Below are 144,179 nucleotides of genomic sequence, written 5' to 3' on the forward strand. Positions count from 1 at the left end.
CCACACAGGCTGGTGGTCAGCCACTGACCTCTGCAAAACCTGTTTATCTTACCATTTCTGCCCCAAACTGCTGCTTGAAGGGTTGCATCAGAACAAACCCTCAAATGACATTAGCCTTGTGTCTATTTAAAGATTGAAACAGGACTGAACTTCTAGTGTCATGCACCAGGGACAAGGGCCAAGGTCGTTTCAGAGGGAGTTGCTCTGAACATAGACATAATTCTAATCTCAATTAACACTTATAGTGCACCTCTTAATGATTAAAGCACTGAAGTTTTATCACAATCACTAGTATTGCAAGGAAAAAAATAATATCATTAAGCTCTTTGCTGTGACAAGTTGCTAAAATCTTACCAGGAGAGATTTTTAATCTTCTACCTGCAGCAGTAATCACAGAGAAATTTCAATTTTTAAGATGAGCTTTCACATCACTGGAAATAAATTTCAAAGCAGCTTTGCAAGTTCCACTGTTTTCCCTTGGTCCCTAAGTAGAGAGCAATTATTGATTGAACTAATTTCTTAAGAAGACAGGTCAAGTTCCAGGTTAAACTGCAGCTAGTAAGAAATGTAGTCTCATGCAAAAGAAGAGACAGAGAGGGCTTAGCAGTTTACAATTCACTTTCTTACAGGTACGTGTTCTGTGTCAGCACTTGCTCACCATAAATCTTTGTGGCTGGTGTGTAACAAGCTCCTTTTAGTTACTTGTTGATTTAGAAAATATAAATAGCACTCCAGTACATGCACCCACTTTTCATGGAATCACAGCTTCCTCAGGAGGCCTTCCAAAAGCCTGATCAAAGCTTTTCCTGTACCACACAGGCTGCAAGGGAGAAAAGTGCTTGCTAGGGCTGGGAAGGGGCTGTGCTGCTCCTGGGTGCTGCAGCTCTGGGACAGGGGCTCTACAGGAGCTGCCCCAAAGGGAAACCACAGGCACTGGAGTCCCTTTGCTTTGTGAAGCCTCTGTGCACACCCCTGAGGTCCTGCTCCATCTCCCTGTGTCCCACAGCCCCACCGCTCATCTGCCCACGGAAACCAGGATCTTCACAGGCAAAAACTTCAATTTGAACATGTGTTTTTTCACTAAGAGTATGAATGGGATCTTATGACTGCAAAATGTTTAGGTCTTGTTAGCTTTTAGTGCTGCACATTTACTTCTTGATTTCTAAAGGCAGTGACAGGGATTAATAAGAATCCCCTGACCAGTAGCACTATTGATACCATTGGCAGCTGATATAATAATCCATGTGACATCCAGAGTTATAGCAAAGAGTGTAAAGACTTCAGTAGGGCTGTCCCTGGGCTGAAATGTGGAGGCCAAATACAAAGGCTGGGAAAAGGTTCCTTCTACAGGTGTATGTGTGTGACACCACAGGCAAAGCACTCTTTAAAAACAGCCCTTGATTTTTTATTACCTTTTTTTTTCAAAATATATTGTACCTATTCTCTAGGGCTGAGAACACATCCAACCGAGAGCATCCATTTATATTGCTGAAGGGACAGATTCCAGTGAAAAGGGATCACTGTGGCTTTGGAGACACTGGCTCTCTCAAAGCTTTCTCACAGCTCTGGAAAATTGCATCTCTTGGTTTTCATTTCTGATCCTCAAAACAGTCTGGTCTGAAAAGCAGGGATTTTGGAAGACATCCTTCTTCCTGGGTGTGCTGTATTCTCTAAGTTTTCTTTCTCGATTAACTATAATCCAGCAATATTAGAAGATCTTCTTTGCTTATCTTTCTGCTGTGTTGCTCCTCTCAGAAGGATATAAAAAAACTTGTCTGAAGAAAAGTTGCCTCACCTGCTGCCATTATCCCTCCAGAAGCCAAGATGATACCGGCATCAAGGCAAAGCACTTGAAATTCAGGTGGCTGAATGGAAGCAGAAAATCAGCAGCTGTGGACAAGCAGGGGCTCCCTGAGAGAGAAGCAGAGGGGCTGCAGAGCACAGCCATGCCTAACACCTCCCTTGGGGCCAGGAGGAAGGAATACAACAGGGTTACCTCTGACAGCTGACAAAAACAAGGTGAGAAGGATTTTAAGGTATTTATGTATCTGAAGTCATGTTTCTTGTACTTGCCAGTCCCCAGTGTAGGGAGTTATAGGCAAATATTATTAAAATATCAAACTGTCTTCTAAAAGAGGATGTTGAGTCAGGCTCCAACCCATATTTGGAACTATTAAATTATGGAGTAGCAGTGATGCTATCTGCTGACATTTCATTCAGCAGAAAAGCTTACTTAAGGAAAGCAGTAATGCTGCAAAAGGAATTGAGGTCAGCTTGACTGGAGACCTGCAAGAGGAAAGTGTGGGTGCAGTGTGGGGTGCCAGATTCCCATGGGTCAGGTGTTGATGGAAGGCACTAGTATCACAGAGGTAGCTCTGAATTTAGATTGAGTCCATCTGACTGGGACAATAACACCTGGAAAACCCAGCAAGGTGGGAACTGGGAGGCCCTGTCAGCCACACAAACTCCTCCAGCCACCTGCAGAGGGAACCTGGCAGCGTATTAATCTGCTGCAGAGTCAGATCCAGCCCACACAGAGCTGCTTTTTATAACCAGCTATAATCCAGGTCGCCCACTTCCTCCTAACAATCTCAGCTTTCTCTTTCTCTTTTTCTCTTTTCACTTTCCTACTCCAGACTGAACTGTGCTGTATTGCCACAGAGTCAGTTTGGAATCAAAGCAGAGTCCGTTTCTGCCACGTGCACATCGGAGCTCCACAAAGACAGGGAGATGAGGGAGCAAAACTGATATGACAACAAAGAGTAACATAAAATCTAACAAGCCAGCGGGAACAGGAAGCAATCAGGGGTAGACACTTTAAAATGTTCTCTGCAGGTGTGAGTTAGACATGCTGCATGTTTTGACTCCTGAGAGTTTGTACTACAAACATTTTGAAGTATAGCTGTTTTAAATGCCACAGGAACCTCTCAGCCTGGATCTGAAAATCCATGAATTTAGGATGCACGCAGAATGAGCTTTCAGAAGCATCTCTGTTCCTTAACTTTTAGAAATTAAATCTCCTGGACAATGAAAGACTATTTTGGATCTATTGTTTTACATAGAATGTCATACAGCTGGTCGGGGAGGCCAGAGGCTCCCTAAGCCCTCTGAAGTTTAAGGGAACTCAAAGTCCAGCCTAGTTTAATGCTGTGCCATGCAGGGTCCCAGCCACAGCTGTAATCTTTCATCCTCTCCACTGTGTGTGTTGTACCATAGCCCTGTGCTGAGCACTTGCCACTGACAGGACAGGATTATATCACTGCTCCGCAGACCTTTGGCTGTGCTGTGTGGCTGCACAGAGCAGGTTCCCTATCGCCCCACACCTCACACAGAGCTGCCCTTACTGCAAAGTGCCAGTTTAAGGAGTTGGTGTTTCTCTGCTCTCAAAAGAAATTGCTTTGCCGCCTACACGTGCACTACAAACCTGGTTATTGTGACTGTTATAACCTGTACAAACAGCCAGTCTCAGTTACCCCCTAAGGAGAAAAAGAATCACAATGAAGGGTTGATTCAGCTGCTTTATAATCTAATTATAATTAATTTTTTAAAAATATTTGTTTACTTCTAATACCATTATTTCCCTTAAATCAGCATTTCTTGTAGTATCACATACCACGGATCTCAAATGTGAAGTTGAATGTTATCTTCAGCTATAGAAACAGCAGCCTAAAAAAATCAAGTTCCTAAATAGACCATGAATTGTGTACATGCTTATGGCAAAGACATCCAAGCAAGTTAAATATGCTTACAGTGATACAATAGTTCCATTTACAGAAGTACAATTTCTTTTGATGACTTTTGCAGAATTATTTCCTACCTTGCAAGTGATAAAAACACATCTGTGACCTCCAAAATGTTTAAGCTGTTTGCCATAAGGGAACAGATGAGCCGATTGGAAGCTTGCATGCTTTCTATTCCTAGCTGTAGTACTATTGTATTATTGAAGGGCTGTTTGAGGTCTTCTCTGTGCTTTTAAAAGAAAGAATATGAAGAGTCTTACTTACGACGTGGAAGTTTTTATTTCAAGCATTCCAATATTTATTCAGTGGAGTTGAAAGGTAAATACTGAGTAGTGTTCCATGGTTTTCTCAATTTAATACAAGGTGAAAAACTAGACTGATTGAGGAAATGGAAACCTCATTACAATTAATATCCCTGACCCCTCTGTGCTGCCCATCCTGCAATAAATCTGCTACTGACCCTGAAGTAAGCAGTGCTCAGTCTTTCTGTAGAATTCTGCAAGCCAATTTTCCACTTACAATACTCTGGTGCTAATTTAATTCTTATCTAAGCTCGTGTAGTAGGATTATATGGATTATAACTGTGAGAAAAATGTCGTTTCAAACCTGCAGAAAGGGTGAGTGATGGCAGGAGTCAGAGTACTCCAGAGAACTAATGTTTGGTGTTACTTCAAGGGAAGGGCTGGCACAATAATATTTTCTTTATTCAAGTGGTTTCTCCCATCCTCTGTCAAAAGACTGATTGGGTTCAAATTCAGGTGTTTCTCACCATCAGAAATAACAGTAGAGCTGCTGAGAGGTTAGACAGACCTTGCTGCAGCTTTCCCTTCACTGTCAGTCTGGGTAGGAGTGGATAAAGCATACAGATCCCTCTGGCTTCTCAAGCCAGGCAGAGGCTTGACTGCCTCAGCAGGCCCTGCTCACAACCACCCTGCCCTGTATTTGTGGCAAGGTGCAAGAAGAGTTTTTGCTCCCTATTTACACAGTTATTGTTTTAAACCTTCCCACAAATCCCCAGGAAGGTTTTCATTATCCCAGCTCACTCGTGCACCAGCAGCCTGCGCCAGTGCCATATCATATATCCTGCAACATGCCAGCCAGTGTTCCCATGTTTTCCTAGGAGAGTCAGTATATTCAGGAGTAGGTTTGACAACTTTCAAGTTTACCTGAAAAAAAGTTTTAATTCACTTTTGTACCTTGCCCTCATTAGCCTTTCCTTGTCCTCCCTGCCAGAGCTGCCTCTCTATTCCATGGATGAATTCCCACAGTATTTCTGGATTTTCAGACTCACCACCCCTTCCCTTCCCTGGTAATTATCACACCAATGTCAAACTCAGACTCCAGTTTTCTGCATTTCCAGCTGGCTCCTAACCAGCTCCTTGCCACCTCATCTATCTCTGACCTCCCACAAGCCCTGCAAGCCCTTCTCCCCTTCTTCCAGTGCTGTCCCTGTTGAGACTCACATCAATCCCTTGTAGATCTCCCCCACCACAGCACCAGTCTGATCCTAGGTAGATCCTCTTGTCACCTGATAATTATGACTTCATGAAAAAACTGAATATTTATGTTCCTCATATTTAATTGCTGACTAATGGCCCATAAAATTTATTATAAATATTTTAAATCAATTATTTTTCCTTTTACATATACACACACCATTGTACTCAGTTAATTCTAGAAAGAAGGATGCAGGAAGAGACAATCTGCATGAAGGAGAACACAATATAAAGTGACATAGAATTTATAATGGCAATGGGAGAGACAGGGAGAGGTGACATCTTACTGGATGGGCAGATGAAGCTGGAAAAGGAGCAGCCATTCTGAGCACACAGGGCCTCAATACACATTAAGTTTAACTTGATGAGGTTAATCTGCCAAATCCCCTGAAAGGAAAGGTCAGGGAGAGGGAGGATGGGAAAACCGAGTAAAGAGAGAACTGCAGATATGTTCCCGCGCTGTTTCTGCATGTGGACTATTTATGGAGCTACATGAAGCACTGCTGAATGTAAATGGATCCTCCAACAGGATCTATTAAAAGAATTTTATTTTGAATTCTAGCTCTTAGTAAAATGGTCGGAGTGTTGCATTTCCAAGCAGACATTCAGCCTTCGGATGGGCAAGCTCTCCAGAAGGGCTGGTCCTTCCCAAAGCTCCCCAAAGAGCTGTTGGGGCCACCAGCACTGCACTGCACCCCGAGGAGGAGCTGTGGGATTTCACAGATCCCAGTGAAACCAGCCAGCCAGCTTTAGGACACATTTAGTGCCGTCAGTGCATGGTGAGCACTAACTGCGCTGTTCCTGAAATCCCTTGAACACTTACAGACCTGTAAGTCATGGTATTTTTCAGCCAAGGGTTTATAATCAACCTGCTGAGTGGGACTGGTCCAAAACCAGCTGGGGTCAGCAGAAGAAACCCTTCTGGCCACAGCTCAGTTGAATTACATCTCTTTCAAGTCAAATCAGGAAAGTAAAACACTACCATCTGCTTCGCTTTATGCAGCTGGGGTTTCTTTTCCTGCTGAGAATCAGAAGGGTGAAAATCTTTCATCTCAAGGGCAGGGTTAGGTTTGGGACAGCTGTGTAGGGGCTGTTCTGCCTGATCATGACTCAACACATTGCAAATACCTTTTACCTATGCACATGTAAATAAATAAGCATTGCAGGCATTTTCCTTCTACAAAGGCACATTAGTGAATTGGAAAGATGCATTAAAATGGAAATCACAAATAGGTTTAACCTTTACCCTTCTGTTGATGTGTGTTTTAGCCATTGCTTAGTTTCCTATAAAAAGCTGTGAGGCAATGGATGCAGTTTCAGATTTTCTCTTTTTAAATTATACCACTTTGACAATACTTTGGGGCTCATAATCCTACATTTCTCTCCGATATTAACACCATAATATCCCAGCTGACACAGTGAGAAGTGTGAAGGAAAAGTTGGCTTGACAGGAGAAGACATTAAAAAAAAGCTTGGATTAAAACACTATCTGTAAATTATTATGGTAGAAGAAGGCTCAGATAACTCTGGAAAAACCAGAAGAAAAACCATCTTTAAAGTCAGTGAGCAAAATCTGAAGCTACTGTTTATTACCAGAGCCCCACTCTCCTGCTGCCGTGCCTGCTCTCAGCTGTCCCTCTCCGCTGTGTTTCTCCAAGAGCATTCACTCCTCTGAGAAGAAACAGCTGTATTTGGGTCTTATCAGTATTGCAGCTATGCCTGGAGGGCTGGCAGAGGCACCATGCCAGGGAAGAAGTCTCCTGGCCTGAGCTCTCGAGAGGATAAACGTGATGGAGGTGGATGGCAACCAAAATGGAATCAGTAAGTGAAAGAAGACTTTCCTGTTTTATGCTTCCTAGCAGGCCCATTCAGCACTTTCCTATTTCAGCTGCTTCTCAAGCCCATAATAAATGAAGCTTTAGTGAACTGAAAGCCTTTTATTTTAAGATGCGCTTCTTTCTTTTATACTGTGTTGTCTGGGCTTTTGGCTAAGGTACAATTTAGGTAAAACAGATAAAATATTAATCTTTTACAGCAGCATTTCTTCCCCTTCTGACCCTTCTCTTTTCCTACAGCTGTCTGTGCCTGCCATATAAACCCTCTCATCTCTATCCCAGTGATCCAAGACATCCCTTCTCATAACTGAGCAGAGCATTCTTAGCTGTAATTAATTTTACTCAATATCATGCAAAAACATACATTTCACTGTTCCTCCAGAATATATCTCACAGAGATACGTGAACCACCACAGCTCCAATTCCACCTTTTTTAAGAAAGTGCTGCTGCTGCAGCAGCAGAGAACCAGAACTGCTGGACATAAAAGTCTTGCCAAAGCCAAGAGAGAGCCCAACAAGCAGCACAAACTTCTCTGAGTATCCCAGAAAGTGGCGAAGGGCAAAGCCCCAACATGATGGGAGTAGCAGGATTTCTGGTGGATACAACAAATCCCATGGCATGCTCCTGACCATCTACAGCACTCTGCTTGATGCACAAATGTGACCATACACCTGCTCTTCCTCAGGCTTCCTGTTTCACAGTAGGTTTTCATGCTGAGCCAGGGGTTTGTGCCAAACAGAACATGAGGGTGATCTCCAACCCCTGGGAAGAGCTTTTGCTTGTTACCCCATGGCAAAAGGCTGGGAAGGAGATTTCTGTGGTTTCCATGAGCTGTGCTGGACATCACTCTGCCTCACTGTTTGCAGTACAAAGATCACCTCCACATTCTGGGACTTTTTGGAAGCTCTGGCAGACATGCCCCAATGCTGGGGCAGATAACCTTCACATCACCTGAAGAGCCACTCTGTAGCATGTGATTTATAACTTATCAGTATCCCCAGACAGGAAGCACAGTACAGCAAACTCTGAGATAAGCTTCTCCAGCCCATCTACTTCTCTGCTTCAATCATTGCTTGGATTTATCATCATGAGTTAAAGGATGGATAACTTGGTGAGCTTTTCAATCTTGTCTCCTTGGCTAAGGTTGCCAATCATAAGGCATGCACTAACCAGAGCTCTAAGTCACACAAATCCAAAAAATCAATTTCTAATTATAAATCCGAAATTTGGTTGTGCCTCAATTCCAGCTGAAAGGGGCACTTCTGAAAATATGACACAGAGTACAGATTCCCTGGGAAGTCCTATTCTGTGCAACAAAGGGACACCACCTCCTCCATGCCTTCCTATTTCACAGGGCACTAAAAGGCCTTTCCATTTCATGGTATCTGTCCAGTGAGTTGATCATCAATGTCCAGCATAAAGACAGGCAGACAGCATTCCATGAAAGCTTCTCTATGAAATTAACCTTTCTACTCATCTAGGCTCTCCTTGTATTGGCAGAGCTTTGAGAGTGGCTTTGCAAAAACATTTATAAAAACACTAATAGGCCTGTAGTTTGAAAAGCCTGAGGACAATTTCTCAAACCTGATGAGATAAATTGCACAATAAATGCCTATATGAAAAAGATATTTCTTTCAAGTCTTAAAACTTTACTCAGTACTTAGTCTAAACATATTATATACCACTTATACTACTTCTTTATTTAAAAATAAACAAACCCCCAAAACATAAAAGTCGGATAGTTTTGCTTCATTTGACTTGTGAGATGTAAACAACAAGGAGCAGATTTTGCTATGGCCTTATTTAAATACTATTGCTTTACTATTTCATTCCACGATTTTCTCTTCAAATTACCAAGAGCGCCCCATTCTCAAAATACGTATGCAGAATCTAACATTTACCACTACATTTACAACTACATTTACTACAGTTGTTAATAGCAAGTGGAAATTGAATATGAGGAAGCTGAATGTGCCATTTTGCTATTGATTAATATGATGAAGCCTAGAAATCCATTACTTTAACAATCAAGATATCAAAGCAGATAAACAATGGCAATAAAGTATTTGAGACTTACATAGAAAAAAATAAAAAACCTCAGTAAACAGAGAGAAAATCACATTTGAGTGAGATGTAGACCAGAGGTTTATCTTTAGTCAATACACTTAAATCAGTGCTGCATCTTCTGAGAGCCACCGATGGGAATGGTGTCCATCCAAAGCACAGTGACTCATTGTAGAGGAGAATTGCTGTAGATTATCCCGTGTTTCTAAAGCTACCTGCTAGGTTTTCCTTAGGGCTCTACTGTTCATCCTTTTAATGATTTGACACGTTGTGAAAACAGCTTAGAGGGAAAGCACTTGGAAAGAATACAGCACATTCCCAGACTACAAACAGCAGCCACCCTTCATTACTTAAATCCCATTAGTGAGAAAATGATCTTTTGACCAAGCCTTGTTTCCTGAGTGGTGGGAAATCCAGTGGTGTTTGAGCAGGGCAGTGCTGTGGGCCTGGCCGGATGCACGGTGCCCATCCCTGGCCGGCCCTGTCCATTCCCATCACGCTGGGGCCGCCGGAGCACCGGGAAGAGGCAGTAATGGGGAAGCTGTCAGCACGGATTACTGCCAGGGCCCTCAGCCTGATGCCATCCCCCCTGACATTGCCACGGGCAACCTGTCTCCATTTATAGCCCGCTGCACCATTACAGAGCTGCTGATAATTTTGGAGGAAAACGTTTAAATGATTGAGCACTCGGCTTGGAAAGAGAAGGCTTTTTGGTACGTTATTAATAATGCAGGGATTTAGTCACTTTATTGTCTTAAGAGATGTGCTCATTTGAATAGCACAGGCAGGGAGCTTTCCATGCATCCCTTTTAGACTGACACATGTGTCTTGGAAAGATGGAGACCCAGTGCTCTTCCCAAACGAGGTATAACTGTGACTCCTCACAGAGAAAGAAAAAGATGGATGTGATCCTGGGAGGTTCACTTTGCACACTGCTGTGCTTTATTAGCTGCCAACTCCTGTGCAATGGCACCTCAAAACATTAGGAGCTGTTTTCAGTGAAGTAATTCAAATTGCTTGAAGAATATCAAGTTAACAAATGCAAAGTGACTGTTTACAAAGTTGGAAAAACACCCGTGAGCTTGCCTGAAATGAAAAAAAAAAAAAGAAAGAAAAAAAGCTGTTGGACTTCAGGCAACTTTTGAGAAACAAAAAGCACATTCTTATTTCTGAAATATTAGGGAAATGTCTTAATTTTTCATAAGTTACTCAAAGGTAGTTTCCTGACTGGCTCTCTTGCACTACACCAGAATATTTGATTACAAACCCAACTGCAACTGCTTGACTGTGGCTCATAAAAATATTAGAGAGAGAATCAATTCTTTTTCTTGTACTGTAGTCATGGATGATATACCTAGAGGAAAACACACCTCTTTGTATAGAAAAAGCATAAAACACGGCATATATAATTGCGATGAATACAAATAGACAGGAAAATTACTTTCTCTGACAAATTGTTACATTTAGCTTAAGTAGAAAATGTGCAGCTCAGTGTGAAGTCTCATTAATAGTCTTCTAAATTTCTGCTGGTCACAATTGAAAAGCAACTTTCACAGCATTTCAAAAATTTCTTCTACATCCCCCTCTTATTAGCTTGTAGCAATCCCTTAACATGTTTTGCCTTTCCATAAAAAAGCATACAATTATAGGAGAAAAGGGCAATTTGATGAATTATGTGATTCTCCTTTATTACTAACACAGAAGATTTTTTCAGTATCCCTTTGCTTTTGGGGTTTTTTTAGGAAAAAGGTATTTAAAGATAAAAAAAGAATTCCTCAGGAAAAGGGGCAAGTACAAAACCAAGGACCTGAACGACAGCCTCGCTGTAGCAATAATTTAGCAGTAGCTGCACACAACCACCATAGCAAATGCACATTCCAAGTATTAAAACAATAATGAGCAGGTTTTAAAGAGGTGGTTTTATGTCTATTCAATCTAATTATATGCTTCTCTCCTATCATCATATTCAGTAAACCAGCTAATTTCTTCCTATTTTTCACCTCGGGCCATTAAAGCTTTCATATATAACCCAAATCACTAAATCTTAGAGCAAATATTCGCTGATCATTTAATTTAAAAGGAACAGGCTTCTTTTTCTCTCTCTCCAGATCGGTTGCTGACGTTGAAGAATGCTGTGAGCTCTTGATGTGACATGTATTCTCCAACTGGGAAGAACCCCATATAGATGATCTAAAGAAATGTAGAGTGCTTATTCTTACTAAAAACTGCTAAATTCAGAGGTAAATAGCATGTTTTTATTGCAGTCATGGACCATGGCAGCTTAGCCAAGGCACAGGTCCCATGGTGTACTGAATCATAAAGATCTCATGGTTGTTATCAAAAGAGTTGGTGGGAGGAAGGGAAGGTGGGAAATGAGGGGCTGTGAGATGCTGTGGCAGGAGCTGGAGGACACCTAGTACAAAGCTGGGGAAGGCACTGCAATTCAGCCTCTGCTGCCTACAGCTTTGTGTCTTTCACATCTGCAGTGTATGGATTCTAGAAGGACATGAATTACAATAGTATGGAGCTTGTAATTGCTCTCATTAGCTCCATTAGTTTACTTCCAGCACCAGATACGTAATTTCAAAGTACAGATTGTTCCAGGAAGAGCACGTTCATTGAGCAGTGGTTGACAGAAAAGCTTTGTTTTCCGCCTCGCAGAAAGCTGCTACAGAATTACTCCAAATGTAAATATCTATTTTTGTTATCTCTGCTGGCATATGACTTGACATATGCATTTGGTGAAATGTTGTCCTCTTCCCATGCTTCTGGAAGCCACGTCCATCCCATCTGCTTCATTCCCAAATACTTAAATTTGCTTTGTCTTCGACATCAACAAATCAAAATAAATAACACGTATCCTTTGTGTGTTGATATGGCTGTCAGCCATTTACTATTTCTTACTCCATCTGTGTCCTCCCAGCTGTTCAGCCCCGGCACTTCTTTCCAACCCTGGCATTCATCAACAGCACTCAGAGCACAAAACTTTAATGTGGAGCCCTTTCCCACCATGTGCTAAGGCTGGGGCAGAGAGCACTGCCCGTGATTGGCAAGGATCAAGGATCAGGGTTTACAGGGCATGGATGATGCATGGCACTGGGCAGGCTGGATACAAGACTGCTGATCTATTTGATTCATGGCAGGTAACATTCACATTTGAAAAGCTGTGGCAAACCATCTTCAATAAAAGGCAGAGGGAACAACAGGTGGGGCAGTTTAACCTCACTTGCTCGACAAAATTGTGCAGCATGTCCTTACAGAAGCCACTGCCAAATATATGAAGGACAAGACAATGAGGAGGACCAGTATGGATTTACCAAGAGGAAACTGTTCTTGCTCAGCATGGCCAGCTGTTGTGAAACAGCCCACTCTGAAGAGAAAAGTGCATGTAATTTTCTTTCTCCTTAGAAAGGCTACGGACAAGATGTCCCAAACCTTCCCAGTACTCAAACAGGGACAAGCAGACTGGATGGCCAGAGTTCAGGTAGGCTGAAAACCTGTTGGACCATTGGTCTCAAGGAATAGTGGCTCTTGGTTAATAGTGAATGTTTTTCTTTCCAGGAGCCAGGCTCCTCAGGGCATGAACCAGGGATAACATTGCCTGATGTCTTCTAAGGCTGAGAAGATGGGGTGGGAGTGACCCACCCCAGAGGAGGCTTCTCTCCCACTGCTCTCAATTTTTACAACCATCAAGCTTTTCATATCACAATAACAGATTCATCTTGAAGTTTTAAGACCTTTCAAGAAAAAAAAGTACATTAAAAGGAGCAGATGGTTTGAGTGGGGTTGTAAATAAGCGTATTATCTAAATGCAGGGAGTCCATTTGGGATAACAAAAAAAGCTCAGAAGAATCACATAAAGAGGAAGTTTATTGTGCTAATAAGTTGTCATCTAGATCAAAAAAAGGGAAAAAAAATCAAAACACCTGTTTGATTTTAAACAAAAATCTTTTGGGAATAACACAATGGAATGCCACTAAAATTATATGGATTTTCAGCTTTCAGTGGGAAAATATAATTCCAAGAACACATTAAAAAGTTTTAAGAAGCAGTTTTAAGATTTTACAGGCAATTGCATGTAGGTGAGGGGTGGTGGGGTAGTTACACAGTTTCTAGTCCAAAGTTTCTCCATCTCTGATCCACAAAACACCAGAAAAGCCTATATAACACAGCTGTAAAAAAATTAAAACCAGGCATAGTCCTCTCCACATGCAAAAATGCTATGATTTGAAAGGTGGTAAAAGAAATATAATGCTTAGGTAAATAAGGTTATGTTTCATCTGACTGTAAATGAAAAGTATTATAGCAATGCTGTTGGAATTAGTTCTATCTCTTTTTTTTTTTCTCACTAGATATTTTTATGTGCTTGTTAAGACAAGTGTAAACCATCAAAGGGAGCTGTGTCAATTAACATATTGTTTAAAAAGCAGTTAAAATGTTTTTATTGCTGTGTCTTCTACTCAGAAAGATAAGTAATAAATGTGTACCCTAAAGATCTTCCTGAAGGGAAATAGGAATGCAGGCATGATAGAATTCCAAGCCTCTAGGGAATAGAAATTTAAGCTTGAAAAACTGAAATCTGACCATTACTGCTAGTGCAGGCTCCACTGGTGCTTGAAAGGGCAGGAGAAATTATGTGATACCACCAAGAGCGCTTGTGAAACAGCTTTAGCTGCAGGTTCTGGGTACAAACAACAGACAGGGAACACAGGACATAATTTTAAAAGGAATTGAGCAGAATTCTTAGCAACTCCAAATTCTTGGAAATTTGGTATCTAGTCTAGCCAGAACACTAAAAAGCCTTCATTTGTTATTTCTATACAAAAAATGGTGTGCCCAGAGTAGTAAAACATGGACGTGGAGGATTGAGGAATAACAATGCTCTGCATGAGTGAGAGCAAACTGGAGTATGAGGCCATCACCAATTTTGCAATGGAAAACACGTTTTCTTCACTTGTTAAAAAGTCTTGAAATTTTGACAAAAAGACTTGAAAGGAACTAAAAAACATCCAAGGCAGTGATTAAAGTGACCTACTTGATATCGTTACTCAAGGCCAAATTTTGCATGCATTACGCTTCTTAGTTAAATGATACATTTGCATGCATTTATTTTTGATGGTTCTCCTTCTGAAAGAGTTGGAGAAAATTAATAACTCCAGAGAACCTCACTTCAAGCATTACAAGCTTCTGGGCTAGGAAATGATGGAGAGCAGGAAACTTCTGCTTTTGACAGGAGGCTCCTAGAAGGACACTATCGTCCTTGGCTTTGAAAGAGATGATATTTCAGAGAAAGTAAGGAGCAGGCTGGGTTTGGGTTTTTTTGCTTCAGTGGCAGTAAAATAACAAAATTCCAGTACTGAAAATTCTCAAGTTTTTTTGGCAAAATGGGATAACTGAAGATTCTTGTTGCATTAACTTTCTTTCCAAGTTTGAAGTTTTTGGTTTGCATTGATACCAGTAGTATCTTTCCATTTCCCCTTTTGAAAAGCCAGTTGGTACGTATATGGAAAATAACATTTTAAAACAAAATGGCTTGCTTTGCCAATGAACTGCTTTTGGAATCTGCAGGTTTTGTTTAAATCCTGGTTTTTTGGAAGCTCCTAGAGAAAGTCAAGCCAGATTAAAACCATTTTTATCCCATTGCCTACAGTTATTTACTTTGTGGATGACAGGATTCTGTTAACATTGGCTGTTCAAGAGCCCATTATTGAAGATGCCCAGCCTGTCCTGCACACCTTCCAGCTATCATTCCAGAAATCCATGTTTATCCCACAGTCTGAGTGGATATTTCTGATGCCACTGGAGATGAAGACAAAGAAATCCGGAACTGAATATTTGGGGCAGGAGGGAGGAATATTTCCATTTCAAAAATCTAGGGCTATAATTATTAATCCTTAGAGTATTCTAGAAAACCAGATGAGTAGTTTTATGTTGGGCTATTATCAATAACTGATCTTCATCTTTTCAGGGAAAATCCCTCAGCTTTGGACATCACTGCTTATATAATCTCTTTAAATATTTATTCAGAATAAATAGGTTTTACATATCCCTACAGTGTCAATCTAAATATAATTTTGATTGACATAGATACTTCAGCAAATTATACTGAGTTGAGCAGAAAACCACAATTACCCAGTTTTATTTGCTAATGATCACCCTATATTTATTGAAGTGGCTAGAAAGATAGGATCACTTGATCTCTTGCCTTCATAAAAATTACTTTGAAAGCTGCCTTTGACTTCTTCAGTTATTTTTATTGCATGTCACCAGCCTGACCACTTTGATCATGGAAGAATGACAAGTTGTAATTATTGGTGTTTTTCTCTAAGGGCAAAACAATGACCCTGGTAGCAGTAAATGCCCTGAGCCTTCCCCTCTGGAGGCATTTTGGGGCTGTGCCTGAGGCCAGCTCTGCAAGACAGAGCTCAACAATTTGGCCATCCTTGGGGTCTCTGAGAAGGGCTGGGGGAAGGCTGGGGTCTTCCCACACCAGAGAGCTCTACCAGGCTGCAAAGTATCTTTTCTCTTCAGAAATCCTTTAATTCTTCAAATCTAAGAAAAAGAAATATCCCCATCAGTTTCACCCATGGGTGCATACTCTAGGAAGGAAAACAGGAATAAAGCTAAAATCTGACAGTACAGGATACTTCACATTCAGTTATGGTCCAGGGATTCATTTGAAAGTTTTATTGTTTCTCACCATTTAGGTCAGAAAAAAAAAATATTCCAGCAGCATATCAATAGATAATGAATATAGCTGACTTGCTTTCTCCAGAGTAAAATGACTTAACCTCTGAATTAACCTTAATCTCAGGCTTGGTCTACCTGGCTTACTGGTTTTAAGGCACTTTGAGCACCTGGGCTTTGTCATGATGTGTGCAAATAGCAAATGGAAGAGTCTTCTGCTCTGAAATTTAAAACTAATGGATAAATAAGTCAGAAACATTACCAGGAAGACCACACTAGAGATAAAATAATCAAAACAATTCGGCACAGATATCTCCTTGCTCTAGATATTTCCAAAAATTTCTGTGGAATATTCCTCTTCCCAAAGCTGCAAAGGAACAAGAGCAGAAATGAGAGATGGTGTTCCAGGCACAGAATGACCTTTTTAAAAGGGAAAGCATATGTCCTCAAATTCAAGTTGTCTAGTCTTGCTGAAATTCCACTTTTAAGTCAGCTCCCAGGATGAATTATGTCTTCTGGTAAAATAGGAAACAGAAGTCTGACAGCTGACTGCAATCTTAAATTTCATGGAAAATAGCAGAGCACACTCATGGCCTAGGGTATCTCAGCTTACAGCAAAACCCTTTTGGTGCAGGACTAAGACATGCCCAGAAGAAAAAAATATCACAGGTCCATTTTCATCTGAAATAAATGGAGTGGTTTGGAAACATATGAAAAGCCCTAATGATACATTCAAAGTACTTTTGGCCACAAACATTACTGAAATGTAAAGCTTGCTAGAGACTCTTTTCTTGGAGAAAGGCTCTTTCTTTTCATCTGTCCATCTGTCCATCCATCCATCCATCCATCTGCCAGTTTGCATTCCTAAAATATCATTGTAATACCAATGTGCTGGAGAATCATTAAACACCAACCATTTTCCTCCCATTTAGGCTCATCATTTAAGAAAACTTCAGGAGTGGGGAAAAGAAAATAATCTCATTATCGAGAAACCCAAATGTGACCTTTAATAAGAAGCTTTTATTTGGCCCAGCATTGGTTTCTAGATCACACACTGGGAGCTTCGTCCCACTGGCCTACATATTGGAAGCTGTAACCAGGGCACTGAAGTGTTGGGTCAATTAAGGGAGACACATCCTTGTAGGGCATCAGTCCTTTCCCTATCCAGCCTTGCAAGCCTTGCTTTCAGCTTTTAGGAATGCAGTTTTCTACTTGTCCTTATTACTTTTCCATCACATTAAAAATTTCTGTTATTTTTGCAATTTTGCAATAAGTGTAGTATGTCAGGAATTCCAGGATGGGCAGGGAGAAAATGAAAAGATTGCAAAATTAGAGACCTGGAGTTTCAGAAGGTGCACTTTTAAACCTGTGAGTTGTTCCTTAGTCCTGAAAGGGAAATTAAAAGGAAACAGGGAAGGGCTGTCTAAAAAAGGCTGTGGTTCTGTATTGTGCCATGTGGGATGTACATGAGCCCTTTTCTTGTCTTAGGAGAGTCAAAATATGGATACTGCTGAAGGAAAAGCAAAGAACAGCCTTTGGTGTGTGCTATTGTGTGTGTTCAGTCTGTAGAGCCAATTTAATGCTGTTATACTAGGTGGGAAAAACTGGGAATGGCTAGTGGCTTTCCCATTGCCAGCAATTTTCTCCTAAACATTTAGGCTTTAAAATATAACATTATTTAGCAAATGTAGCCTTTCCGATTCTCTCCTTATTTGTCTTCCTGGCAAATATTTACAACTTTGACACCATTTCCCACTGGAGGAGGTGCGTCTCAGGGCCAGGCACCAAATCCCTGCTGCCTTTGCATTATGTCATTTCTGGATGCCAGCTTTTCCTTGTCTCAAAAATTGCCTTTACACAAAGACACCATTGGAAAACTTAAAGGCTCCAGAAAGGGATAGCAAAAGGCACTGACGAACTTCCTGCATGTCACAACATTATTCATTTTCTGCTATGCCCACAGGGATAAAGGAGCAGAGTGAGCTTCCATCAGCACAGAGCCTCTCGGTGCCTTACCCACAGGATGTGCTTCAGCAGAGGAAATCTGAGGCCACATGGAAGGAGACTGCAAGTGGCAAATGCAAAAAAGGAGCAAACACCTTTGTTATTTGAAAGAGAAAGATGAGAACACTGAACACCTAAAGAGATTAAGGGTGAGAACAAATAGAACATAAAGGGTAAATTTTGCAGTCAAGCAAACAAATAAAATGCTGAAGGGCACTTCTATGCATGACAGACAGAGAAAGAAAGAGATCTGCTTTCATGGCATAGAAACCCTGTCAGCAGCCCCCAGGAAGAATTCATTCTGACTGGCACATGTACAATTAAGAGAAAATACCTGTACCTACCTCCTGTTCTAACCTTTATTAAAAGATCTAATATACAATCAGAAGCATTTTCTTTCCTCTAACTTTATTGAACTGTTACAAACAATAACAGGCAAACAACAAAAGTGGGCTGCTTATCTCGTGGCTTATAATCACATGAAAGTAATTGACCACATATTTTTGTGTCCTAGAGCGACATAAACGTGGCTGTTTAAATACTCACAGGTCATCAAGCACAGGCACAAATTCAAACTTGCATGCGACAATTTAATTTTAGGCAGCTCTCTCTGATCATTTTTCTTGAACACAAAATTAGCTAAGTGACCTTAACTGGGCTGATGTTAATCCTTTTGTGCAGTAGAACCTACACATAAGGGAAACATAGTTTAATATTTACAAGTGCTCTGAAGAAGACAAAAATGACCTTTCTTAATTAAATATCATGACACGAAGGGTAGTATTGGGATAGAATATGCATCTAAATAAAGTTAGGATCCTCATGTCTCCAGTAGAGTTAAATATTCTGGGCTCAATTCTCTGACTTAACACTGGTGAAAAAACAGGATTTGCTGTTTTGAGATAAATGGAATTACCTTGTTTTATATTATCAAATCCTGCACAAAAGCAAGCTCTCTGATCCTAGACTTGCTGGGATAAGTACATTTAAAGAATTTATAAAGTTCTGTGGGGGAAAAAAATGTGTTTTCACAGACTTGTACTCGGTAGGAGGTGCAGCTCTATATCTTTCACTCAGGAATGCTTCATTATCCAAGATTATAAATTCATTTGACATAATGGAAGGACAGGATAAATTATTCAGAAAAGATGTGAATAGTTTATATGCCATCAGTAAATTCTCAAGGACAGGGAGATTTGAAATATTTTGTGGCATAAGGTTAATTACCTATCTGATGTGAATTCATACATAGACATTCTCATTTGAAGCATGATTATGCTTTTAAAATACACACAAAATGTTATGGTCTGCTTATTTCTCTGTCTTAACCAAAAATTTAGCACAAATAAGAGAATACACATTTCTCTGGTTATTTCCCCTGCTGATAATTTTCAGGGAAAGCTGTGATTTCATTTTTTTCAGCCATGCTGGAACATTTGTAGTATTTACACTAGATTTTCTCCCTTTAAATTTGTGGGTTTGTTGCAAATGAGGGAAGATACAGTGTGAAGGTACAAATCTCTAAACACAAAATATAAACTTAGAGAATTCAGGGGATATTGAGGACATGCAAATGAAATTTAAAAAAAGTTTCACATGAAAACTTTTTTTAAAACCTTGCCACTGTAATATGGTTACTCGCTCATTCTCTTACTTTAGCTCTATAGTAAGGGCATATGTAATAAAATGCAGATGGAAGGACTGCTAATGAGCCTCATCCAGTAATTTACTTAAGCAATACTTAAGAAAAGGGGTAAGGTCTGTTCCAGTCCTAGTGTTAGACCAAAGAGGCGTTTGAGTCCTTCTGGAGTAGTCCCGGAGCAGCCAGAGCTGCCCTTGCTGTCATCTCCTGGGGCTGACCCTTCTCACCACACCCTTTGTGCAGAGAGAGGAACACACATAAATCTTGTTGCACAAAGCAGTGCAGAAAGGCAAAAGCCAATCAATACCATCAGCTGAAGGAGTGCTCTCATCTCCACATCCCTGAGTTAGGAGACAAACACTTCTGTGGGTTTTCTGGTGACTTTAACCTGCAAGGAGGGATCGAGTGGGCCTTTGGGGTGTTATCCAGCAGGAAAACAGGCACAGTTAGGGGAGGCCAAGAAGGGCTAAAGATGGAACTTTCTACAGTTTAGAGATCTGACCCATCAGCTGTAGTTTCCTAGTCCTCTCCAGCATAAAAAAAAATAGCCATGGGACAAAATATACAAAGAGAACAAATATCTCTAGTACATAGAAAAGACACCAGTCATTGCTATTTTATAAGTATAAGCACTTGATTTTTTTTTATGGACTTAACTGACTAGTTGTCCTCTCAGCCTCAGTGCATGCACAGAACAGCTCAAAGAAGCACGGTCACAGAACCTAGAAATGTACCTTAACTCATAGCATGTATTTCTGACACTGCTGAAAATCTGACGTGAAATAAATTTAGAAAAACTATTATTGTTATATTACATGATCTCAACTAGCAAAACTTTCATAGCCATGACATAAATTCTGAGCCAAAAAATCACTTTACCCTTTAATAATTACTTTATCTACCATGACTAATGCTGATTATTTTTCCAGTGCTTATATTTTGTTTCATTTTTATAGGATTTCTGCTCAATGCTATTGAAGACTGTCCCAAATTCGTTCAATACTCTTAATTAATATTTGTGTTTCCAAGACATTCTGGTGTAATTACAGGAACATTAATCTGTCAGCAGTAATTTCAGAAAGGTTCACAGATGCTCTGCTCTCAGTGCACTTAATGGGGCCACTCTGCCAGAAGAAGCCAGTGGAAGAGATAGGTTCAAATTCAAGCTTTTCTGTCTTCTCTGACAGAGAGTATGTTCCTGCCAAGCCAGTAGAATAGCAAAGGAGAATAAACAGCTTATTGAATCAATTTTCAGTGACAGGATGAAGGCCCAGTCCTAATTTCCCCAAATCAATAAAAAATCAACTTTCCCCAGGCTCAGAGCCACCCAGAGCTGCTGGGCTTGCTTGCAATACCAAAGCCAGGAGCAGCCAGCCCAGCAGAGCCTGGCTGATCCCGGGGAAGGGAGAAGGCTCTTGCACTCTCAAGGCAACAAGGCTCCGTTTCTTCTGTTTCACAGAAAACAGGTTAAAATCTGTGGGGGAGGGAGTTTTCCTCTGCTGTAAAAACCCCTTAAAAGATGGATTCTATATTTGAATGCCTAATTAATATTCTCCCAAATGTGCCTCAGATGCTGAGTACTGGGATCAAGATCTATCCTTCTCTGTGGGTAGAGAGTTACAATTAATATCCACCTGTAGTCTGATACTTGAGGCAAGTGATGCCCGACCCACAGGATTAGCAGGTGTAGGTTTATTACACTGACCCTTATTTGCTTGTTTGAACCCCTGAGTATTGTTACTGTTTATAATATAGCTGTGTGTGGAACCAGCTGCCACCCCAACAGGGTAACAGTGACAATAGCTTTAATTCCAGCTTGTCCCTGGCAGGAATCCGTGATGCCCAACCACCAGCTAAGCCTTGTTCCCCAGACAGGAGGGAATCCTTGTGCCATGAGCTTCTCTGGCACAGACCAGCGCAGCTCTGTTGACTTCAACTACGTGGTTTTCTAAAGGACTACACTAATTTATACCTGTTGAGGCTCTGACCTTTTAATTCTGGGATCAGTTTAGTCTGCATCAGTGAATAAGTTATCTCCTTAATTTAAATCATTGCTGCATACGAAATTACTTAGTACAATTTGATGGTTGGCTAAAATTAATGAAAAATTTGTCTCGCTAAGGCCTTGCACAAAGTTGAACTTTGCAATATTAATCTTAGCAAATTAAGGCGTAGGAAAATGTGCTTTGTTAGCAAACGGCGATTTGTGTCACAAAGCAAGCACTGAAGGAATTAAGACTCACTGCTTAAATTGGACACTGAATCAATGAATTGTGTTCGTGTTAGGGACCCCCATCATGGAGCTGAGCATGGAAACGTGTGGGATGCTTTATCACTGAGCGGACTGGAGGGAGCAGCGCAGGTGCACACAGTTACAGCCTCTGCAGCTCCCACAGGACCTTTGGTCCCATATCTGCTGGAGAGGGGGTGCCTGTGAACCTGGTGTCTGCTGGGCAAGTACCATGCAAGGGGAGCTGTGCAGGTGTAGTTACAGGAGGGTGTTGGGGAATTCACATTTATTAAACCATGACAGCAGACAAAATGTTACCTCTTGTATTAATGATTAATTTCTTCACTTATTGCCTGTTAATTATGTGCCACTAATAAGTCAGTAACCCACTTTGATCCTAATTTGATGCAAGCTGTGTGAGCTGAGCAGGGTTTCCCCACGACACAGCACTGCTGTCAGACATGGCACCAGGCAGTTGGCCCCACACCCCCTTTCCCCATGGCAGCTCCATGGTGGGTGTCAGCAAAAAGAGACCACTGACACATGGCGATGAGGGAACAGCACCTCAGGCAAAATTATTTCTGTGGGAGGGAATAATTTATAATATGGGTAGAAGTTGTAGCGCATGTGCTCTGAGCTACTAGACAGGGTGGAGGCCAGGCTGGTACCCACTCCTCCTTTGTTGTCCTTCACCCCATTAAAGGTCATCTGGAACACTGCCATCACCTGAATTTTTGGCACTGCAGTGGGGTAACCATGCTCACTGAGGGGGGAGCAGAGAAATCCCCTTCCCTCTCATTGCTCCCTAGCACAGTTAAACCAGGCTGCAAACCCCTTGTCTATCCACTTCCTCAAACAGAACAATTTTGATTCACAAATATGTTATGTGCAGGTAAATGTTTCCCCTAAGAGGATGCCTGTCCTGCAGCCATTTTGCTTCTGAGTGTGCTATAAATTATAAAGTGAGATGTGCATGACCTCATGCATCAAAGCCAGAACCATATTTTTTGTGCTGAGGTAATCCATCGATACCAGATACTTCCAAGGGTTCATCACACGTTCATTCATATTCTATCAGACAGTCTTTGCATTCACATCTGCTGCCACCATGCCCAGATGTGAAACAATCTCTGAACCAGAGCAAGGGTCCATACAACACATTGGAAGATTGTCAGCAAAGTGCCTGGCTAGAGACACATGATGACAATTTTGAAAGAAAATTATACGCATAATTTTATTGCAATTTCAGTGCCCTAAAGGTTTTTAAAGTCTACTTCTAAGGGATGAGATACCTCTTTATAAGCCTGAAAAGTTTAGGACAACATGGTCCCTTGAAAATTTACCAGGGTTCACTGGTTATAATTTAATGCTTGGCTGATACCACTGTTACAAACATGACAATAAAAACAGAAGTAATTTAAGAGAGAAAACAAACAGCTCTTTTTCTATCTGGCAGGGCCCAGTAGCATAGTAAAGGCTTTTTCAGGAGCTACTTTTAAACAAGAGTGAGTGCTCTGCCTAAAGCTTTACCTCAGCAGTGACTCACCAGGCAGGGCACCAAAATTTCTAGGTGTAAATTAACCCCTTGAGTTCAGAACCCTCAAATCCTTCAGTCTGGTTACTCTACAGCCTATGCCTGAAGCAAGTGTGGTTCAGCTGTGGGTTTCTAGGCACAAACTCCAGGGAAGCTGCCGTGCCACCTGACCTGCAGTGCTGCTGTCCACTTCTAAACCCTTCATTACAAATATTTAGCCCGGAAAGCTCAGTCCCTGCCTTCACAAGGCTTTCCCTTCCCTCTGGACAGAGGGTAGAATCACAGAAAACAATCTCAATTTCAAATTTGACTGCACTGACTTTCAACAAACTTGTGAAAGTTCATGGATTATCCGCAAAAGTCGCAGGAACGTGAATTTAAGTAGGAATTGGTCATCTCATATTTCTGTAGGAAAAATTCACAGATTGATGTGAATAATACTTTAACTGTGAGACACAGAGGGCATAAGAACTACAAACAAGCCTTATTTGCTATTTATCTAACTCGATGTTCAACTTTCACACAGCACAATCACAAAAAGCAATCACCTTTGTGTGTACCTGCAGTCTGCTGTGTCCAGGCACCTACAGCTCTGCACTGAATAAACACTTCTCATTTCTCTCTGTCCAAATGCATAAAGCTGGGAAGTGCATCCAGATGTCAGAAGTCCCAGAAGGGTCCAAGCTGCTAAGAAACCCATTCCCCATCCCTCTGTAACCATGTCCCATTTAAATGCAAAGTGCCTTCAGGGAAGTTGTCGGTCTCTTCCTTCTCTCCCCTTGCCACCACACCAACTATTTACAAGCTCTCCTGGCACTGCAGTCACTGAACTGCTCCTGCCTCTGCCTCTCCCTTCCCTGACTGCCTTGGTGCTCAGTCTCAGGAGGCTTGAGTGATGGCAGGAATAGTATGATGCAGTCTCCAATAAAAGATTCAGATCCAGCCAAAAGGGCTGTAAACAAATGTCTGCAGAAGCTTTTATCTTCTGAACAAACTTTAGATCACCCTTTCTTTCTTGGTAAGAAGAAGAGATTGTGAATTTAGAAAGTTTGTTATGTAAGGCTGATTATTTTCTTCACCACAGAAACACTTCACAGCTGGATCCCACACCTACCTGCGACTGAACACGCAGTGAAGGAGCAAGGAGACCCTCTGCATAACCTCAAGATCCTTTCTGTTTAAAATAGATGGGTTTGTGCTGCAGGAATCTTAAAATGTATTTATTCTAGCCTAGGTAAAGCTTTAAATCTGTATGAAACAAGTTTAAATCAGGACTCATCAGGAACTGCAATGCTTTATGAACATGCAAAAGCCAGTGAACTATCAAATTAAGGAAAAAAATGTTCTTTATTTGTGTCCTAGCAGTAGTTCCTTCAAATAATCCCATTACAAGCTTCAAGGAATGTCAACCTATAAAGCATAGACAGGCTATAAATTATTCCTTTCTAAATGTAAATCTTATAGTGCACCAATTAAAATTATCTAAATATTTAATAACAGGTTGCTACCGATTAAAGATCCTGATCTTCCCTGCATACTTCCACCACTACCACAGGATTATTAATCATTTCTCCTTGAGAAAAAAACGGTAATTTATAGCGTCATTCTATTGGTCTGTTGGAAAATAGGAATGAGCATGTGTTGCTTTTTTCATGCATGGATGGTCTTTTAGATGAATAAATTAATAAAAAATTGTGACAGTGTCATGCTTGCATATCGATAGGATGAATTTTTTATTCTTTTCTTAATGTAGTTTTTTGGTTTTGTCTTGCTTTTATACTAGGGGCAATTTCTGGAAAAATGTCTTAATTTTCTTTGTTGAACTATTTAATGAATGTGCCAGAGCAGCTTGTATTACTTGCATTCAGAGTAAAACTTGCATACTGCAGAACAGATGGGTATTGTGAACTGTTATGATGGCAGAGGTTTTAAATAATACATGAAGAATTTTTCTGTCTCATTAAGTTTCCAGTTTCTTTAAGAAACATCTTTAAAACAAAAGCAAAATATTCTTCGTGGAAGCTGTTCTTGTTTTGTGTAGCTAGATGTCTTTGGCTGTTATGAGGAGAAATACTGGTATGAGAACAAAGGCATCACAGCTATAACTCTGATTTACAGTTTAGTGCACAGTTGTACAGCAAACGGACTCAGTTCCTGGTGCTTCTTCAAAATCACCAGGGCCAAACACAAATCTAAGGAACAAATAAAAAGGAAGGTGCTGAAAATACCTTCCCTTCTTCCACCCAGTTTCTAGAATACTTAGCAAAGGCTCCCACCTCCTCAAAAGCAGCTCTCTTCATCTCTTTTTCTAGTCTTTCTACATTGCCAATTTTTTCTTCTATTTCCTCCCTATGGTTTAATTTTCGAGTGCATACCCCATTTATTAATCAGAAACCCTGTATGTTTGCATGTTTTCTGAATTCTATTGAGAGAGAAATTGGTAAGCACAGAAATTTCTTATAAGTTTCACTCACAGGCTGCACAAACAGTAGATTATTTAGCAGGATTTTCAACAGAGGAAGAGAAAAAAGCCAGTGCTAAAGAGGAAATAAAGGCAATTATTAAAATTTTCACTTAGAATGTTCATTTGCTATTAAAAGGATAATAGGGTAAGATAGTTTCTGAGTCCAATAGTTTTGCTAGCATTCAGACTATAAATGTTAGGTTTACGCCAATCACAATAATGAAGAAGATATGCCAGTTGTCAGAATTCATTTTCCCTTTGAATAAGCTGAGCTGGAATGCAATTTAAATGAGATGAGCCAGAACAGCAGACCAGCACATAAGGACCATGGACCAGTATAAAACCTAAACAAGTTATGAATCTGAGCAATGAGAATACATCCATTTTTCAAGACATGTATTGGGGGAGGGGACACTGAAAGCTGGCAGGATACAAAAGAGCCATCAGGATGGTCAGCCTGGTCCACCTCTGCACTCCTGGAAATACCCAATCCTTGTTAAAACAAGAGTAAGTTCTCCGTTCTTGCCACCTGAGCTTCCTTTGCTGTAAGTGTGAGCTGAAGATAAGGGCTCAAACAAAAGATTTTTGTGTCTCGTTTGAGAGTGCTGTGAAGAGACAAGATTTAACTTTTGGCATTTTAAGGTATCACCTGATCTGTGATATCTGCCCACAACTTAAAGATTTCTTTTCTCTTGTAAACCAAAGCCTTGGATTCCTCTTCCCACTTTGAGACTGGCTTGAACCCAGGCACTGGCAAGAGGGTGATCAGGGTGAGCTCCAGTCCCTGCAGACCCCGCTACAGCTCATCTGTGTCAGATGTAGCCGGGGGATTTTACCCCTCCTCTGGCCTTTTGGCTTTTAATTCTACTGCTGGACTCTCTGACTGTCCCTACATCAACAACAACAGGGTGCTTCCTCCATCAGACTTCTGGTAATGCTTGCTCCTGCCTTCGAGTGTCTTTAAATTCCATTCCAGAAGTGAATGGAGACAACAGTATGAAACTGTATATATGTGAAAAGATATCCAATGATAACTTAAAAAAACCTCAAAAAATAAGATAAATCCTCTATTCAAGTCATAGTTTTAACAGGGGCACATGCTTTAACAGCTCAAGATTCCTGATCATATGAGAGTTTCTAGAATCACTCAGCACTCTACTGGCTACTAGGAAGACAAAGTGACTCTATCCCAAACAAAACCACGACAAGCTCTATATTAAAGGCACATGAAATCTTTTTATAGGCAGCCTAAATCTCCACAGAGCTTTGAACTACCACCCGAAAAATGCGAAACCAGATATTCTCCCTTCCTAAGAATTTGTGAGACAAAAACCGTAATCACCGCTATGGATGTTAATTGCTGATCAAGGCTTTCTGACTCCCATAGGAAACACTGGGTACATTGTGGCTTAAAACTGAGTAATCTGACTGCCAGAGTTTCCTGCTTCTGAAATATTTATGAGCTGACTCAGGTGACATTGGTTTACAAGTATCAGCAGTTTTGTCACAAAGTGGTTAGTTTTGCTTGGTCCTCATAGCTCCTTAACAGATTTTAGTTGTTTCTGCTTGCACGTTACCTGCTTCTGCAGAGGAATGCACTTCTCTTAGCACTGATAAGTGAGCTGATGTTTTCTCTCGAGTTCCTGGGCAGTAATTCCTTCTCAAAACAATTATCCAGTACATCTTGCAAAAAACCTCATCTCTCAGCTACATAGCCACATTGGAGAGGCGTGATATAGGACAAGATGTAGAGGTAATTTGAAGCTCCCACCTTAGGACTTCCCTGGGTTTTGTCGGGTTTTTTAGGGTCAGTGATGACAGTAAATAGGATTAGTTAGAGCTGTTAGTGCAGCTGATAGAGTTTGCCTGCACATGAAGATTTATGGCATGTGGCCATTGCTTTTGGCAACATGTGTATTATAGAATTGTGCATTCAACTCTTTCCTTCTCATGTCAGTGTTCTGCCAAGTCTCTCAGGGCTTATTTGTGCTTTTCAATAGTATCTGCACCTCCTACTTTCCATTAAAATATCCTAAATCGAAATGCAATGAGATGTTCTCAGCATTTTCTAGTTTAGTCAAGAGCTTGGTTGAGTTTGATTAAAGTTGTTAAGCAATTTTAATTTGAGTGGTAAAAAACTGAGGGAATGCAGGAATAGTCAGAATTATATGCCTCAATTAACACCTAAAAATGATCTCTGGGGCACCAACAAGACACGATGGCTGCCAGCCACAGAGAAACACAACAAACAGAGCAAATTTAGGCACATTCAAGTGGGAACTGGCACCTGCAGAGAAGAATGCACGGAGTGATGTGACTTTGGAAGCTGTGGAAGAGAAGAAGAGGCACCTAATGAGGCAAAGAGCGGGCCCTCCTCTCCTTTCTGCCTCTGTGCCACTCGCATGAACTTTCTTCTCCACACACTCTATCCCAGCCTTGGGCAAGCCCCTCCTCTTAAGGGACAGAGACTTGAAAAGTGAAGGGATCTAAGACAGATGGAACAGCACAGGGACAGTCTGACTGCATCTGTATGGAAAAAGAATGGAGAGGGGACCATGGGATGAACCACACGTTGGCTGACTTGGCTAATGGACTAGAGGTCACTAGAGGCTTTCCCATGCCAAGGAACCTTTCAGCCAGTAGGATGAGAGAATTGAGAAATTCATTAGAATACTCAAAGCTGTGACCAGAGAGGAGACTTGTCTCTCCACAGACTAGTGGAAATTATGGGTAAATTCTCTGTAGGGTGTAGGTGATCAGATAGGGGTGCTGGTGTAACTCATTAAAGCTTCCCCAGTTTCATCAAGAGCAGCTGACTTCCATCACTCCCTTTATTGTTATTTTCATAAAAAAAGCCCTTGACACACCTTCCATCCCGTTTTATATTATAGTTCAAATACATTTTAATATCACCTGAATGCATGGCTGTTTCATTCCTCTTCAGAACAGACTATCAAACAGTAATTTACAGCTTTCATTCTCTTTATAAGTACTAAAGTATCCTTTCTTCTCCTTCCTTCATTTTTTCCTCTCATTTGAGCATGGATAATTCACCAAATAAGAATTAATTCTCTCTGCAGGTACTGCCTAACTGATAACTGGGCAGCGCTTGGCAACTCAGAGCACCTTGCTCCAGTTTTTTTCCGAGTGAACTTGCTATCATTGTGCTGGTTTCAGCTGGGATAGTTAATTTTCTTCCCAGTGGCTGGTTTGGGGCTGCGTTTTGGAATTGTGCTGAACATAGGGCTGGTAATACTGAGGTGTTTTCATTACTGTTGAGCAGAGCTCACACAGAGCCAAAGCCTCTTCTGCTTTTTGTACTGGGGAGGGGTTGGGGGTGTCTGGGAGGTTGGGAGGAGGCACAGCCAGGACAGCTGACCCCAACTGACCCAAGGGATATTCCAGACCATATGGCATTATGCACAAGTGGAGGGAAGAAGGAGGAAGTGGGGGATGTTTGAAATGATGGAGTTTGTCTTCCCAAGTAACTGCTCCACGTACGGAGCCCTGCTGTCCCGGAGGTGCTGAACATCAACCCACCCATGGGAAGTGGTGACGTAATTCCTTGTTTTTCTTTGCCTATGTGCATGGCTTTTATGTTCCCTGTGAACCTGTCCTTATCCCAACCCACGAGTTCTCTATCTTTTACCCTTCCCATTCTCTTCCCTGTCCTGCTGGTTGGGGTGTTGTGAGGGGCTGCCTGGGGCTGGGCTGCTGGCTAGGGTGAAACCATGGCATCTGTGAATAAGGATCTGTGTACGGTCTTTAGAACTCTTTTGTTGCAGTCAAGCCAAACTCTCCATATTTCCTGTTCTCCTACTCTTTTCCAATGAAAGCTGAGTAGGCAACAGCCTTCAGAAGGAACTGTTCTCGACACAGGTCTTTCCTTCTTCCCTACAGGGCTCAGTGATTTTACTTCATGCAAAGGACTGAAAGCCAACTAAGAAGTACTGCACTTCCCCTCCCTCCCCACCACCTTCCCCAAGAGTAATTTTAGTGGAGTTTTGATTGATGTCAGATGAAATTAACTAGAAACATTTAATGTGTTTAACATGTAAAGGCTTAGGGCTCTATTCACTCGGAGTTAGAGACTTTCTGTGCTTCATAAGCTCAGAGGACACTGAAGCCTGAATTTCGGCTCTGCAGCCAGATGACTTATTAAACAGCACCTTGACTCCTGCCATCGTTGCTGCTTTTCACTTCATTATTAATAGAAAGAGGACTTGGACTGATGGCAGCAAGAATGGAATCAAGAGTCCTGCGGCAGAGATGCTGTTAATTTTAGTATTGTGTCCATCATTAAGCATCAGATTAAATCAAGCTGTACTTCCCTCAGCAGCTGTTGAAAATCCTCATTTAACCAAGTGAAAAGGAATATTGTGCTTCAAATGGAAGGATGAATGAGGTTCCTGCTAACAAATAGCTTAGAGAGAAGGGCTCTGAACAGACAGGGAGGTTTCATGAGGCATCTGCTCAAGAGTATAGTCTCAGGTTTCTTAAAACTAGAAAAGTCTTCATTCATTTAAAAAATTGAAAGTTGAATCATTTTTTCCTCCCTTCTCATTCTATAGCAGCACCTAGAGAAGAGATGTTTTCTTCTAAGTCAACAAGTTATACCAAGTTAGAAAGAAAATGGTTTTTTAATATGCACTTCCTCTTTGACCATCTATCAAAGGCAGATTAACCCTGATAAGGGATAAATATGAGAGGCTCTGGGTCTCCTGAGGGATGCCTTAATCAACCACAGCTGAGCAAAGGGAAGGTCTCTGTGAGTGTGCAAGGCAGTCTTTGCTCAGGCAATGCTCCATGGAAATTGGTGGGAATCAGCACAGTGCACAGGCTATTGAGGACACGCAGGATTTGAACTTTACTCACTTCAAGAGGATTTACTTGCACCTGCTTTTCTACTGGTGTTCAGTATTATTTTATCGACATGCAAGGAAGTCTATCAAGAGCAGAATATTTTTCCTAAGTGATAAAGGGGCTTTGAAAGGTCTATCTACACAAACACCAGACATTATCCTTTCTACTCTCTATTCTTTGCCATTTCTAAGTACACTTGCTTGTGTTATATATTATTCTGTGATTATTTGCCGACTTTAGCACACACTTGACATGCCAAACTCAGAGCAGCTGGGTAGTTAAAAAGTCATGCTTCAATGAGACAATTGGATTCTATTACTTAGTTATGGCTTACAAAGCTTGTCAGTAATCCTTCCAAATCCAGCAGCAGTCATGACTTCAGCAGCTTATTTACTACAGCCATGGCACTAATGGGGCAGTTACCACAGAGCAATGGCTTCACTGTTACTCTAATGCAGATTATTGGCTTTCTGATCAATTTCCCCCCTCACAAGATCTTGACAAGAGTTCCACAAGACATTCTCACTATTATTACATACTTTAAGTAATAAACTCACATCCTCCATTCTACCAGAAAATTTTTCATTTCCATAGTTCCTTTTACATCTCGTTTTCTCCCAGAATGCAACAAGAGTTGAATTTCAGTTGCCTTGCTCTGGAGTCAAGCAGCAAGTGGTGACAAGGCTGAAATTAGCCAGACTTTTTATTAGCAATTAGCAGTCCTGCTCATGAAGGATTAAACCACTTGATGAAACTCTGCAGATACATTTATCTCAAAGCATCAGAGAGGAGGTAAGAATTCAGTTTGCTGAAGCAGAGAACCAGTTAAGATGCAGTCATATGCCCTGCAAGCATTTTAAGTCCACTCAATGTGAAAGGAAAGAAGTCCATACACTACATGAAGAGCATGTATATAAACACAGATCACAAATCATATAAATTTCTCAAAAGTGAGGCCTTCCACTAACTTGCTTTGAATCTTTATCCTTACAGAAAATTAAGCTAGGAAATTGGGAGCAGTGGAGACCCTTGTCTTGTACTGAGACTTTTAAACAACACAATTCATTTTAGTTTCATCCTTCTGCAGTAGTTTGAAGTATAACATATGCTTTCTGCTGAAAATATATATATGTACGTATATATATATATATGTATACACACATACATACATATATTTCTGGGGAAAGCATATAGTTCTTTCTCAAAACACCTGTAAGATACCTTGGTTGCATTTCATTACTGCAGGTGAATAACCTTGAAAGGTTAATCAGCCAGCAAACATTTTCTAGGCTGTGTGTGAAGCCAGGGAAAATGGAAACAGTTGTGCTGTCTGAGACAATTTATTTTTCTGCATCTTCACTGTAAAATAGTCAGTTAGAAGGTATCAAGAAGGACCCATGTCATGCAAATACAAGGTCATACCCAGTGAGTAATAGGCTGGCAATTCCAGAGGGTCACAGGGCTGGACTGCAGCTATTTATTTCGTAACAGGACAAAGAGCAAAAGTTCCTTTGCTGTGTCTGTCATGTCTGCAAGATCAACCACAGGGTGCAGCCACAGATGCTACTACTGTGCAGCAGGAGGAAATCAAAGAGCCTGCACGGTTCATCACTGATGTGTGTTTGAAGGGACTTACAGAAAAAGCATCAGAACTGCCACATTTCTCGAGTTCTGTGTAAGGCAACTGAGCAGCCAGGTTATTTACAGTTATTGCAGGATCTCTCTGCAGTGATAGGCCACAAAGTCTGCCCATAAGCCTGTTCTCAGGGTAAGGTTCTTCTGTCGTGGAGAGGCTTTCAAAGCATATCTGAATGTCTCCATGTACTAAGTACTCAGCTATACAATGTGATCCCCAGGTCATACTCTAAAAAAGCACTTGTGATAAGTTAATTACAATATTTCTTAGATGCTGAAGAAAGTTAGAACATGTTCTGACTCAGGTTAGGCAAAAAAAAGCAGCTATGTGAAGTATGTCATTACTTTGATTCAAAACCTTGCATTGTTAAAAAATGTATGGTCTTTTCCTGAAGCAGCCACAGAGAAACAGGAAATTATTAGGTGTTTAAACATGAAAGGCACAAATATTGATCTCACAGCTAAACTGCCAAAGGAAAGAGCAATCCATTTCCTTCAACATGCAATGCTATATTATGAGTTCCCAAGAAACAGGAAGACATGAAACAAAAGTAAGATCAAGATGTAAATTTAGCTAGAGAACTCCATTCCCCCAAATTACATCCTGCACTTTAGAAGTTGTGTGCATACATGAAAGCTCTGAAGCATCGTTGTGTTTTCATTCCACTTTTACAAGCCTCCTCTTCCCAAAAGAGCACTAGGAATTTTTCATCATTGCAGAAAATCAAATATTGATGGGGTTGAACTCCTAAGACCACAGAAGTCATGGTCAACATTCCTCAACATTCCCACTCCCTTGAACTCACTTTTTTAAATTTTTTTAAAAATTTTTTTACTGGGTAATAAGGCAGGAGTTCAGGCTGAGAAACTAATAGCAAGCACAATCCAGACCACACTGAAAAGACAAACTGCCTAAATGATTGGGTAAAAATGGTAAACCCCTCTCCTCACAGACTTCAAACCTGAACCTAAGAGCCCATTAAAAACAGAGAGGCAGCTGAGGTCACCAGCCTAATGGTTTACAGGAGAAACAAGGGTGAATGTCAGGAGCAGGATGAACACCCATCTCAAAAAGCTTTTCATCAGTATGTGCAGGGAGTTGCTGACTCCATCAGGTCATGGGGCAGGGAAACGTGGAGCAGTCTCCACCTCTCAGACTCTGTTAGAGAGAAGCAGCACTCTAAATTCAGAGTGCCTCTCCTTCACAAACCCCAATTAGCTTGACAAGAGAGCATTTGGAGTCTCTGTGGAGCTGCATCTCACAAACCAGGCAGGATTTGATGCATTATGAATTGTGATATATCAAAGGTGAAAACACACCCAGAACTGGGGGTTGCTGTATTTTAAGTGTGATTGAAGTTGATTTCAGGTAGCAGAGGTGCTGCTGGAGCAGGATGCCCATGCTGGGCACTGTGTCCCAGGGAGAGCAGAGAGCAGCTGCCCAAGCCCCAGGGCACAGTTCCCCTCAGCAAGGCTGTGACCTACAGTGCTGTCACCCCAACAGGAAACCAGGACATTTCCACTGCCATTTCCGTCGCACTAAACCAATATTCTGTCACCGGACTGGCTGCAGGGAAAGGCAATGCCAGGCCAACAGCTTCTGCCTGATCCTATTGCTTTGGGAGCAGCAGAGATTTATGGCATAGAGAGAAGCAGAGTTCTCCAAAGTGTCCTAGGAAGGCCTGAGGAGGGAAAATGGAAATCCACAGCTCTTCCTGAGGCAGCAAGGAGGCTCCAGGACACAGACATCAGATGAGATGGCAGTGCTGGAGGAGAAGCTCAAAGTAGATTGTGTTCAGAAAAAGAAATTTGTGTTTGCTGTCTCCAGTTGCTGGAAATGGAAAAATATCTATAGTACTGTCTTTGACCCCAGTAAATCTTCTTTTTATCAGAAGTCCCTGCTTGAAAAATGTAACAGAGACTACAAAAGGTGGAGTTAAATACTTTGGGATTAGAGATACAATCTGAGAAGCAACAGTAAAATAGTTCGTCCCACAAGAGATTTCACTCATCTCTTCCAGAGATAAGTACACAGGGAGCTGACAAAATAAATTTGCCCTTGATATCTTCCTGGGTAACCTGAGAGGAAAATTAAATGCAACTTCTTTCCTGAACATGACATTTATTTTGCTTGAGGAAAATCTTGTTTATCAATTATGTGTAGCACTTCTGATTAACCATTAGGAGTGAGGGAAAAAAACTAAAAAGGTTTGAAGGCTTAAAGTGAGTATGAATATAAAGCTTGTCCTGGTCTTGAGAAGGATAGACTCAGTTGATCTTCCTGCTAACCATCACAGTGCTTTGTGATGCCAAGGCTTCTAGAAACTCTCACAGGATCAGGACCTTTCTTGACCTCTTAAAAGCTGTAATCATGTTAGAACTATAAATCAGAGCTTTGTATTTTTTTAATTATAATTAGATAACATTTCACATATATACAGTTTCCTACTGTCTCAATTTCTTTCCAAAATGATTTTTCAGATTTTCCTCCCTCAGTGAAAGAAGTTAAAGTAATCTGCCCTAATACATTATTGAGGATTATCTCTTATCAATAAAGATCAACAACTGTTTACAGAATATCTGCAGTTCCCAACTAAGGACACAACCACAGCGACAGTTCTGGCGTCAGGTGGGGGTATAGCAATCCCCTCATGCTTCCTCTCTGCAGAAGAATCTTTTCTCAGTGATCTGCTTTTGCTTTGTCAGGATCACGGGTCTGAAGCACGTGAAATAACTTTTTGGTGCTTTGGTTTTGCTTTTCTTTTAAGATTTCTTAAATTAAGTGGAACTTTTGTTGCCAAAAAAAAAAAAAAAAAAAAGCCCAAACCTAAAGTGAATTTGCTGACTTTATGTTAAATGCTTTTTCCCTCCCAGTTTAAAGTGACCTTTGATGGAAACTAAAATGTGCAGGTGTCAAAGTGTATCAGTATCGTATACCAGAGATGTGCACAACTGAGGTTTTTTTGGCACTTTCTCCTTCCAATTTATTAAAGGTTGTGTCAGAATAAATTTATGTAAGCAAGGATCAGATTTTATTAGTGGAACATCATTAGCTTTTAATGAATAAGAGTAGTTTAGGAAAAGAGCTGATAACTAAGGTAACATTTGAGAGCTGTTTCTCCTCTCTCCTTCCACCACTTGTTTTAACCCTTCCAGTGGGTGTGGAATACAGCACTGGAGAGCAGAACTGGTTGTGTTAAAGCTGTAGTTCAGCAAAGCAGCTGACAATGTTCCAGTGTCTATCACTTTTCAGCACAGCAAGATGTGCTAAGGCTCTGTTACTTTAATGGAACTTTATGAGTTATGCAGATTTTTCTCTAAAGAGAAGCCAATTAAGCAGGGTCCAAGACTGCAGCCATGGATGAGGTTATAGGAACAGATGGCAAACAAGATGCCTCCACAGTGGATAAGGACAGACAGAACAAAGATGGCCCCTGGTCCCAAAGTCTAAATTGCAAACTCCTGGAATATCCCGGGGATGATTGTCCATCAGGAATGTGACTGATCCTCACCAGCAGAGAGAGATTTAAACTGACAAGGGATCTCTCCAAGCTATCCCAAAGGACAGAGATGTTGTTGAGCTTTCCTCCCACAAAACAACTCTTCCTCCCTTTTCTGCAGACTTGTGGGGACTGCTGTTCCCAGCAGGTTTGCTTCCTTTTTCTGGACACAGCAAAGCAGAAGGACATTAAAATTTGACAAGACTGAATCCAGATTTTGGGTCTTGCTATTGGATTAGCAGAAGTAGAGCAGTTGGTGCAGAGTGCTAAACCCATGCAATCTTGTTTTGCTGTTCCACTTTGGAACAGCTTTGTGTGCTTTACATTAGACCACATGCCCTGAAATGCCTCTGCAGACTGCCCAGATAAAGCTGAAGTGAGCTCCATCACGCACCTGCTTTGGTCATTCTTGATCCTTATCAGGTTTGTAACACCAAAAGATCTAGTACGCAGATCGTCCTCTTTTTACAGCCACTTCAAAATCCCTGCTGGCTCTCAGGCACAGCTCTGACAGTCAAACTGGGGTAAATGCTAAAGGACCATTACATTTCCTGTCCCTAGTCATTATGGACTACAAAGATAATAGACTTCTTGGTCTGGATCTCTCTGAGGTTTTGGGGAAACACTGCGAATATTTTCTTATTCTGTCCATTGGGAAGCTTAAAATAAAGATTTCTAGAGAGCTAAGACACAGATATTGCCAAAATATACCAGATGCACATTAAAGATTTTCATGACCTTAGCCAGGAAATGCAGCTCCCCACTGAGGCCAGGTAATACCATAAATCCTGCAGCAGTATCTTTGCTAGGCAACAGTTACCAGCACTCCTTAAGAACTTTGAGCCCCGGCTTAAAGCCAAATCAGCCAAGTTCTTATAAGGATGCAGTTGCTCAGTTTTCCCCAGAGTAGCCCTGCTCATATTAGAAACTAACAATGAGGATTCAGAAAAAAGCACATTTACATATTTTTTCCATTAAAGAGAGATGTTGCACACACAAGGTTGGTATCTGCTTATAAATCTGAAAATCCCTTGTGTGCACAAACAAATATCATTTGAGAGATTTTCAGAGTTGTATGCAGTATGAGCCTATCGATTCCTGTTAATTTGAGGAGGCTGTTGATGAACTGAACAGCCACTTTCCTCTTCTCTCACAAATGCCTGCAAAAACAGGAAAATAGTCTCAACTTTTTCTTCCATGCCCACAAGATAAAAGAAGATGAGAGGCTCAGTAACTCAAATCCCTGCTTTTTGAGCATGCAGAACACAAGCTGAACTGCACGTAAGCACAAACTAAAGTGCCTCTTCCCCCTTTCACATTTTTACAGTTCATTGGCATATAAAGTAACATCCAAACAGCCTGAAACAATTCCATCTCTGCTGTAATTACAGGATCCCACTAAAATTACAGGATTCTACCACTAAAAATGTCTTAACTGCTTTCATAGTTTTCTACAGTACATTGCTTATACCACCTTGCTTCTTGCCAAATGCATGCCTGTACACACACAGAAACATCCCCATCCCCAAACTGGACATTGCTACAGTGGCTCAACACACAGTTTTATTTTAATGGGCAAACAGGATGCACTGGACAGTTGTGCTATGGACCAGCACTGCCCTGAGTTCAGCTGACAGCAAAGAGCTATGAGATTTGTCCCAGAAAACCATGGCAAGTTCACTTCCTGAACACTCACTTCATCCTTACAGATATTTATCTCTCCAGATTGAGTCCATTTGGTATATTAGTCACAGATTCCCTAGCCATGCTTCAAGCACAGCATAATATAGCATGAATCACTGCACTGAATAATCCAGAAGTATATTTCAAATATAACTTTTACCATGCTCCTTTTTACTGATCTTTCTTTGATGGATCATAATATGATCACTTTAAAAGTACTTTAAATAATAGCTGCACTTCAAAGGATTTTTTCTTCTATCTTATTTAAAACATTACATCAATTGTCTTGTGTCATGATTCCACACAGTTATTATCATGCTGACGTTTAAATATTGCTTCCTTATAGATCTACCTGTTAAGTATCATTTGTTGCATTCACCCCTGTCACCAGAAATATTTATTCCCTATAGCAACAGACTCATCCACTCTAACAAACTTTCTGCTTTTTATTCTCATAGCTGTGTTCTTCACTTTTATTATTAAATCCTGTGGACACCAATGGCTGTTTTATATGGCCTATATTTGAAAAAACAACTGCAGGACTCAAGAGCACTGACAGGAGCACAGATTATCAGCCTTGCTAGTCTCGATGTGATTCTGCCGACCTCTGCTTCTGATGATGCCAAGTTCTGATAAGGGATTCATAGCCAGGGTCCAGGTGATACATGTTCCCTTTCCAGTTCTGCCTCTGAAGTGTTGATTGATTTCTGAGAAGCTGTTTGAATGTCCTCTATTAGGAAGCAGAAGTAACAATGCCAGGTTGAACCCAAAGCAAGAGAACATTTAGTTCTTCCCTTTGAACTCCTCTTTTCCCTACACAAACCCTTACTGTTTTCACATCCTGCCATTATGTTAAGGCAGGGGTTTTATTCTGCCTGATCTGAAGAAAAAGTGTTGTGTGATGTTGTGCACACAAATATATCCCATGGGCAGTGCCAAAGATTTAAATTTTGGTAAAAGCATTAAAAACATTTCACTTCCTTCTCGTTAGCAAGCACAGCTCATTCTCATCTTTCTCCTGACAGTGACAAGCATTCTTTTTATGAATGATTTTATGTTTCCATCCAGCCTTCACTCTTGGTGGAAGGCTACTCATCTGGAGTTCAGCCAAAAAACAGAGATGATGGAAAGTAGTTTTCTCTACTTGCCTTAAGTAGTTCTACTTAGAGAGGATGACTTACTTCATAAAAAGTGGGAGTTAAGCCTGGAAAATAGCCTTAAGTTGAAAAACCAGCAGCAAGCTTCAAAAGCCAGAAGTTACAAGTTAAAGCAGTTGTAAGTAAAAATCATAGTTCATATTATGCAAGTGAGATCTTTCTGGCAAACAGCTGAGCGCATCTGCACAACACACAGCAAACTAATGGCCTATAAACACAAACATCAAAGATGGCTTTAATTAAGGGGGTTTTTTACAATCCAACTTGCTCATGCATTGGTTGTGAACACTGACACCCTTGGTTAAAGCTGCATTTTGCTATGTTAATTTGTGGCAGCATTTCAGACCTTTTGCAGCTTTGGGAGGTGAGCTAATCTGAGCTGTGTGTTCATACCAGTGACAACTGTTCACTCAAGGAAGCAGCTGCAGCCCATGCACAAAATTTAACTTAATGAAAAAAGGTTGAAACTTGAAGTTTGCTTATACCAAACTCACAGTTTAGTTTTATTACACAATCTCTCATAGCACTCAGCTTTAAGTAGTACAAGTGCATTTCTGCTGTGACAGCTTTACTGGGTTTGCATCTGTTTGATTGTTTTTGTGACTGGTTCCCCCCATTCTTATGCCCATAAAAGTATCTTGTCAATCCACAAAAATATCTACTTTTCTGCAAGTTCCACTAGTCTTTATGTGTGAAATAAAGGATGTAAAGGCAAGACTTGAGGCACTATGTCATAGACAATGTACTTAACAAAAGTATTAATAGGCTGCTCCCTTTAGCACTCAAAATTATATATAGTTGGTTTCTTTAATTTTCAATTAAAATTTCTTCACAGAGCAATTAACCTAAACTTCCTATAAAAAACCCCAGCAAAATCAACAACAACAACAAAACAAACAAACAAGCAAAAAAAAAACAAAACAAAAAACCAACCAAACAAAAACAAAAAAACAAACACAACAACCCTTTCCTGCTTGGAAATAAAGTTATTTATTGCCATTAAGGCACTGCACAGACACTTCATGCTGACCTGGCCACATGTCAACATTTCTTTGTGCATGGAGTAGGTGATCCCTTTAAGTCACAACCATTTTATAATTGAAGTAGAGGAAAGAAGTTCCCAGCATACTATCCAGATCCAATAATTCCTGCAAGTCCCCACAGTATATTACTGCTACTGATCACAAGTGACTTTAATTGTTTTCCAGGCATGCAAGTTCCTCTCACTCCATTCTCTTCAATCACAGACTGCCCCAGTAAGGAAAGCTCTAAGTGAAAGAGAAGAAATGAGGAGAGAATAAAATAATTATTATACTGAATTTCTTTAAGAAATTGAAAGGAATTTTGCTGTGACACTACTCCCACAGCCCCTGCAGAAAGACTGCTCTGATTCAGCTTTGTTGGTGATTATGTAGGATTAGGTTTGTCAGTGAGAATAAAGCCAGTGCACCCGTTGTGATCTGTCCTTTCTGTGTGGCCTCAAAGGCCACAGTGCTCCTGTGCCTGCAGAGATCTTCCTGCTCATCAGCCAAGGGGCAGAGCCTGGTTATGAGCACGGGATTTTAACTCTGTTTGCCCCTTCCTCGTTTTGGGACCAGTTTACATCAAGCCTCCAAAAGCTCAATGGCATTGTTGAACATGCCCAATTTAAACAGTATTTTTCCCCTCAGATGAGCAGCTACCATCCAGTCAGGGTATGTAAAGGCTTGGTCCCAACTATCAGGTAATGATCAGCTATAATGAATTAAGAAGCAGTGGCTCTAGAAAGTAGTCTATATGTTCTGCAGTAATTAAGGTTATTTTTAGGATAATACTCTTACAAACTGTTGAGTTCCTGGATACCTATGAGCAAAAACCCTGGCAAAGTTACATTTGTTCTTTTAGCAAGAAAAGAAAGCATTAATAACCAACCAGGCTTTTTCTCTTTCCACTTACAAAGCCTTGTTTTTTTCCCCTTCTTCTAACATATTAAATTAATCAGTTTTCATACTGTTTTCTGCTTGTTTAGCATAACCAGTGAGCAGATTAGTCCTTTATCTCAGCTATCCATAGGTTTCTTTAGGAAAAAAGGTGATTATTGCTGTGGTCACAACAGGGTACCCCGTTCTTAATCCCCTCACTGGCAACCTTTGATCCATCTACAGTTAAACACACGTGTCCAGGACACACTGCTGTGCCTATCTCTAATCCTCCCCACAAAACCAGAGGGTTAACTGTCCTACATGTTAATTAGCTTGGAATCAAGGAGCCAAATAACATTCCTGCAGTCAGAATAGGTGACAAAGCAGGGATCAGAGGGATCTGAGCTTTCCATTACATTTTGTTTTCAAAGAGGTAACAATCCATGAGTGCACTAACAACACTGTCCAGCAGCCTCATCAATGTATGATCACAGCATTTTCCACCCTATTAAATAATTCTCATGTTATGTGTAAAGCAGAGTAATGCATCACAAGTTTTAAATAAAAATAAATCAATCACACATTTAGAACACTAGAGTTCTGAGCAAATACTTGGTCGGGTTTTTTTATAGAACAGGCTGCAACCCAGTGCTCTTTCACATCATGATTTACTTCAGTCTACTCCAAGATTTTAAACAAAAAGCTAAAAATTCCTAAAGACAGAATGTCTTGAAACACCCTGATGAGTGCCTCAAGTGTACTTCAGTCCATTGGAACCAGTTTTCTCCAGAGTAACACATGCTTTCTCTGATGAATGGAAAGAACATCTCTGTATAATTACTGAAAATGTGAGATCTATGTTCCAGTGCAGAATCTTGGGTATTTTACATTAAATGCCAACAAATGTTTTATTCAAGTCACAACAGCAACACAACTCCAGAGAAAAGACACAGTGATAGTCTTGATTCCCTCTTGTCAGATCCATTTTGTGCTGGTGAGATGCCATCAGTTTCCAGATGGCATCACTGTATAGAAGTGATGCACAGAATTGCTGTAGTGAAATGACAAACAATGAGGTCTAATAAACTTGACATTTTGGGTTGTTTCTAATTATCACAGGTAACAAGCTAAGGCCAGAATGATCAGTTTCAACTAAGTTTACTTATGCTTATAGTATTTAGTGTAATTTCAGTAGTAGGTGACATCTAAAACTGCTAAAGCTTTTTTCATCTTCTACACAAGGAACTGCACGTCCCTAGGAGTCACATAAATGTGTGTCCTGAAGGCATAATCCTAGAATAATTCCATTCCTTCTGCTGAAAGTTAGAGCTATGTATTACAGTAACACTGTTTTTATTAATGAGCTGTATTTCAGGTCTCTCTTCTCAGAAATGCTTTCTGGAGCAGCTATGTTTATGGCCTCTCCTGTGCAGCATAACTCAATATCCCTGTTACGTAGATAACTCAGATTTATGCCTCTATCCTATGAGACATTTCACAAATGCGGGCTTAGTGTTGTCAGGCAGTTTGATGGATGTTAAATCCTGAAATTTACCCAAGTACATCCAGATAATGGCGTGGCAATACCGGTTCCGAATCTGAATGCATCACCATTGTAGTAATGCATTCCCTCACCCCCTCCTGTGAGGGCAGTCATATTTCTGGAGAGGCACACTACATCACACATCACCTTAATGTCACCCACAGCACTGCCTCACCACGTCGGGACAGGCACACCATTGAGTTCTGCCCCAAGGGAAGCTGCATTTCTTCCCTAGGCCTCATGCATGCTTTGATCATTCAGTGTAGTAAAAATAAAGCCAGGATAGACATTAAAAAAAAAAAAAAAAAAGGTTGTTTTGCTTCTTTCTGATTCTAAGAGGACTCAACAAGACTAGGAAGTGCTGACTGCATGGCAACCGCTTTACATGGATTAACACCTGATAAAATTTTACATGACAACAGCTGGTAACACCACTACCAGATCTCCAAAACAAGAAGCAATCATGCTGGTAACTTTGCAGTCCTAGAATCCCTGAAACATCTGCCAGGACAAACTAAATAATTTCAAAGGAATTCTGGAAGCACGTGAATAATAGTCTGCTCCATAACAGCCCGTCCTTATTGTGGCCGCAAGATGACAAAGAAACAGCAGCTGGTGAAGGCAGGCAAAGAGGTGTTCTAGCAGGAGGCCACATGTAGTGTCATGTTGAAAGTCTTTAATGAATGGAAACAGTGGGCAATACTGAGGAAGAGGTGTGCTGGCATGAGGAAAAGGATCCATTTAACTGGCCTTCTGCTTTTCCAAGAGTCTTTGTTCAGACGGATCTGTTGAGCCAAGTCTTCAGGAGTAAAAGGGACAGACTGCTAGACCAGCTACCTTCTATTCTGCTTAGACACAGCTGAAATACAAGGCCTTTAAAAGAATTTTGGACACTATTACAAAAACCAAAATCCCACAATTGTGTGAGCAAGTGTCAAAGTTCTCGAATACAAACTTTACTGACCAGCTGAATATGAGGAAGCCACTGGCACGAAAGCACTGAATATTTCATCTTTCAGTGGAACATGCAGTTTCTGGGCAGAGAGTTTCTATGAGCTGAGGTGACCAGATTTTTATTATTTAATCATTATTTGCCTGGAGCAGTCATTTCTCTTACAAAACCTTCCAACCATTCCAGTGTGGCTCAGATCTGGAGGTTAGAACTCAGCTCCTTCCCAGTGAGAGGCTTCACAGAAGAAATCGTGCAGTGCTGTGAGACTCAGGACTGGCAAGTGCGAGTGGATGTGTGGTTCTGGGGATAAATCATGAAAACAGCTGGGTAATTCCTTGTTAAAATTGTTCTAGCGTAAACCTGACAACTGAATCTAAGTAAAAGAGCAGAAACATTACTATAACCACCTATAATACCATGATAGATGGTGTTACTGTTGCCTGGAGACCTCAGTCTCTAAGCCAGATGTCCACAGGTTAAAATCTGTTGCCTCTGTAATAAAATATAAGAGTTGCAAAGAATGACTCAACTAATGAGCAGTTCTCTTGAACTTTGAATGCAAGCTATTTTTTCCCATTTTTTCCTACTCTCCTTTAGGTCTGATGAATTATGTATCCATTTAGCCATTCTTGGTTTAGCAGAGGCATCAAAGGGAGCTGAAATATGGAGAGAGATGGTCAATATTAGACAGACATATGAAAAGGGTTACATCTGCAGGGTTCCTTTTGGAAAGCTGTTCAAAATAAGTTCGAAAGAATAAGTGTGACAGGAGCAAGATAAAAGTCCAAATTAGCACAAATAGCTCTAAGCAGCATTGAAAAAGTAGGGTACAAGGTGCAGTGTCCAGCAGAAATTCAGACCACAGAGAAATCCATGATAAATGATTCATAGGCTACAGAGTGGATAAATGACACAACCGAGCCTTTTTAGTAACTGAATGGAGACAGTCATAGCTGAAATGAATGGGCTAAGTTTGTGACTCTTTAACAGAACAAGATTTTACATAATTTTGCATGATTCCTCCTCACTTAAGTTGTGTGAATACAGAGTTATTTCCCTATTCCTTAGGCAAACCTGTTAAACAGCATTAAATTCCTTCAGGAATCAACATGATTTCCCAATCCCTGCCATTGCCTCTTCTAAATCTGAACTGGGGAGAAGTAAAAGCAGCATTACAGAAGGCTTTGAACCAAAACAAGATCCTGACTCAGGATCATCTGTCTCACTTCACGTCCTTGTATTTTGCCAAGTGCTGCACACCAGGAATTGATAATCTCATTCAGTTTAAGGGGTAAGTACTTCATCACCTTGCCTTCTGACCCAGTCCAGACACCCTTTAGTGTTGGTTCTAGAGATTCAAGAATTGCTCTAGGCTCCTGCCACTTCTGTCCCCAGGGTACTCAACCCTGCCACAGTCACTGGCAGCACCTATTGGTGCCTGGTAAGTCCTGGAGAAGGAACCCATTGCTCTCAGGTAAAGATGATCCTTCAGATTATCCGTACAGTGAGCAGTCTCACACAACACACTGCTCTGTTCCTAGATAATGCAACTATGAAATTTGCTTTCAGGAAAGTGGGACCTTAGACTGGCTCAGAAAGAAAAAAAAAGACAAGTAGAACCTCTCTTCTCAAAATCTGAGCCAGCAAAGAGGCTGGGCACTGACCCCTCTTCAGCTAGAACAGCAGTGGTGCCCCCTCCTGCTCTTCCCTGTGAAGTTTGGCGACAGATGTGTAACAGGCACCTTCCTCTGCTGGGAGGCAGATACTGCCCCAGCTGCACTCAATTCCTGTTTTCTACACAAGCAGGAGACCTGGTATTGTGAAATTCTGTCTTCACAGAAAATCAGGGCCCTAAATCTGAGCAGAAAAATTTCTGAACAGTAGTAGATCTGCTTCTCCCTCAAAAAAAGAAAAAATCAATTATTCAAGACACAAAGAAGCTGCTTTTAGAACAATCAGATTATTAATCTTCATCCTGTGACTTGGAACAAGTGGAATATTGCAGCTTCAACTTTCTCAGCCTTGTGAAGCTACTCATTGATTTTTGTACATCTTGACTGTGAATTTCTCTCCCAGGTTCTCTATCTTGATGACCAGTAAGATACTCTTCACATCACTGCAGCCTGTTAAATAAACCAGCTGATAGGTAACTCAGACAAGGAGGAATCTCTGTGTATATATGTGCAAGGTGTTAGAGTCACGTTTCTTAAAGGTCTTCCCAGTAAGTCCAATTGCCTGCAATATTACCACCATCCATGGGAGCCTTGCTTGGCAGCTGTGCTTCCACAGGACACTTCCCACTATTAAAGTTATTAGTGTCACTTTAGAGTGAAAGAAATGCAGATAAACTATTAACCATCAAGAAAGGACAAGGGGCAATTCTGGCAATATATTAATTCTGTGACCATCTGTAATGAAATTAATCTGGAATTTACCACAGAACTGATAATACTCTGTAGTTCATTGTGCTGCTAGGTTATTCCAATACACTGTTTGCATGAAGAGGCACCTGTATTTCATGGCCCAGCATCTTCCTGTGCATGCCATATTTTGTACACAATATCAGTGTCTAGTTTACAGTAAAACAGACCTGCTTTAGCCACTGTGAAGTGGGAAGAAAAATTATACTTATCCCTCTTCCAATATCCAAAAATAGTGGTTTATGGGTGCAGAGCATTCTGGGCATGGCTTTGCTGCACGTGACATGGCACTGAATTGAGTCTCAGGAAATAAGGGACTAATGGTGTTAAGAAAAGCCTGCCAGGCGTTTATCATTTGGAGCAAAGTTGCTTCTTATTTTTTTGGGAACTTGGAAAATCTGGGTTTAGTCTTTGCGTGTCTTAGCATTCCTGCATACACAGCAGCACAGGAAGGCATTTCAGTCTTACAGGCTCTATCCTGTGCATGAATAGTAAGAGAAATAATTCCCAATATCACCAAATTGTTGGGAAGATAAATATTCTAAGGTGGGATTGTGCTCCAGTGCTAGAGCTCCTGCAACAGTACCAGAGCTGAGGAGGCAGTGAGGTATAAGGGTATTTATGGAATTAACCATGGTCAAAAGCATGTTTGCAGGTCACTTTCCTTTACATCAGCCATTCCTCTTTCCCACTGCCCTGCCCTGTCAGTCTGCCTGGTCAGGAATGTGCCAACTGGTCTAGCACAGAGCTGGTAACAGCATGTGTTGTTTGAGAACAGCAGGTACTGCTTTGGAAACATGATGGATTTAGCAACACAGGGATGTAGGATTTTTTACAAAAACAGGAGTTTATTCCCAGTCCACTCTCTTTAATGCAAAATTTGCATGTGTGATATTATAATGCCAGTTTTAACATGATTTTTTTAATTAGGAAAGACTCATCTTTGGGGCAAAAAAAAATAATCACTCCTGGAGGAGGACTTGTAGGGAAATAAGAATTGAAGAACTCTTATATTGCCTTCTCATGAATTCATGCAAGGAAGGATGCACTGCCCTTTGCTCTTGCTGCATAACATTTAGCACAAAGCCAACCTACACCTTAGTAAAGCAGCAGGTTATCCAGAAAATGCCAGTATTTTTGCAGAAAGCAGCAAGAGAAGGAATGCAGAGGCAAGTCATAGGGACAAAAGCCCTGTTATTCCTGACAGTACACTGGACTCCAAGACAAGGTAGGGTTTTTATGTTACAGAAAATACAGAGGTTCATGTGGTGCTGTACTAGGAAAGATATTTTACCATATGAAGTCTTCAAAGACTTTCAGAGATCTCTTTTTGCTCCTCCTCATGCTAATGAATCATCACTAACTGATGGGCTCCACACAAGCTTCCTCCCTAGGCAGCATTATCACCCTAAGACTAAGATTGCAAGAACTTCCCAGTCTTCACCTCAGGCCCTGCTTTGCAGCCAGTTGCATCTGTAGCTCCTCATGGCAAAGTAAAGCAGAGCAGAACTTGGTATGAAAGGTAGAGACAACAATGCAATCCATAAAGGTGATAGATTTGTATATACTTATTGTAGGCAGTCATGCATTACTACACACCACATCCAAAACAAATGCTATATCTCGCCACTATCTAAGAAAAGCCAGTATCACTGTGACAGTACAAATAATTCTGTTTTTTTCACTGGGTCCTCAGTGCAGAGGAATTGAAAAAAATAAATGTTTTACTTGAGAGAAATAATGGAAAGATTTATAAACAAAAGAAAATTAAAAGGATGCTTTACTAGATAGAACATCAGAGTTTTTACAGCTGTGACAATGAACATAGTGCTTGTTCTACAATAAATCTGGTGGTATTTGCTCATGGAAGGACAGCACATATTTTCAGCTCTACACTCTTCCAAGATGTGTTTTTTTGTGGGAAGGAAAGTTTTCTTCCTTATTTCAAATGCTGAAGTAGATATTTCTTTAAATCAGTGCTCAAAGATCCTTGGCACTTCCTTAGAAGTGTTACCTTATGACAGATTGTCAAAAAAAGGTATCAATCCTCCTTACATAAATGGATGGTGAAATGCAAGCTCCGTTAAGAAAACACCTTTGGTATTTTATCAGTTCCTCAGCAGAGGAAGATACCTCCAAAATAGATCTCTCTCCTCCTACACAAAGAGAAGTCATTCCAGTACAGCTAAAAGGTGAATTTGACCTGGTTTACCCAGGCAGATAACTCCAAGAGTCTTTAGTTTTGATTAGTTTCTCTGTATTAAAATCGTATTTCTCTGGACTATTTTATTCGAAACTTTCCTTCCCTTATTCCTCTTTTAACCTTAAAAACCAAAAGTGATAAGAAAATGTGCATCCCATGCAACTGAAAATGTGGCCTTTTCCACAGCCTCCCTCAGCTGAAAATACTGAGGCCAAGAATTCTCAGGTACTTTTATAACCAGTGTTTTCCCTAAAATGATGTGTGTCTCTTTGTTTCTACCCCACAATAGCTATTCCTCAAACAGTAACAGCTTTTTGTAAGGTAGACATTCTGGGGAGCCTTTCAAGTACTAGAAATGAAACTACTGACCCCTCACTGGTGTTAAACATCAATCCTGGGAAATCCAGTCCCTCTGGGAAGCTCCCTGTGGGCCTGGTCTCAGGCAGGAGGGAAGGCTGGATCTTTGCTTCTGCCTGACAGATCCGCTTCACCTGCTGAAGAAATCTGTGTTTCCCTAAGGAGTGCTTGGTGGCTGCTGGAAGCTGGACTCTGCTATTTACTATGGTCAGTGCCCCAAAGTACTGCTGACTTCTGTAAACAGCAGAATATTTATTATTAGCTTCAGATCAGCAGAACCTTTTAGATACATTATCTTTCATTTCAGTTACCAAAATATGTCTTAACACTAAGCTAAAAACCCTAGAGAATTAATGAAATATGTACATTTTACCCATGCCTGTAGCTGAAAACAAAACCATTTTGGAAAATAAAACACAAAATATGCAACTGGGTTAAGGTATTGAATAAAAATAACACCAAACAGTCGCCCATGGAGGCTTTCTCCTGTGATCCTAAGTCACAATGTATTACCAAAAGTCAGTGATCTTTAGCAGAAAGAATGAAAGACATGATCACAAACCTCAGGTGACCCTCCTCGTGCTAAGAGTGACAGACTCTGCAGCAGGGTCTGTGTTGAGCGAATGCCACATTCAGAAAAACAAAGTTAGGAAGTTCATGGTCATTCACACAGCAAAGTAAATTAATAACTGCACAAGAGATAACACAATGTGAACAAAGACATCAAGTTGTTGCTAGCAGGTTTTCCATTAGAGTGAGAGGATGAATTCCTCTTTCTAAACTATGCTAATCCTTTTGCTAGCACATTGCTGGTTCTTTGTGTTTCACTTGAACACTCAAAACTCAGAAAGAAGTTAAATAAGGTTCCTTCAAAAGAAAAAGCTAGTTAAAAAATTAGGAGACTTGAAGAACCAGAAGGAAAAAAAAAGTAAAAAACAACCCCCAAACAGATGGAAGTCAAATATCTCGCTTTAGGGGTGAGTGTTATTCCCGACAGTCCAAACCAAAGATGTTCCATGGTTTGTTTCAAGACAAGAAAAAATGTGTATATTTAGGATGGTGATATCAGAATGCTCTCAGCATTATTTTGGGAGACATTTATAGCCTGTGATAGGTTTCCAGAAAGACAAAGTATTTTAGTAACATGTCTTTATATCTGTCACAAAGAATCTTTCACAACTGCTGTTAAAAACCCCTAGCTGAGAAACAGTGTTAAGACTCCCTGTTATACTATTCATTTGTTTGAATGATAAGATTTAATATACACACTTTGGAAAGTAACTTACAGCAAGCAGCTATCACATCATACAATAATGAGGATGGGTAGAAAAACTCATTAAAATCAGATCTTACCATATGAAAATTATGATAACTTATATACAGGCTAATTATTTAATAATGTACAGCTGTTAAATTAACTACTACTAATTACTATTAGAAATTACTACCAGAAGTTCATGGGGTTTTAGAAATACAAGATATAATTGTGGTGTAAGTGGAAAGTAGGAATACATCCCCGGTTTCATCACTGATCTTAATTTGTGCCATTTTATCCATGAAGACATATGATCTCATTAAACATTCCACTATAAATAGTCCAACATTTGGTTTCCTCCAAGACGCCCATCTTTAACTGAAGAAAAACATAGTCGGGGTTTTAATTTAGGAAAACATTCAAGTGCATGCTTAATTTTTCCCCAGTCACAAAAATTCTCAGCTTCTGATTAACTTTAAGTGGGACAGATTTGTGCATTTAAACATAACTCCATGTCCAAGACTGTCCCAACGGGTTTCTCTTCTTTAATCACTCTATGCTGCATCAGCCCTTGTTTCTCCCTCCTCTAATACCCAGGACCATGAACAAGGGACTAAGTTTTGTCAGCTTGGAACACAGTAGAAGTGCTCAGCTCTCTGAGCAAAACTGTATCACCACTTGTGGACTAAATCCTCATTCTTTCATGAGCTGGTGTGAAGGCAGACACCTCCTGTGAGCAGACCTAAACCCCAAATTAGGCACCACATACCAACATTGTAAGAATCAGGAGTTCATCAGGAATATTTTCCTAGAGACAGCAAATACAGGACTATGGTGTCTCGTAGCTAAAACACTTGGACAAGAAGTTGGAGATAGGTGTTTCAGGGCTTTGAAAGCCTGAGGGAATTTAAACCTTCTTCTGCAGAAATTTAGAGACCGGGAACCTAAGAATCTGCAGAAAGGTAAAAGTAGCCCCAGAGTTTCACCTGCAGGGAACAGGAGAGGCCTGAGCTTGATTTCTGCTGCTTTGATTATTGCTTTAGTTTTACATATACCATGACTTGGTACAAAAAGAGTAAATAATCTTGAAGTCTAAAACCTGAAAGACACTGTGTGACTCTTTCAGTACTGTTTAAAACATATTAAATAGTTTGCCAGTAGGTGAAGAAATTCTGCAAGAGCACTAATATTTTTGCAACGTTGATTAGCTAGGATAATCCAGCCATGATTAATTTTCTAGTGTTTGATGACTCCCTATCTGCTCTCTACTTTCCCCAAAAAACATTTTGCTGTTCTTTTAGCACATAGTGAGATTTCACAGAGAGCTTCTCATAAAATGAACCTACTCAAGGCTATTTTGTGAAAAGCATGACATTCATTTTGCATTTATGGTAATGTTTAAATAAATACGCTCTCCAAAGTGTTTTGCAAGACCCTGGAGTGCTGCACAGAGTGGATAGATGGCTTCCAGTCATCTTCAGCACAGAAAGCAGATTAACATGGCAGAGCAGCCAGGGAGGAGCATGTGGAGAACTTACTGGAATGACAGTCCTGATGTGATAAAGATGCTAACAACAGCTATTAAAGAGGTCAAAATAAAAAGAGATTTAGAGAAAGAAGTTACAAGAGCTGGAGACTTAGAACTGCTCTCTCACTACCTTCGAGCCTGTGCTACCACAGGTGAGCAAACTTGCATTGAGGGACACGTTTGTCCAAGGGAGGAGGAAAAAAACACTCTCAGAAGTAATTAGGAACTGCACAAATTCATCTGAGCTTGAAATAAATTCTCAAAGGATTTGTTTAATCAAAAACAACAAAAGTGCATCAGTGTTTCTCCTTCAGTTCATGGGGAGGATTGAAGGGAATAGGGCTGGGGTGGTAATTAATGCAGTATCTCTATAGCTCAAGGGATGGTAGCCCTGCAAACCATTATTTATTTAATAAAAGAAATAAAATATTAATTTTCCCATCCTGGCAAAGCAAACATATTGAGCATTTTCTGTTGCATTTATATTGAGGTGAGCCAACAGATTGGAGATTCAATACTATTAAATATAGATAAATATGAGATTTTCTTGTATATTTTGGAGAGTTATACAAGGCTTAACAAGTACAGAGCAACCCGTTCCCTCCTGTTATTGTATAAGAGAGAAAAGAGGGAGATGTGACATTTGCAACAGACTGGGAAAGAGGTTCTCTGTGGATACAGGAGGGAGGGCTTTAGGAATTGATCAAAAGCCACTAAAACCATAAAATGAGGCCTCCATTTTGACTCAAGCTTCAAAAAGAGGAGCAAGAGGTCAGATATGACAAAAGGAATAAGAGTGTCATAAGAATGAAATACTAAGTGCTTGTGAGAAAGATTGTAGGGCACCTCAGATTAGTTCTAAAGAAAGGAAAGTTATTCAAGAAAAATTAAATTTGGGATACAAGGTTTAGGAGAGGGTTTTCTGCTATTGTTTTAGATGTTAGAAAAATAAAAATTAAAAGACAAAACAGACTGCAGTTGTCAAAAAGAGATGCCAAAATTCAGGTCAGGATTTCAGAAGCATGAAAGGAACAAAAGTGTGGATTTAAGGGGCCTGAAAGACAGACCACAGATTTAAAACTTGGATGAGAATGAAAAGAGACCTAACTATGAACACTAAGAAGCCAAGAGAGGACATGGTAATCAAAAATAAGGAAGTGAAAGCATGAAGAAAAATGCTTGAAACACTGAGATTGATGAGGAGGTAGCACTTTAAAATAGTTGAAAAGCACCACAGGTTACAGGCAGACAAAAAAACGAGGAAAGCAATTCCAAGGCACGAAGTGAAGCAGAGAGACCAAACCCTCAATCAAGGGAGATTTTCTAAGAACTTTTGCTAACTCAGAGCTTTGCTTTACTGCATTACAGTCAGTAGTTAGCAGCTGCACAGAGCTGGTAACCAGCTGGCAGGGCTGCATTTACTGCATTGCACCTCTGTGTCACTGCTACTCGACAGTCACAGCATCCCCAGCTCCACCCTGGAGCCGCCCAGGGACAGCAGAACAGGGCAGTGTTTTATAGGGGATATTCCCTGTTCCAGAGCTGGAGCTGCAGGAGCCACAGGTCTGTGGGCTCAGCCTGCATTTCTTACTCCACCACGTTTAAGGCAGAGATTCAGTTTCATTTTCAGTCATTCAACCACCAGCAATTTACAGCGACACCGGATATCTGCTGGCTGCAGCTCCCAATTAATCTGAGGAACGGGAGAGCTTGGCTGTGCTGATGGTGTAAACAAGCCAGTTAGGAGCATGTCAGGCTTTGTTCAGCCAGGAATCACATCCTTGTTGTGAGCTGAAGCATCACACCTGCATCTTTTAGGTGAACTGACAAATTGCTGCTGTGTAAATCTGCCCTTTGAATGTAAAACCAAGCCTCTCCTGAGGCTGACTGACAATGTGTGAGAAAGGGAAACTGAAACAAAAAACAGACATGCCAAACTTGTGATATCTCACATGGCAAGATATCCTTGCACCAGGGAATGTGACTCTGTCCATGAGACAGGATCGCTCACAAACACCACATAGGTCATATAAGTCTGTATCCCAACACAGAGAGAAGGTGTTTCTCTAAGCAGTCTTAGTAATTACAAAAGCTGAAATAGAGGAAATTGTCAGTGCCACCTCTGATTCCCCAGAGAAATGAGTAAAATAATGTCTGACAGTCATCAGAAATGCTGGACCTTCATTCCAATCCTAGTACCATTCAGGCAAAAGGCCCTGTTGTAATTAACCACACACACACTCCTGTGGTCCGTGGATGAGTAGCAGTGGGAGTAATTTCCATAGGAACAGTGTTGTCCTTCTGAAAAGCCCAGTCATGCCATCAAGGATCTTTACAAGGGTGCCCTGGCATTCCTGCCCCACCTGAAGACATAAATTGGTTTCACAGTATTGGCTGGGCCGTGGCAACAGTGTCCCTTGCATGCTGTGTGTCTCCACAATCCCAGGTACAGCTGAGGAAGACGCAGATCTGCTGCCTGTGAGGTCTTAGCTCATGTCCCTAAAACCCCTGACAGTTTTGGGGGTGCAGTAACAGAGTGAGACAGTATCAAAATGCTTTTGACCTCTTCAGGCATCAAAACTATTCAATACTGTTTGGGGGTGTGAACCTGTCAGCTGAGAGACCTCTCTCACCTGACTCTGAAGGTATCATCTGCAAGTCTCTGGGCAACTTCTGATGGTGTTTTACAACCTTCACTGTAAAAATCTTCTTCTGAATATCTAGTCTAAAGGTAGCTTTGTCTGATTTTCTGTGACAGTCCTCATGTCCTCCAAGAGTGTTTGTGTCCCACCTGGGTGATTACCTGAGCATGGGCACGAATTAGATCTAAATCCTCCTTTGATATTCAACATCATACTCTGTTTCTTCTTACAGGTTCTATGCACACTATTAAACAATTTAAGTCACAATCAGCCAAACAACATATGGTGGAGTTTAACATTCTACACTTCGTTAAAGTGCATTATGCTGAACCAGAGACGGTGGCTGAATGCATCTATTTAAGGATTTTGAAACATGACAGAGCATGGACAAAGGCAGGGGCATACAAACTGCATTGCCAAAATCCTTCCTGCTCCTTCTCATGCCAAAACCCCAGGAACAGCATATCCTATGCAGTCCTTGAGTTATGCAACAGTGTGCAAAAGCTGCTGCTTTTAGATCTGTTCAAGGATTTCTGCCTTGATCTCTGACACATTGACCATGACTTGTTGCCTCAGGAAGAATAGGTTTTCCTATCATCTGGTGACCCTCATTCACCACTGTTTTAACACACCTGCTCAGTTGTATTGCTCAACATGAGGAGTTAAACCAGAGCCCATCATGATATTTCCTCTGATGAGAAGCCAAGCTGCAAGGTCCTCAACAGCTATCAAACAATGATGTCTACACAGCTGAGTCTGAGGGAAACAAAACCAGCATATTTTGAAATTTTGCAAATTGTAAAACCTAAATTTTAAAGTCCTGTATTTTTCCACTTATTTTAAAATTGATAGCTCTAAGAAGGCAGTGAGAGGGCAAGATGTACCTCTAACATCTAATAAATCATCATTCTCAACTAAACATGATAGATCCTAACTCATCAGAGTTTTAAGAATTAAATATTTAAGAATTAAGTAAGTAATCAAGACACAACCAAAAGAGTTTTAAGTATGACTACATTATATATACAGTTTTACTTTAAGATTAAAGCAGGATAAATCACTTAATCCATCAAAATCAGATAAGAAAGGAGCTTCAGGATCTATAATTCAGTGAGTTGCAAAAATAGAACTTAATTGCCTGAAACTGTGCTCTGATCCATATGCTTCCATGGACAAATGCAATTACTGCCTCTTGTAAACAAGCTAATTGATGTGAGAGAATATAGTTCAGAATATCTTATATGTGAGCAACATTTCACAAAAAACACAAAGACCTGAGCAATGATCAGTAGTAATCATCACAGTCCCATTGGAACAGATAAAACTAAGCTGCTCTGTTTGCATCAGCTGAGAGCCTGGTTCAGTTTTCCTTAAAATAATAAAAACATGTCCTCTCACCGAGCAAAGTAAATTAGCTATTCAAGCTCTTGAAAAAAATTCTCACTAACACAAAGGCAAAAAGCCTTTTCTTAGATGAGGCAATCAAAAATCTTAGAGCAACTTCAAGCTCTGAACTCTTATCAGTGATTGCTCAGTCGTTACACAGACACCTCTCAGGACAGAAGCATCCAAAATGGCAGCAGTTATATTGCATATAAAACAACAAATGCTAGAAATTCCTGATTTTTGCCATCAGACTCATAAATTAAGATGGCAAAAGACCTTGTGATCAACCTGTCAGACATTTTCGGGAAGGAAAAATGTCATGGGATTGCAGTTAATTCATTCGTCCTTGAACTGCAGGGCAACAGTAGCAAAATACACAATTTTGAGGATGTTTTAATCTGCTTACTGTATACTCTATCTTATGTCTGTCTACTTTTTAAACCCTAGAGACACGTGCCCTCATATGCCCCCATCTGCTGTCACCTTTCCTGTTGTATCAGCCAAATTGGTAATCTTACTGAAAAAAAAATTCTTTCTACAAGGTGTGTTTTATTGCTATTAATTATAAAATTCAATAAACCAGTCTCCACAAAGACCAAAAAGAATTTCAATCTAAGTTCCTGTTTCTGGTTAAAAATTAATTTTTTAGTCACATTTAATATAATACATTTCGTTTTAATTTCTTGCCCCTTAAAAATGTTGGCTTTCTCCAAAATGTGATTTGCCCAAAAGTGACACCTACACAACAAGTGGGTGGAAAGGCTAGAATTTTCTGTTTACAAACTGTCTTTGAACTGTCGATACACTTTACAAAATGTGTTTGGCACCGGGTGAATACAATGTACACACATCACAAAATAAGAACAACTTGTCTGGATTTTATGAAATTGCTTTCACGTAAATTATCTGTCAATTTTCTTTGTTCCTTGTAATGCCTGGCTCAAATTATGCTGAAGTCATTAGAAAGGTACTGACTCCCCTTGGTTTTGCATCAGGTTGTACACATTCAGCATATAGAGCTGGCTAAATAAATCAGAGAGACCTTCAGTATACTATTCATTTGTTAATTTTATGTTTTAATGTCTAAACTCTTCTAGAAATAATATTGTCCTTCATTCAGATCTAAATCCTGTTCACTTGTAAAGAAAAGAAAAAAACTAAAGAAGCATTGGACCAAAATTACCTTTCCTTTGTTCTCTGGGTACATCATGGAATCATCAAGTTTGGAGGAGATCTTCAAGATCATCCAGTCCAAGCACCAACCCAGCACCACCATAATCACCCCTAAGCCACATCCCCAAGTGTCACGTCCAGAGGCCTCCCAAATGCTTCCAGAGACAACAACCTCACCACCTCCCTGGGCAACTTATTCCAATGCCTGACTACTCTTTGAGTGAGAAAAAACTTTCAAATATCTAATCTGAAACTCACCTGTCTCATCCTTTCACTTGAGACATGGCAGGAGATATCAAACCCCCACCTGGCTGCACCCTCATTTCAGGGAGTTGTACAGAGATAAGACCCCCCTGAGCCTCCTTTTCTCTGGGCTAAACACCCCCAGCTTTGTCAGCCACTCCTCATAAGATGTGTTTTCCAGACCCTTCCCCAGCTCCATTCCCTTCTCTGGACCTTCTCCAGCACCTCAATGTCTTTCTTGCACTGAAGGGCCAGAACTGGACAGAGCATTCAAGGCATGGCCTCAGCAGTGCCCAGCGCAAGGGACAGTCACTGCCCTTGTCCTGCTGGCCACACTATTCTTGATACAGACCAGGAGGTCATTGGCCTTCTTGGCCACCTGGGCACACACTGGCTCTTCACCTTACTGGACCTTATGCAGTTGCCCTCAGCCCATTGACCCAGCCTGTCAAGATGTGATCTCATACTTGGTAAAATATGGGAGAACAACAACATTTCTTGGGTTTGCTGCCATGAAATGCATCCCACTGATGACTTTCTTGCCATTTCCTAATTGTGTTGAGTAGAAGAGTGGCCAGTGTGTGGGAACAGTTGCTCACACATAATTTCAGAGGCTTGGGCACTAGCTGTTCAAAAGGACATTTCTGGCAGTCAGAGACAGCTCCCTATCCCAGGCAGAAGGGCTCACCTTGCCTTCACAAGGATGGCCAAGAGAGCTGCAATGTAAACAAATACATTTAGGACCCTCTCTGAGCTCTCAGCAGCTTTCTTGCTCTCACCTTGTGAAAGGATTTTCCCAGTGTCCTACTGCTAGCACAGAGCTGGCAGAAAAGCCACTGTGCACTCACAAGCTTTTGTAAAGGAACAGTTTCCCATGAACAAAACTGCTGGCTGGGACTTTTTATACTTGCAATGGTCCACTGCACAGGATCAAGGGCTTTTAACTGTTGCTGTGAAGAGCATCTATTCTATGTAAAACGTCACAGAAGGAACCTGACATTTGATATAATTTCTTACAGTTATCACAATACTCCCTCCTGTATACCCTGTCAAAATACTTGCAACCAAGTGAATTTGACTGAAAACTTGGCATAGGACTTCCATTAATTATTTTCAATTCACTGAATAGGTAGATTAGTCAGGGAAAAAGCACAGTATATACGGGCAAGTCAGTGAGCCAATCACTGGCAGATGCCTTGCCTCCGAATTAAAGTCTTTTGACCTTTCAGGGCAGATAGTTTAAGGAAAATGGAAGTTTAACAACAATGCTTCAATTGTTAAGATGTTACAATCAGTACACCACGTGTGAAAGGTTCTCTCACAAAAGAAGACACTCTCAGCATGGTGAAATGACAAGCTTTTAATACAAACAGTATTTGGCTGCTGCAAATAAAGGCAAAGAAAATGTGTATTTCACATTAGATTGCACAGGTAAAGTGAAAATCAGGGTGTTTCTCCAAATCTGCAAAGGAGAGGCTGCAAGGAAAAGACATCTCTTTAATCATCCTGGATCTGCCTGGCCTCTGCCTGCCTCAAGGACAGATATTCACTGAGGGAAACTGGCAGGAAAGATCATTTCACCAGACCTTTGGATCTGACAGTGTTACAAGAGGGCAAATACCACCTAACACCCATGTTAGTTCAAAATAAAATCCTTCCCACTGCTTAAACACACATTTCATCTTCTAACAAGTGCAGAAATTCTTTCTTTCATCCTAGATTTTCTCCATCCACAGCCAGAGCGAGTGATGCCACTCTCAGAGTGCCTGTGACACAGGCACAGCTCTGCTGTGGCTCCCTAGCATTCCCACATGTGCAGATTGATCTGTTTGCTCTTAGCACCGCTCAGCTCATGCCACAGCTGCATTTCACTCCGTGCTGGGGTGGTAAAACTGCTGTTACAGCCACGATATGAGCTTTGTCTTATGAAAGCAAGATTGTAGAGCAGAGTCATATTTTATAGCACAGCAGTTAAAACAGCTGGGAAATTCAGAAACCTGATAATGGAACTGTCAACTGCTTTTCTGCATTTCCCAACTTCCATTCCTCTAATGAAAAATATTCCCTCTGCCTTCATATCATACCTCTCCTATTCTTTTATCACTTTACATAAATCACTCTTTCACACTCTGGATGAATCAAACTTTTTTTGTCTAAGTACCTGAAAGCCTGTCATGACCATCCAGTGTAGAAATGACAAGCACAAATGCAGCCCAGGACATTGCATAGTCTGTCACACACTCAGCTGTAAGGCCCCTTCCAACCCAGGCTATTACATGATCTATGATCCTTTTGGATTTGTTTTAGTCTTCATGGAACCTAACACAAAATTTGCTTTTTAAAAGTATTAAGCAGCTTGCTAGGAAATATTAATCAACTAATTTTAATCATATGACTGGCAAAATACTCACACTGCCTTTTAAATGATGGAAATTCACCTTTAACTGGTCTACATTCAACAGCTGAAAAATAATATTATACCAAAATACTTTATAAAGCAAGAGTCAGAGTAACTAGAGGCTGTTCTAGTTGATGTCAAAATAGCTTGAAACAACAAACTAAAGTGTAAGATATTGCTCAGCACACAGGCTTACAAAGGTATTTCACTGTATACTAGAGGATTCTTACAAACTTAGACATTCTCTTCAAGCAGAATATTCCCAGAGATTTTTTGATCATGTTGGATAGAAAGAAGTGCAGCTTATATAAATACTTTGGCAATTCTGATAGCCAAATAATCTTTCCTCAATTACTCTTCTTTTTATTGTTTTTTTTTTTTTTTAATAATCAATTACTTTATTTTAGCTATTTTTCTACTCTAATAGGAGGGTTAGATTCTCCATCACATAAAGGATGTTATATAACACTTCCATGATGTCAAGTAGACTCAATGGATGTAAACACCCTTTAAAGAGGCCTCCCTGGTTGGTTTAAATCTCTGTAAAGCAAAATACCAGTCCCATTCTAACTGCAGTACAAAGGGAAATTTGGATGTGATTGAGAGCATCTGACTACAGATGCCAGAACAGTTGTGTTATGTAATACATGTGGCACAGCTGCTTCCTTATCACAAGACCCGAGACAAATACACCACACATGGAAGGGCAGAGCTGCCTTCCCTCCTGCCTCCTAACAAATCCCCCTGCATGGGGTACTTTCCATGGGCCATCACAGCACAGAAACTGTCCAAAGTACAAGACACAAGGAATTGGTACCAAACCATCACTCCCTGAATGTTATTTTCCACAGGCAGCAGGAAGGACATTCGCTCCTTGAGGCACCTTTATGTGGAATAACACAAATAATTTCTCCAGGAGCTAATGGGGTGCAGCCAGTCAGACCCTGATTTGGAAAACCCTGGGGTGCCATTTTCCAGGCACTCTTGTGCAATGAGTCTGCAGGAAAGCTCTCATTCACACACAAGGAGAAAGCCCTTTCTAGTTTACTTTTGGCCAGGGAACACCATATTATTGAGTGAGCTCTGCAGTTTGGTCACTAGGATGATATCAAAACCTACCCAAACACACTAAAATTTCAGTGTTACTGGGTACACATGACACACAGAGTTTGATCAGCATCAACCTTCTAAGAGAGTAAAGTACCTAGACAGATTCCTAGAAGGAACCACATTTTGAGCAAGGTTTTACTGTCAACATGTGATTACTAATCCAGTTGTGCTTCACAGGTTTCCATTTTGAAACCTACTTCAATATTTTGCTGTTCAGAATACATGTGAAAGGGTAGAAATGTTCCACTAATGAAGATTTTACTATTTGATTTGAAAATTACAGTACCATAACTACAATTTTAAGCCAAGTTTTCCAGTAATTCTCACAGAATTTTCTGCTTTCTGTGTGAATATTCTCCAGTTCACGCGATGATCATCATCCACACAACAAGTGCTTATATATTTAGGGGTGAACACAAAAGATGTCTGTGTCCAAAGCTGAGAGATGGAATGGCAACACAACTCCCTCAGCCTCTGGGCTGCTCAGCAAAATGAAAAGAATGAAGAAAATTGGGTGGTTCTAGCACGAATCAGATGTTAGTACCGAACTAAAACTGATTCTCTTGACTGAAGGCTGGACAGCACACAGTGACAGTGAGGAGAGAAGAAGAAAGGTAGATTTCAAAGACAACCTCTGCTGTCAGAAATCCAGAGGCTTTGTTCAGAGATGTAGGAATCTGACAGAGCAACGGTGGGTCAGCGATGTATGAAAGAAAAAGGGTTTGGCAGGGGCTTCATTTCTGTTCTCACGCAAGGCTGGGAACTCTTCGATTTTTTTTTTTCCTTACAAGGTGACTTTCTATAAATTATACACAAGATTCTCCCTTTGTGACCCTAGCATAAAAATACAAAGGCCCAATCAGATTTACATTCATTGGATGATATCAGGCTGCTGTGATCCTTCAGGTGCAATAATATCAATATATCTACACCATTCTTCCCAGTCTGTTACCAACAAAAGCATTATTTACAGTTCAAGTCTTTGATTTTAACTTGCCTAGAACAATTTCCTTTCCATGTTCCATAAAGGTGAGAATAGAAGGTATACAGGGTACAGGAAACTGTGATGAAAACATCTCCAGAAATGGGCTTTGCCATACTGGATGTTGCCCTCTGGTCTGGTTTCTGGCAAGCTGTAATAATGTAACCTGACTGTCAGCTATCCTGACCTGTGGCTATTGTCACATACTTTCCCAAATCATCCACAAGATGCTGAATGAACTCGTCATAACTTATTTCTGTTATGCAACCACGTGAAGAAATACAACTCCGTATCTTGGTCTGATGGCCCAGAATAACTGCAGAAATGACTCAGTATCCAGGGAAAACTTTCAAGCTTGCAAAAACATGACATTTTCCTGGAAAGCAACTGTTAAACTCTGACTAATGCATTCTCCTCTTTTCTTCTCCTTTTTTTTTTTTTTTTTTTTTTTTTTTTAATCTATCCATGCAGGTTTTGAAGCTCTGAATGCTCCTGGGCACTGAGAACAATGTGAGGTGAGGACTGTCGAATAATGTCTGAGCAAGTGGGAGCTCAGGCAGGACAATACTCTGTTATGTGATATTTTGGGAACATTTTGAGGAAATGTAGTGGTCCAAGGGCCTAGAGCCAGATATTTCCTTTGTGCCCAGGCAGTCCATATTGCCAGGGCACCTATTAGGTGTCCTGGAAGGACTGAAGCTTGGCCACCAAGTGATCTGCTTCTGCAAGCACAGCTCTTAGACTGGATGAGCCATCCTGCTGCCTGGCTTGGAGTCCCACGTGCTCCTGGCCAAACCAGGGAGAGAAGCTCTGAGGACTTCAGGAATCATGTCCCTGACACAAACCTAACAAAATCAAAGCTCCTCTCTCTTGTCCCTCCATTCCAGCTGGAAAGCCTCCTGGCACCACATCCAGAAATGTATCTTGAGGGAAGTAAAATTAGGTCAGAGTGGACCCTAAGTATAACTAAATATTAAAAACCATACTTTGCTTCCCCACCACATTAACAATTGTGGTTGACTACCCAAAAGAGGGAAAATATATATCATCCCCATCCAGAACTCAGCTAGAATTTGCCCCTAGGAAGAGAAACAACAATGAATGTGACAGAGAAAGTTTAAATTTGAGAAAACATTCTGATACATAGTCCTCATTTTGTTTCAGGCTACTTCACACAATTCCAGTGTCCTGCATTAAAAAGTCCCCACATTCTAGGTACACATCATAGGAATGCCACAGAATTCACATAAGAAACTTTGATGTAGAGCTTAACACAAAATAGTACCAGTTGAGCATGCTACAGGATCACAGACACCCCAGAGGAAGGTATGCAAAATCTATTTTGTTGGAAACAGCTTTTCACCTTGCGCTAAAGAAGTCAGCAGGCTGAGAACCAAGGGGCTCTGCTCTGGTCTGTTTGCCATGGAGGGAGCCTTGGGCAAACTCTATCCCTTCTCTCTTTCTCAGTGTCTGTGTTCCTGAGATAGATAAACAGGATCAGCATCACCAAGACACAGCAAGAACTTCTGAGACTCGTAGTGTGCCTTGAAACATTCAAAAACCACCACTGCTCCAGTCCTGACTTCCAACACCCATCATGAGAAAATTACCATATATTATTACCAAAACATAGGGCTGCTAAAGACAGCACATATTGTAATAGATAAGCAGGACTTTTAACTGCCTGAGCCATCAAGGGAAACTCTTCTCCCACTGACATGGCCTCCAGCTACGTATGGATGCAGCACTTGGTTTTCTCCAGAGCAATGGTGACATTTTAGATCATCTGGTGTGCTATAAATGGAATACTGTGAACTGCTGAACATTTGCTACCTGGAAGGTCATTTCCTGGTGCCTGAGTCATTAACTTCCCTGGACGACATTGCCACATCTGTAAGAAAAAGATGTAACATGCTGCTGATTTACGAGGCTGCTGTAGTGCTGGTATTTTAAACTACTCAGGTGTGAATGGCAAAGGCTGGCTGGTGTTTGAAATGCCTTCAGCAGTATTAGATCATTGGGGGTGATACTTGAAATACTTGTCTCTGAACTGGAGAAACAGATGGAACACTCAGTGATCAGGAATTGGCTGGATGGTTGCACACTAAGAGCTGTGGTCAATGGCTCGACATCCACGTGAAAAGGAGCAACAAGTGGTGTTTCTCAGGGGTCAGTACTGGGACTGGCAGTGTTCAACATCTTTGTCGAAAGCCACACAAGTTCTGCTATACTGATTTTACAACTATAGCTATTAAATTATTAAAATCTAAACAAGAGACATACCAGGCTACCAAAACACTCAAGAAGAAGCTTTTTTCCAGTTCAAATCTGTAGCGACATGTCCTCCATGGAGGCTGACAATCAATAAACATGAGAACAAGAAATCAAGAAGTCTCTTGGGTAACACCTCATTACTCCACTGCTCACCCCTTTGGCTGGGAGGAAGAACAGTCCTCTAATACCAATTCTCTTCTTTCAAAATAAAGAATGTAAATGAGTTTGGCTACAGTTAATGATGTGTCTGTTATTAGTAACACCCTGAATAGTTTCAAACCCTGACTGGGAATTTAACTCCTGGGGACTTGGCTTAGCAGGATCTCCTTTTATATTCCCTGCTCAGTGCAGACTGTAAAATGGCTTCAGAGTCCTCCCCAGGGACACTGATAGGGCCTGCACGCTTCATCACAGGCTATTACACACTCAAATTCACTGAGCTGAACATCTGTGGACAATATATATAACTTCAAAACATCCATGAAGCTCTTCAATCTGCCTGCAATTATTCAACTGTAATTCTGAAGGCATTTGCTGACAGAAAATAGGAATTTGGTATGAAATCCTTCTCTTCTGTGTTGTTTCTCTGGCTGTTCAGAGAGGCTGAAACAGAGGCTTTCAGTTTAAATTTTAAGACACAATTTTATGGTGTAAATAAGCTGGCCATCTTGAGTCGCGCTGGAAGCAGCCTCCTGAGACAGTTACCTGGGTAGGAGATCATTTTATCTTCACAAAAATGGCCTCATTTATAATGGCCAGGACTTTTAACTGTTTGTGCTGGGGTTACCAGCAGGAATAAACCACAGCTCCTTCACCCGCTTACCTATCACCATGTGGTTTGTGTCTCCCATGCCAACTGTTCTCAGCAATGGAGAGAAAAGGCATTGCCAGGGGAATGCAGCCTCCCTGAGCTGTTTATCTTTCTGCATTGGCCACACCACCAAAGAGACTCTTTCCCCTTCAGGAAAGCTGTTAAAATTACATGGAATAAATCTGGGCCCAGCTATTCCAGTTTGCTGAGTCCCAGAGGAAGATATTATTGAAGGGGACATGTAGTCTTGAATAGGACTTGCAGCATGCTTTCACTTGACTTTTTTTCTCTAACAATGGGGTCTTCACAGGAATTTAAATTTCATTTAAATATGGATTTTAGTGAAAGCGATTTTTTTAATTATAAGCACTTGAATAAGTTTTAAATATTTTCAGAATGTTTCCTTTTTTTCCATGAAGTAATTGTTATACTTCCTTGCATTTAATATCTGTTGAATAGCTTAGATATTTCTAACTAGAAGGTGGAACATTATAGTTAAAACATTCATAATTTCTTTCCTCTCAGAAAATCTGCTTAGCAAATTATTTTTTAAAAAACCCCAAAACCCGAGCTCTTTGCTCATCCTGGCTTTGGAACAAAAAGTTCTCCAACTGTGGAATTTCCTTAAAGCCAAACAAAGGAAGTGCTGCCAAAATCTTGACTGCCTCTTTTGAAAACCTATAGTTCATGCAGTTCAATTGATTTCCATCAATTTGATCAGATAACATTTCATCTAATTAATTCTAGACAAATTCATGTGCCTTCAACAGAGAACTGGCTGCAGATTGAGGCTTTCTTTATTTAATATGAAGACAAACCAGTTTATTATAATGTTCCTTGGGGTAATAAATCCACAATGACCTTAACCATGATTTTTTCTGTCAGTTCAGAAACATAATCTTCATCCTTGGTTAGCCAGGTGATTTAGTGTGTTCTTCAACTGCCCAGCAACAAATTATTTCATTTATGCCTTCCATTTGTTCTTCCAACATTGCTGATCCAGGTAATAAAGGATCATGTTCACAGCTATTATCCCTGGTTAATCCTTCATAATTTTCTACATGTTAAATCAGGGATATTATGCTGAATAGCATTTAATACAGGACCTTCACTGTGTGCTACAGACAAACTCAAAATAAAATGTGACCTTGACTGACACACAAGCCAGTTCAGATTCCAATTCTCCAAAAATACCTCATTTAGAAGCATTAAGTAGATGAGACAATGGCCCTTGTCCTTCCATGTAACTGTTGGTGTCCACAACACATTGACAACACTTTTAAAAAAATGCACTCCCTCACGATAGGAAGAAAACCATAAATGTCACAAGTTGCCTTCAGATGCTGTTTGCACACAGGCAACCTTGTTTGCATACAGGTACCTTGCTTTGTCCTTCATTAGTCACCTGAATTATGTTCTGCTCTACTTGACCAATGTTCAGTGCTGAAATCTGCTTTCTCCCAAGGGATGCTTTTTATTTTTAGACCTTGTTTGCACAGACAGTCTGAAGAAATTGAACCCTAACAAGAAAAGAAGGCAAGAGGGGTAGTAAGTTTAGTTCAGAATTAAAGAGATCCAAGTCTTTTATTCCTCATCATTGTCACAGATGACATCAGAAACACTGAACAGCAATGGTACAGACTCAAAAAAACCCAGAATGGTTGAGGTTGGAAGGGACCTCTGGAGACCATCTCGTCCAACCCTCCTGCTCAGGCAGGGTCACCTAGACCAGGCTGCCAACAGCTGTGTCCAAACAGCTTCTGAATGTGCCCAAGGATGGAGACTCCACAGCCCCCCAGGGTGACCTGTGCCAGTGCTCGGTCACCCTCACAGTGAAAAAGCGTTCCCTGATGTTCAGAGGGAACCTCCTGTGTGCTTGTGCCCATGGCCTCTTGTCATTTACTGAACACCAGCGAAGAGTCTGGCTGCTTTCTCTTTACATCCCCTGCTGGGTATCTGCACATGAGGTGATCACTCTGAGCCTTCCCTTCTCCAGGCTGGGTAGTCCCAGCTGTCTCAGCCTTGGTGAGGTACTCCAGACCCTTAAATCCTCTCAGAGGTCCTTTATCATCCTTAATCATCTCAGTACTCTCCAGTAGCTCTGTATCTTGACTAAGTAATTTCAGTAATTATTAAACTTTTTTTTTTTGGGCAGAGAATACAAGCAGAAGAAGTGACTGTGATCTCAAGAGCACAAAGAAGTAAAAATATCCAAAAAAAAGACAAAGAAGAGATACACACCAAGGTGAAGCAAATTTGTCACGTGAGACCATCATCTTTTGTTCTACCTCAACAAGAACCTTAACAGCACACAAAAAATTTTACTTTAAGAGTGTCCTCCAGTGCCTGCTAGGGAGTGACTATTGGAAGGTGACATTTTCTTTTTCTTGTGACTGGTTATGTGCCCTGGGAAATGTAAAAATATCACCAAGGTATGCATAAGAGAGGAGTTAATTAGTTTAACTTCCTGATGGGAATATATTAACAGAGTAATAAGATGCTCAAATACTCTTTTTATGATTGTCCCTGCCAAAATAGTTGTTGGAAAGATTTTTGTAATACAAAAACTTTCATCCTCCATATGGAGATCCAGATGCTGACTCTGATCTTTGTATGGCAGAGGTCACTGCAAACATTCAGCCTCTAGATCTCAGAAGTGGCACCTCTGAGACTGTTACTGGAAGGATCCTGTGTCAGGATCAATATTTATAGACAGCTTTCTCCTAAATTCCTCTACAGACAGACCCAGAGGGAATCATTTCCCTGTGTCAATACACCATCCTTTGAGAGGGAGGAATTGTTTTCTTTATTGCCATCCAGTGCTTTCATTCTTTAAACTCTTTGTTCAAATGCAAATGCAAATTTGCAAGTTCAAATGCAATTTGTCCTGCACAGTCATTGCCCCAAGTGGACAACATAATTAATCATCTATTCTTATGTACTTGTGACTTAAAATGACTTTTAGCTAAACACTCTCACCCTAACTCTCCCCTTGATTAAGCCTGAGCCACATAAGCATGAATTTTACTACTGTGTCTCTCCTTCTGTCAGCCGGAATGTCACTTTGGAATTTAATCTAGTGAAAACAAAAATAATGTTTTGATTTCCTCACTGTTCTAAAATATGTAACCTATTCTCCATTTAAAATAATTTTTTAATATATTTTCAGCTATCTGGAATGACCGGTATATTTTCTTATGAATTGCATTCTAAAGTTACACATAAAATACCTTCCTACTTACATACTGAATATGAGGGAGGTAGAATTATATTCCCTATAATAAAACCTTAAATCAACTTTCAGCTTCTTTATAACTGTCTAGACAAGAAAAATCTTCTCAAAAAGTCCCACTAACCTTAGGATCATCATTTAAGAGGACACTGTCTCCTAGGCTATTTATATTTTTATCTGCATCTGATAAAAATCTGTGGGTAGGACACACAGTCTAGTTTCTATTTCCTTGCTTTATAGAGCCAAACAATCACATTTAGCTGATTTTTTCCCTCCAAGAAATAAATTTTCCAAACAATGAAAAAACGAATACTTGAGCAGCATAGGCAGCACTGTGTTAAGGTATATTAGTTCATATTTGCAAATAAGAAGGACTGTAAAACCTTCTTTTCTTCAGGTGACAAAGGAATGATGGCAAATTTCCAATTATTTCAGCAGATCAAGCATCCCTTTTCAATGCCAGGGTTTTTTCACATTTCTGTAACATTGTCTTGGCTGATACAACCACCTCGTAAGTAATTGCTTGCATTAAACAATTATAAAAACTTTGGAAGATATAAAAAAAATGTCTGGGAGAATAAAAAAAAATCAAAATAAAATTTAATAAAAAAGCTTCTGTCACTGCACATCCCCAAGTTCCCATATTATTTTGCTGATTCATTTATAAGGTTATATATTAAACAGCCATCTTTTTGAAAGGCCATTCTGGTGCAAAATAAATTAACCTGACACATAAATTGTTCTCATTTTGCAGATTTTCTAAAGGATTAAATCTTGTCACCAAAAAAAAAAAAAAGAAGCAAACATTGAAAAATACAGAAGAAAACAAAAAGAAGAATAAAATTACCCTGTGTGGGGAAGAGAGCTTCTCTGCTTTCCAACACCCACCAGTCATAGGAGATGTGCCCAGGAGCCAGGATCTTCAAGCAGACCCACATCTCATTTTGGGAAAAGAGTTTTTTTAAGGTAAGCGGGTCCATTTTAGAGACCACCAGCTCGAGATACAGTTTTTACAGACCTGGCAGCATGTTTTTACCATAAACACTAAAAATGCTGTCATGGGCTCCTTGGAAAATCTCTCCCTTAACTGTCCCACAAAGAAGGAAGCGGTAAGATGAATTTCTGGTCATCTGGTCACTATTTGGCTGTTCTAGAAAATCAGACCTGGTGCCATAAGTGCAGGGAAAATCCTCAGCAGCAGCCTGAGTGTTCTGTTCTGCAGCTCCATCCCTACAGCTGCTCGTGCTGAGGAAGTTGTCAGGATAACGGTGCTGCCGTGCCAGCGCTGCTCATCTCCTGATGTTCTGCTCCTCTCCTGATGTTCTGCTCCTCTCCTGATTCAGGGACAGGTTACTGCTCAGGTAAGACAGCCATGCCCTGGATAACCACCTTCCAGCAGAAAACCGGCTGGATTTGAAATAATTAAAGCACTCCTACATATTATTTACTGTGAATGAAGAAGTTCCTTAAGTTCTTCAGGAACTTAAAAGCCTTTACTACTTATCTGACAGGTTTTGCTCACTTTATGTTGCCAGAATGATTAAGTCCCATTAATCCCAGGCTGCCTGGTTCTAATAACCAGATAAGCTGTCAAGTAACATATTGTATATCTCCTACCACTGTGGTTCCAACGACTTTTATATATGCTCTGTTTCTTCTATTCTCTTCACTATTCTATTTTGAAACATTGATATAATTAATACCTTTTCAAATCAATTCATGTCTTGCTTAGGCTGACAAACATATCAATCTGTAAAAGTGATGCACTTTAATATGAAGTCTTTATCTTTTCTTATTGGTTATTAACCAATTACATGTTACCGATGCTTTTTCATTCTGAAAAAATGTAAAAGATAAATAGCTGTTGTGACAGCCAACTTAACCATCTAGCACCATCTTGAGGTTAAACTGCTCTTGACATTCTAAAATAAATGGACATTCTTTGATTAGCTCACCAGAAGCTCCTCTAGTGTGATGCAGATACTTATTTTTCACTGACAAAAAATTTTTAAAAACTCATCATTTTTAAGACAAACATCCTGTAGATTTTTTTCTTTGCTTCCTTGCACAGACTTTAAGACAATTCTGTTAATTCTGCTGGCAATTAAGCCTAAATTTATATTCCAAAGGAAGAGTGGGATACTGCACATTTTTATTTTGTAACTGCTCTGAACATTGTACTCAGAAGTGAGCTAAGGGAAGTTCTAGGGTTTAGACCTCTATACACCAGTTCTCCCACAAGTACTTTCCATTTTCACTGGGATTAATTCTAAAGTTTACTTCCAGACAAAAACATATATTCTAGAGGATACTGGTCCACCTGGCCACAATCATCTTAAATGCATTTCTAACTGAAAATATCTAGGAATGACTGGATGTGATATTTTGTTGAAGCATAATGAACATGTCAGATAAAGCTCTTGAGCTTGCACTGCTCATCATATGTTTGAAGTTAATCATAACACCAGAACATTGCTACAATTATGAAAAGGGGATGAAGGCTGGGACCTTTTCAAGGAGCCAGGCAACAGTGAGGAAACTGCCCTTTCTCCAGACAGACTTGCCAACTTTGAGACTTTCTAAAAAATATAAGCCATTCACTCATATGGTAATGAGAGGCTGAGATATACACTGGCTGTACACTCATTTCAAACAAATCTTATCCTGAGTCCTCTGTTACTGGGCTGAACTCCTGATGAAACTCATCATGAGAATTGAAGTAAACACAGCCCCAGCTTTGTGAGCACCTCACATCAACAGCCACTCAAATGGTCTTTGCTGTGTCCGGTGTTGTGCTGTCATGTATAGAGAATCAGTGTTAGGAAATTGCAGCACTTTCAAGAGCTCATATTTTCATTCAATTGAGGATTCAGGAAACATAGAGAACCCAAACCAATTTACCTTTAATAAGGAAATAGGGACTTCTAGGACTCAGAGGACTGTCCTATATAAAAATGTGATTTCCATAACGCTAGATATCAGTACTTTGTGCACACTGCTATTTCTGCCTCAAAACCTGCCTGCAAAGGCAGACTGAAGGAAAAGCTAATGGATTTAAAATACCCCTACCCTTCCTAAAGTGTCCTCATGATGATATTCAGTCTATAAGGGCTGATGTTTCACTGTACATGTGAATCTGTGCATTCCCAATACAACATATCCAACTTCTAACCTTAATTGCTGTACTTTCATTTTCTACCTCATGGCCCTGGGAAATGTCTTTCCTCTTGCAGTGACGTACACTTAGAACTGGAGGGTTGATCTTGCTAAAACACTTCCAATGGCTTACAGGTTTCATTACAGTTTAACATGAATTATATCTGGACATTTTCCACAACAAAGACAATAACCTTGTGAAAATCAATTACAGCCATTGCCAACGTCAGGGGATTGATTTAAAGTCAACATTGATGGTAACCACTGCATTCCAGAAAGACAAATGCAGAGCAAATGCAAATGCAAAATGAAATACACAATAATCAATAACAGAAATGGATATGCAGGAGACAGTCCCTCTGGGGAATCCAGTCCCTGGAGACAGGGCACCTATTTTCTTGAGACAGCAGATAAGTGAGACAAGGGAAGCAGAAGAAAGAAAGTCTAACTACTCTCCTGCCAGAGCTTTTGGAAGCTCCATCAGGATTTGTGTCAGTACTTTGAGAAAACTGAGTAGGGTGTCTCTCAGATCACAGCAAGAGATGCAATCCATAGGGAGAGCAAGGAAAATTTCCAAAGAAAATACAACTCTTACTACATATCTGGACACTTACAGGGAAAGTGACCAAGACACTACTCTTGTGAACAGGAAAATCCACTCCCTGCTTAGCCATAATCCCAGGACCCAGGCCTCTAAATGCAGTTAAACAGCTCTATTTGTGGCTCTGTTAGACTGAGATGAGACGGCAAGAGAAACTGAATGACACTGAAAGCCATTTTTGATAGGTTTTGTCAAAATACCTGCAGCAGCACTTCAAACTTTCAAGTGAAAGTGTTAGGGGAAATACCATGAAAGCCTCTTCCCGAAGGAGCTGTTCAAAAGATTATGGAAAGCAAAAGGATCAACAGCCCAGCATTTTCGGGGACAGTAATTGCCTCTCCTGCTAATTCACACTACAGTCACAGGGGAATAGACCAGGAATGTGGGGCACTACTTGAGCCAGTGTCAGGTCTAAAACTCCGGAATGAAAATGTGCATCTGACTCTACACTTAGCCTATCTTGCAACATAAGCCTTGAAAGCCAGCACTGTATAGCACTACATCTATTTCTGGCTCTGCCCTGATCTCCTTTTAACCCCCACACACCTCCTGGCTCCCTCCCTCCCTCCCTTTTCTGTCACACCCATGTTGGCCACGTATTTTTCAGAAGAGCAGCTGTGCTTGCGTTCTCTGCTGGGGAATGGGGCCTGGCCTCCAGGATCACACAGATACTTTGACTATTTCATCATGAAACCCCAAATCTTGGGACTGGAGGAATCCTCATATAATAGCTGCGTGTCTTCATCCCATCAATGGTTTATAAATTATGGATGAAGGAGTTAGGGAAAGAGCAAGCACATTTACTTAGAGACTAGGCCAAATTACAGTGTTGACACTTGTTACCTATTGACATTTCTTGGTAATGTCCGTACCAATCAAATTCTTTCCTAATTGATCAATTTAGACATTGAAAATCAAAATTACTTTTCCTGTGCCAATTGTTCTTGTTCCATTGTTGTATTTGACAACAAAAATGCTCAATATTTTAATTCCAAACAACCACTAATCAGTGTTGTTTTCTTTCATGGAGAAAACCATTTTCAAAGCAACAAAATGTTATCTGAGAGAACAGAAATTTGGAGCTCCCTGGTCAGCACAGTAAAGCGGTATTTAGCCTTCACTGAGATATTTTATTTGATGCATATTATACTTGCTAAAAGGCAAATGTACTTTAACATTGCAGCTTGTCTCTGAATAGATCACTTCATTCCGCTGAAAGCTTTAGACCACCTATTTTTAGCAAAATTAAAGAAAATGTGTAGGTCAGATCAAGTGCAGGAAGCAAAAGGGCAGTACCAGGGTTAGGGACCACTAGAACTTGCAGCCTGCTTTAAAGGCTGGTGGAGGAGGAACAGAGCTCTTCTGGGGGACAATCGCTCATTGAAGGTGGTGTGGATTGGTGGCACTGAGTCAGGCAGATCCGCACCCTGGCAGGGCAGCCCAGGGCACGTTCTGACACAGAGGCACTACATGAGGGAGCTGGTACTCCAGGATTTTTTCTCTTCACTTTTTTTTGTGATAATCAGAGCTTGACCACATCTGGAACTGAGACACCAGGTGGGATGAATAATTGCTACAAGGGGCTAAAGCAAAGTCTTGGCTTGACACCTTGTTCATTGACCAGCTCAGGATTACATTGATCACCAGGATCTTGGTTGGTTGGCTGGTTGTTTTTTTAACAATAAATGCCTTCAAAATCAAAGAACAGGGGAACAAGTTTCATGGCTACCACAGCAAATTTCACCTGATTACCAGGAACAGCAGCAAGGTTAGTGCATCTCCTTCCTGTGTGTGGCACAGTCCAGTGCCCTGAGAGTTCAACACCAGCATTTCAGTGGCAGGGTCTTTTACACAGTGACATCTGAGTGAAATGCAGCACACATGTGGTACCCAGGTGGTCAGATTAGGTGGTCTAGCTGCTTTCCCTGGGACTTAACTCAGATTCTCGATCGAAGAGGCTCTACTGACTGTGTCCATAATCGCTTAGATTCTTACAGCACCATGAAGACACAGAAATATATGTGTTGGATAAATTGGTTACAGTTATGCATTAAAAAAAAAAAAAGAAAAAAGGGAAATAGATCTAACTGCCTTGTCATCACACTCGTCAAGAAAGCTTTCCCATTATACTGAGGTCCACTTCAGTAGGAGGTACATCACCCTTCTGAAAGAGCTCCTGTGACTGAGAGGTCTGAGAAAGTCCATTCATTTGGGAAATACCTCTAGGAGCCCATTTACAAAACCTCAGAATCCCTGTGTACCCCTCTTCCAACACCCAGTCACAGCTGGAACAGCTCTTCTCCTTGGGAGCAGCAAGTACACAGCAAATAGCCAGACCCTGGTGCCAGGCAGCCTCTCTACTCAGGGAGAGCAGGCAGGCATTTGTGTGCTTATTCGGGATCATGTCCTAAAAATTGATGCAGAAACTAATATCCTGAGTCTGATCTGAAGCCCATTAAATGTTACTGGGTCATTTCCATGGCTTCCATCAAGGCAGCAGCTCAGATCTTACTGCCATTTGGAGAAGCAGATGAAAGTTAGCTATTTTACAGAATCTGTATAAATTAACACTACTTCTGGGATAACAGTCAGAGAGCTCAGACTGTGCTTTTTAACATCAGTATGAAAATCTCCTGCCATGGCACCATTCTGGGACTGTGACACAGAGCAATTGGGAGAGACAACACACTCTTGGGAGGAATCTTTGTCAAAGGCCTCTTCTCCACCTATCCTCCCCACACACCTGACTGTGTTCAGCCCCACCTGGCCGATCCCTAATTGGATTTCTGCAGGCAATGGGTACTGCTTTTGCTGGCATTGCACCTTTCCTCAGGTCTGGCTCTAACCTTCACGAGCTTCAGCTGCTGCCTCCCAGGTGAAGAGCAAAGGTGAGGCTCAGATCAGTGTTCCCCTGAAGGAAACTCTCATTATCACAGAGGCACGAACAGCAAGCTGATCACACATCCATTAACATCCCTGAAAGCCCCCTGCCAATTACCTGCATGGGAAGAGATGTATCTTGTGTGCTAACAAAACACATCAGGCAACAATATCAGGCTCAGTAGAGAGAAGGCATGAAAAGATACTTTTCTCCTGCCAACTGTTTTCAAAGCTCAACTTGAAACAAGTGACAAAGCAGTAGTTATTGTACAACAGATTGTGTGGTTGCCATGAAAACGGAAAGTTTCGGCACTCTCAGCTATCATTAGGATGCTCACTGGCACACTGAATCTTGATAGTTCCAGGGTACAAAACAGGAACCCCAGTGGGACCATCTTCCCAGTAATTTACATGTCGCTGTGTAGGAGGCCAATATTTCAAGCAGGTTCTGTGTATGTGTTGAGAGTAAATCTAGGAGCCCAATAAGCTGTAAAAATATATATCATCTGTCCTTCATGGGTAAGACTAATATCCTCTGATGATAATTTCTAAAACGGGTTCTGAATACTGAAATTTTAAATTGTTTTGAAAAGCAATAAAACCACTCAGAGTGAGCATATCAAATTAATGTGTGATAATCCCTTCCTTGCTGCAGCAAGATTTTAAATGGCATTTTAAAAATGTCTTCTGTGAAGAATAAAAACAGTAGGGATGTGATAATACCACACCAACTGAGGAAAAAAAAAAATCCCTGTCCAAATTTGCAAAACCAAAATCTGTTATCTTGAGACCAGGATGCATTTTTAAATGACAATGTGCAGATGAAAAAGAGAAAAGGCTATCCTTGGAGCAGTGCTGTTCAGAAAAGGTCTCAGATATCCCTCTGGCAACCCTGAAACCCATCCCCCCATTCTTTACTGGCCTGTGGAGTACAGCACCAACTGTTTTTCCACATGTAAACTATGCTGCTCTTCTATGGAGAGAGGTCAGTAAGAGAAATACTTATTCCTGAGCTTCAAATATTTCTGCTACCTTGGAAGATGGCACCATTTGCTGGCCGCAAAGGAAAGTGGTTTTTGAGCAGGACATGAATTCTTGTTTTCTCCATAAATAACTGGCTAATAGTTATTGTCTATTCTGGTTTTGTTTCAACAAGTGTAATGAGAGCTTTGAGAGCTAAAATTTCTTAATTCCAAAGGTGTTGTAAATAAAACAAAAATCTGAGGAAGTTGTGCGTAAGTGAGCAACCTGTACCTGGTTTAAAAGTTTAATTTCCACCAAAAATATTAGCAGGAAAGCATCAGGACATATCTAACAATCTTTACTGGCCTGTGACTCCAAATGATATATTTCAGCTTTTAGGCTGTGTGCTTCACTGCAGTTTGCCACTGAAAATTTGGCACATGTTCTGTTTGACATTTATTAGACACAAGCTACTGTTTCTCATCTTCAAGTACAAAAGATATTATAGAAAAATATCTGAGAAAGACGTTGCATTATAGAACAACTGATTCTGTATCCTTTTTATGAGCAGAAACTAGAGATTTCCCAAATAAGTTCCTTGCGGTTGAGAAAACTGTGTAAAAAGATGGAATTACCTTTCTCTGATTCACTGGAAAATAATATGAAAGGGATCTTGAATGCTCAGAATGATAACAGATAAAGCATGAGATGGGAAATAAATGATAGTTTTTACAGACCATAAAACCAGAAAAAGTAAAGGATGCTTGGGTTCCTAATATCAATTTATAGTTTCTACCTAGAGAAAAATGTTGCATTAACACACAGACTAAAATATGAAATATGTATCTTAAAAGACTGGTGATAGTCCAGAAGATAATTTCCTAAATCAAAAGGCTTCCATCCAGTGTGCTAGGAAATCTGTGCTACACTTTATCTTGAGAGATAAAGACTAATTCTTCTTAGAGCTAAAAAAGTGATAGCTGGGGTAAAACCAATCATCCTATTGCTTTTCTTATGTGCAAACAAAATAAAGTCTAAACCCCAGTGGTTTTAGAGAACCAATTCCGAGAAGTCAGAAACAATTACAGAACAGATTGATTGTTGATGTGAATTTAACAGAATAGCATGAGTTACAATGACATTATGATACAAAATCATAATCAAGGAAACCTACTCATTTTTAAAGCTTCATTGTAGAGGCAAAAGAATCCATGAAGAAATAAGAAAAGAATACTTAATAAATCATGAAAATAGCGCAGTTGATGATAACACATTATAAATCAAGAGGCAGAGCTTGCAGAAAATTGAGACCAGAAGAATACAACTGCTGGCAAGCACAGTTAAGACCAAGAGCTTTTTAAAATATATAAACCAACAAAACTAACACTACTTTCCCACATGTCATTAAAATGTGTACCATACAAACTAAATTCAGTTGGTTGCTTTTTAAATTCTTGATTTCCATTTTCAAGAATTGGAGGAAAAATGCAATATATTAATTTTGCTGCCCTTTTTTTTTTAATGACAGATTATTACCATTTTTGATTGTTGGTTTGTCTCCATTCTGTGAAATTACCCACTGCTAGTATGACCTCTTTTATCAGTCTAACTGATAACCTGCTTTGGAGCAAGAGAGAATTTATCCTTGGGAATTAGAGGCTGTCAAGGGCTGTGAGAGAGAAACAATGAAAATAAAAGCAATCAGTAAAAAGCACATATTTACCAGGAAATGTAACTGTACAGTTGCCTCAGTGGTGTTATTGTTTTCTCTCAGGTAAATTGTTTTATGACAGGCAGTGAATTTTTTTTTATTTCCAATCCTGTAAGCAAACATCAACTACAAATAAAATTGCCCCCAAGGAAAAGAAATCCAAGAATAACAAATTCAAAAGAGATGGCACATGTGACAGAAAGCAATTCTCAGTGCAGGCTAGGCAATTATGAGATGGAAAACATAAAATGTTACGGGAAAGGTATTTTCCTTTTTCCATATTTCCTGTTTTAACTCATTCGTGTTTGAGCCTTTGGACTACTAAACTCAATTAGCAGCAATTTAATTACCACCATATATTTTGAGGTGCAGAGCTCTCCACAGCAGACACTTGCTCCCTCAGAAGGCTCTCTGGAGACTTAGAGATGTATGTTGCTATTATCAGTGGTTTCTTCTCCTCACCCAGTGCAGGAATGGAACAATAGAGAAGAAAAGATGTGGCCTCAGCTCCTTCTCCATTTAAAACTGTCTATTGTAAACCAACTTGCAGCTTTGACAGTCAAATGACAAACCACAAAATTCTTTCTCACTGATCTCCTAAGGTGGAAAAAGTATTCACATCTGGCAAAATATTTATGAGTGCAAGTATATCTGTGCAGCCTTAGGAGACAGATATGTGTCACAGAGCCCTGGTGCTCCAGCTCTGTGATTGAATGGCAAGGTTTTGAAAGATTCTTCCCCATGGGAAAGAAGTGATAATATCTAAATCACCAGATTTTGAGCTTCCAGTAGCTTTTAGGCTAACTCAGGCCTGGACTGCATACACACACACACACATATATATATATATATATATTTTTTTTTTTTTCCTCCTGTGGAAAAGGGCTTTGACCAATTCTAATAAAAACTGCTATTAATTGTCCTGTACCCTACCAGTCTAAAGGAAAGGAGTTTTTGTGGGTTCTTCTTCTACTATATTGGAAATGCTTCAATTTTAGTCATTTAAGAGAAGACATGAGATCTTTTCAAATGAACAAAGACCGGTGTGGGAAAGGCTTAAAAAGCAACAACACATTATCATTCACTAATTCATGGCATTGTCAGCAAGGGAGAAATGTGAAACTTGCCAGGCCAGGAAATACTGCACAGTTGCAATGTTGGCAGCTCTCACTCTCCAGCTAAGCCTTCAAAAGCAAAGGAACAGAAGGTAAATCTATAGCAAAGCATGTGCAATTTATTGAAATGACAGAAGTGGAAAACTCTCCTTCAGAACAATTAGACAAAATATTCAAAACCGGGTGCAAAGGGACCAGGTACAAATGGGCAATTTCAGGCAGAGGGAGCAGAATCTGAAGAGGCAGAGCAATGCAATCACCAGATACAAGTAGCTATTAGCACCTGTAAGACCTAAAACACTCTTACAGAGCCAGCTCAGGACATATCTTGCCATTCCTTCACCAAATGAGCCTCTTGCATTCCCATTCAAGTTTAAAGTAGAGCAACTTCAGCCTAACTTCTGGTATTCAAAGGAGGCAGCTTAGTCAGGAACTTAGTCCTCCCTCTGTTCCCTCTGCATTAAAGTAGAAATACGTCTCAAGAGGTGATTTACAGCATCAAGGCATCTCACTGCCTTATGCACAGGCAGTCTCATGGATTCTTCTGCAAAGTCGTAGCAGACACTCGTGTTCTGCATACAAAAATTGCACAGTGGGGAAGTAAAACACTGGGGTGGTCTCGAGCCCAGCATGTCACATCCATCATTGTGGCTTTGATGAGAATAAGGTGGAGTTTCACTCCTTGGGAACTCTCTTGGCCTTGGTCTGCTCAGCCAAACTTCCCACGAGGGCACTGCCCCGGAATCGCAGGGTGTTGTGTAACACAAATGCCAGTCTGGGCAGAGCACAGGGGAGCCTCAGCCCAGCACAGGAGCACAGCACATGGCCGTGCTTGGATTGATAAGCTGTCTCTAGACACAGCTTTGCTGGAGGACATCAAACAACATTCTCATAAAACCCAGGGGCTTTGGCTGCCTTTATCATGAGTAGTGAAGAGCTGCAGTTTCTGTCTCTTTAGAATAGTAATTGGGGCTTTGTTTTGCTGCTGTGCTACTGGGAGGCTCTCCTGATCTCCAGTTCAGACAGAAATTTAGTTCTTGGAAGATGGAGCACTTCTTAAAGAAGTACTTATTGTTACTGTCACTGCACGCAATCCCAAGGTGAGCTGCTGGGATGTTTTCTCATGCTTTAGAGCTTTTTCTTTAAGCACAATGTAGGGGACATTTTTTAACCTCTCCTGGTTTAATAACTAGCAGGTTGATATTTGTGATGAAGTGCAAAGTTTTGTCAGGGCAGCAATACATTTAACAGACTCATTGATAGCACAGGAAAAAGGCAAACAGGCTGTCAGACACACTATGGGGATGAAAGGATTGGAAAAGTGCTTTGATTTTCAGTGGTGTTAGAGTTACTTCTCTCTACAAGTCTTGTTCCTTTTCCAACCTTAAATCCTCTCAAATGCAACAATACTTCTCTGCATATTTATATTCAGGGTTTTAACTACTAGGGTGGGTGGTTTATTTCCAATTTAATCAATTAAGTGTCTCTAAGGCACTTTTGAAAGTGTGGTTGGGTCTAAAACGTTTTATATCATCATCTCACAGGATTTTTAATATAAGCTAAACATATTAGATGCTTAAACTTCATTAGTTCCAACTTAGGCACTTTTTAAAATCCCAGAAGATAGTCACATCTATCATTAGATGAATAAATAATTTTTGACAAGCTATTCCTTAACTGTGTTTGAAAATTACCATAGGACTAATTTTAAGCACTGTAGATAAAAATAATTTTGGAAAAAACCTCAGAAAATTTGGCAATGTGCTGTTTCTTATCATATCTTGAACTATGCCTCTTCACAACAAACAAAAGAAAAGTTTGAGTGTAATAATAAAAAATTCTGTTTTCAAAATAATGATAAAAGGTAGTGAACCCTTTAGAAATGTCTAGAGATCTACAAATAAAAGGTGTTCAGAAAGGTGCACTCGGGTGTGCTCCCCATATTTTTCAAGCATGTACACTGTAAAAGGCTGGATACAACCTTCTCAGAGGAAAGAGTGTGATTCAGACCAGATACAAATTTGGAGTGGTTCTGTAAAGTTTCTCATCACTTCAGTAAGAGTTTAATGGTTCTTCAGTGTACAACACTGTATAATTTATATTTTTCAGTCATAACCGCCCTTAGAAAGAATGGATTATGTGGCTACCTGTTCTAGGAGTGGCAAGCAAGTATTTGCAAACATTTGTCACTCACTGGAGACAATTTTTCTGTTAGAACTAGCAGAAGTAGAGAATATAAATATCTATTTTATTGTGGATTTGGATACTGCCAGGGAGGAGAGAAAAAAGTGCATAATGGATTACCTAAAAATAATTAGATCACAGAGGCATAAACTCTCCCTGGCCTTCACCATATAACTTATGATCATATATGTGCAGTCTCTAGAGGCTTAGCCCCACAGAAATTAATGTTAAGTTCCCAGAGACAATCAGGTGCCCAGATTTAATTACTGAGTTACATAAACATTGTAATTAATTGTAGGAAGCGTTAGAAAAATTGAGTAACTAGAAAAAATTATTGATATGTGCTGATTAGTAAAACCTAGGGAAAAAACCTCTTCCCTTCTTAATGAAACTCATCTCCACAAAAACCCACTTTATCAGCAAGACTGACACAGCAGCCTAACAAACCCACTGTGCAACACAGGTCATTGCAGAAGACGCTCTTCAAGCAAACCTTCACTCTGCAAATGCTCTGCCATGCAGCAATTCTGTACCTCGAGTTACTGGCATTATTATTTATGTTTATTACAGGATTGCTGAAGTTCTGACCATTGGGTGGGACATGCTGCAGCCAATATTGTGCAAACTCTGGAGATGTCTGACTGATAAATGGCCAAAGCAGTGATTCACACTGAAGGGAAAATATTATGAATTTGCACATTTTATGCCATTAGTTCTGTTTAATCCATCCCTTACATATTTTTTAAAGTACCTTTTTAATACAAATCAGGACTCTCCACCATTTACATAGATCATATATGTGGTCAAATCACAGCTGTGAGGACTACAGGCCTATTTTTCTGCAAAATAAAAAAAAATAATTCAAAAAATCCCGTTTTCTCACTTTCTCCAACGTATTCTCATGGCATGGACCTATAAAGAGTGTTCTGAACCCCACTTGTTTTGAGCAGTCATTGCTGTCCTTCTGTCCTACTATGAAATCCTGTTCCCCCAGGCAAACTTCTCTCTTTTCTTACAGAACATCTCCTCTGGTACTTACTAGAACAAGTGAGAAGAATACTGTTGCTAATCAACTCCTACATGTAAAAAACCTTTTTTGGGACAAATAAAAAAATACAGAAATGTTATTATGCTTATCTCATATATGTAACAACACTTCTGTTCATTCATTCATTTGATTTATGTTTATCAGAATAAAGGTCAGCCGGAGCTCAAATTTGGATTTAGAGCCAATAATGTGAAAAAGTTCAAAAGTCTAATGCATCACACTGGAATTTACAAGAGATCAGCCTCTGACACAATTCTACCTTTTTTGTTGTTGTTGTTAAAATCTCGTAACTGTTCTCACAATATTCCTGTTGGGTCTGAAATAAAGCTCACAAATACATCCTTTGACCATCTTAGTTAAGTAACCACAAGAAACTGAACATGAATGTTGCAAACCTAATGTAAATACAGACCATCCAGTAAAATCTCACTGATTTTGGTTATGTCATTAACAGCAAAGCCCAATGTTTTGTGGTGAAGACAGAAAAGTGTGTGCACACCCAAGAAGAAGTCATACAGCAGCCTGTGGATTCCTGGACATGCTTCTGGCATGATGGAATATCTGCAGAGAACACCACAACAATTAATTAGTGACTCCACTGACATTTGAAAGTTACCTTATGTTCAGGAAACTCTCTAGGTAGGATTTGTTCACCCTGGAAAGCAACCTCAAATCATGTCACATCTGCTTCTCTCCAGCAGAAGCTGCTCTTTTACTTGATGTATTCCCCTGCAGGACTCTCAGTTCTTTCTTTCCACCTCCAGCCTCATTCACCAGGAAGATAAGAAATTATTCCAGGATATTGGATCCATCACAAATCGCCACCATCCCAGAGTCCACAGAAAAAACAGACATCACAATTATTTTATTTAAATATTCATTGCTTTATTGATAAAATCAGCAGAGCAGGCCTTGTAGCCTTTTTGCGTATCTTCTTTATATGAAGGATCTTAGACTTGGCCTATTATCAATTAGAATAATTCAAAAAGTAGCAAAAAATCAATGTGTTGATAGAATTATAAATGAAATTTCTTTCTGAGTAGAGAAAAGAGAGGCTATTCAGGAGGAATAGCGTAACAGCATTATAACAGAGGATGTTTAAAACTTAGATGATGAACACAAGAGTGACTTCCTACCTAAAAGGTTATAAAAGTAGCAAAAACTTAAAAAGTAAAACCTTTCCCCATATGCATGTAAGCTTCCATACCTCTTCTTTTTTTGGCTGCAAGACAAAGACTGGGAACCAGACTTATTGAATACCCTTAATTCTGCTGGAAGTGGAAGATTAATTATAAGGAGGGATATTTCATACAAACCTATTTTACACATAATTGATGTTTTATACAAATATAATGAAGGTTAACTTTGTCAGATGTGAAATAATATTGCTTAGGGTTTTCTTTAGTGCTGCTTAAATTAAAATAATACTTTTTTTTAAGATTTGTACTGGTAGCAAAGGACACAAACCAGGATTAGAATGGAGAATCATGCAGCCAAGCAAAAAAGTAAGGCTCCCCTGTAGTGTTTAACAAGACTGCACCAGAGTCTATTGAAAACACTCTTTTTAAAAAATTGTTATTTGTCTGAAAAATCCCTCCAACAGAGTCACTGTAGGTGTTAGTCACAAATTGTGCATAGTAATGAACCATTGTCTGGAGGAGGGGAAATCACATGTAGGAGTCAGGAGGAACAGGACACCCAAAGAGCAAGCAGTGCAACCTGTGCCAGCTGAAACGGAATTCAGTAGTGTTAAAACACCCTCTAGGCTCAGTATCATGTGAAATTTCTAATTTGGACGGAACACACCAGCTGCAAAGGCACCAGTGGATGAAAATGTTCACTAGTCACTGTCCTAAACTGGCCACGTGGCCATCCAGTACCAACCAAAGTGCTCCCACAAGTCCCAATATCTGAAAGTGCAGCTGTCCATAATGACTGCGGAGGGGAAAAAAAGACACCCTAAAGACCCAAGCACATGGAAAAAATGTAAAAACCAGGAAGCCATTTCAGCAGGAGTAGAGCTTGGTGAACAGTGACAGAACTGTCTGGACTCAAGATGAGAAACCAGAGAGAAATCTCCCTGTTGTGTGGCCATTTTGTGATCTATTTAGCATTTTGGAAGTTCTCGAACCAGATTTGTTTGTAATCAGTGGTTTTACATTGGAAGGATGTGACCATTTTAAGTTACCCTGGAAAAGGTTTTGATAATGAAACTTTAGTTCAACTGAGGCTGAAGTGGTTGTGGCAGCAGCAAGTGCCATTTGAGTTTGTAACTGCCCACAGAAAAGTTTAAGTTTTTGGCACCTAAAAATCCTGTCAGCTCTTCTTGTCCTTTTATTATATTATCTCTCCATGACCTTGACATGAGTGATTTTTGCAATATAGCAGTGGTTTCATTTATTTTGGCTCATTTAATAGGGAGCATTTAAGAACATATTCTTTCTCAGCATGCATCCTTAAGTATCATCTGAACACTACCAAAGTGACTAGCACATTAGTGATATAAAATTAGCCTATTTTTACCCTGGTTAATTAGCACTACGTTGTTGGCTTATGCATATAGAAATATTTTTGACAATGTAGATGATTCTTTCTCAATTTTCACTGTCCTAAATTAAAACAAGATAAATTTCCTGAGAGCAAAAAGATTCCCTTCTTACTCATTTTTGAGTTTCATAAAATGATACCAATTATTTCCACCTAAAGGCACAGAAACTTAATTCTGATATTAAGCAAAGAGCCATTTTAAAATTTCAGCATTTGTTTCTTTGCTGTAAGAGGAATTAATAAACAGAAGTGCTAAGGACCAGGTATCAATATGGAAATTGTTTATTCTATCCTGACAGTCTATCTAGTATAAGATATTACAGCTTCCCAAAGAATGAAAATGAATCATTCTTGCTGTTGCATTTATTTATATTAACTCATAAAGCTGTAATACATAGTTTAAGGATAAAGCTATGCTAGAGTATTCATTTTATTTGGTCCACTGGCCAAGGATAAATGGGGTGTAAATCTTGTTGAATGCACAGAATCCCACGGCAGCTGAGGTTGGCCAGCTCCTCTGGGATCCACTGTCCTGCCACTCAAATGGGGCAGCTAAAACAGCTTGCCCAGGGCCACATCCAGCCTGGCATTTTTAATAAATAGAAATAGAAGTCAAATGATATCATCTGTATTTCCAGATCATTTGATCTTTGTAAGTTTAATCCATCTCTTACAATATGAATTCAGTGGAAAATCTCCCAGTGCTATAACTTTTCAATCTGCCCTACTCTGATGAACTTCAGCACTTGAATGTCAGGGTTTACTGACAAACTTAGAATCTCTTTAATTTTGTTGCTGAAAAAGGTTTGATGTAGACAACAGGGCTTTTACAATTGAAACTGTACAGTTAAAACATGAAAGAAAAGTCTCTCCAAGCACTTAAAGGTTGCTGTGTGGACAATTTTGGACTGTCACTTACACTCTTTGTCATGCAGCTCTTTCCACATTGGGCTTTGACAGGTGCAAAGGCAAATTCCCTGGCTGGGGCAGAGCCAGGGCTTGGCACATGCTGACAAAACAGACCAGCTCAGTAATAACAGTTGTCTGGGGAAGATGAAAAAACCCTGTGCATGTTTTTAATTGGTAGAGACTGACTGCCAAGTTCATAAATCAAAATTTGAACTTATATACTGCAGAATCCTTCAATTTCAGATTTTTTTTTTTCCTTTCACATTAGACTGTTTGAACAGATTTTGGAGGGCAGCTGGAGCTACTAAACACTTAATTGAACTGTTCTCTGTACTTTGAAAATGCAGAACTCTTTTGTGAAATAGATACAGCAAAAGCAACAAATCAAGATGACTAATTCCAGCAATGATTTTAACTCATAATTTCATTAGCACTGTCAGCAGTGTCAGCAACAGCATCAAGAGGTCTGTACGTGTAACATTGGGCTGCACTAGGGAAATACAACAGGCCAAACCCTGCTCTCAGTTTCTTTACATCTGGTGTGTATCTGATCAAATATGATTTGCACCAGTTTAGCTGAGGGTAAGTTTTGGACCTGTATCAGCTGGCTTCAGAATAGCTTTACCTGTCCTTTGTGCAGACTGACAAAATCTGCAGAAAACAGGCACATAACAGCTCCAACAGGAATTGATCTGTCCCAGGCTGGCCGAGAACTCAAGCAGCCACGTTTGGCTAATTCTGATGCAAGGTGCTGTCTTAGACTCACACTTTCGAAGTTAAAATTGTAATTTGGTTTTCCTGCTTTTGGGGGTGAGGGGTGGGGTTATTAATGAGGAAATTTTAGAATTTCCCATATTTGAAATACAAATATTCCACCCTCCCTTATTTCTTCCATCCTCAGAAACCACGCACATATCTCATCTATTATACAAACAGAGAGGGACAGAAAAGTCATTTGTCATTATAATCACATAAATGTGTCACTAGCTCTAAAGAATGCCTGACTGAAGGCCAAGAATGACTCTATTTCCCAGGATGATGAGGCACTTTCTTTTTAACAACTACTTTAAACTCTTTTGAAATGACTGAAATGATTACAATTCTGGCAACCACTCTGAAATTGCTTGCCATCAGAGTTTGACACCAGCACAATGGCTTTCATCCTTTCACAGTCTTTGTGATTATTCCCATACAGATGAGACGTTGCTTGGTTAATCACAAAACAAACTGAGGCAAGAGAGTGAGGAAGGGTTCCCTGGCATGGACAAATATAGAAGATGTGGCACAGTGTAACACACACAGGTGTGTGGGGGTCCTCTCTTCTCTCAGAACTGGGTTATGGATGAGTTACCAAGCTGAGAGCTCTCTGTGACAGCACAGGTCCTTATTTGTATGCACATTATTCTCAAGTGGGGATGACATCCTGTGCTGTTACAACATAGGTAGGAATGTGACTCATTTGCATTAAGATCACTTAGCAGTTGCAAGTTTTGCTAAAGTGGATCCTTAAATAACAGCCCATCTGAATCTCATTCTAAAAACACATCCAGGCTCAGGGAAGCCAAATCTGTCACTCGCCTAACACTGGGGCTTAGACATCATTCCTGAAGTATCCCAAAAGGGCGATTGTTAGTCTGCCTGCCAACACTGGAAGTGCTTCCCATCTTTCACCTACTCACATTAGTCCTTAATAAGAGTGAAGGACTCAATGGAGGAGGCACTGAGGGTTGAGGGCTGCTTCAGCTGGCTGTGGCTCTTGTGGCATAAAGCATTCATTTAACCATTGCAAATGTGTATTGGTCTTTATATCCTGCAGTTGTAGAGATAGAATTAAAAACTTGGACAGAAGGAGACCTTGAAGGCAAACAATGTTAAGTTTTCTGTTTCTCTTCTATTGAGAAGTCCAAGGAGAGACAATTTGAGCCATCAGGACAACATTTGTTATACACAGCTGTTTGGTTTTTTCTCTGAAAGCTGTGATTCCAAAGGAACACGACAGCCTGAAGGAGTGGTAAGTTGTGGTACCACTGCAAATGGCCGTGCCTGAATGCAGACAACAGCAAGGGACTTGTGAGTGTCACAAGGTGGTTCTAAAGCACAGTTTTCTGCCATAGTGATCCTGCTGAAGTCATCTGGACTGTTGTTACACAAGTGAGCAAGAACACAGTGATCTGGTTTTAACCAGGAAAGGCTCCAAGGAGCATCTTTCTTCAGCATGTGCTGGACTTACTCTCGTGCCTTAGGGTATGAGTCAGCTGTGGCTTTGCTCTTACCAGGTACTACAGTCTCCCTTCAGGATATGATGACAACTTAACCTCTATGGAAGGTACTTCAGAGGGTCATGCCAGTGACCTCCATGTTCCCCAATCTCATCCTCTGTAAGTACAATGCAACCATAAAATACGGCTCTTGGGAGCACAAAGAGATTTATGCATTTAATATAAAGGTACTTTGAAATAATCTATTGGAAAAAAACCAGACAAAAGAGGATCAGCAACAGTAGAAATAACACTGAATTTTGAGTCTGTGAGGAGTCTGAAAAGGCATCTTTACACATTTATCCTTTGAATAATTCAGAGCACTCTACCAGCAGCCTTTGAATGCAGCACTAGGACATTGGTTTGCTAACATCATTCCTTTACAAACGTGTATTTTAATCTTGTGACAGTCTCAAGAGTGCTTTGGCAACATTTGTCAACTAAAACTCCACTGCAAAAAAGTCATTATTTTCATTTCCTCGATTAATCTTTTTGGGCACATGGCTTCATGACACAAGGGATTTTCCAAGATTGTGTTTAAAATTAAGAAGAGAAACAGCTACACATTTAAATTCATATTTTATAAGTTTTCCCTTTCTAATTCATTCCCTTTAAGTGATATTGATATTTATACACAGAAATTACAGTTTGAAGGAGGATGAAAATACATGGAAAAGAAAGAATAGGAAAGTTAAGTTGTGACTGATTTATGTGCCTCTTGATCCGGCAAGAAAAACTCAGTTTATCTGCAGGCCTAATGACTTTTCACTGTATGGCCATATTGCACCAACTGGTAAGAGATAATAACAAGAAACATGACTGGGTTTTTATATATTCAAGTCAACATGAAAATGTCAGCAAGGCAGAGGTGCTAGCAGAGTTAGAAAGCATTGCAGTAATGATCTGCAAGCCCACATAGTTCAAAGTGTAGGAGCAGACTTACCTCCTTCACAAGCACTTCATGTTTTAAATTGATTCCTTCTAACTCTATGGATTTCTTGAGTCAAGGTCAATGTTTTCGTTCCACAGCCAGGAATAGGCTAGACAACAAAAGTTGCAGAAATTAATTCATCTATAAAAGATGCATGTCATTGAGATTTGAGAAGAATAGAAGCATCTTCAAAAAGTTGCTGAGTGTAAATATTATCCTCTGTTTGCTCTGCAGCGTGTGGAAACCTGGAGAAGCTGTTTGAAGGTCACATTCAGATGTGCCATGTTCAAGTCTTGGTATGGGGTCCAACTCTCACAGTAAATTCTGTGCGGACATGGCTTAGCTGAAGTCTAATTTACCCTGGCAAGTTCTGAGATTGTGCTGGTAGGAGGAACCTGGTGGCATTGATACCAACTTCCACAATAGTCAGGAATGTCTAAGAATAGTTCTGGAAATACAAGAAGTGTCAGAAGACAGACTAGTTTTCAGGGTGGTTACAAGGGATCACAAATTGCCATGCAGTGAGAAGCATGAAAATACATTTGTTAACAAAGAATTCTGGAAGAAACGGAACTCTAAGCATTAATCTCAGGACTCACAATTGTAAGGATGAATTGTTATCAATGCTTATCCCAGTGAAAGGCACATGAGTCTGACAAATTGCATTGATTATATTTTCAGTATCCGAGCAAACTGACATTTTACCTTCATTACTTTTCCATTGTTCTATTTTGAGTTTTCCAGAAGGTATCTACAGGAGAAAATTGAGCAACAAAACACAAAGACTAGTGTAAACTTACTTTTGTCACTGAGAAAAAGAGTAAAGAAAAATAAGAAGTAGAATTAACAAGATGAGTGGGACTCCAGTTTATTTGATTTTTCACTCAATTTGCATCTCATCTGGATGAAAAGAATTTCTGGTGATGTATGTTTGAGAACTCAGATAAAAATTTATATTTCCTGGATTTACTGCCTCAACACAGAATTTCACACTACATTTTTCTACAGTCAATCCTCTCTTAATGCAATGTAGCACTTAGCCATGCCCTGTAACTTGCCCACATTCTTTATGAAGTGCCCTTTTGACCTCAGTAAAAACCTTTGAGCTTTTATACGTCTTTCCCTATCAAGGTATCTTTTACACTAGCAGTTACAGAGCTTCAAAGGAACAATTTAACATCAACATGACCTTGAAAACACACCTAATTTTCTATTAACTGGAAGAACGTATTTAGATTTGGTAGGACATCAAAACCCTCATGGATCCTCAAAGCTGTCATATTCTGAAACAAGGCACCAGCTCAGTCTCCCCACTGAGTGCTCAGATGGTTTTAGACCTTGTGTAAGAGAGTTCTGGTGTTCCAAGAGCACATTGATGGACTGCTGCTGGCCGCAGGGCTGAGGGGATGCCTCCTTCCAGGATCCTCCTCCACAGCCTCATTATTTCAGTGTGTTGAGCACAGAAGGACTCTCACCAGAGCTTCATCTCATCACAACTTTTACTGAGCTTACGTAAACTGTGGCACTGAGAAGGATCCATTTGAGAGTAAAATGTTTCTCCAACAGTAATGAGAAAAAGACCCTTTGTCTTTTAGAGCTGTTCCACTGGTTCTGTTATGCTCTAAGCAGAAGAAAGCAGCTTTCTGCTCTTGCTTTGCACACTAATGAAAACGGATTGTGTTTGCCCTTAATGTGTTTCTGGGATCCACAGAGGTGGCCCAAAACTCAAAGCAGATGCCAAGAAGCCAGAAGAGAAGAGGAGGCATTACTGCCCTTGACATCTGCTCCCAGCAGAGACTTTTCCCCACTTAAATTGCCGTGAATGATGTAAGAGAGGGCTGTGCCTGGGACACCTCACACACACTGCAGACACTAATTGAAAATGTGGTGAGAGGCACCGAGCTCCCAGGGTGTGCTTTTAGTGTCAGCTCCCAGCTTCTTCTCCATCTGCCCAAGGATGTGAGAACTTCCACCAGAAAGACAATGGCAGCTACAGCACTCATAAAAATAGGGACTAATATGCCACTTCAGCTTCCATCCTTAAAGCTTCCCGATTACAGAGGAGCATTTTTTATTGCTGATGAGTTAATTAAGAAAGGAAAGGGAAATAATAGAGAAGTTTTGTCAATTAACTGCTGGTAGAAGACACCACCAGTGATTTGCATGGCTCTCTGGTAACAGGGTAGGTACAGCTACATGTCTACAGTCAAGGGTTTCTATTCGCCTTCAGATTATGGAGAAGCTGCATCTTTGTTTAAACTTGAAATATATTAAATTTAACTTATCCTTCAAATTACAAAATAAAAGTGAGCAAGACACTTGCAACCCTATGACAATGGGATGCTGGCTCTATCCCTTGAGTTTGAATTGTATGTTCAAATAGATACATTTTATGTGAAGGGCACCAACTTCAAAGTTTTCCAGAGATTCTGGTAAGTATCTTTTAATGTTAATTGGGGATAAAAATTGATTTTAAATTCATAGGTATCTTTTTCAGCCTTAAGCATGATATGCATAAGAAAATAATATATCACATTTTTTGAAACTGAGAGTTTTATAATATTATTTTCAAAATAATGTTTTCACTTTTCAATTTCAGCTTAGTTCTATTGATTAAAAACAATCAGTATGTAGGAGAGCTTGGATTTGCTATATAATTTTTAGTTTATAGTAACTTAAAGACCCAGTCTTATTGCACTAGATCATGTAGCTTTTACCCTTAAGTTTACTGAAACAGTCAGTTTTTGCAATAGCTGGATTTGTTTGTCACAGACTGTATTAAGAAGTGCCTCAGCAAGTTAAAACTATTAAATTGTGCAGTGCTTTTTGCGCATCCTTGCCCTGATTTGGGCTATTCAGCTACATTTCTGCTAAACAGGTCAAAAGAAGAGAATGCATATATTATACAATATTTCTGCTGAATAGAGCTTTAATAAATTGACTAGGCTTCTATTTTAATCAAGCATCATGCACACAGAGCAAAAAAGAATGTGTGGAACAGCCTCTGAATGATCTTGCTCTCTTTCTATAAAGAAAAAGAGCAATTTATAAAAGTACCAGCCTGTTTGAAGGTAATACAGATTTTCTCGTACTCTAGAATGCTGAATAATATCCATAAGCATCAGAACAGGGACTGGAGTCAGTCAACACAGGATATTAATAGCAATTAGTAATAACAGCAATAATAGTAAAAGCTGACACACTTTAACTGTGATCCTTACCACAAGCAAATTTGTGTTGTACCACTGGAGCTTTTGGCTGCGTGATTTATGCAAGATGAGGTTCATAATCAAGGAACAAAAAGAGTTTCCAAAAGCTGACAATAAAATGAAACAGTCTCTAATAGAGAGGCCAAATCTTCTGAAATCGGAAATGTGGTGCTGCTATTTGTTTGTTGATACTCTGTAATTTTCACATTGGAACAAAGGAATGCAGTTCTGGACCTCAAAAAAAAAAAAAAAAAAAAAAAAAAAATCTAGGCATTTCTACTGTCTTCACCACAGCAGTTAGAATAACACTAATAACCTTCCTAAGGCTGTGGTTAAAAGGTAATGCAGGACACCTGGGCTGGAATTCTGTTTGATTTAGTGTGTCTTCATCATGTGTTTTCAGTATGAATTTGTTTTAGGGCATTTGTGTGATTGGTATTTTTTACTACAAAGATCCTCAATGGTTTTCTTTGCTGTTATTCATTACCCTTTTTCTCATTGCTTTGGAAACACTTCAGTGAAGATACTGTTGGAGAACTAAAAGAGGGGGAAGTTTTTAATGACTCTATGAATGTTTCAGAAAAAGAGCACATTAAAATATCAATATTAAAAAAATTAATTGATTTCACAACACTATCGGTAAATCAGATTTTCTGGGTTCCAATATTCATTTGAATGAAACTTGAAAAAATAATTAATTTATTTCAATATCCTGCTAGGTCAGCTACAAAACATGTAACATGATGATCTCCAGAGGCAGAAGATGGGTATTTCTTTCCATATCATTTATTTATATTTGCTCATGAGTGCATCCTTAACGAATACATCTACCAAGAGCATCCAGAGGGAAGTCAAGGTGAAAGCAAACAGGAAATGAAATCACTCCATCTCTTTCAGTTTAACATCTAGGGAAATAACAACCCACAAGCATTTACTCCTGCAGTATGATGGACAAGACAAATGTGAGGTATCCCCAGGAGCACCGAGACCAGCTGAGAAGAGATGGTGCTCACACAGTGTAAGAGAACTTGGTATTAAAAGTCAAAATGGTTGGGAGAGATCTGGGACAATGTCAGACAATGAGTAGCAAGAACATCAGGAAAATACAGAAGATACTCCAGGCAGAAATTGTTCTCCTCTCTCTGTGCATGCAAGCAGCCACTGGGGTGGTTGTACAAGGAGTATCCACCATGGAATTCCCAAACTGCCAGGAGACCTTCCTTCCATCCAGCTTTTCCCTTCTCCATACACTTCTTTACGCTCTGCCTTTTCACACTGTTAGTCTCATTTAAGCAACATTATCTCTGCTTCCTCTAGCTCATGACTTTATCTCCATTTATCCACCAGCCCTGGTATCTCTGGTATGACATGCAGCTACTTCTCTGAGCCATGGAACATATTTTTAATTTGCCTTCCCATAATACCTGGCAAAACAGAGTTCAGCAGATTTGGGGAGGTGATATTATTGAAAAGCTTTTGAGTCCTCTACAAAAAATGAATCACAATCAAATGAAATGCAGAGGGATACTGGACAGGGAGCAGATGTTCTGTTGACATCAAGTGAGGAATCTGTCACAGTCTGCAGAAGCTTGTAAGCTCCTTAATTTGTTCCTTCCATACATCTTATAAAGTCCAAATTTAATTTGGAAATCTTATTTTGAGCCCTTTGCAGGTCTTATCTACCAAGCTAAAAATAAAATAAAAAATACCAAAAAAAATTAACATAATTCAAAAATTTTAACAAGAAGTTGCACTTACTAAATTCAGTTTTCCCTTCCAACGCAGCTCCTTTATGCCATTCTGTCACCTCAGTATTTTCAAAATCCCCACACTCCTGCTGAAGGTTTGAGGCACTGAAATGAGTGTCACTTAAGATTTTCACTTGAGCTATTCTTAAATTCCAGCAGTCTCTATCAGAGCATCTCCTGGTCTCTTCTAGCTAAAGGTGTTCAGTAAGGAGTGAGAAAAGGATGGAAATTTATGGGAGGAGCTGTCTCACTATAGGAAGCCACAAAGATGCCTCACTGACTCTGTAGAGTTTTCTTTGCAGAAAATGCCAAGAGCTCTTGAACTTGGAAAGTTAAATAAATTCATTTACAGTGTAAGACACAGGCTAATGCCACCCTTCCAATGTAGAACATTGTGATATAGCTAGAGCTAACTGACTCAAATTCACCTCTGGGCCTAAAACCAGAATGTTTATGGGTCAAATAGAACTCAACTCAAGTCTTAAATGCTGGAGCAATGGCATTGAACAAGAACTAAGGTGAATGTCAAACACGTGTGTAACAGCCCAGCTGCCCATGGCTTGTGAGAGAGAAGGCTGGTTGTGACAGAGCATGGCTCAGCAGAGGCAATGGAAAGGTGGGACAGAAGGAAAAGGCCTTTTGTTCACAGAGTGGTCAAATTTACATCCATGTAAGAGTGACTGGTTCTGGAAAAGAGGTCAAAAAGAACGGGTTATTTGGTCTGTGGGCCACATGCATCTCTTTTCTAAGCAAGCCATCCTGCCACTTTGGTGGAGATTCAGCATTATTCAGTGGTTAATAAAACAAAAAATAATGATCTGACATGGGAACACAGAGGACAGTGCTTCTTAACTGGATTCATGGGATGTAGAGCAAACTTCCCACCAAGGAGGGCTGCTCAGTGCGTTAAAGCTTTTCATCTTTGGGGAACTCACTTGAGAGCACAGAGTAGAAGCAGGGGCTACATCCCCTGAGGGTGTTCAAGGCATCACAGACTCACCCTGTAGTTCAGCACCACCAACAGTTCATCTGACGAGAAAGTCGCAACAAAGCCGACAGGAGTGCTGTGTGCACAGCTGCAGAGAGAATTCTGCACAGACCCTCCGTGTCATCCCAGGGTCTGGTCACCCTATTTTTTTAGGAAGCAAAAAATTCTGATTTCCAATTCATCAAGCTCTTACAGGCTTGATGAATTACAGGGAAACGAAGCTTTCAGGTCCTGTTGCAAAGGCTCGAGAAGGATCATCTCGGTACCCTTGTGAATGACAGATGACTTTTAATTTCTCGGGTAGGAGACTCTCATGTGGTATTTTATTTGCGTATCTCCAACACTTTATTAAAAACAGACCGTGCTTAAGACACAAAGCAAACAGATAAGAAAAACTATTCTCTAGCCTATCATCTTTTATTAAAAAAAACCCCAAAGAAAATAGGAAAATTCCTATGGCAGAGTGAGCTGCTTGTTTTAATGACACTGGAAAGATTATGCAGGAGTAATGTGAAAATTCACTTTGCTTTGGATTATTTAAGAAATTATAGCTTTTCTGTTATGTATTTGCAAAGTCCTCTGGAGTTGGGATTTAGAAGTGGCATTGATTTTGCGCTGGATAAGACAAAAGGTTTCTATCATAGGAACACAGAGCTAACGCATCAAAGTAAAGAACAGCAGTTAATCTAATTCAGCTTCTTCCCCAGTTCCTCATTTCAGGTGCTGATATACCTCTGTAATTACAAGTAACTATAGAACTCAATGGAAAAAATGCACAATGGAATCTGAGCAAGATTTTAATAGTTCAAAGGGGGATAAGGCTTGTGAACATTATATTCCACCGAGTTTTGGTTTTTTTTTTTTTATTTTGGACAAAATATCTTCCTTATATTGTCTCCTCATCTTCTTGGAACTCAATATAACATCATCTAAATTCATTACAGAAGGTAACCTGCATCCATTTTAGACACTGCAGGCATTTAATTCTGGAGCACCTGATTCAAAAACCCTTTCACTTTGAATCTCTCTGTTTCAAGGACCAGGACAAAACATATCTTGATCTGTTTAAGGAGGGTTTGAACTATTGCATAGCTTTTTTTGTACAGAGGTGAATTTGGTCACCTCATTCCATGCTGTGAGAACCCTGCAGAGCTGCAGAAGTGGCAGTACCTACTCCAGAACACTTGATTTACCCCCTCATGGCTGATTCTCAAAGCAAAAGTGCCACAAGTGCCTGGGTGCCCCATACAGGCGAGGTGAACCATCGCAGGTCTAGCAAGCCCTGGGGAATTTGCAGATTGACTGGAATGCTTTCAAACCATTACAGCAGAAGAGGCAGGTAAAGGGGCAGGGAGAGCTGGGATTGCAGAGCAAAGCTGCAAGGAGCCAAGGAGAAGATGCCTCCTGGCTGGGACACAGAGTCACCCTCAGCTGGGTCCTTGGTGAGCCTGTGAGCCTGATGGACCTGGAAGACACCACAGGAGAAAGGGATATGGCAGAGAACCATGGACTACCAAGAGAGATGCCAGTCTGCAGTGAAAGGGGAGTGGGAGATGTTTGAGTGACTGCCACTTCCAGCTTGAGGGCCTTGGCAGGGATGATGATGCATAGGCTTGGCTGCCCAGAACAGCACCTGTGGCCAGAGAAGCCCTGCATGACCCAGGAGGTGAAACAATCCCTCTAGTCACCTGTACCAGCTCTCAGCTGCCTCCCTCCCAAGTGCAGAAATGGATTATCCAAGCCCTGTACATGCAAGGATTACTTTAAATCAAAGATATTGGAGAACAGAAAACCAATGGCCTCAATCTGCTTACTGTTCTTCCCCCTGCAAGGTAGGCACTGCTCTGTGTCAGTCTGACAAACAATCTGAAATACATCAGCTGAAGTCCAGGCTGCTCTGAGGCACTGTGAAACAGTGAGCTACACATTGACCTTTGCTTACAGCTCCTGTGGAGGCAGAGCTGGGGGAGGCAGTGGGAAGGGCAGCTGGCAGAAACACACACCAGGATACTGCAAGGTCCTGCATCCTAAAGGTCCTGGTCCCCACTGCTGCTCCTCCACTGACCCTGTTGCTTGGCCAACATCTATTTTATTGGATGGAAAGCCAGACGTGGTTTTATCCTAGTAGGAGGCATCAAAGGACTAACAGATGCAGATGCAGTAGGAGCAAGGGGATGTGGTACAGCAGAGAAGGTTTATCAGCCTAGACAGACACAATGTGCAGGAAACATGGTAATTCTGAAATAAAGATATACATCAACTACTAAAAGATATAGATGTGTTTTGTTTACTTGCTTCTTGTCACAGAAAATTGTCACAAGGTATTGCAGAGAATGAAACTCAAAGTGTTTGAAAGGAGACCCCCTGAAAGCTATGAGGGGAGGTCGTTCACTGATGATAATTAAAGCCAACGGAGCAGAGGCAACCTCTGGCTCAGGAAGTCCTTAAACTGCTGACTGGTGGAAGCAAGTGCAAGTGTAACAAGGAGAGCACAGGCAACCCTTGCTTTATATTTTCATGCTCTTTCCCAAAAGTATCTACAACTGCTGCCATTGCCAGATCTTCTACCATGCATAAAGGACACAAAAAATGCAATTTTTTGTGTTTTATTTGATCAAATTTTTAGTCACTCTGATAGCAGCACAGCAATTTGGTCTAACCTAGTTTCTCCTTTCATTAGAAGGAGAGCTGGTGAACATTTCTATTTATGAAGATTGGACCTTTTTTAAAGCTGAAAAGTTCTTAGCAATGTTGGGTTTTTCCATGCCATTCCAGAAAAGAAAATTTTTTTTCATGGTTTTATTCCTATATTTTTCCTCTGTTTCTTTCTGGCATGGAATAAAAGAGAAAAATTTTAATTATAGGGTGTTTTTTTCCTCTTTGTTTTTCTTCTAACTTAGTAAAATTTTAAAAAGCTAAGCTTTCAAGTTACTGAAGAGTAAAAAGAAAAACCTACTTCCTCCAGCTGGCGTAATCCCAAATTTTAATATTAATATATTAATATCAGAGTACAAAAGATTTTTTTAAAAAATCTGAAATCAGTTTTTCATTCTTAGCCATTGCTAGGCCAAAGATACCTAATTTTGATGGAGCTTTGCAGTTTCCTGAACCAGCATATTTTCCTCCCATCACGTCCATATTCCATGTAAACACTGTACCAAAGGCAGCCTCAGTCCCAGAGATGTCACAAGCAAAATCAGACACAATTAAACACATTTATAAGCAGTAAAATGCATGGTAAAGGCTCAGCAACAGGAGTTTCTGCCAGAAATTCCTAATATTCCCTTTTTCTTGCTGAGAAAGGAACAATTCACATTTCACCAGCCAAACCACACCTGCCCAGGCAGATAACAGTGTCACAGGTGACAACTGGTTTTTTTATTTTGGACAAAATATCTTCCTTATATTGTCTCCTCATCTTCTTGGAACTGCTCTGGCACTGAACTTTTTGAGTTGCCAGAATTTTTTGCCTCTCTGGTCAAAGCTTCTCCATAAGACAGGGAAAAAGGTTCTAACAACCCTCCTGCAAAGCTAAAGAAAAGTAGGCAGATTGCATTCATTCTTGTCCTCACAAGAGTCATAATGCTAAAATTTACCTTTTCATATGTGCATTTTAGCTCCTCAGCATTAGCAGTCTCCCAACTATTGTAGGAGTTACCTTCTACTTTGTGGTTATGCAAGTTCCATCTCCTAATAATTTCATTGTGTTTTTAAATCAAAATAATTTTATTTCTGCAATAAAGAAAAAATTATGTCAAATGTCATCCTTTCCAAATAAAACCCTGGCAAACCCTGGCATCCTAAGGAAACCCTGGCATTCATCAGCCACAGAAAACCTGTTTTTAGGACTAGGAGGTTTATAAAATAAGGAAAGCTTTTGTCCTAGATAAGTGTACAATTTCTACTTGTGTGGGTGGATTTCTGTGATGTTTTCAACCAGAGCAGAAGAAAATCTAGAGCCTTGGCAAGGTATGAATATAATAAATGCTGTTCATCACTTACAGACTGAGTTAGACAACTTTAGTACAGCTGCAAAGCCTCTGGTTTCAGGAGGTTTCTTTAAGGATTAATTTTGCTCCAGTGGAACCCAGACCATGGCTCAGCAGCATTAAAAAATTACTGTTCTGGTCACTTTATTAATGGGAAGAACCACTGGCTTTCAAATAATGCAAGAGAATTGGTTTCTACTGATTTATAGCCCACTGGAGTACTTTTAATTGGACTTTGCTGTTCTCTTGGACCATGACTAGTCCTTTCTTAACTGTTTGCTTTTTCCTAAGAAGTGGAGGCCTGAGAAAAATTATTTTAATGATAATGTGGGCAGAAAAATGCTCCTTGGCAGATTTCAAATACTGTTAATTATAGCCCCTTCTGGAAATACCTTGCCAGATGCTTGGAAAATAGTGCCCATGGATGCCTTAAATCTGGAATCTGTGTGATTTTTACATAGAAATATTACCTTTAGAGGGGAAAAAAAAGGAAAGCACTGTGAGCTTTTCAGATAACTTTCCATTTTCCAACCTGTGGATTAATCCTTTGTGTGTGAGTGCTGGTATTGGGCTCATCCATGTTCCCTGATGAGGTCATTTTCCCATTTCAGTGTGGACACACACACGGGCCTGAAAAACCTCTGCTATCTCCACTCACCACCTAGTTATTTTCTGATTTTCCTGTCAGACCATGCTGTGTAGAAAATTCAGGGATACGCTTTCCCACATGCAATCCCAGCTTCAAGGAACATAAAAAATGATGCAAGTTGGACCCTCTAACATTGAAGCAGATAAGAGGTCTCTTCAAGAGTCATTTAGGAAGCGAGATTAAAAGCCTTTTAAATAATTTAAGCCTTAAAAGGGAATAATTTATTTCTATAAATAATTTAACATATATATTCTGTGATTAATTAGAGACAAAAGGCCTAGAAAATTCCCACAGGCAGTGCCTGGGATCCTGGCTCTCCCACAGAGACTTCAAACACACATATTTATTGACAATGTAAATGCAGATAATGTCAGAAGGCACTGCTGGCTTCAATGCTACTGAAAACTCAGACTGCTCTTTGCTCTCATGACTGGGAAAATTTTGCCCACAAACCAAGACTTGCTGTACTGGGAAGATGAGCTGAGCCCCCAGGCCAAAGGGCTGAGGTTTTTCATCCCCACACAAAGAGATCAGGAGAGAAACTGGATGAATGCAGAGGCCAAGGCGTGCTCCCCATGGCGCAAGCATGAGCCTGGAGCCACTGAACGGAGCAATAAGGATAATCCTACACTTCACATCAGGGCAGTAATTCTCCATTCTGAGGGGAAAAGAAAAGAAACAGGGAAAAAAAGAGGAGGATTTGTAAACTAGCAGCTGGTGCTTGAATGAGTGGACACGACGTTTCTGGTTCACCTTTAATGAAATCAGTTGATAAGAGATGCAAGAGAAAGATGCATACTTTGTGTTTTGACTTAAAAACGAGTGAGATTCTTAAACTACTCCTCTTTTAAATCGTCATATACACCACCTGTTTTAGCTTGTTGAACATCTTTCCTTCTCCTCTTTATCACAAAGCAAGAGGAAAAAACCTTAGCTTTGAAGTTGGAGCTCAGTTGCTATGGGAAATAAAGTTGGAGGGTTCAGTGATGAGCTTGGCAAAAGTTTGGCCCTTTGTGCCAAAGGACCACAGAGCAGAGAGGAAACTCTGTCACTAACAATTTGTCAAGAAAAGCTTTCTGCTGGAGTAAATCCCACCTCGTGGCTTTGTAAAGCCCTGCCTTCACATTGACACAGCTTCAATGAGCCAGGGCTGATTTAAATGTTGCCTCTGCCTCCCTGCTACTGCCTGTCCTGCGGAGAAGGGACAGCAGCTGGGGAGGTGTCTGTATTTCCTTCAACAAACTGCTGAAATGCTATTCCTCCCTTCTTCCATCCCCCCAAATCAAGTCCAGTTCCTTATCTGGGTTCTATCATCGCACCAGCCATTTCCATTATTTAATTACCAGAAACAACCAGGGCTGGGCCTGCTCCCTTCCCAAAGAACACCAGCCAGTGAGTGCACCCCTTCCATGAATCCTGCATTAAACACTAATCCCATCCTCCTGTGTCCTCAGTGTTGTCTCATCACCACTTGGGGTGACCCAAATCCTCCCAATGGTGACTCAAAAGTGCTCAAAATCTCCTTGTGCCAGAGAAGGGTAAAGTTGTGACCATGATGAAATTGTGGAGGTTTCTCCTCCAATAGGAGGAGAAATCCTGACAGTGCAAGAAATTCCTCCTCTAAATTTGTAATTCCTATTCTCTTAATCTTAAAATTTGATGTAGTATATTAGAAAGGCAGATCATAATACCTTTCTCCCATTAAGGAAGAAATCAAAACCAAACCTGGAAATAATCAGAGAACTAACCAATCCACACCAGTGTCTTTTTCTAGAAATACTAGCAAAAAAGTTATTTTGACAAAAAACCTCCATTCACCTTCAGTTGAAATTGTTTGGTGTCACTGGAAGTGACAACTCTGCTCAGCATCACTTCACTCACTGTTAGTTGCCACTCCCTAGGCTTTACTACATCCTCTACTATGTTGGCTTGTGGCCATCTCAAATGTGATGCCCTTGAGTAACAATTTTCTGCCTTCCCATTTTTCCCCCTCAAGTACAATAAAGAGTTCCATGGAATTAAGTGCACAGAAATTTAGCTGTACAATCTCTATTGATACTATTTGAGGAGAAAAGTCAAAGCTAGAGTGAAAACCCAACCCACATATTTTTCTGACATTTATAATTAAAAGCACTGTTCAGGGAGAAAGGGGAGTTTTTATCCAGAACCTTCCCCACATACGATAAAGATAACCTTCATGTGTACATAATGTACTTCATTTCTAATACAAATGTTTGGGTTTTTTAAAAAAAATTACATTGTCAGACTTCAGTATTATTTCTAAGGAAATTTATTCTCATTTAGGAAAAAATTAATTCTAAAATTAGCTCATTACTAAATTTTATATATATATATATATATTTACAAAAACCTCTTATATAATGATCTGTAAGAATTCTGAGGTTATACCAAAGATGCTACTGTGCCCTAAGGTTAAAAGTTGCACCTGATATATGGGACTTACAGGAATTCAGTCCTTCCAGGGTCCATTCAGGCATTTAAGCAAGTGTAGAAACCTTTTGTGCATCAAGGGTCAAACTTGCCACCAGTGTTACTCCTCAGAGAACTCAGTGGGGCCAGTCCTGAAATTTTTAAGTGCCCCCTTTTTTGATCATCAGAGAAACTGTCTCAACAATGAAATTTCTTAAGGACTCCCTGCATCTGTTGTACAGCTTCTGTACAGGGAGGAATCTGGGCTCTATTGAGGCTTGGAAATATTAATGAAAATTTCCAGGAATGCCAAGCTAATTTTTTTTGCTAAATATGTGGGGTGCTGGAAATCAATAGGTACCTCCCATTTGACTCCAAACCTGCAAACACAAATAACAGCCCTGCTAATCTTTTAAAATATCTTCATAAAAGAAAACCTTTTATTCATGTTCTATTGTAAAGATTTTTAATTATACCTGTACCTATCATAATTACAAAGCCTCATTATATGATTATAGAGGTTCGTATTCATTATAAAAATGCAATTAAGAGAATCAAAGAAGAAAAACATCACACGCACCTTCCAAAACTCTGGAAAATAACTTCTGAGAAGGCCTAACTGTGCTGGTTTCCCTTGTGTGAGCAGCCCCACAGCACAGAAACATAAGGTTTAGGAAAAACAGGCATTAGGTGTGACAGCATCTCTGTGACTCTCTGTGCACCATGTACCAGGGAAATTAAACTGAACATTCTTCCAACCTTTTCTTGCACTCCTGCTTGGTACCATCCTGCTAAACTGTTTCCTTTAGCACATTTATCAGGTACTTTCCTGGATTAATGAATATTTGGTGGAGATGGGCAAACCAATTTCTCTTGACAGTAACAGCTACACTCTGCCAGCAGGTCTGTAGAAATACACCATCATTTGCTCAGTTATCCAAAAGATTTTCGTTCCACTTCTGGAAAAAAACCTTTTGTCTTCCAACACTGAGCTTTCAATTTTGGCAACAGCCAGGCTTGTTTCTCCTGTAGTGCTATTCCTCTGCTCCTAATGGAATATTGATCTTTCTAAGGAAGTGCAAAGCAATCAGTGCACTACAAAGAGGAGAAATAGGTAAGAAAAAACATCTCCTTATTCTCTTCATACATAATTAGAACAAAGAGAAGTAGACTGAAACCAACAAACCAGAAGTGTTTGGATACTGAATATTATTTGTGAGGTCTCCACTCTAAGGCAAAGTTCTGGCACATATTGGACTCACAAACTTAAGCTCCTGGATGTGGGACTGATCGGATGGGGCCAACAGTTGAATGTATGCTGTGGTGTTTCTGATATGCATTTATGAGCTTCCTTTGGTTTATTTTGGTAGTAAAATTAAAGAAGTGCATAGTGTGCATCCACCAAGAATTTGAATTTGTAAGTAGAAATAGCCTCCAGTAGGTATCAGGTAGAGTTAGGAGGGATGAATTTGGCCACACAAGCTTTTATCTCTGTGTTTAAATAAGAGGAAAACCTGAGGAAGACAAAATAAAGAGTGGAAGAGCATAATGGGGAAAGGGCCTCCCTATGTGCAATCCTGCAACACTACAGGTAAGAGCAAGTTGAAATCAATCCCCCTCCTCTTTCTGTTCATGTTGGCCAGAGCAGCACAGAAATTATCCCTTATTCTAAACGGAGGTAGGTTTTCTGTTTGACCAAACCATTGCCAAAGTCATTTCTCTGCATTAAAAAAGTGACCAGGGGTGGTTCACTTGGAATTGGGTGCTCTTGCTCAGAGTCCTCAGTTCCCTCGGAGTTCTAAATTCACAGAATTTCCACAAGCTTTTATGAGTGTTTGCAAATCCATTGTGAGCATTGAGATATCTCCCCCATCTTTGCATGGTTGCTGCGCTTAAACTTCATCAAGGCAATGATTCTTTGTCCAAAATATTGTTCATGTAAGGGAGACACACAAAAAGCCATACACTCAAGGACTTAAAGAGAGATGAACTCCCACATTGAGTTCAAGTACTGCTGGTGGCTCTTTCAGAATTCTCCATAAATTAACCTTTCTCATAAGCAGCCCTTACCTAATGTTTGAGTAATGTCAATTTAGCTGAAGTGGAAGATTGAAACACCAAGGGAAATATACAGCAAATGAATGGATACAAAATGAATCATTAGTCAGGACTATTAGAGTATATTCATAATTTAAATGTTTTTAAAATATTACCACTAAGTAGACATAAGAAAATGCTCAAGCCAACAAAAACCAAAAAGTCGTTTTTCTGTTAATTGATCCAAGGAATAAATATGTATTTGCCAAATTTAAAGAAAAAGTCCTCCATGAAAGAGGTAAAAAGGGAGTATGAAAAGCTCAAAAAACATTTTTTAGCAACACATACAACGGCTGGAGCAAGCTCTGAATTATCTCCTGGAATACAAAAATTTCCTCTTTATGCAAAAAGGTGAGGACTGGCCCCTTTTTGGAGCATTAGCAAGTAAGAATGAGGCACAGAAAATTCAAATGGAAAACAGATTTCCCAATAACTGTACTACAAAACACAATCCCGATATAAACAGGAGATTTTTTTTCCCCTTTTTTGTGGAAAAGAAACCAATAATGAGGATCCAGTCATGTAAGGAAATGCAGAGGAAGAGAAGAAAAAGCTCTTCTTTGAGTTCACATCACGCAGTCAAAGGGAGGCAGAAATGGAAAGCAGCAGCTCAAGAACATCTACCAGAAAGGTGCCAATTTTTTTCTTATGCCTTGTTTTGCCTTGCTCTGTTCTAACTACTGCCACAATCATGTGCATTCACTCTCTCAGAGATCAAAGAGCTCAAAGTTTCAGGCTAATTACAGAAGCTGAAAGTGGCCCTTCCTGCAGAGGATAATATTTTAAAACAAAACAAACCCCAGCAACAAGATTCTTGTTCCCTCCATATCTTCCTGCACATCACCCTATTATTCTAATAGCTATCCCAGAGTTAGTGTCCTACTAGTAAAAGGGATGAGAGATCATTTTGATACACTCCAGATGAATGATTTACTACATAATATAGAAGAAAGATATTGCCTTATCTCCATCTTTCAAAAGATGCCGAGTGTAGAAGTGACTGAAATTAATTTCTGATTTTTTCCTTCTAATCAGATGACTGCAAATCTTCATAAATCCTTCCAGTCTCTAGGGTATTTTTGATATGGCAAATAGGATTTTAAAATTCTTTGATGAGAAGACGAAGCAATAGCTGTTTCAAATTGCCTTTTCATTCTTATATATATCTATGAATGGGGAATTAGCTGCAAGAACCTCAAAAATACAAAAGAGAAAAAATTCCACTGGGCACTTGCCTTGGGATTCTATCTTGCTATCAGTTTATGTGTGCTGTATTGATATCATAGGTTTTCATAGAAATTAGATCCATTTGATAAAGAGGCAAAGAAAACTATACAAGAATGGTGAAGAAATAGAAGGTGAAAAGCGAGAAGAATGAGTGTTTCTCAGTAATGGAAATGCTGGCAAGAAGTGGAAAGAGTGTACAGAGTCCCCATCCAGAAGACACACACAGTTAATTATAATTTTAACCTCATTTAGAGCGCGTGATTCACTGCCCCATTTAGTTCAAAATTAAAATTAAGCATGTGCTTAAGTGCTTTGCTGGACTGAGGCCATATACAAGAGTACATTGGTCATGAATCCTTATGCCATAGGTTGACTTGGAATTGAAAATCAAAGCTTTAAAATAAAACCTGGAATATTTTACTTTGTTTATTTTTAGTGCAGGAATGCATTGGCAGCATGGAATTCTACAGCACTTACACAGTTCTTTTGATAAACTAATGCAAAATAAACAGAAATCCCTAAAAATTTAGCAGGAGAAATTAATGTAGGAAACTCCCAGAACTCAGAGGAAGAACAGCAGCTTTAAAAGGTTGCCTGCACTGAGCTGTGTGTGTGCACTGCACTGTGTGTGTGCACTGCAGCCACCAGCCCCGGGCAGGTTTCCCCATCCTACAGTACGTGGCTCACAGTCTGCGCTGCAGTCAGGTACAGCTGAGGAAAGAGCTGCTGTGAACATCCCAATGCAGCAGCTTTGGCACAATTACTGGCTGATTTACCTCCTGGTTAACCCTTAGCCAGAGCCTGAGGAGAGGTATAATCCCTGGCCATGGCACAGGGAAATGTCATTTCTGATGTCACCTTTTCAGCACCGGAGCCAAAATGCCTTTCATTGCCCAATAAATTCCCCAGGTGAATGCACAGAAGAAAAGGAGCCACAACTCTGGCTTTTCCTTACTCTGAGTGATTTGTTACCTGTGAGTGCAGAACAGAGCAGGCACAGCAGGAATTAAGTGAAGGAAACCTGCCCTGGGCGCCCAGAGACACTGTCTTGTTGCACTCTATTTTATATTTGTGCAAGCATCTCTTATGGTTCAGAGTAGCTTTTTTTACCACAATAAGGGGAAAAGAGGCGAGCCATACCTACTCAAAAATAAGCAGGAATCTCATGCAAATGCCCTTGCCTGACCTACAGCTTCAGTTTCTCTTGTTAAGGTGTCCTGTTTGAAATGTTCCTTAGGCCAGGAACAGTGATGTGTCTATGCCTGGTATTCAGGGTACCCATCTGTCAGGAGTGCTTTAAAACCCTTTATATATATATATATATAGCAGGATCTTTGTGGGACCCAAGGTCTCACCAGGCCAAGTAAGAGCTGCCAATGGTGGCTGCTTTGTGACGGTTTGCTTGTACTCGCTATTAACAGTTTTGGAAATTTTGGACAAATTCTATTTTCATAGATTGAAAACTTACTTCCAACCCCTTTTTTTTCCCAGAACATACTCTATCTTCATGGAAAGTTCTCATAAAATTTTTGTCAGTCCCAAAATCAGACATTTCAGCTCGAGAGAAAGTAAGACTTTCCTATACCAGAGGACATCAGCATTTCAGATAAAAGACGGCACCGTGCTCCCTGCTGCACTCAAGGATTCCACATTCTGAAGAACTCTCTGGTTAAAACCTCTTCTTCCTTGGAATTTCTGCAAGATATTTTCCATTTAACCAATGTCCCTTACACAGCGCTGCTTCTCTCTCACTGCCTCTTTCTACACAACCATGTTTCTGTTCATCTGCTTCCCTCTTTCTACCCATGCTCTGGTTTCCTGCCTTCCACTCTCCTCCCACCTGCACTGTTTCATGGAAGCACTTACATTTCTGCATAAGCAGTGGCCCATTAAAGCATGTGCCACAACCAGGAGGATGTAGTGCCCAGCTGAGGGGCAGGAAAGAACCCAACCCCCATAAATGTCTCTTTTTACTCATTTCTTAGTCCCTAGCACCATCATAGTGTTCCAAATGGGTTTTGGAAGCACGTGCTGAGATCTCAAAGAAACAGTAAGGATTGTTCTTCAACATCCAGGCATTTCTCTAAGGACTTAATGAACTGAAAAGTTGCACTGCTAATCAGAGTTGCTGCTTTCAATTCCACTTTCACCAAATATGATTCGTTTCTGAGAAAACTGTGGGAGAAACCAAACTTTTAAATTTTTAACCATGTGGTTTACTCTTTCCACTATATTAAGTATGGAAATTGAGCCTTGTATGGTCCAGGCATTATTTTAAATGTACAATGGAATGACATATTTATGTACAAATTATGAAACAAAAGCCATGAGGGACCTGTCCTTTGTCAGTCTCATCCCTTTTTTAAACTGTGTTTTCTACTTTGGAGACTGCCTGGATCTGGTCACCAGAGGAGATAAATCTCCACAGCCTACAGAAGTTAATGCCACACTCTTGGTTTAGACTTGCCTGATAATTTGGCTTTCAGCATCTACTGTGCTCACAATTGGATGACAGAACCAGAGACTCATGGAATGGTTTCACTTAGAAAGGACTTTAAAGCCCATCTGCTCCCACCCTCTGCCATGGGCAGGGACCCCTGCCACTATCCCATGTTGCTCCAAGACCCATCCAGCCTGTCCTTGGATGCTTCCAGGGATGGGGCAGCCACAGCCTCTCTGGGCAGCCTGTGCCAGAACCTCACCACCCTCTCATTAAAAGGATGTTTTCTTAATATCTAATCTAAACCTCCTCTCTTTCAGTTGGAAAGATACACAGACCTACTTCCCCTATCTTGGAAAATAATGGGATTGAGTAGTTTCACAAAGTTTTGACAAGGTGGGGATTGAGAAAGGAAATTCTGAGCTTGGCATAAAAGATCATCAATATCAAACCCTTTTAACCTATAGTTTCCCTTAAACAGGACTGACCTCCCAAGTCTGTAGAGTATTATCTGACTCAAATACACATTTGCTTGTTTTGTAATCTTCAAACATGAATAAATATTCAACATATACTCAGAAAACATAATTATATAGCTAATGTAAGTCCCATTTATGGTTAGGCCACTGGCATAGAAGCAGTAGAGAGAAGCAAATGACATGAAAAATAATGCTGTGGGCAAAGCAAACTTGAGCAATTGAAAAGGGATAAAGAAAGTGGTAATTATCTAAATGGAACATAGCAGCCATTAGTCAAACATTCACAGCTTGATCTAAGCCCCACTGAAGTTAACAGACAGATCCCCCTTGACTTCAGTGAGTTTTGAATTAAGATTTTAAACATTAGGGAGAAGAGTATTTGATGAGATTTATGTGGGTTTGCTTTTTTTTTTTAGCATTTCACAGTCAGACTCTGCAATAGAAAGGCCACGAAGTAGCAGCTCCTCTTCATTAAGCAGACAATCAAGTAGCTGGCTTCAGAAAGGCAACTGATATTTAGCAGTTATTTCAGGTGTATCTGGCTGTACATGAGTACCATCTCAGTGGCACTGGGTTCCAAGTCCTTGGAAAATTGTCACAGAACTAAGATTTCACATAAAACCCAAAGTCTGGTAATTTAAGCGATAGTTGAGAAACTTTTCTAGACACATACCAGAAGGATATACTTTCTACTTTGGAATGTGGAGAAATGGGCTGATTTGCTGAAATTACATTTCCTTTCATTCTGGGATGAGTAAATAAAAGTTTGTAATCATTGACTCTCCTTTGGATAAAATGGGTGACCTACAAGTGTTCTGCCCAGTCTGTAGATTAAACGTGGTAGAGCACAGCTCCAGGTGTGGCTCTGCAAGGCTGCATGCCTTTGCTAAGTCTTGAGAAGAAATAGTGAATATTCAGAGCAGGCCCCTGGAGATTGAATCACCTGGAGCATCCACCAGGTACTCCCAGACTAACAGCCAGATGGCTGCACTGCATTTTGCAGTGAAAAACCTTATGTTTTATTTTAGCAACATTTATAGCAGGGACAATTGATCTATAGGGGGGGAAAAAAAACCACTTTAAAAGAGTTCTAATTACATGCAGCCCTGTCATGTTGCTAAATGAGCCCCACTGCTGTTTTATGAATAATTCGCAGAATTCATTGTCAGTAAATTATATTAGGAACTGGGAACAGGCTCTGAACTGAAATGCAGCAGGTTTTTCCTTCCCTCCTGCCTTCTTGTAATACATTCATAGTATTTGCTATTACTACAGAACATAATTGCAATTATACTCAAAGACAAGGAACTATAACATACAAACAGAGTTTCATTTCCTACCAGATTGTGATTTATACTTAAACAATGAAAGCAGCTGAGTAACCAAGAATGGAGACACTTCCCAATCAATGAACCGAACAAAATGGTTTACCTACAAAAGGTGGCAAACAGGAATGTCAAAGTTTCTTTTAAACCCTTTTAGGTTGATGTCAGAAAGCTCCCAAGTGTTTCTTTTTCTCTTGAATCCAGTATCTGTAGCATATCCTGGGAGAAAAGTCACCCAAAATCCAACACAACCACAGAAGAGTATTTTTGTAATATACGTGTACAGAGGAAAACCCAAGAACAAAAGATAAGAGCAATAAACAGAGTTCAGGGGAAGGGATTGATTAGGGAGATAACACAGCCTAGACCAAAGACAAGTCTGGAAAACAAAATCTCTGAATTGTCTCCTTGACTCTGACCCCAGGATGCAGTGTGAGCAAACCCCCAACTCATCTCACCTCTGTATCCTCTCTCACCTTGCTTTGCTCACAGTAACACCCCAGCCCAGCTCCAGGGCTGCTCCTGCTTTGTGTTACACTCTGCCTAAGAAAACATTCCTGCAGTGCTGCCAGAACATGCCTGGAAGACTTTCTCTGACAGGATTTTTCGGTAACATAAGATAAACCTTGCCATAGTTACATGTATTTAGTACATGAGCATTCGAGAAAGAGGATGCTGGAGGGTTCTTCTGGGGAAGAAACTGAGGAGCAGAGGGGCAGGTACCAATCTCTTCACTCTGGTGACCAGTGACAGGACTTGAGAGAAGTCCTGAGGTTGGCCTGAAGTTGTGTCAAGGGGGTTTAGGTTGGCTCTCAGGGAAAGGTTCTTCCCCCAGAGGGTGCTGGGGCACTGCCCAGGCTCCCCAGGGAACGGGCACGGCCCCGAGGCTGTCAGAGCTCCAGGAGCGTTTGGACAACACTCTTAGGCACAGGGTGGGATTGTTGGGGTGTCTGTGCAGGACCAGGAGTAGGATCAATGATCCTGATGGATCCCTTCCAACTCAGCATATTCTATGAATTTTTTTATGGAAAGGAAAAGTCCTCAGATACTGAGCTCACTGAAGTCCTGCGCTGCTGCATAAATCAGAGGATTACATGCACCGTTTTTTCCTAGAGCCATTTCTGTAGAAGCCATTCTAAGCTTCCAGAGACTACAATAGGATAAGTTCCAGGGTTGGATGAAATAGTCACAAAAACTGAAGAAACCTCTTGTATTTATAGAACAGTCAGGAAAAACCCGAAATCTGGTCATAGCACTACCTATTCTTGGCTGTGTTCCTAACCTTGCAGTTCCTGGAACACTTGGAAAAAGAGAGGCTTTTCAACACACACATGTTCTGGACAACATTAACAATTCTAACATAGCTTGAGCCAAGCTCCCTGCTCTGCCCACAGCACTTAAGTTGAGCAAGCACCTCTGGGCAGGTGCACTTCTGTTGTACAAGATATATTTGTCATTGAGAAATGAAGGAGGACCATGAGGAGACAGTAGGTAACATGACAGCTGCTTTTCACTTGTACAAACATCTTTTCAGCAGCCTGGGCACAGGGTGCAGGCCTCGTGTCAATTGGTTCCCCCTTTAAGATCAAAGATAAAGAAACATTGCACCCCATTCATTACTTTCCCTTTTTTTCTTTTGAAATCTGTACAAGGATAAGAAGCAGATTTCTACTTACATGACAATGTGTGCTTGACTTCAGAACCAGTTTCGAATTTTTAGTGGTGTGCCTGTTTAGCAGCTCATCCCATTTCTGCTGAAGAACCCATTACAATGCCTGATCTGTGGTAAATTACCTGGGAATACTCTGATCACCTGTTGCTGCTTTCCTTGATTGCCAGTAGCCTGCTGCTCTAGTCCATCAGCACAGCTCCACTGCACTCTCAAGGCTGTTATTCTCAGAGCTGTTTTTCTTCTGTGCAGACTATTCAGATTAAAACAGGCAATTCTTTACGCATAAAATTCTCTGTGAGGATGCATAACAAAAATCATGGATTTTATATGATTAATAGAGCTGTCAGGACCTGTTTGAGATTTAACTTCCTTATTGTGAAAGTTTAACTTACTAGTTTCAGAATAAAAACCTACATAAATCACAATGTTATGGCAGTTAAAAGCAGGGTTGTAGTCGTGGATTCATAGGAGCTGAGGCAAAGTATAGCCACAAAGAGTGTTTATTATACTGAAGGACCATGAAAATCACAGTATTTGATATATATAACCAGTGTTCGAATTTTTTAATGCTGGCTAAACAATTTGAATCATTAATCGAGTTTAAAAAAATGTGGATCCAATGTACCTAAATTCTCTGAGCACCACTGAAGTCTCTGCCTTCATGTGTATTGATCTGCTTGTAAATTAAGCAAATAATCTGATATTTTATCAGAGTTCACAATGACTATTTAAGCTACAAGCATTTCGAAGCAGTATAAATTGATGAGATAGCTTGCAAAATATTCTAAACATCTAAAGAGGTTCATCTTCATTGTACCAAGCACAATGTCCCACATCATCCAATTAAAAATGACAATGAAAATCAAGGCCATCTCCCAGAAACCCTCACTCAGTACAGACAGTTCAAGCCAGATTTACAGAGACATCACTGGACAGGAGGCAAAGACAATGCCTGAGTGAGATTTGGAAAGGAATTCACAGTGTACCTACAAATGTGTACCTGAGCAAGAAGAAAGAGGAGAAAGACTGGATTGGTTATTAACTGATGAAGGGAAGCTCAGAGTTAACCTACTTCTTATGCTTGCTTTCAGTTATAAGATCAGTTTAATTTTTTCCTGTGAATGCTCTTCTAGGTGTTGGAAACACCTGTGGTGGTAGTAGGACAGGAATAAAGCCCCTCTCTGACTTGCCAGAGCTCTCAGACTGCTTCTCCCTCCTCCTCAAGGCCCCGTTCTTTGATTTTATCTTGAGATAAGTAAGACAAAGCTCCCCATCTGGACGGCTCCAATTCTGCCATGAAAGGCAGGGTGAGCTGAGCTAATGAGCTGCCTGGTGCTCAGCCCACACAGCCAGGTCTCCAGCAGGCTCTTCACCGAGGAGAGCTGCATGGAAGTGTGCACAAAGTGCTTCCCAAGCCCTCTTCCTGCAGGCGGTCGCTGCCAGTACCATCACCAGCCTTACCTGCTCTCCCCACTTGTGTGCACCTGCTTTCCCACTAGCAGAGGGTGATAAATTACCTAACAAGTCCCTATGTTCCTCTCTTCTATGTTCCTGTCCTGATCCAGCATTTATGTACCCTATACCTTAAAACACGGGCACTGACTCAATGGAAAAAGACTGATGTGTATATGCAAAGAACTACTCAAAAGTGGATTGCCCGTGCTGCCTGCTTCCTCCTCCTAATTGCTGCAGTGTCTGAGCATGCTAGCTGTGCCGAATACCAATAAGAATTCACCTGATTTAAATCCCAGCCAGTAATTTTTGGATCATTAAAAAACCTATTCAATCTTTTATCTGAGTCTTAGGCAGGTTGTTTTGCCCAGAGGTGTTCTGTGCCTCATGAGGCTATACAACTCTACCTACATTTCCAAACACATTCAAAAATACAAAAGCATTGTAAATCAGCAGTTCTGCCAAGAGTAATTTTTTAAAAATTTTCTAATAAGTTTTTCTGGTTTCTCTAATTTTTTTGTATTTATTTTTCCATGCAATATCTAGGGTAACCTCCCTAGCATATTTTGGGGGCAGGTCTCCACTACTGGGCTAGAACTAGCAGCTTTCCTCTCTTTTACATAAAGCAGATAAATATATAAATTAAACATTTAGCTTTAACATGAAGTTGTTAGAAATATCTGCATAAGCAAGATTCAGATAATTGAAACTGCATAATAACATTCAGCTTAATGAAATGTTGATGTTATAACTACAGAAAAACACTGCAGAGTACCCATATGACAACACTGGATAGTCTCATACTATAGCATTAAAAAACATCCACTTGATTAGAGGCCAGGTTTTCAATTTCCTTGGAAACAAATTCTGTGCTCCAGAGGCTGCTTCTGCTGCTGGTGGTTAATGAAACTGCTGCATGAACAACTGCCCACAGAACAACAACATGGCACTAAGATTTATATATTTTTGCCAGGTACATAAAAGTCAGTGATACCCAGCATAACCCGCACTCTGTTCATACACACGCCTCCGTCCTCTTGGGAGGTGGCAGCCCTCAAACTGAACTGTGCCAGCACACTCAGACCAGCAGGATTTGTGCCATGACTCTGTCTTTTAGTACAGCACAACCAGGCTTAGGCAGGGCTCCCTCCAAGCTACACACTTTGTCTTTTGCAGAGCAAGAGGCAATTCTGTCTCAAAGTTTGTCGCCTGAACACAGGATGAGAGGAGAGACAGAGGCAGAGAGATGAAGTTGCTCTCAGGAGCAGCAGTCTGAGTTCAGGCCACCTGTGCCTTGTTCCCTGGCCTTTCTGCAGCATCCTGCTGCTCCCTGCCATTAACACCCAGGCAGGCAGGGCAGGCATGGTGCCTGCTGTGTGTCTGCAGGAGGTCACATTAGAATGGAGATGCCATGTTTCTCCAGCTCGTTTGAATAACAAAGGACTTACAAATATCCTCTTTCTTATACTCTTTCCTCCATAAATCAAGAACTTCTCTAAGGTCAGAGTTGTTAGTGTTACAAAGCTAATCTCAAACAACTATGAAACCACATAGCTACTATCTGAAGCAGAAATTATATGCAACCTTTGTCTGATCATTAATTTACTCCAGCCTTCTGGTCAAACCTCCTACTAGGATAACAACAGACAATTTGGAGGAAGAATTGACTCCCACACAGCTAGGATGTAGGTAAGATCTCATCAGAGCATCCACAGAGCCCAAAAAAAAGCATATAAAAAAATGAAACAATGTACTCAAGATGGCTCGTTCCTGCATATTGGCCTTATTAACGTGAAGGCACATATTGTCTCAGGCAGGTAGTTTATACAGAGGTTCATTATCTTACACAGTGCTCATAACTCCTTCCACTTTAATCTTGGTCTCTAAAAGCAGCTCCTCAGCATTGATTCTAATGCAGACATAAAAGAGTGTAGTGGGTATTTTTAAAGCGTCACTAGCTTTAAAAAGTCACTAGCTTGACTCTCAAAGGGCTGTGTTATCTTTGGAATAAATTGAAGCCTTTTTGCATGAAAACAGCTCTGTGGAAATCAGTGGAATTGTATCCTCTTGAGACATGGGTGATGTTGTCCTCAAACCTCAGCTTTGAAGTGCAATTGCAGCAGGAAAAGAGGAGAGCAAGAAAAGTGGTAAGAGCCCAATACCATTTCAGAAAACCTGGAGTAACTCAGGGTCTGCTTTCTAACAAGTCCTACATTCAGCCAGTCTCATTAGACAGCTCCATGTAGGCAGCTGAAGCCCACGTTTCTTGACCAGTTGAGGCATCTTTCCCGTCCAAGCAGTTGGCCATCTGTTGTACAACATTTGAGCAGATCTATTGCTATGGCACTTTCATCTTAGAACTCAGGGAAATAAATCTTGACAGCAGAATGGAGCAGTGTTCTAATGCTATTTGAAACAATGAGAGGAGAAAAATTATGTTAAAAAGATCCGTTTGGATGAGTTGGTTTTTCTCTTTTGAAAAAGTACTGGCTTCTATACATGAGGTAGGTCTTTTTCAGAAAGGACTTTCAAAACCAAGTCAGACTAGCTTATGGGGGAAATGTGGTTCTGAGCAAAACAAAATACATAAATAGATTGGCTAGATTTGAGAGAATAAGGCAATAAATCAAACCCCCATAAATAGCACTCAGAGTCACGTACCATACAAAGTCACCTAAAGCAGTGCAGAAAGAAAAAACCTTTGGAAAGCATAAAACTCAGAAACCAGACAATTTCAAGAGGGCAAACAGTGCATAATTTATAAGACAGGTGAAACTGCAGTGGTAGCAACAAAGAAGTGAAAAATAGAAAACTGAAGTTTTTCACTTCAAAGTTTTCCCATAAAGTACAGTAATTCTGCTGTCTTCAGAGGGCTGGAGGACACAAGCAGGACAAGTGCACAGCCCTCTGTTCTCCTTACAGCAGCTTCTGGGGGAGCTCACTGATGTAAGCACAACCGTAATGTCCAGTCTAGAAAATGACTCTCCACCAAAGGCACTTCAGTCACCATTAATCTTGACATTAGCAATGTCATATTGCTCTAATCTTATCTACCTCAAGATGCTGTACACAATTTTGCAAAAAACGTGGGCAAAAAGTGTTTCTGGTTTTGAAAACAGCTGAATGCATCTCACATTTTAGCTTCAGCTTGTTCCCATTTTTTCACAGCAATACACGTGACAAGTAGAAGGCACAACAAAACACCAACCGTTTCCTCTTGGGTTCATTCTTTTCCCTGTACACACATTCCCCTCTCCACACAGCCCACACAAATATTGCCTTCCCGTCTAGGGTGCAATTATTTGAAACTTCTTGCTCTGGTTGATCTGTAGCTCGTGGCATTTACAGGCTACTTTGTCTGAATATTTGGCATGGCTTTGAAACAGCAGCGGGACAGAGATGAGAGGCAATCAGCTCAGCCTGATTCCCATAGCCAGGGAGACACCAGGAGGAATCAGAAAGTTCATGGTTGGAGATAAAGACAGGAAGATCACTCACCAACTACTGTCATAGGTGAAACAAACTCTGCTTGGGAAAAATTATTCTTCATTCCCAGTACAAAGGCAGAGCTCCCAGCCCCTGGCCCACCACTACCCCAGAGCTCTGCTATGGCCTATTTCCAGGGATAGGACAAAAAAAGCAAAATCATTTTTCTAGGCAAATAAGCCATGGCACAAATCTCTAAAAATCGTTGTCTTTACACTTACTGGATTTCATGGTTTTTATTGTACTCACAGTACAACAAAGGCAGAACATTCTTCGGGAGCCCAGAGAAGTTCTTGCCCTCTCCACCTCCATTTAGTAACATTCAGTGTTAGCTTGACACTGAAAATGCCAACTGAGGTGCTCTCAGCAATTGCACAGTTAAGTAAGTGTTAGTTTGCTTTAAAGGACACCTCTTGAGCTTATCATCTCGGGGGGAGAAAAGAGCTTTTATACTCATGGGGGAAATGGTGCTGGCTGGCTACGTAGCAATCACTGCCAGTGGGAAAAATAGTAGGAAGCCAAAGGCTATATTATCAACAGTGTAGAGAGGGGAGGAAAGTACAGCCACAGCAATGCTTGGACTGCTGTTAGTGTCTGCTTCTGGGAGAAGATGGAGCCTGAGATTTAGCTATGACTCTCTAGGATTACCTCAGCTTTTATTTGCTTTTATAACAAAATGCAATTCAGACAGATTATCATGAGAGCCTCAAACCAAGCTTTGCTGTATTTGCAAACAAGAAAATGAAGTCTGCACTGGTGGTGCTGGCTTTGGGGCTCCAAGTTTCCCTCTCAGAGTAAGGATTTCCTTCTTGCCCTCCTCCCATGTGTCCCTCTGCTCCTTGCAGCATTTCAAGCAGAGAGCAAGATTACAGCCTACAAGAGTGCAGGAAGAGAGGTTTAGCTCAGTGTCACTGATAATTCCCATCACAATTACTGCCAGCATGAGAGAGAATAACAAACCACTCAGCTTTTATGTCCTGTCTCCAATGACTGTGAGCTTTAGGGGTCTAAATGTGTTATGTACCCTCCATGTGAACACCTTAATCTGACCTCTCAGCACTTTCTATATCAGGCACCTTTCCTTTCTTTCCCCCTCCCGCTGCAGACTGTGATGGCTATATTTTAGGAGAACTATGAAAAGGCCAGCTAGTTTTAGTAGCTTTGATTATAAGCAGAGCAATTTCTTCTCCTAAGCAGTGTGGTTTCTCCTGTGAACCTGGCTGAGTCACACTGTTTCCAGCAGTGATGCATTTGTTCACTTTCATCCAGAAGAGGGGACACTGAGGAATTAAAAGAAACAGAAGTAATATCTACAGCAAGTGCCACTCCCTGGATTTTCACCCCCTCTGCCCCGTGTGCTGAGCCAGCCTCTGTAACACAAGCCACTGCTGCTGGCCAAGAGGGGAGCCAGGGCCCAAGAGGATGTCACTGCAAAGGGACTGGCTGTGAGCTGAGTGTGGAAACAGCCTGCCAGGCTGGCCCTGCTGCCATCAGCCTCCATCTGAGGACAAGTGGCAGCAGTCTATATAACAGTCAAGGAAAATTAAAAGGCAAACAACTGTCTGCAAACCTCGTTTCCTCATGTGTCACCGTCAGGCAGCTTGCATTTCTGGGAAGGGCTGCTTGAAACCCAACCAAGAAGAAAGCTGTTGTCACTGGCTTTGGTGTTTTGGCTTAGCTTTGAATTAGAAGTCAAGGAAGTAGGAGCAGGATATTCAAGACAGAGCGACTAAATGAGACACTTGTCAAACTAAGTTAATTTCTAACCTACCTACTTTGACAGCATCTCCTTAATCACAAACAGAACAAGGAGATGATCAGTGCCACTGAATTAACTTCTAATTTTTTTCTGAAATATTTAACGTAGCATTGTATAATTCTAGCTGATAAAATATGCCTATGACCAAGCCTTTTGGAACACTGTGTTTCTACGTCAAGAAGCCCTAGACAAAGTGTTTTGCCATGAAATATTTGTGGTGTACTGCAGGGCTGTGAGGCAGCGATATTGCTGCTCTGAGATAGAAAACACACAGGACAGAAACGAGCACAGCAGCATCTTAGTTAAATGCATAAAGCTTAGAAATTCTGAACGATGCCATAAATTTGTCTGTGTAGGAATAAATACATCACAGGGTCTCTCTGCCTGAGGAGCCCCCCCGTGTGAGGGAGGGCTTGGCCTGCCTGAGCATGGTGGCAGCACAGGTATTATTAGGGCTCAGTGATCCTCTGGCTAACCCACAGCACTTTATTATCAGGGATCTTGCTGGAAGAGGGAAGAAACAACATTATGTCATGTAGGAGGTGCACGGAATTGAGTTGTAAGGTTTTGTATAATCTCTATGCTGTTTACTTTTGTTTCCAATAACTTGAAATATTGTTGAATTGATGAGACCTTAACATGTTCACCTTTTGTATCTTAATTGCATTCTCACTGAGGAAAAGTGCCAAGAAGCAATAGGAGAGTGTGTGAACTCTTCAGGTCTGACAGAGTTTAAGGATTAGTTTGGGGGTACATGTCAGCCCACATATCTTAATTTGATTGTCAATCTCATGATAAGAATTTTGAAAACTTTTCATAGATTTCACATCAGATGTTTCACCAACTGCTGAAGTACTGTCTGACAGGTAGATACTTGGGACAGAGACTGCAAAAACAGAACATGGAGCACACCCACAGAGGTGCAGTCCCCCACACTCATTCCAGAATAGCATTTCCTTTTCCCAGGTGAGACTCTCCCATCTCTTTTGGTGGAGACCCTTTGTACAGGTAACAGGGGACCAAGCACAGACCACTACGACTGAGGTACTTTGAGGCCTGGCCTGAAAGCTGGTACAGGGCTGGGAATTGATAAAGGAAGGCTTTGACAGCAAAGAACAGAGAAGTTCTGAACAGACAAGACAAAAGGGTAGGAAAAGAGAAATGCATAAAATCTTTAACAGCAGAGAAAGGAAGACTGCTGTGTAGCCTCAAGGTTTAAACATTGCCTGAGAAATCAGTCCCTGCTTCAATCCATTAACAGTGTATTTCAAAGGACTGGAATAGCCTCTGACCACCAAAAGCTTAGCTGACCAGCAATGAAAAGCCCATTCTGCACATTCTTGCACCATGAAAGAAAATGTGGAGGGAAGGAAAAACCCCTGCCAATAGCTGTGTGTTGTCAAATCTGAAATACATTTAGTCTGTGACCATAAATTCCTCCAATACTTACATGACAGGATACCTACCCTGATAACTGACCTTAATTCCTCATACAAAGCTTTTGAACCTTCGTTATACTTATGTACTCATTTGCACATCCTTGAGTAACTACACAGGGCAATGGGGGAAATGTGCTGCAATGTGAGCAGGGAGAACCTGCTGGGGAGCCACCCAGCAGCACTGAAAGAGGGGCAGAAGATGATCTGATACAAGGAGGCATTTTAATTCATTCTTTTCTGAAGTATATTCAATAGAACTGTAAAGACCCTAATGTAATCCTACAAACATTGTGTTTTCTTGATGGCTTTTATGTATTGTAAGAAAACTGATAATGACCCTGTGGGGAAGAATCTCAGAGATGGTGTCTTAGAGAGATACCTGGAGAGCAAGTACTGCCACTTTTATAGTGCAATTTGAGATGCCTGCAGAGAGGGATTTGGTTCGTTCAGTGTTTCAGGCTGCTGTCCCTCAGAATGGCATAATTCTACATTAACAGGCTGAGGAAAATCTGTATCCCAGTGGCCAAAATGAGTTCATATACCAAAGACATCCCAGACTGATTTCTTATCCATAAAAACAAAAATACAAACCTGCAATTACCCCCATCTCCCTGTCACAATGAAAGAGTAAAAATTCCTAAGCAAAGTATCTGTATTTAGGGGCTGGTGCTGCTGCTCATTTCTGCAGCGCAAAGGTGAGGAACAGAGCAAGCTACCCCACCTCCAGAGCACTCAGAAAGCACCAGGAAAGGTCTGTGTCACTACTGAAGCTGCAGTCAGGAGCTGAGTTGAATGAATATCTCTCCGTGTGCCCCAAGATCAGAAGCAGAGTCATTCAGAGCACAGACCGGAGCCTGTGCTCCTCTTGAAAGGCAGTGCTGAGAGACAGTGCCTAGCTGACAATGTTAGAGAAGGAGGGGACATTGTCACATGGAGGACAGCGATAGCTTCACTGCTTCCAGTTCCTCAGTTCTCTCTGCCTCTCAGGCTGTTTCTGTCCAAAGAAAACTTTGACAGTTTTGCTACATCCCACCTGGGTCCCAAAGCTATGTTTCTTCTGGACACTTGAAATTAAACAGATTGTACTAACACTACCTACATAATTTTATTATTATATAATCTTCTTATTTTTCTTGCTCTAAGTGTGCCCTTGACATGCTGTGCAGCTGCCTGCAGGTCCTAAAGGCAGAGCAATCATTTCAGTTTGTGGGTTGTGTGTGTCTCTTCTTTAGTATTGCTGCATTGTACAGGGAAATCCTCTCTCTCAACATTCCAGCTCCAACTCCCTGGGAAACTTGCATCTGGACTTCAAGGCCCACGTCAGTGAGGATGAAAAGTGCCCATGTAACCAGCCTAAAAGAGTCAGGGCACACAGGCTGTCCTCTAGCACTGCCTACACCAACAGAAATAGTTGCAAGAAGGAACCATTGACTTTTCCCAGTTCCTTTCCTACACCTGCACTAAAGGTCACCACAGGCACAGTCAGTGATCTCACACTACCATCACCAGCCTGAGATGTGGCATCACTGCAGGTGATGACCCAGAAGTTCATTAGTACTGTCAGCACACTACAGGATGCACAGAGCAGGCTGTGAAGGAGTACAAGAATGAGTTTGGATTAAGAGTCTGGAGAACTTTCTTCATATTAAAAAGAGAAAAAAACTAACAAGACTTCATGCAACAGATACAGAGGTGCTAAGATGAGAATGAAACTGAGATGTACATGAAGGTAAAAAAGGAGAAGGGGACTGGAAGAGAGGTACTGATGTGCTCCTCTGACTTTTAGGGGTTCCAAGGCACATTGAAAGCAAAACAAACAGGAGTGATTTTCTCTGTTATTGACCTCTTAGTCACAGGGATTCCAGTTATTCTCAGGAAAGAATCTATTGGTATGACTCACAGAAAAAGGGAATCTAAATCAGGAGAGCAAAACCCAAAAACACAGAGCCAAGACAAAGTGTACTTCTGAAGGACAATATCTACCTTCCAATTCTTGCAGCCTGCACCTCTCAAAGGCCTGGCTTGGTTTCCTTTGCTTTCTTTTCCCTTTCCACCACCACTTCCAAAATTGTTTATAAGCTCCACTCCAGCTCACAGTGCATAGAAAGTGAATGCAAATCAAAGAACACTTTCTCAGCCTTGTTACTGACAGCTTGTGGAGCAGAAATGTCTGGGGGATCCTGGCAGGTTTGTTTGTTTGTTGCAAGTGGGTTTCAATTTCATCAGACGCCATCCCAGCTGTGGATACCCACGCATTTGAAGGGTACAAACACCATCATTCTCTAATCAGGCCCATTTATGATAAGCTATAAACATTTCATCTGGCAATTCTTACATCAAGCCCTAAATCCTACTTAAGCAAAAGTCTATTCTTTGCATAGAGGTTGATGCATCAATACTGACACCATGGAACTCTGCCTGAAGTACTTCTGATTCCCTTTATAAGTTCTACATTTCACATCATGGAGGCAACCATGACAACAAACCCACTGAAAAAGCAAACTATTTTCTGTCACTAAAGGAACTATCATTACATCTCACTCTAAGACTTGATGTAGGACTAGTAGCAAGGCACTGTGGAAAACTTACATCAAAGCTGTCCTTCAAAGTTCTCTTTTTTCCTACCCTGAGAAAAATTAAGCTTTAAATTCACACTAGGTGCCTTTTCAAAGGACATAAAATGAATACACAATTCCAATGATTACTTTGCCTACTTCATATTTTTGCAGTCCTTATTAGATTTCATCATTTAAAAACTAGCACTATATCTCTCATGGATTCATATAGGGGTTGCAATAAAAATAAATGTGATAATAGACTTATTTCTTTTCCATGCTGCAATGTCATTGATGGGATTATGGCTCAGTCTTTTAAGGCAGTTTCATAACTGTCATTTTAGGCTCTTTCTTCACATCACAAACTGGCCTGTGGTAATGGCACTTTCAAGGTGATACTTCAGGATTTCCCAATTTCTTAGATCATCTCTCTTCTTCAGCTACAAGCTAATGGTTTATTTCAGGAATATGACAAGCCAGATAATCACAGATTTTAAAAAGAAGATAAGAACATTTTTGGAAGAAAAACAGAGCCTTAGGAAACAGAAAGCGATCAGGAGAGAAAATATCAAGTCATTATGGGAAAAAAACAGGGACATGATCACAGTCTTTCAAGACAAGAACGAGGTTGCCTGGGAAAAGAATATCACTCTATGGGGAAAAAAACCTCAAACAATTCCCCTTGGAGAAATGTCAAGACCCTACAAATGGATGAAGTGAAGGTCTGGGAGATAATTTCAGTGGAAAATTGGCCTGGACCTTTGGAAAGAAGAACAGGAATTCCCTGGACAACAAAATCATTCACAAAAGAAAACAACTGAAACCAAAGATGAGGCACTCACATGCTTCCAGTGGATTGCACCTTGTTAAGCTTGTAAAGCTTTGACTGTCTTTGAAATCCTCAGTCCTTTTTTGTTTACAGTCTCTGTTTCCTCTGATGTGACTGCACCACCTGACTGCCTGGTCCTAACTCACCTACAGATCGATAATGTTGCTGAATTTTTGTCTCCATCAAAAGTACTAAATATTGAATTTCTACTTCTCTTAACGAAATGACACTAAAATTTTGTTAGTGTCAGTAATGCTGTTTCATTTAAAATCAGTGAAAAAGGTGAATATACTTAGTCTGTTTTCTTTTACACTGGAAAGGATTGTCCCCAGATACAGAGGAGACCATGGACAATGCTGTGAAGTCTTATGTTCTGTGGGAGTGAGATTAAGATATAAAAGATACAAAGAAAAAGATATAAAAATTATATACCCAGAATGGGTCAATAGTGCATAACCATAGAAAATGTTAAGACTTAAGCAGTTTTTAAGACAGTGAGAACATAAAATGCAGGGAATTAATGGATTGCAGTGAAAAGAAAAGTCAGTCTGGTTCACTTTGAAGCCAAAAAGAAAAAGCATTAAAAAAAAATATCCTTATTTAGCACTGTGGAAAAATCAAACATCAAAGGAAAACAGAAAGACAACCACCAAAACAGCTGAGAAGAACCAAGATGAGAAATTTTATGACATATGACATAATCATATAGTAAGGGCTTTTACTCCTGCACAACTCAGCTGAAGTAATATCATTTGGAAAACTTCTTCAGCAAATCAGTAACTGATGTTGAAACAAAGTCTCCCTGAAGAAAATAATTCAGCCTTGAACTTCTTTCAGTCATGAAGAGCCACACATTTTGGCTAGCACTGAACTAGTTTGAGAGTATACCTCTGGTTTTCTGAAGGGGAAATCCTGATAAATAAGGACCAAAACTCCCAAATTCTGTGTCTTTAGAGTTGAATATTCCTGTTTTGGTGTTCCCTCTCTCTTCCCAAAAGCAGAGCTCACAGATGTACCCCAGATGGTCACTGTTCATTGCCAAGGGCAGATTTTGCTCACAGCCATCAGGTATTCCTTACACCAAAAGGAGTTGTTTTCTTTTATATCTAGCAAATAATAGAATATTACTGGATCTGTTAACTTCTACTTTCACAACAACAGAGTACAAAAATCAGTAGCCAACATATAAATTCTGTGGGATTGCACCTCTAGATTTCCATTACAGCTCAGTTGGTTGGAACATGGTGCTAAGTACACCAAACTTATGGCAAGTTTGATGCCTGTGTGGGCCCTTCATTCAAGGTTTGGACTCAGTGATCCTTGTGGGTCCCTGCCAGCTTGGGATATCCTGTGAATATTCTGTGACTAGAGCAAGAAAACTCCCCTTGCACACCCACAAGCACAAGCCCTCACGTATGCCAAAGGAAGTGCTCTGTGGAGTGAAAAAGGGCATTACCTGCTGGAGCTCAGTGTATTTCATGGATTCATGGATCCATAAACCTGACAAAACAAAAGTTTAAAGCAGGAAAAAGTAAAAAATTGTTCCTGAAAAAAACCATTATCAAAAATGACAAAGCACATTTAAGCACCTGTCCAGAGAGTTCGTCTCTTCTCACAGGGCCTATTTCATAGGACAAAGATTGTACTTCCTCTTGGATTACACTCATGGTAACATTAAACAAAAAGCACGGGTGTAGGGGACGAGTCCTTGTGTCCAATACAATTTCCTGTCAAATTAAGGCCCAGTAACCACTGGCCAATTTGGGGATGCAGACAGCAGGGCAGTTGTAAACTCTTTGGCAAGTTCTGGTCTCCACCGTACGGGAAGAGACAAGGAGCTGCTGGAGAGGGTCCAGGGGAGGGCACAAAGACAATGAGGGGTCTGGAGCATTTCTTATGAGGAGAAACTGCAAGAGCTGGGCCTGTTTAGTCTAGAGAAGAGAAGACTGAGAGGGGGTCTCATCAATGTATATAAATATCTCCAGGGCGGGTGCCAAGTGATGTTGGACACTTTTCAGTGGTGCCCAGCAACAGAATGAGGAGCAATGGCCATAAAATAAAACACAAGAAGTTCCACCTCAACATGAAAAAGAAATTCTTTATGTTGAAGGTGTCAGAGCACTGGAAGAGCTGCCCAGGGAGGTGATGGAGTCTCCCTCTCTGGACATATTCCAAACTCACCTGGATGTGTTCCTGTGTCACCTGATCCAGGTGACCCTCCACTGAGGATTTCTGAAGTTCAGTTTTCAATTGAAGGAAATAGAGATTGGCTAGTTCAGATCAATAAGTCTAAAGCAAACACATTAGCTGGGCTTTTCACTCTACCACTCACTCAAATCAGTTGTTCAGAAGAGCAGAGTAATGCAACAACCCAGCCTTCTGTCTCCCTGAAGCCAAAAGAGTGTATCCAAAGGGGCAGTGTACAAGTACAGCAGGCTCAAAGGCTGCATGAGGCTAGAAGTGCATTATCTGCTTTTAATTGTACCTCTTTATTTTTGCTGCCTAAAAAACACCACCAGTGAGATAGCTGATTCAGCAGATTTGGTATTAAATCAATAAAGCAATCAGTTCACAAAGCCAACCTCTTCTCTTCTATATAGTGTAAAAAACCTCAATCATGAGAGAGGAATCCTTTGATTTTGATTCAAGAATTAACAGGGAAAAAGAGTTAATTCATAAAGTATGATCACTCATAATGTCGTGTCCCGTCCACATAACAATTCCTCAGCTCTTACCTATCCATGACACCTACTCAAAAAAATGAAAATTCCTGCAGTCATTCTGAAATACAGCATCTCATGATCAAAATTTCAGTGGAGGCTGGTCCGTACAAGAGATTGAATTGCTGTTCACTCAACAATGTGAATTTTCAAAATTAGTCCAAAAGTGACTTAGGGAGACATTCATTATTGGAGAATCTGCCTGTTTCACATATTTCTTGATCATGAGGACATCTTTAACATGATTGAAGAAAATCTTTCCCTCCCTCAAATATATTTAGCAGAAAAGCTCTCATACTAGTCCCAACACCTACACAGACTGCACTACTTGGTCAGGACATGGCTCTTACCTCCAGCTTATGACTGTAGCTTCAGCAGAGTATCAACCAAAACCAATCCAAATGATTCTGTTTCCAGATTCTAAATTATTTACTACATGGACAAGAAGAATAAAGCCCAAAGGAATGGAGTAGTGGTGGGCGTTTCATTAATGCTGATGAAGACCAAGGAGAGCAGATGCGACGTCTGACGGAAGGAGATGGTTTGATGGAGGGAGCCATGAGCGAGACAAGAACAAGGAGCCAGAAACAAAGCCAGATGTAAACAAGGCTGCAGGAATTGCCCTATAGAAGAATAATACACAAAAAAAGGGCATTTAGTAAGTGATACACAAGATGTGACTTCTTATTTGACAGGCAATCAGGAAACAAAACAATTTCACTTTTCAGACGTTGTGAGTCAAGCTGAGGACTGTGAACTCATCTGTGTAGGAGAGGAAGCTGAGAGAGGAGCTGGGGGATGAGTGGGATCACTTTGCTTTGGGAACTGCCTTCTGGATATTCCAGGCTGACACATTTTGTTTTGACATGTTCTGTCATTTTTTGTCACTTGTATCATGTTACATTGTCTCCTGGACTGTAATTAAGTTTGACAGAGGAAAACAGACCAGCTGAGACTTAACATGATGTGGTAGTTAATAGATATGCATATTTGTCAATGGTTTTGCTAAATAAACCTCCCTGACAATAGACTCTGGAAAGGACAAAGGAAAAAAAGATAAGTGTTCTCTCCTGTGACGAGAACCAGGATAAGTAACTTAAGTTGTTGGAACTCTCTTGAGTCTCCATGTTTTCATACCAAAGGGAGGCAGGTGCTGCTGTTTGGATTCAGGGCACAAGCTCTTCCTAACTGTACTCTATAGACTTTCATTCATTGTTCCTATGGAAGAGAAAAAGACAAGTGGAGCTTTGGAGTCTCATTGCCTTCACCTCTCAGAAGCCCATATCCCTGCCATGCTGCACCAGCGAATCCATCAGCTGTGTGCAAGTACTTCTCAGGAGGGAAATCTCTCCTGGCAAGGACTCACTGTGAATTAAACACTGCCCAGCCAGCTTCATCTAACTCCCACTAACAGGATCTCCTGCCACAGGAAATGCTCCAGAACACGCAGCAGGATGCAGAGGCAGCTGTTCTGGATGCTCTCCTGTGGACATGCAAGAGCTGAGCTGCTCAGCTCAGGTCACTGGTCCCATCCCAGGGGAGCTCCAAGAGGTCCCAACAGGCCCTTCACTGGCAGTGAGGTCAAGAGCATTGTGCTGACTTGCATCCCAACAGGGCTGGAGACTCAGTGCCAAGGCAGATAGAAACAGGTCTCAGAACACAAGCCAAGAGATATATTCTTGCTTTGGGTAGAACAAGGAGGAATTGCAAATAACTCACTGTTTAGCTCAGAAATCCAGAGGGAATGGCCCACAGAAAGCTCAGCTGCAGTAGTTTGGCTCAGCTCCACAAGCTTTGATAGCACATGGCTAATTTTCTCAGTCCCAGAGGAAATCTCACTCCACACCATTCTAGGAAACTGAACTATTTCTCTGAGTCTGCTTAGTAACATTTCTCACTTAAGCAGGACACTAATTAAATCTAGCATGCAACCTATTAACTGTAACTGGGAGGGACACTCAAAGTCCCTCTCACAGGACAGCCATGCTGACCACTGAGCTGGTCCTGCAGTGATCTGGACATCAGCAAGAGACAGAGATGTTTCTTCAGCTCTTCCTACCTTTTTCTAGGATTATGTAGATATTATAAAGCAAAGGTATCTTTTCCAGTGAAACTGTTCTACTAGGAAAAGAGCTTTTTCCTTAGTTTAATGGATTAATTCCTTAATCTCTCTCAACTCTTGACCTCCATTCAGATTTACATGTTCTTAAGTGGTACACAGAGCAGCTGGATACAGAAGATAGCAGGGGGTTAATAGGGAATCCTAAAAGGTTGTGTTTGGGTCATAGTGTGTAGATAGTGCAACTGGGGGATGAAATCACACCAACTTGTTTGCTTGAAACTTACATAAAACTAGACAGATTCAAAATTCATTTTACATCAGGTTTTATCATTCCACCATCATCATATTGCTTCCAGCAAGCACCTCCTATAAGAACCTGAGGTGCTCCTAGAAGATGCTGAACATTCTCAGCTCTAATGTTAATGGAGTTCTCTGGAGATGGTGTTTGGTCCTGTACACTGTAAAAGCCAGAATCTCGAGTGACAGTATCATAACTTAATTCCTGCTATGTAATTAAATTGGTACAACTTAAGTTGCAAAACAGTTTAAAATGAGCAGCTGTGAATTTTGTTACAAACACTTGTGCTTCTGTATTAATTGCTTCCATTATAAATACTGCACACTGGCTTCTCCTCTATGTAACTCCAGGGAATACATAGAGTTGCCCTAGGGATAATTATATTTCACTACCTATGCATGGTCAAAGAACTCGCATTTATTACTGAGAACACTGTAAAAATGGTCTAATCTGCATCATTGCTGTCTTGCAGCAAAAAGAAACAGGGTGAATGTGGTACAGGTGAGATGTGGTTACATCAGCACTGCAAAATCCTTGTCCAGGTATCATTCCACCCTGGTAATACAAGGTAGGGACTTCAGAGCACTCATCTCCTCCTGGACCAAATCTGTCCATGAGTGGGAATCTGACACAGAGCAGAGCTTATTTTAACAGCTGTTTATCTGACACCTAATAGAGCTGTTTAAAATTTGTTATGGGGATGTAATAAAGAAGCATTGTGCCTTATCCCACACTGAGCTCTACTTACAGATGATCTCTATGTAATTCACCATAAAGTTAGGCCATAAAGTGTTTCCCTTGGTTATTTTCTGCTCTTTCACATTGCACCTCAGATCTGTGCTGCTCTGTGTATTGAGCAGATCTTGAAACCTTCTGGCTTCATGATTCCACTTTCCCCGATCTCTGTTTCTGGCATTTCCATATTACCTGACACAATGTTCTTGGTTTCTAAACACTTCTCTCCTTCTTCCCAGATTTTTTGCCTGTCTATTCCTTTACATCTTTTATTCTTGCACTCAAGTCCCTCCTCACCCTGTGCAGGTTCAGGGCTTGCCCTGTCCCTCTGACCTCCAACACCACCTGGATGGATCTGCCTCTCAGATGGGAGGAGGGCTTTACTCTTCTCATCTCCCAGGGGTTTTGGCAGGAGGTTTTTTCTTGCAGCTACTGCTGGATCTCACAAGGAGGCACATCCATCCAGCTGTTCTGGGACAAGAACAGCTGAACTTTGCCAAGATGTGTGTTCTGACTTAGCAAACTTGGAATTCTGAAGCACAACACTGCAGTGAAAGCAGCTCCTCTTGTGACACAGCTCTGATATTTCCTTACCCACAATATTTTTCCTCTTGTAATTCCTTGACTACAGTTTGGTTGTGGCACTATGTGAAAGAAAACTCTTTAATAAAGAGCTGAAACTACAAATAAAAACTGAAGATGTCTTACACATAAGATTTTGTACTTTCCATACACATATTTTAAAGCTGATAGACTTTTGTTCTGCTCTATTTCTATGAGATGAAATTGTTGTTGTAGTTGTCAAAGATAAGGAACTACGTTGTGGGAAATGGGATGCTGGAAGGTCAGAGCAAGAGTTATTGAGCTCTGACACTTAAAAACCATAAAAAATAAAAGAGAAGGCAAAGGCAACTCCAAAGGAATAAACTGGGGGGCTGCAACTGGATGTAGACCAAATTAACAGTGAGCTTTATTTTTTCATGACTCATTCCCAATTTGAGATTTGGACAGATGCTTGCTTTTCTGAGGTCACACCTCATTTCAGAGCTTAACCCACGAAGGAAATAGCCCTTCCTGTTTCCTGGGTTCTGTGAGCTTTCCCCCACTCCCCAGGGGCTTCTTCCAGCACATGGGGAACACAACCCTCATCACTAGAGATAACTGAATAATTCAACAACTTTGTTGATTAGTAGTCATTTTCCTGAACTTTTCAAATTGCCAAAGTATCACTTAATGAATTCATAGAGGAGCCAAGGCTTTGGAAGTAATCAGCCTCTTCAAATGAGTTCTCAAAATGAACTTTCTGTCATCATAGCTGTGGAGAGCAGAAAGTACCAAACTTTGGTTTCACCTTTTCACCTATATAAAATCTATTCTACATCTGCTCCAGACCCTTGGCCCTTCCCATCCCACTTTGAACCAAACAAAAATGTTTCACTCACATTTTTTCACCTTAATTTTGATAAAAAACATGAGGGCAATACATTTTGAAATGCCTCTTTTCTTCCTTCCTGAAGAACAACAACAAAAAAATAAATAAAGAGGAAGATGCATTTTGAGGAGAATAGAATAGCTCAGAAAGAGAGGACTAAAATAATTTCCTTGCCTGTGGAAGTCTATTCTATTAGAAAACTCAAATCTTACTCTTAAAATAAATACAGAGTAAGACATCCCCAGCCTAAGATCAGACTTGCATCCAGTCTATTAACAAATGAGATTCTGACTTCTCTTAAGTCATAATGAAGTAATTTGGCTCCAGTCCTGACAGATGTATGGACCCAAGCCTGTGGCCCCACTTAAGTGGAAAGAGGAATGGCTAAAACTCTAGCAGGGTGACCTGAAATATCCAACAGCAGCCTGAAGGATACACCAAACCCATGGCAGCCCCATGAGGTCCTAAAGCCCTGGGGAGCACCAGGAGAATCCATCACCACCTTGGAGATGGGCACAGACTTCATGAGATGGAACCAGGCTCTGCTGAAAATCCAAGGTCACTGAGCTGGACTCTGCACAGAACCTCAGGACTGAGACAGAGGAGGCAGCCTGAGTGCTCTCTTTAAAACCACTCAGACAGGGAGATGCACAAACAGCAGGGAGATGCACAAACAGAACTCCTCAGCCAGGACCACTCTGGGCACTGCAGTGGGACCATCTTGCCGTGCACCAGCTCAGACTTTGGTGTGTGCTTTTCCCACAAAGAGGAAGAGAAGCAGATCTTTGAATAAACCTCCTTCTACCACACTTCAGTCTCTGTTTATTTAGATGATCGATAAGACCAAGTTACCAGTGTTTCCTTTGTTGCTTAAATTTCATCCTTGCTTTCTGTTGTCTGAAATTCATAGTTCCCCCCAGCACTGCCTTAGGGAACCCTTGTAGAAATTCCAACAATAAAGAAAATAGGGTAACACGAGCAACAAAACTACAATTACAGCGTCATGTACATCACAGACCACAGGTTCTGACACATTACACAGGCCAGATAATCAAATCCAGTGCTATTTTTATTACACAGCACACTATCCCTTTGCCATTGACAAAAGACTGTTCACTGAAAGGACGTTGAAAACAATTTAACTTCCAACTTCTGCTGCAACTGTCTTCTACCAAAAATTTAGAATTGTCCTTCTTTTATACTGTTCTATTAAAAAGCAGAAACAAAACAGGGTTTTCTTCTGGAACTGAATAAATATGTCATGTTATTTCTATTTATTTAATTTGATCAAAATATTTTGAAGCTAAATTTCAGTCAAACTCAGCTTAAACCCCGTCATGTTTATATCATCCTATAACAAGTTTGAGAACAATGATGTGCATATAATAAAATAAAAATATTTGAAAATTTGCAATGTAAAGACAGAAACATTAGACCTGACTGAACCCCTCAGCTGGGGAGAAATCTGGACTTTTTCTCTCTTATCCAAAAGTTAAGACAAGTGGAGTGGTATCTTGTTTTCTGCACTCCCAGCAAAGGATGTTTTCACCTCACCTTTACTTGATCATTGCCACTTTAAATGAGCCATGAAAGAGGCTGAGCTCAGTGCTTACACCCAGGCAGATCTTAGCAACAACTGCAGGTATTGACCTAACTGCACAGATTAATTTCTCCAAAGAGAAATTCAGGCTCTCCTTTCTGTGTCTCTTTGGGACAATTTGGAGCTGGCAGAGATTTCCACCAGTGCCTTGTACACTGATGCCTCCAAACAAAGTGAGATCTCCAAATGTACTGGGAATTCGGCAGCGATGAAGAACTTGAGACCAGAGTTTCAAAAGAGTTCATTTTAGAGCAAACCCACCATAGACACTGAATTTATTCAAAGTTCTGGTTTAGAGAGAAGCTCATGCAAGTATTTTGCGTATAAAGCAACTGTCACCTGTAAGATTTGTGTTTAGGATTCTATATGGATATATTGTACACCTCCCCAAAATTCTAACTGCTAATTGCTTTATTAATTGTAAAAAATGTTAATAAGAAATGTTAGGGTAGATTGTGAGGCAGTTTGTGGATGTAGGGGGATCCTTCCCCCAAGATTAGAGTTTAGCCAGCTAAATGCAGGGTGCTTATCACTGTTCTCCTCTCAATGCCTATTTTGCAGGTTTGCCACTGTGTAATTATGTTTGGCTTTACATTTTCTTTTGCCAGGACAACCCATGAGAAATGAATACAGGCAAGTCATTACTTTTACTGAGGTAAAACGAAATTTTTGCAATCAAGGAATTTTTGGTAGAACCTGAATCTGTTACAAACAAAATAGTTTTGTCTCCTGAGACCAATCCTTCCATGAAGATACAAATAAATATTCTCAATTACTCATGTGAAATAAGCACATTTTATTTACTGATGGATGCTTCATCCCCTTACATCCATTTCCAGCTGCAAATCTTCTGCAAGACGCTGGAACAAGAGTGTAGCCCGGCCATCCTTCTTTGTGATTCCAACAAGAGGCTAAATGAGTCCATTATGACCACCATGCGCTTGCCAAACTATTCACACTTGTTTACTAAGGTACACAGTGACTTACTGCATCTCCAGAGAAAATTACCACTCATTACTTCATGCATCAGATTATAGCTAAATTATTGTTCTCATAGTACAAGGCTCATGTTTTATTCAAATTCTAACCAGTGCATTAACTCTGCCACTCAGCCAAGATTACGGCTAAAAATAGAGAGCACATGTCCTACTTCAGAATATGTTTAACTTACTACCACCAGCATCTCAGATTTCACATGTGCTCACATTCCACGGCTTTGACCTTCAAGAGAATTTGAAGAGTGAACGTCAGGAGTGTGTAATTGCCCTAAGAGTAGAAGGAAGCCTGTAGCCCCTGGCCACATGGTACCAGCTGGCACATGCAGTTCTGCATGGTATAACATGCACTCCTGCAGTGGAGAAGTTTAGTTATATTAGTTTGGATTGTTTGACTTCTTAGGAATAATGTAGCACATAGGCAGGAATAATCATACTCCACAAGCAGCTGGGTCAAAATTAGAATATGTATATTCAAAACTTTTACAGATTCACAGTAAAAGATTGCACTTGAGCTGTATCCAAGCTTCACCCTTAATCTGCCAGAAAAAGCCATACTTCAGGTACTGGGAGTGTACACAGAAAGAACTAAGGGAATATTAACCTTTCTCTCCCCTTGGATACAGTCAGTGGTGTTGCAAGTACTAAAATTTAGCCATGTATTGGCCTTCCTCCTCACTTGTTTCCTCCTGCTGTCTTCACTCAAACCAGCACTGAAGACGAGAGCAGGAGGATTCCAGCCCTTTCTCGGATGGTCCTTATCTGATTTACACAATTCCTGATGGAAGAGCTCCCCTATGCTACGTATGCCAGCCCATCCAGTACAAAGCCAGCTCCACTCATATTCCAGCTTAAATTCTGAACCACAATACCATCAAGATAGGGCTCAAACTAGGGTGTGAACAGAGACAGGCAAAACACATTTTATTATTCTCTTATTTTATTATTCCCTTTATTATTGATATTGTTCTCTACCACTTACTTCTGAAAAGAGGAAAAATTTTCTTAACTCTTTGCTTTTTCTACCATCATCCTTCAAATCACAACTCAGTTTTGACACACACACAATTCCATTTTGACACTGAGTGCACATCAGAAATACAGTCATTTATGATTTAAAATATAGTTCTTTTTATTTCCCATTCAAAGACTTTTTTCTTAGGCTTTCTCTGGTGTAAAGACTTGGACATAAATGACCTCCAAAGTGTCCTAAATTTGCTTTATATAAATAAGAATTAAGCCTGAAACGTTTAAAATAAATAAAAGAAATGGTTCTACATTCATTAATCAACCTCTTCAGCTTCCAGTGTAGACACATTAGAGGTGCTCTTCTGAAGATCAAATTGGCCTGTAATCTGTTTATAATCCTTTTTAAGTTTCTTTTGTGCTCATTTTACTTTTTCATTCTGCTTCCTTGGTATTCTGAAAATTAAGGGGCTAGAATTAATGAGGCCTGTCCCACAGTGCTTCAAAAGATTCCAAAGCCAACACCTCCTGCCAAGGTTAAAGATGAAAAGTGAAAACAACTCCATTGTATTTTCACCTTCAGAGACCTTTCCTGCCTGCCTGAGCTGCTGTAGTCCCCCACTGTATAACAAGGTACTTGCTGCATTTTTATTACAAAACTCAAGTTTTGTTATCTGTAATTCCATATTTTTAATCCACTGTTTAGGTAATAGAGAAATAAAAGAGAGAAGAAGTACTTATAATATTAATGTTGCCCTCTCTAGCAGTTATTTAAATGGGAAACAGTTAATTGAGCACTTTTTAATATTAAGTAAGGCACCTGGGCTCGAAGGCTGTGTGTCCATTGGTTCTGGAGTGTGCCTGCATTTTCCTTCAGCAGTATGGAGCACACACATTTCTCTTGGGGTGGGAAGGACTTATCCTGGTCATTTCAGTTCATACAGTATGTATTCTGCATACTTCATGATGAATAAATTAAGAAGGTCATTTCCTGAACCAGGACTTGCGGCCAAGAGCAAATCCGTTCTTGCTTGTGACGGATAAAGAAGGAGCTTGTTATAATTTACTGCAAGTGACAAATGCTGAGTTTCTGACACAAAAATCTCTTCAAATTTTCATGATGCCACAGAGGGGCAGCCTTTTTCTCCTCTTTGGCAGTTCCTTTCCTAGAATCTTATTCCATCTCTGGTGGAGATTTTCTCCAGCTTCCAGAAATGCACAATAGTAGAGTAAAAGCCTGATTTAAATTAGGGTTTATTGAATAATACAACTGATTTCCTAACTCTTAATATTGTCAAAGAACTGAAAACAGAACTGAAAGCTACAGCTGATATTTTTTTCTGTGTATAAAGCCTGACACACTGGTTCCTGATGATGTGAGCTGCAACCTGTGCAAGAACATGTTTTGCGCAGAGGATGGTGAAACAGGCTAACCTGCACACAGTACTTAGCTCATCCAAGAGGTGTTTGAGTAGATGCTGTTTATTGGTTTGTTCTGATCTTTCTGAGAAAAAAAACTGGCAAAAAAAAATCTTTCAAAATCAAGGTTACTTCTAGACAGGACAAAGGGTTGTCTAAAAGCAATTACCTTGAGGGAAGTAGGACTCATTATCAATATTGCAAAAACTCTTCTAACAAGAACCGGATGCTTTTGATATCCGTGCTCAATACTGGTACTGCAGGTGTGAAACTCCACATTTTGGATACACTGGCACCAGGGTAACTTGCTTGGTGGAGTGACTGGGACTTGTTAATGCAAAATCAACAGGCTGTCACTGAATTCAGGGCAGCTATTCTGACAAACGCACCTCAAGTAGTGCCACAGAAACAATAAAAATAAGTACTAACCATGACTTATGGTATCTGGAACCTCCACTTCCAGAAGACTTTACTATCTTTTGCCTGCCCTAGAAAATCCATTCTTTTATTGAGTTGTAGACCTATAAATAAAAAAGTGGATTTTTTTCATTAATATCTCTTACATTAAATGTTCCACCACCTTAAAAGGCTGAAGTGTCACAAAGAAATTAGCAAGAAGCTGTTCATGCACCAGTGATACAGAGGAGAGCTCTCGGCAGCATTTTCCCCTTTTCAGGACAGACAAGCAAACGAACTGATAAATACATTAGAAATTAATTGTATAATTCATCATGTAGGAAGCAAGGCCTTCAAAGCAGGATCTTGCACAGATAAGGGTGTTTAGCAGACCTTTAAATGGCACTAATGAAAGGGCTGATTGCCAAGGGGCAGGGAGGGCTCCCTTGTTAGGGAACAACAGCCTGAAGACCCATTTTCATCTGCTGCCCTGCTGCCTATTTTATCGGCATCACTGCTCTGAAATTCCACTGCACTTGTTGTCTGCTCTGAAATGTGCCCAGGAATGAACACTTCAAATGTTTAGAATAAAAATCCACTTTGCAGTCCCTCTCCTCAGTCACTCAGAGCGAGTCTGGACAGGGACATTTCCAAGCAGCAGGCAGGATGTGAAGGGCAGAGGCTGAGGAGGACAGCACACTCCATGGCCAGGAACAGGAATAAAATCCTGCCTGCAGCTCTCACCAGACCCTACCTAAAACTCCACATCCCTCTGCTTTGCCATTATCTTTTCTACCATTCATGAGACATAGGAGCAAAGTACAACTCAGGAGTTCTCTCATTTCCTATATGGTAACTGAATGAAAAAAAAACCCAGTATTTTTGTGCACCCTGAAGTGCTGACCTTGACCTCTAAGAATGAATGTGGTAAAAGAAATACAGCCAAATATCTATCCTTCTATCCTGAGCCACGTGAAACATGGCTTTGGAACCAACCAGACCTCATGTGTACAAAAACAAATGAAGGAGGGTGTATGAAATTATTTTCACTGCTTCAGAACTGCTCACAGGAGTAAAGCTCACTGTATTTAAAGTGCTCGCAGCATTTGTACTCCCAGTAGTAGTGCATCCATCTTCAAAATGTAAGTATATTGATAACTTTGAAGTATCAAGTAGGATTATGCTATGGGATTCATTGCAGAGTTTCTCACCTGATTTTCTACTATATATCTTTATGTCCAATTGAGCGAAACTGCTGTGTTTCCAACCCTGTCTGATGTGTCAAATGCCTACCTAAGGAAATGGAAAGCACCCTAAAACTGCCTACTTCTTCCTCAGTTACAAAGGGGAACCTGCATAGAGAAAATTAGCTGAGGCAAATCCTTTTCCAGCTGACTGAGAGCACAAGATTCAGCAGAAGTCAATGGACTATGCTCTCACTCACTAAGTTTTTTTAATAGGTAGCAGGAAAAAAGTATCATTTTGACAACAAGCAAACATATAGATATTTTATTATGAAGGCTAATAATTATGTCTGCTTTAAATATTTATCAAAATTAATTAAACAAAATATTTACACGAGAAAGTAGAAATTAGTCCCCAGCAGTACTACTAAATCTTCCATTTACAGGAAGAAAAGATAGCTCTGCACCTGTGAGCCCGGCTGCCTGCTCCCAGCAGCACAACAGTCACATTTGTTTGTGAGCACTGTTCTCTAAACAAGCAGGATGCCTCCAAGATGAAAGCTGCTCTACAGGTACAAGGTGACATTATTGCAACATTTATCTTCCACTGAAATTTGAGCCCTAATTATCCTTTAAATTACACAGTGTCTCGAGGCACAACCACAGCTAGCATGAGTTATTTGCAGAGTTGGATTGTGACTATATATTACAAGGCATCACCCAAGCTGCAGACCAACGGCATGAGAATGAAGAAATCCTCTATCATCTTGCCATACACTCATTTGTTACCTGAGAGGTAGATCTGTGCTCCATTGTCCTGGGAAGTGGACAGGACATAAATTCTTGGGCACTACTAAGCACATTGCAGAACAGATTTTCATGTGATTATGAACTAAATGTGAAATTCTCCACTCAAGGAGGAGTCATACTCTCTTGCACTACAGTCACACTGCAAATCAGCTCTAACAGACTCCAGCTGCTGGGAAAGCCTCCCCAGACCAGGTCTGTGGCCAGAGCTGAGGTGGGAACTTCTCAGTCCTCTCCCTGCTTCGCACAGCACAGGAGCATCACCACAAGAGATCTGAGCTCTCCTTGTACCCCTTCAACCCCACAGGCCTCCGAGGAGACCCAGGTTCTGGGGAAGGGCTCACTGGTAGAAAGAAATGCTGGAACCAGCATCTGTCTTTTCAGGAGATACAACCTAGTGCCAGACTTTCAGAAAGCCATCGTGGGGTCTGGAAAACAGGAGCAGACAGTCTGTAGTCAGTAAGATGTGTTTACTCTGTTCTGAGTCATGGACTGAAAGTCAGTGTCATTGCCAAGGCTTTAGACAAAAGAAGCTTTGCCTCACCCCACAGCAACCACCTCTCTCTCATGTAAGTAGACATCATCAAGGCCAGGAATGAGTTCTAACTTTGAAGATTATATTTTTCTAGTTGCTACAACAGAAAGTTCATTTTGCAGTGAGTGTGACTCCTTATTCACAGCCACACAGTGTCTGCTATAACTGCCTTTGTCACATAACAAAAGTGTTAACCCTCTGCTGAAGTCCTGATTTTCAAAACTCAGTACAAGATTTACAAGTCCAAGACCAGCAGCCATTAAAAAATATCCTGCACAAAATCTGTCCCTCTTCAGTTCTCTCTCTACCACCCAAAATATATATTACAGATTTTATCACACCATTAAATTAGTACCACAAAGTTTTATAGCTGGTTCCAGTGACATTTTAAAATGTTTTTTAGTAGTATGGTAAAAAATTGAAAGCTGTGTTTATTATATGGCTTTTTACAGTTTTTATCATTGCAGTGATTTACCATTTAAAGCTTTATAGCAACAATATATGGAGCAGTGTAAGTCCCATGGTACTCACAACATTCACTCCCCAACTGAGCCTTTGGCTCAGCTGGATATCAGCGTTTAAACTGGAAGGAGAGGATTTTCAAAGAACAGGAAACCCATGTACAGAGAAGTCAATTTTATACCATGCAAGTAAATAAAAATTGCTGTGCTGTGTTTTTCCACAATTTATGCACTTCTATGAAATGTGCTCCCTGTTTCTCAAGTCTCAGCACTGCTCCTGTACAGACTTGAAGACAATTCTGTAAACTTTGCCTTCTTTGAGGTTCAAATCCCTTTATACTTGACATACCTCATCCAGAACATATTAGTGCATTCAACCTGCAGAGCAGTCGTCACCTCAGCATCTCTGTGCTGCATCCCACCAACTGCTGGGCACGATTTGCTGACACTTAGCCAGCTTTCCTGGCTCTGCTTTCCACAGGACAGAAAGATTTCCAAAAACTAACTCCTTTTTTTGGCAAATAGCTATAGTCCTGCTTCTGAACAAGCACTTTTTGAAAGCTGAAACTGTAGAAGAGAGGCAGCTTGCTTTAGCCTCCCTGGAGGCTGTCCCAGTGCCTCTGACTGCCCTGCAGTCAGGAGCAAGGTGGGGGAGAGGCAGCCCCTCACCTGCTGTGCTCACACACTGGCAGCAGACAGAGAAGGAAGCCAAAAAACAGCAAATATGTACAGCCACTCTCCAGTTTTAACAGTTTTACCCACCAGGTTTATAAAGGGCTCTCTATAGCCTTCTATACCCCCAAATACCAGAAGGAAAATGTTACATGCTGCCCTGCTGGCTCCCCTGGCTGCTCTTGTGGCTCCAGCATTGCTGTGCCCACAGCAGCGGGTCCCAGCCTGCAGCACCCACCAGCACACCAGGAGGTGTTACTGCCACTGACCTTCCCTGCAACACCACCTCCATGGGTTTTTCTCTCTCCATGACACCAATTGTGGACAAATTTTCTATTCTTCATGTTCATACAGTTGTCCTGTGCCAGGCTGCCAACCCTGCCCTTGGGTCCTCGACAGCAGCAGAAGCGGAACAGGGAAACTCAAGGAAACTCAAACGTTCAGCACAACCCGAGTGCAGCCTGCCAGCTAGAGCCAACAGTGCTTCCCCTCAGATGCAGGATTACTTTAAAACATTTCACCCATTTCGTGTGAGCCCTTGCTGAGAGACTCTGGCAGTCTGAGTCTTTGTGCCAGATTCCACAGCAGCAACACCTCCACAGCCTGGGAAGCTCAGGGCTGGCTTTGATCCACACCACTCTGCATGCACAGGGCACAAGGATAAAACCCAGGTTCTCACTGCAGCATGCACACCTGGGCTGCTGCTTTTCCTCACTGCATTGTGGGTTTCTGAATTTCCAGTTAGAAACAAATTGTTGAGCACGGACTTTATTTGACGTGCTTATGCCCAGAATTGAGAGACTTGAGCTAGTACTTAAAAAAGAAGTCTACAGGCCTTTAAGAACTGAGTTGCCATTATTTTTCTGACTTCCAGACAAAAGCAACAGTTTTTGACATCTTTGAAAAATTCAAAAATCTGTAATTATTGCTCATCAGATGTTGGCTAGGAGGATTATGACATTGCATAATCATCTGAATTTAAGATTTTATAATTTGATTTTCCACCCAGAGGTATACCACCAAATTAAATGTGTTAATAGACACACCAAATGCCTAATAGCAATCCCATCTGCTTTTAGAGATGAATAGATGACACTGACAACCTAATTTTGTAAATGCTTAGAGTGAATGAAATATGAAATACAAATAATATTTTTAGATTTTTGTATCTAGATATACCCTTTTCATTCAGGTTTAAAAGGAGGATGCCATATTCCTGCCTGATCATCTTGCAGAGAGACAAAAAATTAATATTCCAGAAATGCTACATGTAAAAAAATTACAGTTAAAAAGTCCAGACTAAATGCCATTAATTTTTATAGTAGGGTTTTCTTGGTTGGAGTTTTTTCTATGTAACTGTGTAACCAGTGGGATTTGGAAGGTCCTGGCTTGATAACATGGCATGTTCTTTTTATTTATGGTAAGAATTTCTGAAAAGAAGGATCATACAGTCAGCTTTATGACTTTCTCCATTGCTTCTGAAAACTACTGCCATAGGCAATCCTGTCAAAATCAGGATTTTTTTAGTTTCTGAGAAAATAGAGAGCTGTTCCCTTCAGATTGAATGATTTGACTTGTGTTAGAAAGCCTCAGAGTTTTATAAATCCAGGAGCTTGAGCAAAAGGCCTGGCAAATCTGTGTGCAGCCAGCCCAGCCCAGCCCCAGTACCGAATAACAAACTCTGCAGAATAAGATCAAGGTGCTTTTCTTCCTTGGAACTGGAGAGGAACTTTTTTTTTTTTTTTTCCAGATTATACAGAAAAGCAAAAGAAAACCTCAGTTATTCTAAAATGTAAATTTTACTCCTTCTTCAGTAATTGTCCACAGTCACTTTCCATCAGTTTTAATCTCTAAGAATTAGTTAAATCCTACATGCAAGAAAGGGGGAAGAACTCATCCAGGAATAGAATTCCAAATTCTTGATATCAGTGTTTAGTATTTCTTCCACACCCTCCCTTCCTCCCTGCACTGATGTAATCAGCTGTTCATTGCCTCATCTTTACCCTCCACATCTCCTGACTTCCAGCTCACTGCGCCTCCATGGCCAAGGGAACGTCCCCACCTGCCCCACTCTGACAGCCCCAGCTCTTCCTGAGGTGAAGCTGCACCATCTGTAAACACCAAGGAAAGTAACAAATCATGGGAGAGACATTCCTTATTCACCACATAACAGACAGAGCTCTCAGCCAACAAACTTCAGGTATCTAAAGTTCTTCATAGCCAAGTACTTGCAAGTTTTTTCTACTGTCCTCATCTTAGGATAGAAGGATAAGTTGAGATTTACTATTACTCATTGTTTACAGGGAAAAAATATCTCAAATATATAAAAGATTAAATAATTTTATTTCCTTAAGGTGAAAATCTAGGGCCAACAAAAGTTCATGGCAACCTTTAAGTCTTTCTTGAAAGCATTAAACAAGTTGAAGTGTTTTATGTTTACTTTCTGAAGGGGAAAAATTCTTTCCCTCAGCATTTAATCATCGCTAAGAAGAGGTAAAACTATTTACTAAAGAGCACCGAGATCAACATTACAGAGCCCAACACAGTGTAAACAGGATCATTTATAAAGCACTAACATGGTAACAGATCCATGCTGGAAAAATCGGGGGAAATGTGCAGAGCCAGCTTGTGGCTGCTGGTGTGCTGCCAGCCTGGCCACAGCACCGACAGGAGATGGCCACTGCAGTCCCCAGCACAGCAGCCCTGGTGTTGTCACTGCTGAACCCTCTGGTCTCTGTGAACTGGGCCTCATGTGCAGCATGAATCCCTCGCTTGAGAATCAGTCCCAACATGGAAATAAAAGGCAGCTGTCTCATTTTGTTTTGTTCTTCTGCTGAAAACATCCAGGTTTATTACCTAAAGATGACTCTGAAGAGCCACTGACTTCTCATAACCCCTCCTTCTGCAGAAAGATCAAAGCATTGTCAGCACAGCCACGTCATGCAGACAGGCAGCACGTACTTCAATAAATGACATGTGAGTGCCCTTGTGTCGCTTAATGTAAAGGAGATTAAACATGCAGCAGCCTTTCTGAGGAAGCAAAACATGGTGGACCAGGCTGTGTTCAAAGCAGACATTAATTTATGTATAAAACCAAGATTGCTCAAAAGTGCAATAGGACCAATCTTCACACCTTGGCTAGTACAGAGAGCTGGGCAACTTTTTTTCACAAGAAATAGCTGCAGAAGGAAAGATAATAAGTCTACCAGATACAAATTCAATCTTCCACATTGTCACCTATCTGTATGTTCCTGTACAGTTTCATTTGATTTGAAATTTAGGCAGTCAGAAGCTAGCTAGGACAGCTAGCAGTGCAAATAACCTTTCTTCTCCCCTTTTTAAAGGGAATAATTTTTTCATCTCCCTGGAGAGACTGAATTCTGTCTGCTGAAAAAATGCATCTATTCATTTTGTATGAAACACCAAATAACTGGGTTACCTTCAGAATGGCCCCATGTTCACTTTTTATTTCTTTGTACTCAAATTGCCTTGTCTTCACCAAACTGGAGCCAGCCTTCCTTTCAAAAGGCATTGCCCATATTTGTGATATAAAACAAATAAAAGCAGCCTGGATTTATTGAGACATGCCCATTATTCACCTTGCCTGATAAGCTGAGCTGATCCAATGAGATGATGGCTTTCCAGTTATAACTTGTATCTCTGGGAATTAGGACCACAAATATTCTGTGGATTGTATCTCCCTGACAAAGTCTACATCCCAAAGAATACAGGATGCTCAAACTGGCAATAACAAACTAAGGTAAAGGAAATTTTAAGATATTTAGTCCTACAAGATTACAGTTTTGTAACACTGAGAGCTGCAGTGCCTTGAGCCCAGGAATGTCCTGCTGCTGCCAGTGTTGCAGTGTGATAGCACAGTGGACAGTAGGAGGTAATCCCATTTTAAAAGCCAAATAAACAAACCAATCAAACACACAGGACTGCAGACACCCTCCATTCTTACAATAAAACTATCTACTAACACAGGCGAATTCCCCATATTACACAGGAGGCACCAAGCAGTTCAGATAAAAGGGGGTTTATCATTAGCATTCCCAAAGCAGCAGCTCCAGAGGCACTGAAAGGAAAGTTTCACATAAGAGCAAAGCCCTGTGTGTTCTTTGGCAGTGAGGTAAAGCACATGACTGGGTGTGCAGTCTCTTGCTTTTCATCCATTTTTGGAGCCCAGCATTTTAAACCACTGAAAGACACAGATAAAGTGGAGGGCACTCATAAAAGGCAGATGAAAACAAAGCGTCCACGCCTTCATCTGTGTGAAGAGAAATGCACAGGAAGATTCCTTTGAACTCCTTTGCAACATGCAGTCACGCAAGGCTGCCTCTTGGTCTTGCACAAACTGGAGTTTTGGAGCTCCTGGGCTTAACATGAAGACAAGTGGCAAAAACAACAAAGAAGAAAACCTGTCTTCTGATTTCCATGTATCTGTCGCTCATGAACTCAAATTTCTATCAAACTGTTTAGACTAATAAATCTTGCAATGAGTGGATTTCTCAGCAGTGGCACCATTGGCTGTTGCCTGACATTACAGCCTCTCTACTGCTGCTTTAACTACAGTTTGTGCAATCCTCTGGCCAAGAGCAAAATACCCCCACAGAGCAGTAATATGTTTTCTAAGAGACTCAGCTCTACAAAACTTCCCTGCTTCTATTCTCTCTTCACATTTCAGTGGGTAAAAATCCCAAAGTACTGAGCATTTTTAATCTCTGATTACTCCCATCAGTTTTTTCTTAACTGCCTTTGGGTGAAAAAGTGCACAGAATTCTGCTGTGCTTGATTATTAGTGCATGGATAGATCTGAACTAGTTCTGCTTAATATCTTGCAAACTTTGTCTTTCTTTTTCAGTCTAAATTTGATTTCTCATGGGATTAAGGGCATTTCATTGAATGTTTTTATTTATAACTTGCTTTCTCAAGCCTTCCTTTGGAAAGGACTTGCAGAGGATGGCCAAAAAAAAAGGTCGGGGTGGGTGGGAAGCATTCCCAGGCTCTGCTAAAAATTAAATTTATGTGAAGAAGTTTGCTACTACACTCTATTACATTACCATGCCAGACAGAAAACAGCCATATTCCATATGGTTCACTGTTGAGTGTTTGTTTGCAGGTTTGTTTTGGATTTGAGAACCAGCTGCAGTAGTGCTTTGCACAAACCCAGCTGAATATCTACACCTACAGACACTGAGATATGTGATGTGTGCAGGAATTACAGCTGCTGCTGTAGCCCCACAAGTTAGCAAGGAAACATCCACTGAAATGCTGGCTGGTAACTGAAGCAGGTCAAGGAACAAAAAAGGTTAGATCATAAACTAACAGAACTCCCTGAAAAATAAAAATTGCATTCGTCTTCTCCTGACCTTAAGATGTGAGATGCTTGAGAATGTGAAACTCCAATCTCGGAGTAGATAAAATGTTCTGATGAACAGTATGTGCTCAGCCTCCTGCCAGATAGGATTACTTTTTTCTCTTCTGTTTAAGCTATATGTGCAACCTCTGCAGCTTCACTGTTAGCAGAGGGATTTTAAAAACTACTTTATTCTAAAAAAGCTGTATCTGTTTCAGATAGGTTCTTGGAATTCAAATGCAACTACACCACCAGATCTTCCCCTGGTGTAAAAGGAACTACCTGAGAATTCACTCTCTGATTTTTATCAACTGAGATTGTCACTTGATCAAGGAAATTATCCCTTCTGAGAAACCAGAACTTTGGAATAATTTCTCTGCTTTTTGTCCCATTCTGTTATGTATAAGCCATCATACCTTCTTCTGTGAGTGTCACAGCACACAAATCTTAAAATTGTGTAGCAAATGCAGAGGCTGTGAAAGTTTGGACCAGTGAACAGCACCAGATTGAGCAGTATTGCAATCTCCATTTTCTTGTATGCCCTGTACAGAAACCTTAAACAGTGACAGTGTCTCTGTGCATTTTATTAATGACACTGTTCTGGGGATCAGCCACCACATTGTGGGCTTGAAAGGTGACCCCCCTTCAGTACTGGAAGAGGACATTGGTCTTCCATCAGCAATTTAAAGTGTGTGTCTTCTGTAGCATATTGAGCTCTTCACAAGAGCTCTTACATCAAGCAGCTTCTTGACAGTCAAATCCTTTCACCAGCAAGGTCTCAACTGGAAAGTTCAATAAACATGGGAAGTTACAGCTTCAGTGGGTCTGAAGCAATAATGTAGGAGATTCCTGATGTGCTTGATATATTGCACCCCACTGGTACTGGAGCTATTCAACTGGAAAGTCATAAAACAACATAAAATAAAGCTCTGGAGCAGGAATTATTCAGTCATTAACACCACAGACACTCAGCCATTAAATCTCTCCTACCAAACACACAGCAGAGCCATCACAGCCAGAACTCTGTGTGTGTGTGGAGACCTGACAGCCCCATGGATGCTGTCTTGGGGCCTTGGTACACATACCAATAATATTTCCATAAATCACAGGGATTTGCCACAAGGTTTACCTAGGATGTGAAATCACATTATTTTGCTACCAGCAGCACTGGCTGCTTTGTTTTAGGAACCTCAATGCCCCCGGTGTATGTTCCAGGAAAAGAATGAAATAAATTCAGATTCTTCGTAACAGCTTGATAAGAACTCCTCAGTGCTCTGGAATCAGAGCTATAACACACCTGAGCTTGTGCAAAGCACAGAGCCCTTCTCCAGTGGAATCACTTCATCCAGCATCCCTCCATCACTGCTGCTGGCAGATTCAGAACATGGAAGACAGCAATGAAGGAATTCATTGCCACGAAGAAATGTCAGTTTACCGAGATGAGAATCAGGATCCTGAAGGAAAAAAAAACCAATTTTATCATCACCTTGCAGTCACTTCTCTTTTTTTCTAATGCA

The 144,179-nt window shown here is 40.5% G+C and overlaps 1 long non-coding RNA gene across 6 annotated transcripts; it reads left to right on the forward strand.

Annotated features, from left to right (window-relative positions):
- The first annotated feature begins 29,135 nt into the window (after positions 1–29,135).
- LOC125334464 lies at positions 29,136–83,289 on the forward strand. Of its 6 annotated transcripts, XR_007207146.1 has the most exons (7): positions 39,883–44,222; positions 47,741–47,779; positions 61,100–61,143; positions 65,869–65,958; positions 67,700–67,911; positions 68,168–68,306; positions 81,058–83,289. It is a non-coding gene; the product is annotated as an uncharacterized LOC125334464 (long non-coding RNA). The 6 variants fall into 6 exon arrangements; XR_007207142.1 differs by lacking the exon at positions 47,741–47,779; XR_007207144.1 differs by lacking the exons at positions 47,741–47,779; positions 65,869–65,958; positions 67,700–67,911; positions 68,168–68,306; positions 81,058–83,289 and adding exons at positions 29,136–29,249; positions 61,793–63,126 and having other exon boundaries at positions 44,033–44,222.
- Positions 83,290–144,179: the final 60,890 nt, after the last annotated feature.

This window comes from Corvus hawaiiensis, chromosome 16 (genome assembly GCF_020740725.1).
Source record: "Corvus hawaiiensis isolate bCorHaw1 chromosome 16, bCorHaw1.pri.cur, whole genome shotgun sequence".
In the NCBI taxonomy this organism is placed as follows: Eukaryota; Metazoa; Chordata; class Aves; order Passeriformes; family Corvidae; genus Corvus; species Corvus hawaiiensis.